The 144,179-nt window shown below is 39.3% G+C and overlaps 1 protein-coding gene across 7 annotated transcripts; it reads left to right on the plus strand.

Moving 5' to 3' along the window:
- Positions 1–22,984: 22,984 nt before the first annotated feature.
- On the plus strand, positions 22,985–115,773 carry SATB1 (SATB homeobox 1). 7 transcript variants are annotated; one of them, XM_050305244.1, is made up of 13 exons: positions 41,274–42,017; positions 42,110–42,179; positions 44,879–45,114; positions 48,903–49,079; positions 49,870–49,996; positions 50,724–50,847; positions 68,691–68,802; positions 71,146–71,600; positions 80,328–80,540; positions 88,774–88,929; positions 110,750–110,953; positions 111,448–111,543; positions 114,055–115,773. In XM_050305244.1, exons 3-13 carry the CDS (start codon positions 44,904–44,906, stop codon positions 114,535–114,537), a joined length of 2,358 nt encoding a protein of 785 aa, XP_050161201.1. In that variant the 5' UTR covers positions 41,274–42,017; positions 42,110–42,179; positions 44,879–44,903; the 3' UTR covers positions 114,538–115,773. The 7 variants fall into 7 exon arrangements, with proteins under 7 accessions (XP_050161192.1, XP_050161201.1, XP_050161183.1 ...); XM_050305235.1 differs by lacking the exons at positions 41,274–42,017; positions 42,110–42,179 and adding an exon at positions 22,985–23,142; XM_050305226.1 differs by lacking the exon at positions 42,110–42,179.
- The last annotated feature ends 28,406 nt before the right edge of the window (positions 115,774–144,179 follow it).

Here is a 144,179-nt window from a genome sequence, read left to right on the forward strand (position 1 = left end):
CACTCTTCCCTCAGGTACTGGCCCAGCTCCATAGGCTGATAGGGAGGGATAATAGGTCTAGAGCCCCACCTCTTTCCTTTGCCTTTTTGACATCCTGCTCCCCAAATCTGAGTGACAACAAAGGCTAGTGCCGTAGTTCTTGGGCTGCCTAGGACACCCACAAGGCAGCCTGTCTGCATGGATGCCAAGGCTCAGCTGGGAGCAGATCCTCTGCAACACAAACAGCTTTGGAGACTCAAAAGCACTTGCTTCCTTTTCCAGCCACTGGCAGCTTCACCCTGCATTACCTGAATTAGTTCAGGGTCCAAAGTTTCCCTCCTACCCTGCCACTCCACTCCTGCGTGACAGGAGCCCTACTAGTACTAGCCAAACCTCACCTGTTGGAGAGGTAAGAAGGAGGAGGAAATTAAACAGGCATTGAGAAGGCTCACATAAAGCGGAAAGATAATGACTGCTCCAGCCAGCACTGGCAATTGCCTCACAAACTTCCCCACATGGCACTGCCAATGCAGCTCGCTCCTGACTGTGACACACCTGCTTGCTGAGAGCTGTGCTGCTCCGTGCCAGGGCTGCCCACTGCACCGACTGCCTGTGACTGCTCTGCACTCCGAAACAATGCAAGCAGTAAAAAGGGGAATCAAACAACCCCATGCACTCCACTTTCACACACAAAGAGTCAAACTTGGACCTATAGCTCTCAGTTCTAGTGTAGTAATGCACTCTTCGCGTCCTTGCCACCTGTATATGTGCTGTGTACCAAAGCAGGAAGTCACGCTTTTCTGTAGAATCCTCTACGTGATTTACAGAACATCGCTGAGCTCATTTTAGGAGAATTCAGTGCTGGAAAATGATTTTCAGTGAATCTTTTATTAATCAACACATGCCAAATCATATCTGCAGGGGGAAAAAAAAATCTAAAAGAAACCCAAACAAAAATAATAGAACAATTATTGCTTGAAAATTCTGATTGCCTATAAATTATAACTCTATTCAGCTCTGTGACAATTTATGTTTTCATTTATGAAACCATTCTTGTTATTAACTTTCAATCTTGTTTACTGAGGGAAGTAGGAATACACCAAGCAGGCAAATCATTTTAAACCACGTCTTGAAAACACAGGATTATGGCACACGGGACACATTTATTACCACTGTTTTAGAGCACCTGATAAGTTTAAAATGGGGCCCTATTTCAAAAGGCAGGGGTTGGCTAGGACAAGGCAACTTACCATGACCGCAGTTCCTAATGTAAAAGTGTCAATGTGCTTGGTATATTCATAATGTGTTTATTCTCATTACAGTTTTCAATTTGTCAGTGTTTTACTGGCATGCAACCACAGAGCATAGACAGCTATTGCTGGTTAACCTTGTTATTGCAGACAAGTTACAAGTCCTGACAAGAGTCTGATAACTGTGCCTACTTATTTTAAGCCATACATGAGGAAAGGGTAGGAGGTTCAAAGTAAGTTATGCTTTCCTGTGTGAGTCCCCATATGATCACTCAAAGTTACTGTAAATATAAAAGCAGAAGTGCCTGATTGCCTTTTTGTCATTATGACACTAGACAAGAAGGTAATCAAAAAACAGAATCAAACATGAGGCTCAAGTTACAAAAGTGTAAAACTCTGGAGTCTCAATCCTCTAAAGCAAATGTACGGATTTAGTCACCTGCACAGGTGCTCGCAGGATGGAGGACTCATTCATTTGCAAATAGTCTTTCCTGGAATCTATATCCCAGAAGAAACAGTGATCAAACAGGTAAAGAGTGGAAATTACTGTTTCTCATGGAAAAAATATGCTTTTCTCCTCCTCCTTTTCCTCTTAACATGCTTACTGCCTATTGATCTGTCTCGGCACCTTGTTGTATCCTGATGTAGACTTTGATTGTAAACTTGCTGGGTCAGAATAATCCATTTCCCTATTAATTTAAAGATAACAAAACAACTTGTCAAAAATCCCCACCATCTAGCCCTGATCCTTGACTGAGGTCACATATCACTGCTTGAATGTAAATATGATCTTACTATTTGACCAAATGCTCCACAGCAGTTAAGTAATAAATATAGAGTTGTGGAGAAAAAAAAAAAAAAAAAGGAAAAAAGAAAAAGTTTAGGCAATTCATGGATGCAATTTCACAGATCATGGCAAATAAGATAACACTCTTACAGCTTCCCAAAGAGAGACACCTAAATAAAATCTTTTAAATATTCAGAAATGTTGGCCATGTGCTGTTCTTTAAAAGTGAGGATCATGGATGTGCAGGCCTAAAACTAAAGGATTCATTTCCTATTTACATTTTGTCATCTAAATTAGAAAACCACCAAGGACTGAAAAAAAAAAAAAAAAAAAAAAGGAAAAGTCATCGATCTTTAACAAGCATCTGCCAGTGGCCATTTGCACATCAATTCTGATTGTTGACCTGCTGTGGAGAGAAGTGGTGCTGCCCTGTGTATACCTTTGATTTCAGCAGAACTTCTTCATCATTAAGGTCTATTATAGTTCATTAGTGTCCTACAACATGAGCAGCCGACATATGGGAAGTAGAGCAGAGAGAGCCAGGATTCTGCTCCCAAAGAGCATCTGATGCTGCTTGGAAATCCTACTTTTTAAGTCTAGGAAAATACTGCCTCTGAAAAGGCAGTATCTTACATATAGCATTCTTTCAATGGAGTCCCATTTTATCAGAAAGTTAAAAAAATAAATAAAATACCTAAACTCAGAGATCTGTGGAGCTGCTGTAAAATTAAGAAAATCCTGCTCTCATTCATCTTTTAATGTTCCCTCAAATTAGATGGAGAAAAGAGATAGTTACTTGCTTCACCCTCACCCTTCTCCACCCTATCATTTAACCACAGAAAAGACTGAATTATAACAACAGTAACTTCTGTACTATCAGACATCTACAACTTTTCAGTCTGAAATTTTACTTCACATGAATAGACACTGCAGACTTAACACGCTTCAAAAAGTTAGAACCATTTAATGAACTACTACTAATGTGACTACACTTCTGAGAACACGCAGTTCTTTCAAATGTGTTTCCAAGTGAAATAATGCTTCTGAGATTTATAATAGCACATGTATTTTTTTCCTGAAAATTCAGGACTCAACTAGCTGCAAAACCAAGAGTGGCATGTACAGATATCTCCTCGTTAGCTCTGGACTGGACCATTTTCAAGATAGATAGTTTTAAGTAGAATTATGCTTAAATTATTCCTAAACATTTGAAAGCTGGTTATTTTCTTCTTTTTAGTCTGTTTTGACCCAAGCTTGGTTTTAAGAAAACAAAGTAAATTAAATGTAAAACTGTCCACTTCTGCATTTGTTGTTTTGCAGTCCTATGAGTGTTCTGCTTTAGGATACTCCAAATCAGAGTAGAAATTTCCTACATCATTTCACAAAACTTCAAGATGAAACACCTATTCCTCTGATAAAATGTTTGTTTAGAAAAACCTGGTCTTTTAAGTGGAAGCTTCCTGGTGCCAGTTTTGCCACCTTCGTAAATATTTACTAATGAGTCACAAGCCTCTGAACAAAAACTTGGAATTGGAAGCCTGACTGAAGCACTGTTACTAGTATACATATTCATGTTTCACTTGCTGACCTTGTATCTGCTACTTTTATGGGAAAATCAAATGGTTTTCATTATTACATTCAATTTCTGTCCTATATTTCAAGCCACACTTAAATTCTACTTCTTGAAGCTTATGCTGATGTGTAAACAGAACGTTTCTTTATGAATCATACAGGATTGTCAGCACCATGGGTCTTGGGTAAAGTTCGCACATTTGATAAAACTGAACCTCAAGGGACTTTTTGTTGGGTCTGAAATGGCACATTTAAATCGATTCTGTTTATATCCAGTGCACAAAAGAAGCTTATTTTTATACTCTGATACACCTCAGTATCAGGAGGTGAAACATCAAGAGTAACAAGGAATAAAGGGTGTAACAGGCATTCCACCAAAACAAATATACCTTATTGTACACGAGTTGCCGTGCTAGGGTTAATCCCATTTTTAGCTCTGTGGCTGAGAGTCCATAGGGACTGTGGTGTCTCCACACAGCTATGCTACATAGGCAGCCTCTGTAACTGTCTTTGGGCCACTAGATTTACATGGCAACACACTGTTTTGGAAAAACATCACAGTTAAATTAAGGTTGTTTGTTTGTTTTTCTTTTATTAAGTGCCAAGCAGAACTTAAGAACTGCATGAACCCTGTGAGGTCCATCACCAAGGTATTCCTGGCCACCTATTTCAGCCCAGTCATTCACCACTTTGAAAATGCAGGCTGACTTTTCTTAACCAGTTTCAACCTGGAATCAAAACAGAAAAAAAATATCTATATAGTCTCGGTTGCAATCCTCATCTTGATCTTCAAGAGGCCAAGATCATTCCATATACACCAACCCCCCTGATGCAACTAGAGAGTCAGAGATATCAGGCTGATCACCTTGCACTTCTCTGCAAAAACTCTTGGGGACATGAATCCCAAAAGAATTTGCAATTGCAAAATAAGCGTCCTACAGAAATGCAGGGAATGTTCTGGAAGGAAAAGACCTTTCCTTTCAGTCATGCGAGGGAAACACAGCAAGTGTTCTCTTACAGGTCTGTGTACTACCTGGACCTTTCAGGTGTCGGAGTATACTTCCCTGATCTATAGCAGAACAAAAAGAAACAACCTTTAAAATAAAGAAAAGCATTTATTCACTTTTTTTTTTTTTCCCTGAGGCTGTAGATTTGGAAGATGTGACAGAGAAACCCCAGCACTGAGGGGAAACAAGACAAGGGAATTCATGACTAAATATATGACATTCTTTCTATTAGAGTCACAGTGGTTGATGAACTGAGGGCAAGCTACTCATAAGGTGAGGTGTATAGGACACGACAGAGAAGGGTTTGAGTGGACAGTAACACAAGTGTTACAGAGTAAAAAGGTGAGTTATGTTCCCATCAGTGTGCAACCTGCTGACATGGTTTTACACAGCACGACTCTTACTTAAAATGTGTTAAAACAAAGTAGTTAGCCTGGGTTTTAGCACAGCTCATTTTTCTAGTGCTAATGATCAGGACTGCAGGAAGAAAAACTACACAGACCATAAACTAAGTGCAAACCAATATGGGAATACCTCCACATTTGTGGACAAACTGCCCTATTTATTGCAAAGGCATTAACTGGGACATCTTCTCATGGTGTTCGAATGGGTAACAAGATTGTCCTTAGCAATACTACAATTAAGAGAGTGTGCAAGAACAGGCTGATTATCAGAAACAGAAAAAATATTTTATTTTCCTGCCTGAAAATAGTTGAAAGCAATAGAAACAAGTATCTGGTGCCAAAAAAATTCAAAACTTATCACTCCAGCATGGGATTCATGAGCCAGCTCTCATATTTGAGTCCAAACATTACTGACAATTCTTTAAAAAAAGTTCAATAATATGTTTTTAAAAAATTCAAATGTTTCTGCAATTACTTTTTTCATCCAGATCTCAAAGAAGAAGGATCAGAACGTGAAGAGGAAGGTCTGGCAGTCCTGCTGAGCAAGATGAAAACACAACAGGAGCTAGAAGACTCACAAAAACAAACAACCCCTCCCAACTGGTTTTTTTGGTGGGTCTTTTTTTTTTTTTCCTACATTTCTCCAAACAAGAAATTAGGAAAAGTGTTTTTACATTTAGGAAATTATCCCTACATTATTTGATATGTTCTTCTCAATACTGATTATTAGACTATTACTTATGTATACCTGCTGAGACTGTCCTCTCAAACTGACTGAAATTAAAGGGACATTAAGGCTAACTCCCCCCCTCCGCCCCATTTTCTGGAGCAGCTGTGGAGACCTATAAGAGCCTGTGGTGGCAAAGGACAAGTCAGTTCCTGGTGGTGCCTACATCCACTGTGTGGCTGCAGGAGCAAGCAGGGGTCCCAGGAGGTTGCACAGCCATCTCCACCATCCTTGTACAGGAACCATGGAGATCCACATCCCAACTGTGCATGTTGCAGGGCCCTGGACTAGCTGGGGTGGGCAGACAGTGGCTCATCACCATTGTCCACAGAGAGGAGAGGCAGAGGGAGATGCCTGAGCAGTTCCCAGGGAGAGATCTGAGAGGAGCAGGGGCTGGGGCTCTGGAGGCAGACACAGGCACAGGTGTCTACAACCGGAGTGCCGGAGGGAGGGTCACCTCGCCAGCATGGGTCCAGATGGCATTGCACATGGCTCTCCTCTTGCTGGAGCCGTGTCTACTGAGGCAGCACCTAAGGTCACAGCAAGGCTTGGCAGACACCTTACAGAGCTTGGATTTGGAAAGCCAGTGGATTTGTAAACAACAAGCTGCTAAACAACTAATCTGGGGAGGGCTAACTGGTGACCTTCCAGAAGACAGTGCCTACCAGCCTTTGCCCTGGGATGGGCAACCTGCCTGCTCCAGGAATAATTAAAAAAAGGGGCAAAAAACCCACAGTGGTGCTCCTCCACCTATCCCACAGTTTCAGCTCAGGGTCAATCATTCCTTGTCTAGGAGACTCCCAGAGCATTGTTTGGCTAGTGATTTGTACCCAAAGCATCTGGGAATGTTGGATCTGGGCTTGGAGGCAGCAGCTCTTACCAGCCAGGTGCTGTGCACCAGATGTGGAGTTAACCCTGGTGCTTGTCAAGGGGCCTTGGCCGGTAGATATGGTACCTGGTCAATGGGTTTTGATGCTCCCAACAGAGCTAGCACTTTCTGCCTTATGCTTGAACACTTTGTTCTTCCTCCCTGCCTTCTCCAACCCTGTGCATGGCCACGTGCTTCAGCATGTGTGCACATTGGTGGGACATGGACATGGGACTGAGTGGTAGAATGGGTTTACCAGGGATACCACAGTGACTGAGGGAACAAGTCCAATGGCATGTCACACAGTGTGTGCCCCAGGGATGAGACTGAGACAGTCAAGGGATACTGCAAGGGTACCTCTCTCACGGGCACATGACAAGAGTCAGAGGAGATGATCATCTGGGTCACCAATAGTTAAAGAAGCCTTGAGAGTGACATAAAGTGACAGAATAGTCAGATTTCCACCCAGGACCACAAATTCCAGAAGTCTTGTGACTTATTAGTAGTTTTAATGGATTTTTTTTTCAAGGTACAAGAGCATGAAAACATGATCTAAATATAATGAATACAGTTGCAACTATACATCACTCAACCTGAAGCAAGAGAAAGGGTGGACTGCACTGTGCATCTCAGGAAAGTATTAATCTAACAGGAGGTGTATCAGCTCATCTTATAAAACATTCTTCATTCTTGTCCTTGAGTTTAATTTGTTGTTGAGGCACATGCCACAGGTTGAGTATTTCAGCTCATTTAAGGAGTTACGACCCAGCACCATATCGAGGTTACCATATTCCAAAAGACTGAACATTGCTGTTAATCACAGCTTTCCAGTAGTTCCAGAGAGGAAATACCATAAAATTGTTGAGTAAACAGTGCATCTTCATTGAATAAAGATGAAAGCTCAATTTGAAATATTTGAAAGTAATTTTTAAAGAAAAAAGAAAAGGCATGAATTCTTATGACACGTTTGCACAAAATCCTTTTCTGCTGCTATTATCGTGTTCCTTCCTGGGATAAATGTGTGGTTTACAGCATCTACATTACAATGTATAACTTTTAACACTCACACTTTATGCTGTAACACATGCACAGACACTTTTTTTTTCCTCCTTGATCTTCTTTTGGATATGATTTCTTAAAGCTTGTCTACACAGGGGAAGTTAAGCAGCATAGCAATTCCAGGATAACTACTCTGTGATAGCTCCCTGTGGACACTTCATTGCAATAAAAAAAAGACTTTATTTGGGAATAATTACTGTGCATTGTGAGTAGTGGCATAATTATTCTAGAATAAAAATCAGTCTAATTTCAAGATAAAGTGTATACACCCATGCAGAAGTTTTTGTCTGTTTGGGATTTGGGCTTTTTACCCTAGAATATGAATACTGTACAGGAGTAGGTAGAATTTTTTTTTTCCCGTCAGAATAGCTACGTTAGGCCATTTTTCCTTATAGATAAGGTTATGGTATGGAGTTAAATAAAATGTCGGTCACCTGGATTCTTGTTACTTTGAAATGTAGTTTTTGTCAGTCCAAAATATCTATGTTGGCAGACAGTAATAGGCTGATGGGCCTTTCCTTGACAAGGATTTTCTATTCCTTGGTAACAGGAGGATTTGTCCACCCCAGCATACTCTTCAGATAGGAAATCTGTAGCTGGAAGCCAAAGCCTTACAAATTTTATTTTGTGGGATCCTGCTGGAATGTATCTTCTCTTTTGTGCATCTGTAGCAAAAAGAGCAATTGTCTCTGGCCCATAAATCCAGAGGACTCAAATTGTGACTGGCAAACTCTTACCTAATAGTGTTTGTCTCTCCTTTCTCCCTAAATGCAACTGGCTATTTATTTCAAGCAATTAGGTAACAGACAAAGATCCGAGAAGGCCTTGATGCTTTGCCTGATAAACAAAGCTGAAATAGCTCTCCACCTGGCCAAGACACAGGCCAAACACAGGCATCTCTCCTGGTCTTGTAGCACTGATTTTTCTCCAAGTTCACTCAGGCATCCCCTACCTCCTGTATTTATTACCTCTCCTGCCTTTGTATTTTAACCGGCTTTGCTCTCAGGCTGCGGGTGGAGTGAAATGTGTAAAAGCACCAGGACATGATGCTGTGTTTCCATTCAGCTTCAGGAAAAAAAGGTTTATTTAGTAATTAAAAGCTCTTTTTTTGCCTTTAGATGTGCTTAAGTGTTTCTAGCAGAAACATAAGTCACGCAAATGAATCCATTCCTCATTCATCTTGCTGGCCCACCTTTCCCTTTCAGAGACATGTAGTTCTGCAGTTCTGGTTGAAGGTGATCTTCAGGGTCCTTAGTCCCTTCATAATACGGCCTTTCATTTCCCTTCTTACCCTTTAGCTTTTTTAAGGAGATCTGGCAGCAAAGGATGTTTCAGATACAGAATGTGTTCATGATCCTAATAGTGTTTTAATGCACACTCCAGTGGAGATATTTAAAGCATTCCATGAACCATAAGGAGTTAAATTCAACTGTCTTCAATATGAATCAGCTTTATGTACAGATAAATTGCCAGACAAAGAGCAAATTGCAAATGTTGCTCCTGTTTCTGTGTACACCAGCATTTTTGGTAATTTTTAAACATTCTATATTATCTTTTAAACAACAGATGGTGTTAATAAAATTATAAACCACACCCCATAAAATGCCAAACAGTAATAGCATTTTCCACGGAAATAATACAAGGTATAATATTTCCACATTTATGAAAAGCTGAGCATGAAAAACATTCAGGTTGCAAAAGATAAGACCCAAAATAGTCCTTTTCATTTCTTGTTAATGCAGCTTCAGCATTTTAATTAGTATCAATTACTGCGAATGGAGTTTTGAATGTGTTTTAACTTGTTCAAAAGTTTCAAAAAAGAAAGTTTTTATTTGTTTGGTATTAGTCTCACTGCAAGTTCAGATGTGCCATGTGGAAAAAAAAAAAAGGATCTACTTTAAGAAATGGAGTTTGCTTTGAATCACTTAAAATGAAAGAGATGGATGACATGTTTAGTTTTTTGTGAGCTCTGAGTATTAAATTACTTAATAAAAGAAAAGTAAAATTTGGCAACGCTAGGTAAGTAATCAGAAAATAATGAAAACTCTCTTAAATAGGTGACAAGTCAAAGCTCTATCAAGAGCCAATTTATATTCCAGGAAATCTCACATAACCTTTAATTGAAGCAAAAGCTTTTGGTACTTCCACAGATGGAAAAGAATACAGACTAGTTAACGTAGAGATCTTTATTCTACTGACATTTTTCAGCAGTTTATAAACTAGATGGAAACAGACTGGCTTTCCCCTTCAGACTAAACTTGTGGTCTGAATATCACTGCAGGAGAACTCTACAGTAGTTTCTCAGCTACAGTATGGAGACATATGGACAAAACAAGTGTCTTCTATACATGCAGGAGAATGCCACCAAGCCTGTCATCACTTGGGTCATTCAGCACTTTCTCTGCCTATTTTGAGCCCAGCCTCCTGCCTCATCACATTATGCTGAAGGGAGAATCTGTTTCTTCTCTCCTCCATCTATCTTTTTGATATTCACAAGGCAGTCCTCTTCCCCCCGAGAAGCCCAACAGTCACCCCAGCTCAGCTACTGATCTTAAAGAAATGAAAGCAGAGTGTGTTTCTTGAGAGCTGGGCAAGAAGTCTGGTATTGAGGATCTGAGCATAGCTAGACTGCAGCACAACGAAGTGTGAACCCAGTCAGACTCTGCACTTAATTATGGAAAGTAGTGATTAGGCAGGATGAAAGTCCTGTCTAAGCTAACTGCTGCCAGGTCTACCTGTCTTAAGGTGTTCCAGCAAGGTGTGTGGCTGAATCCTTGTAGCTCCACCCTCCTTTCACAGTCTCCTGTGGCATGTGTGCCTCTTCATTTTATAGTCTTCAGGGCTAGTCCTCTGAGTGCAGTTTGTATGAGTCAAGAGACTCGCGCTGGCATTACCAAGATCAGAATCTAGCCATTTGTATGTCTGAGCACATATTCTCCTTGAAACAAGTTTGTGGTAGTGTATTCAGGAATGTTTCGCACTTGGGTTCAGATCTGGTTCCAGCTGGAGTTCCCTTGTAATGTTCCAAATCTCATTAAGTTAATGAGAGTTTTTTTCCAGCAATTTCAACGGGATTCCCTCTTTCTGTGCCCACACCTCCGGCTCAGCCACGCACATGGGAAGACAGGGTGAGTGTCAGGAACAACAGGTCACACTCCATCCTGGCTGCTCCCTTCACAGCAGGACACTGAGCAGGGAGGCAGGGCAGACAGGTAGCCACTCTTGCCCTCCTCCCTCATGCCTTGCCTTCCCCTGCTCCCCAGTTTTCTCTGTTTATTGGTATGGTCAGAGACCATACAGTGGTGTGAACCCCTCCTACAGGTCAAGTTCAATTATTTAACACATGCTCTTTTCCTTTCCAAGTATATTATCAAACTGCCCTGTCACATCTGGCTGCCTTGCTGACCATCCCAAAAAAAAGAGTGCGGACAGAAGAGATTGTCCTCAGATGAACTGAGGGATGGCTGAACACCTTGCAGAACAGGTGACAAAGCTGACATTTTCATGGCAAGAAGACTGTAGCAATCAGGACAGTCAAACCAGTACCTTTAATGAGAACTAGATTCACCTACACAAACAAGTTGAATGGACTCAGAGATACGTATCTTCTCATATCCAAATCATATCCTTCCTATTACCACTACAATTATTATACAGACTTACTAAGAGAAGACAATCTTCCTAAATATTTATTTAGTGTTGATAGAATTGCTTACAAAACCTCTCTCTCATTCTGAGAATCTCTTACAAGACTCCCTTGTTCCCAAGTTCATTACTGCTACTTATATTATTACTGTAAATCTTTCTAATGCCTCAAATGCTTGGCTCAGAAGAACATTTTTATAATGAGGGTGGGGCAATGCAAAACTTTTCCTCTCCTAATTCATTGCTAAATTGTATTTGCAAGTTCAAATGCCAGAGTGATGAAATCACAATATTATTCACTGGATTTTGTTTGATTATTTGGTAGTGTTGTAGGGAACGTATCTATAAAACAACATGAAAAGCAAAGCAACAGAGCTGTAGGGGTTTTCCGGAATTTCTCTTCCGCACACATCAATTTTCCTGTATGACTGTCCTGAAAGATTTATGCTTTGTGTTTTGAGGGCCAGGTTTTAAATGGCTTCACAGAATAAAAATATTAAAATTTAAATGCAACTTTAAAAATGTGTGTTGGACCTCTGGGCCTTCTGAAGAGGTCAAGTTCAAGACACTTATAAAAAGACCATTCCCAGAGAGACTGCATGGGAAAGCCTATTAACATTACTGCTTTCCCTTTATTTCCCCTTTGATCATAAAATAAGGTTATGGGTGGCAAAAGCTGTAATGGTGGGAAGATCCCAAACAGGATAGTATGATTTAATCTAGTGAATATAAAAAACCCCAAATTACCAACAACAATATGGTGGGTTATCAAGCAAGAGCATGACTACAAAGTGCCTTGCTAAGGAGAAACAATAGCAAAAACAACAACAAAAAATATGGAAAAAAAAGCCCTGTACAAGTACATAATAGGAATGAAGGGGTTTTTTATTAAAAAAAAAAAAAAAAAGAAGAAGAAGAAAGAGAATTTTCATTCTACTTCTTCTTTAATTAAATCTCATTTTGTCCATATGACAAAAAGCATAACTATTATTTAAAGTTTTCCTGAATATTGAGTAAAAATAAACAAGCTCTGCATCTGGCTTAGGAAACAACAAAGGACAATTACCTGTTTATGCTAGGGACATGACTCAAAATCTCTATATTCCACATATAAAGTAAAAGGAGAATATCCTTTTACTACTTCTGCAGGCCTAGTAGTGACAGTGAGTGATTTAGGGGAAGACAGGGAGAATATACAAGTCTACATGAGCACTTCTGAGCCCATTTTCATCTAAACAAACTGGCTTTTGACTCTTATGTATATTTTATACTAAAAGTTGGGAGCTTTTTCTCAATTTTACTGTACAAGGTAAAATTTAGAAAATATACTATATGAACTCTCTTCCACTGCTTCTAAAGCCATTTTTTTACTATGTGGTTATCAAAAGGTCCCTAGTGCAAAACAGTCTTAAGCTCATTGATTTTAAATAGTCCTATCTAAATAAAAGCAAAATTTGGCCCTGAACGCCTCTAAGCAGAAAACTCTGCTACTCTCATGAATATCTTAAATGTAATCGTTTTTCTTTTAATTAACATTGTAAAGAGAAGAGGAAGTTGGAAATCCAGATAAATCTGTTATGAGTCAATTAAGAAGCTAGGATTAGCATATGCAATCAAGATGGGTGCAGCAGGATTTCATGGAAGAGTTCATGAGGAAGCAACCAGGATGTATCATTTGCATGGGCAACCTCCTTGGTTTGTGTTCTGCTCAACCTCAGTATTGTTGACTTGAGTCACTGCATGAATATTGCCAAGCAGTAGCAAACCACGATTTCATTTTCCTGCTTGCCCAGATACAACTTACCTTAACATGCAGTTTTAAAAAAAGACAAATCATATTAACTATGTCAAACAGTAGTGATCCTTTTTTTCTTTCTGAAGATATTCTTTTTAATATAATTTTTCCTAAACCCCAGTTGTATGAATATACTGTAGGCTGTCCTACTCTTTCCTGCATCAGGTAAATGATATTGAATACCCCTCTTGAACTAAACTAGAATACCTCAGACATGGGCCATCTGAACAATGGAAGCCTTTATCAGGGGGTGATTGATTAGTGGAAGGTATAAAAGGAACTGATGATCTCACACCAGTTATTATCAGATAAACATTTATATTCTAAAGCCATTGGACAATTTACAAGAGAATGCAGCACTTTTGGTTTTGTTTTTGTTTTGCTGTTATTGTTTTGTTTTGTTTTTGGGGGGGGGTTGTAGTTATACAAAAAAAAGTGCCTTATGAGAACAGAGCTTGAAATTTTTAACATTTTCAGCCATCATGGAGAATCTATCTTTCCATGCTGTATTTTTTTCTCAACTAAACTGAAGCTATGAGTATCCTGAGATAAAAAACTAGTATTTTCTTAACTTCACATTTCACAGAAAGAATTCAAGGCTTTTGAAGTATGATACTCAATGGTAATAAAAATAATTTAATATATATCTGTGATCTCAATTGTTTTGAAAAAAGCTGTACATAGCACTGCAGAACAATACAAATTTAGTACAGCTGCTGAAAGACAGTCATGACTGAACTCATTTTCAACATATGGCATGATTTTCTTAGATCTACACATTGAAAAAGTTTGATGAAACTAAACAATTGTTCACAGATCTCAAGCCTCAGTTGCCACAGTTCACAGAAAGCCATACACCTAATGCTAATCAAGAAAGCTATTTGTTTTGCAATGACTACAGAACATGAAGAAATGCGAAAAACTGAATTTCAGCCACCTGAAGCTGTGTTAAAAGCTCATGTCTGCTTTTGTCAACTTCATAATCAGTAGTTATGATAAGCTTTGCACAATACTGCTTTTCCATGGGTTGACCAAGGTTCACATTAATACTAGTTTGACATAAGATTTGATACCTTCAGATTCAACAATGAAAATTATACTACTTCACAAATGTAGTTTCCTAATTTGATTTTTTTGAAAAAAACATACTGAGTTATTTGTAGGGGTTTTTTGAACATGCTGCACAATGAAAGATGGCAAGGCCCTGACGTTGCAGTGAAGACTGACCACTATAATCATGGCAAAGATAAGCCTTTATTCTAAGACAGAAACTTCAAAGTATCAAAAGAAACACATCTACTGGACCTTCTTTTTTCTTACTGAATCTTGCTCAATTATATTTGTCTACATCATAGTCAATCTAAAAAAGAAAAAAAAAAAAAGTAAAGAACCCTACAATTCAGAAATGTTCTACATGGACTACATTTTTAGAGGGTGTAAACATATTAGAATATATCAATGTGTATGAACAAATTTGTGTAGAAGGGTGTGTTTCAGAGGCTTCTCAATGCGTGCACACTATTAAAATCTGTCTGAGATCTGTTTGGAGAAAGCAACAATTATATTTCTTATTAAAGAATATGCAATTATAGCCCTCTTAGCTCTTCCTGCTTCCTTCAACAATGAAGACCTGTCTGCACTGAAGATTATAAAATCCTCCACTGTTTCACTAGGTCACCAGACTAAACAGGCCAATCCACTTTCACGGCAATTTATTCCAGATTTTCCCTTTTGGGCCAACTTCTTTTATAATAAAACTGGGCCTAGCAGGAGATTTACATCACTGTTGCTGCAGGAGAGCTAGACCCTGTAAAATGACATAGAATGCTGTTTAAACTTACCAAAAACTTTTGTGAAGTCCCTATATATTTATTCTCCTATCTATTATTTTTAAATTCTTCCTCGGACTTTGACAAATATGGTCTTCAGACTTCTCAGGTTTCCACAAAAGTTACTACAGCCATAGCTCCTTTTTGTTTATGGTATTTGTCATCAGAAAAACCAGAAAGTCTACAGTTCAGATTTCTCAGGATCATAAACAGTTTGATTAAACTACAGATGTTAATTAAAACCCAAATCTGTATCTTTATGCATAGCCAGAATAACCAGCTTGTTAGCTAGGGAAAGCCCAAGATATTTAGAATATTCCATATTGTAGGATGTAGATCACAAATGGAAGGGTTCCAGGGCAGCTTTGTAACCTCCTCTTCAGTTGTATCAAGCAGGTTTGGGGAAGGAAACAAGCATGGGACAGACTGTCTGAACAACTGTGCCCGTACATCCTATACGTGGCAAAAGCAGTCAGTTATGCCACGGCACGAGGAAATCTGTGCACTGGACTGACGTCATGTTGTTACCTATTTTTGGAGGAATATATTGTCCCCTGATTTTGGAAGTTCTCAAGTAGGCAAAATGAAATTATTTTTAAAGGAGAAATAAGCATCTTTGAATATCATTACATTTTTCCTAAAAAAGGTCAGAATTTTCATATGTAGTTCCATTTTAATTTAGATAAATTCCATAAGAATACAATTCTAACCTTGTATCCCACAGGACTCCAAGCCAATATGAGTGTCTAGCCTTGCTAGTCATTAGAGCATCTAATGGGAAACACAGTGAGAATTTTCATTACAAATAAAATGCAATCCAACAGTTTCCTGTGCGGTCCTTTGCAATACAAAGTAAAAATGGACAAGAAACACTACTCAGAGAACCGTCACCAGCAGATACTAAGTATTGGTGTCAATATGAAACCAACTGTCTGAATAATCAGACACATGATTTATATGGCCTAAGCCTATAAAGGCTTTTGGGGCTCCAAAACTAAATTTTTCATCCCATGGTTCCCTCCCAGGTATCCAGTATCATGTTTAAAAGCGTGACCGTCCTGTGGCATACTTGGGGAGACACCTGGGAGGCCTGGAAAACAGCCAGCACAGCGTGTCTTGACCTCAACATAAGACGACTGAAGTTAACCAGCGAAAACATGATGTTTGTCCCAAATCTAAAATCCTGCCTCCTTCTTAAGCCAGGGCTCTACCTGAGGGTTACCTCTAAAGACAGGGCTCTCTACCCAGGGCTGTCTGAGAGATGCCTCCATCCACTCAGTATCTACACCCTGATTCTTTTTATGAAAATAGGTTCCTGTGATCTTTCCTTCAAAACTTATGTTTTATTAAAACATAGCTGGAGGAGAAGCTGGCTTCCCATCTCCCTCTGTATAACAACTCTGTGATTAGAGCACTCACACAATCATGGGATTCATCTCTCCTGCCCTGAAAGGCCCCAATTCACAACTCCTCTCACCCCAGGGAAGACTCTGACCACCAGGTTGATGGTTATTTTAGAAGAGGCAGTCTCGACCCTTCTGCTGAAACAGTGCCCTTGAGCACATATGAATTCAAGATCATAATCTAATGTTTACGTTATTCCCAGGGTTGGGGCACACACTGAGTTTTCTTGGGATTACTTCTGTCTTTACTATGTTAAATTGTTGTGGAATACACAAAACATCCCCCTCAAAAAAAAAAAAAAGGAGTAAAAATAGTCCTGGGAATAAGTCCCATCATTACCACTGTGACCCTGCTGCACTCTGTCAAAAAGCCAGTAATGTCAGGGAATCTGGGCACAGTCCAGGAGTCACCAAGAGGCCAAGATGACCAGTACACTTGAGTGGAAGAATATCATGGTCCTGAGGTCCAGAGGAATTGGGTGGGCATGAACACTCCTGAAAAAGCCACTTGGGAGCCACAGGAACTAACTCCAAAGCACGAATCATGGCAGGCAACCGTAGTGTTTTGAGGTTTAGGCAACTGCTTAGCAGAGGTTTTGTGAATCACAGCTGTTTGTTCACGTTTCAGTTCCAACTAAGTCCCACATTTCACACCATCCAGATCCTCTTATTGATCAAAACACAAGTATTGACAGAGACATCTTTGTGCTCACCAAAATATCTTTTTATTTAAGAAAAAAACAGCAGCAGTTGCCGAAGAGAGTTGACATGGAAAGCATTGAGTTGTTATCTTCACAGCATAATCCTTGTCATAGCTCAGCTGACAGATTGATTATTCAAAGTATGGTGCACCTAGGGCCAGGAATCATATTGCTAGGCTTAGGGCTTGACACTAAAACTGCCCTGTCTGTCGATAAATCCCCCAGAAAGAATTGTACTAAATCCTATTTTCACTTCACAGTATTCCCGAGGTGAAAATATATCATTTTCCGGAAGGAAAAAGTTTATTTTGACAGTTGACTTCCAATGCAGGATAGAAACATAAGCAAAAAGCCCTACTAACTAGATGCTGTAAACTCCAGACCAAAGACATGTTGCTTTCAAACTTCCTTATTCTGGCCATGTTCTGTTTAGGCCCCTACAAAATCTCTACATTTCTAGTAACAAAATGTATTTTTGTCTCTAAAGACAAACAGTATGCAAAGTGTTTATATTATCACCTACAGCAGGAAAAACTTTTTCACTGAACTTACCAGGAATACAAGAAAAAAGGTGAATTTCTTCTATTTCTTCTGGGTTAGTAAACCTATTTACTAAGATCTAGTGGCACACCTTGTAACTCCTAGTTAGGTATTTAAAATTGCAACATGACTACAAGTTAAATATAATTTGTGAAATATATGCCATATTTGATAAAAAATGCATGTAGTCAGAATCATATGATGATTTAATTTGCATAGATGTAAAACCTGAATTTATTATACACAACCTATATTCATAAAAGTAGACAGTCACCTGGTTTCTCTTCACTGGTTTAATCTGGCAGTCCCTCACTAGAGGCAACAGAATTTTTAAAAGCAGCCAAGATGAACCAGACACCAAGGGGAAGGAGGGAAGGAGAAAAGAAGAACAGACAATGTGCAGGAAAAATGGTTCACACAAATATTAATATAACTCCTTCAATCCTTTAAAAAATATATAATTTTTAGACTGACAGAAGATGGAGAGAGCAATCAGGCAAAACAGAAGTGAGTATATTGATATCACTGATGTACCTGCAGTAAGTTGATCTTTTTCATAAAGCAAAGTTTTAAGAGGAAATCTACAGGATCCATCTTACTTTTTTAAGTAATCCAAAGATCTCCTGTAAGAGATGTAGAACAGAAAGTAGTTACCATCTTGGAGAGAAGCTGAATGGACTGAGGTACTGTGTAGCATCAAGGCTGGAAAACGCGGGTCTTCACTAAGCAATTGGAGGACACTTAAGCCAGTCTGGAGACAGATTGATGAATTTGTTATTACTGACAAGATTCCTATTTCAGAAAACAAATTTTCAGGAGAGACATTCAGATGGTGAGGTGGCATAGGCCTAAGCTTGGGAGATTGGTGTCTAACCAACAAAGAGTAGAATAATCAAAAGACTGCAGAAATACCTTGACGATACATTCAGAAAAAGTCTGACTACCTTCCACTGAGTCAACAGTGAGATGAAACATCAGACAAGGTTGAGGTACTGCTGATAATGGCCACTTGCACCTAAAATATGCACAGAAGGCTACAATGCATGGTTGTACTTGTTCACTACCATTTTCGTCTACAACAGGTAATGCTTATAAACAGTTGGAACACAGGTACTCAAACCATGTCTTAATATTTCATCAAGCTGCTGAGACATCTACGTGTAGACCATGCTCACATGCAGGTTTCTTTGTTATGTTTCACAAGTAACAACATATAAATAGTTTACAAAACCTAGGCTGTGGGTTTTTTATGCTAAGAAGGAAAACAGACCCAAAAGTTATTTTCAGTTTCTGATGTGCTTAGCTTAAAGCAAACCACGAAGCAAGCAAACAATCGTAAGGAATGCTAGGTAACATGTAGTGTTTTTCACTCACATAGCACTATTCATATACTACAAGCTGGAAATAAACCATACTTGATAATGTACATATTACTTGAGAACAACATAAGTATCTGAGCATTACTGCGAGTTCTGTTGCTCATCTGTACTTTCAGGCAGAAGATGGCCTTCTCTATCAACCATGGGTCAAAATAAATCTCAGGTATGCACACATTTATGCAACATTTCTTCTTGATAATGAACATTTCATTTTCCCAGCTAACATCAGATACAGATAAAAAAAAAAAAAAAAAGACACATGTATGTATTTGGCTCCTGGATCTATGTGGATGCTTTTAACCCCACTCTACTCCTCGCTGAACTTTGTTTTCCACCCCTCTCTACTCATGTCTAAACATAAAGATATTTACATGTCTGAAAGGAACTGGAAAGCAACTGGGATATTTCCCAGAGGATTTTAAAGCTCTTCTCACACAAAAGTGTCACAGTAGCACTTCAATAAGGAGACCTCAGGAAAGGTCTCTGACATAGTTACAATTAGCAGATTCATCACTTTCACTATCTCACTTGTAAGTGAAAGATGAGAACTGAAACATTTTCAGTTTGTATTACCCTTCCCTGGATTCGCTTATTTCTGTAGCCCTTATAGAACAGGTCATCATTAAGATGGTCTTTGGATAAACATACTTTTACATACTATTCAAAGTCCCTTCAACTGGTGGGACTTTGAAATCTCATGTATATCTTTCCTTGGCAGGTTCTAAATCCACAAATTCATGAGAAGCTTAATGTGATTCATATGCCACTTTCATTTTTGGCAGGTAATGCTAATGGTGTTGGAGAATGACTATTTGAATGAGATCTGCACCCACTTCCCTCAAATCAGGACTCTAAAAATGCTCAGAATGGAGCTGTCAGCATAAATAAATAAAAAAAAAAATTAAGAAAAAAAGGCGAACATGTATTCTGTATAGGGTTTTGACTGTACAATTCCAGGCACCGAGGATGAGCAGGATGAGCAGGACTTTCTATAGTTCCTGTAGAAGGCTAGGCAAGCAAACATCTAGGGGTGGACATTGAGGAAGAGGAAATATCTACGTGTCAGTAACAGGAAAGTTATATTGTACACCTGCTTTTTAGGCATGCCATCTGTGCTCAGTCATACCATATAGCTTTGATGACATGCCACAGTTAAAGGGCAGGCAATGTATGTCTTGCTTCAGTGACATGAATGACACGGCTTGGTACATAACTCTCAACCACAGTATATGGTTGTCCCATATGTTTTTCGGTGTTTAGACCCATGCTAAGTATTTTGATACTGAAAGCAGTGAAAGCACTGAAAGCACATTATGGTGAAAACTGATGCACACTAGGCAAGCAAGAGCATCTTATCTATACTAGTGCTGGACTTCTCATTATGTTTTGCTGACCTGTAACTATACAGTAACATTCAGCAAATATTGTTTACAGTAGCCTAATAACAAGCATTTCTGTTCCCATTACTGCTCACAATCTCAAGTTAAGTACTTTTTTCCAAAGTAAACTGGCCTATGTAGTTGAAAGGTATCACCACACTTTTTTTTTTTAAAGCTGGATAAATCTTATCTTTAAAAAAGGAAATGTGAGCTAAAAAAAAGTGTATGCATTTTGACTAGGATACAAAATTGATGAAAAATAAGGTTTATGTTATGTTTCTTTTTTAAAGAAGCATTTTCCATAGCACACTTAAGAATCTTTAAGAAGGAGCTTGGTCTAAATTCAGTTCCAGCCCTGGATCTGCTCTTAAATCCATGTGTAGCCTCAGGCAAATGTGTTAATTTTCTGTTTCAGTTTCCCTGCCTTTAAAGTAGGGATAACGCGACTAACCCACATAGCTTAGCTGCAATTTGTAACAATGAGTAACTTGACTATTAGATTTCTGAGACAGGAAACATGATTATTATTAGAGCTTACTGACCAGCCAGTCAGAAATGTGATACAAAATAAAGGAGATGGATCTTTGACAATAGAAGATGTAGGCTAGTCAGTCAGTCAGTCAGTCTGAGTAGCCCTGCAAGGAGGCAGCTCTAGGGAGTGGGGAGTTGAACTTATAAAAGTGAGAATGTCCCCTTTGTACTGATTTCCTATTTATTACCCCATGGTATCAAAAGACCATAAAAAAGCTAAATCCTCTCTGAGAAATGAATAGGTCCAAAGCACTACAACAAATCAGCTGCAGGCAAATAAATTTTTATCTGTGTAAGTGAGCTTGATGTTATTTTCTAGTGGAAATGTCAGAATTGATTAAAGACCTAGCATTTCTATTTAAAATGACAGTAGTGAATGATACATTTTAAAGGGAGGAAAAGTCAGAGGACTGATAACGTGGAGATAATGGGGTAAATTAATTTCTGGTGTTGTTGCATTAATTTGGTACTCAGCATATTGGGTCCAAATTTGCACCACGGTATACAGTATAAATAGGACTGCCTTTTAATAACTATGACAAAACCACTCTTCCCATTGGCAAGGTCAGTATTATTAATTGCTATTCCTATTATTAACCTTTGGGCTTGTGTATCCTCCATGGATTAATGATTATTCAATAACTGAGCTACAAGGTTAACTTTCTAATAGCAATTAATAGAAGGGCATACTGCTGGTTAACTAGGAAAAGCACTGACTTATCAACTTCTTGGCCTTGGTCTTATTTATGAAACATGCAAAGGTGCCTACAGAAATTGTACCTGTCAGTTCCCAGAGCTGAAAGAGGAAATCTGCCTTAAAGTCGAGACAAATAAAAAACAGAGATTAGGCTGACATCCGGGGCCCCCTCTCTTCTCAGTCTCCTAGGGAATAAGAAACAGCCTCAGCTTTCAGGGCAACCTGCACTCATTGCCAGGGTCCTTCTCCGGGAACTCTGCTTCCAAATCCTGCATTGACGAAGAGGGAAAAGAAGGTCTTAAAAGCAAAAGAAGAGAGAACAAGTACTTCCCCAAGGAGAAGTTTCACGAATAAAGGCAATTCTCAAACAGCGTTACCGAGGAGCATGTGGTGCCAGGTGAAACACCAGTCAGGAGCATCACCAGGGGTGATGAGTGGCGGGACCCGACCCCGCTCCCGGCCCGACGGGGAAGCGGAGGTGCTGGGCGGGCAGAGGCCTCCGGGGGATGCATCCCCAACCCTCAAAGGCCGCCAGTGCGGTAGGGGAGCATCTCTCCCTCAGCCACTTCAAATCGCGGGTGGCCGTGGGGCACTACCTGCCCGAAAGAGGCAGCCGCCAGGGCGCTGGCAGTAGCGTAACGGGGGCAGGTGTGGAAATAAAGGAGTGGGGGAAAGATGGAGAGAAGGGGGAAATGGGGGGCAAGGGGGGGAAGGGGGCGGAGGAGGGCGGAGAGAGGGCCAGGGGCGCGGTGCCCGGGGAAGACAGTGGAGGGTTCCGACCCGAGTCGCAGGGTGGAGGGGCATGGGTGACGGTAGGGAGGGACACTCGCACACCACCACCACTCGGCACTTCCACCAAGTCAGCCCCACCGCCACGCGGGGCCGGGAGCCGCCGGAGAGAAGGAGACGCCGCGCACACACACACAGACACACACGCCACCTCCGCGTTCCAGCCGCTGCTCGGTTCTCCCTCCCTCCCACCGCCGCCGCGCAGGCAGTAGGCAGCAGGCGTGGAGCCGAGCTGCGGCGCAGGGCTCGCAGTCCCCCGGCCCCAGTCGGACCGGCCTCCCGCGGCCGCGCTGCCCCGACGGCACCGCCGCCCCCTCCCCGGGGGCAGCGCGCACCTCCCCGCCCGGAGGGGCCGTGCGAGACAGCGGGCGGGGGGAGCGCGGGCACACACGCACACACACATATACACACACACACGCACGCACACCGCACAGACACGCAGGCAGAGGCAGGGCTGCCCCGCGCCGGTACCTTGCTGCCCTGGTGTTTTCCGTCCGGGCTCCTCCTTGCTGAGGCAGCTCGGGAGCGGAGCCGAGCGGGCGGGTGCGTGTGCGTGTGTGTCTGTGTGTGTGTGCGTGCGTGCATGCGTGTGCCTCTGTGTGTGTGTGTGTGTGTGTGCGCGAGAGAGAGCGAGCGAGAGAGACTCTCCCCCCTCCCCCTCCCCCTCCTCCTCCTCGCTCTCCTTCCTTTAAACGCCCACTCCTGATGGGTGAAAAGACAACTTGAACTTCAGTGCAATTAACTTCGCCGGCGCCTCGGAAGCCGGAGGTGTCGCCGGCCTCGCCCGCCGCGCTCCCATGAGTGAGTCGGTCCCGCTCCTTCGGCGTCGCTCCTCGGGGACGGGGGGGACGGGGCCGTGCCGGGGGCACCCGCCGCGGTGATTTACCGAGGCCGGCGGTGCCGGCCCGAGAGGGCGGGCGGGGGAGGCGCGGGGCGGATGGCTCCGCTCGGCGCTGCCGCTGCAGGAGCCTCTCGGCCGGCACGGGCTCACACCTGCCGCCGCGCCGCTGGCGCTCGCCGGCCCTGCTCCGCTCCCTGCCCGCTGCCGCCTCATCCGCCACCGGCACGGGGAGAGCGGGGGGATGGGTGGCAGAGGCGGGGGAAACCCGTAGAAGTTTGGCAAAGTTCTCACCTGGCCCCGCGCGCCTCCCGGCAGCGGCGGGCGCGGGGCGGCGGCGCCCCGACGGCGAGCGGTGCGGGGCGAGGCGGCGGCGCGGAGCGGGCTGGGAGGTCGCGGGAAGCGGTGGCGGGGTGGGGGATCGCGGGGTGGCGCTTCCGCGAGGCGCCGGGGTTGCCCGGGCGGCCGAGCGGCAGCGGCTGGCCCAGCCGGGGCGCGCCCGTGGCGGTGGGTGGCACATTCCCCCGCCCGCCCGCCCGCGGCGCGACCCGGCGCTGCCGCTGTCACGGGGAGCAGTGCCAGGAACTCGCCTCGGTGCTCCAGGATTTTATTTTTGATTTTTCCGCTCCGTCTCCGAACCCGCCACCCGAGGTTTTGCTAAACTCTCGCCCCTTTGTCGCCGTCCCTGCCGGCTGCCTGGGGGAGCGCTCCTGACAGGCACCTGCCCGACCTGGAGTTTCCCTCTGCCAGTCTCCAGCTTTCTCTGACTGCGAGAGAAACTTGGCTAAAATGCAAGTTTGCTGAAACACTTTTCACCAGCTCCTAAGCTGAAATGAGTTTAAACTGAGGAAAGCTCTCCATTGGTTTTAGTCCGTCCAAATGAGCACAGCGCTTCTGAGAAAATAATTCTCAAATTCAGATGCAGAGACTTCAGGGCGTGTGATCTGGAGGTGCCCTTTTATTCTGGTCCGTGCTGCTTGGGTGGGAGTTAGCAGCAGCCCTTTATTTCTACTTTATATTATTTTGATACAGTGCATTCGTATATTTGTCTGCTGTAGTCTGCTGGCAAACATTAGCATTCAAGCTTACATTTTTGACAAATGTGCAGACAGGAATAGCATGAATAGGCATCTTAAATATTAACAACCTAAGCATCTGTTGTGAAACAAATTTAATATATTTACTCTGTTTTTCTCACATTGTTAGAAAAGGTTACAATAAGTGTAAAATTTCAGCTGTAGTTAGCACAAGGAATGCTTGGATATTTCACTATCTCTTCAAGTATTTAACACAATCACCAGATAGAAATGTGTCAAATCAGGCGCACTATTCAAAAACAACTTGAAACTGTAAGTGTAGAGTGTATAGACATGAATGTAGGATGTTCACTGCAATTTCTATCTTCTAATTACTCTGCAGCACTATTTGTAGAATTTGAGAGTACTCTTTTCAGTCCCGTACTCCTATATGCTCTTTAATATGTTTATACATACACTCATTTTCTAATTCACTTTCTATTTGAGATTGTTATTGGTAGTACCTTGCTTTTTGAGTTGAAGCAATGGTTTTCCATGGAAATTTGAAATAACATAGAGTAGGTAAAAAAATGAGCAGACAGAAAATGCAGCGTGTTCACGTATAAGCATGCATCTGAACAGATAGCGCACACACATAATAAGGCAACAGAGGAGAAATTAAAATCACTGGCTAGTATGCTATGTGTGCCCACTCTTGAATACAGCTAGTGGAAAAGAAACAACTGACTCCAAGGAATTCCTCCATCCCTGGAATAAAACTGTTCAGAGTAGAACAACAGCACAGAAGAGCGAAGTCTCCAAAAAGACTGTAGAGTTATTTCAGGAATCAATGCATTCCTTCCCTTTTTCCCACAAGTCCAAATATGTGATAAATAAGTCCTTTGTATGCAAAAGAGTTTACTGGAACAAAAAAATATTTAAATGAAATGCTTTTTGTGCATGCACTTTGAAAAACTGTCCATTTCCTTTTTATATTCTTTATTCTAAATGCTTTAAATAGGAAAGTAACTCTTGCAGTTTCCCCTTGCCTGTTATTTTAGTGATTTGCGTGATTCCGAACCTGCTGCTGTGCTCCTAAGAAAGCACTGTAAAGCAGAGTTGATCTGTAACTCACTGATGGGACATAGTGCTTTGGCAGCATGAGAAGCAGAGAGAGGCTGCCCCCGCTTGTATGCGAGAAGGACACCTTTTTAGTTTGTAGTGTAGGCCTAGCAGGTCAGCAGATGAGCACCTGCCCTCTGCTGATGTGCTTCCCAAGGCAGGACAGGCAGTGCCAGCCCTGCCTGCATCCGTTCCTGCAGCCCTGCCAGCATCCCACAGGCACCGACCACCACGTTCAGCCCTGCTGGGGACGTGGGCACATCCACCCCTGCAGTACAAAAACCTCTTACAGAGGTTTCTCCCGCATTTCAGGTTTGGGCTAGAGAGGGGTTTACTGCCATTTAGAAGACAATCAGCTGAAGTCTGGTGTTCTTGTTAAAAAATAAACCACCAATTCTTTTACATGTATCAACTACTCAAATTTTTGAAGTATTGTTACCTTTTTATTGTCATCTATTTTTTTAATCTAAGCATTGTTGGAGAAATTTGAAATAATTCTTTAGGTTTCCAGCTGTATTTGGGAAAAAAAAATAGATTATTTTATTAATAAAATAGCTTGTAATATATATAAAAACATATAAAAGCAGATTTCTGAATTAAAACTGGAGGAAATATGACTTCTGAAATATTTTAGTCATATTTCTAGGAACTGTGGTATTTTAACATAGACTCTAGTGAAGCATTTTATTGCCTTCTTGTATATAACTGCCATTGCTCTCTCTAGATATATTTAATATATAACCAATGAAGCCACAAACTTTCCTTCTACAACAGTTTAAACACATCTGGAACGTTTTACTTTCTTATAATTTATGTTAATAGATGTAGAGTGTATATACAATCTTCTCAGACATCATTGCTTTTTCCAAAGGGGAATTTTTTACTTTCAGTCAGGGAATATATTTATAAGAACAAAATAACTCAAAGTATAGGCAATTCTATATATCATTTTATTTTCTGTTATATTAGGTTGATTATATAAAGCTTTCATTTAGAGCGATGGGATGATGAAATTACAGAGGAGTGATTGGCTTTTGTTTTTTTCAAATGGTTCAAGTTGAGGGCTACAAAAATGAATGTTTTTGGTAAAGTTCTTTGAGTACATAATATTTTTCATAGAATTCTGACAAATTAATTTAATAGAAAAGCCACAAGTCTCTTAGCATGGAAGGCTATATTTTCAGGTAAAATGGAAGTTCTGCTTTTGCCGTTATAGGCATCAGGCTTCAGTAATCTGCTCCTCTTGTGGAATGAACACTTTCTACTTAAAGCTATCATGCACCTACTGTTTATTTACGCTGCATTAAACTGACAGCACAGCAATCAGAGGAAAAAATATGACTTACTTTCCTGAAGTAAACACCAGCTTATAGGTTAGTGCATGTATTTATATTCCTGTCGCCACTAAATAATGGCTGTCTCCATTTTAATATCTACCTGTGGTGTTACCCAGGGCTGCTGGCTCTTCCTTGTTTAAAATGAGGAAAAAATGAAGGGGGGGGGTGAAGAAGAGAAGAAAGTTTTGTTATCATTCCACTCCAAGAGGAACTTAACAGAAAAGTGATTCGGTATTCCTTTCTGTGGCATGCCGAAGCCAGTTTTAAAGACATAGTATTCTGTTTTACTTGGTGTAATTGAATTACATCTCAAACAGGGAAAACAGAATTCCTTAACAGTATTTGTCTATCCAAGACACTGAAATTGTATATTCAGGCAATGGCAGATTAAGGGCAGAAGCATTTTATTAATAACTGAAAGCACATATGTGTGTGTGATGAAAAATGTTCTGCAAATCTGTCACTATGCAATCAAGTGCATTTTTTAAACTTTAGTTGTCACAAAGTTGCTACTGATTCTAAAAAAAAAAAAAAAAAAAAAAAGTAAAACAGTTTGACGGTTAAAGAGTAACTTACAGACTTACAGTTTTTACTGCCTGTTGTACTGAAATTCTGCAACTTTATAAAGTCCATGTCAGAAAGCCCTGTTGATATTACTTTTAATCTTGGACTAATGCATCCAAGTACCTGGCATTTGAACTAAAGATAGCTGTAGTCAGAATAACCCACGGTTTGCAGAAAGCTTCCCTAAATTCTCTGTTGGAGGATTACGTTAATAACCTCTACATGAGAGGTCCGTTTTTTTCTCAGATTCTGAAATTACTACTTAACATTAAGTTGGCTTGTTTGTCAGTTCCCGTGGCAGGGGTATCCTGAACTCTCAACAACCCTGATTGTAACTTGTAACTGTTACTTCCAAAAGGATACACTATAATGTATAAAGGATACACTAATAATACTAAATTCCCTTTAAAAATGTTGGTGTTTTTGAAAATTTGCCATCCTGTGGCATTTAAGTTAACCACAGTTATCACCAACCCTTCATTACTTAATTGGTATCCATTCTGTTGCTTTGCAAATGTCTGATTTCTAATGGTTTCTGCACTGCATTGCTCTCCATAGGTATAAGTCTTGATAAAGATTAATTTTAAGGAGAATTGTCTGTATTGATCTTTGGCATATGTTCTGATCTGGTCCTCGTGCCCTGCACCAGGTGTAATCTACTCTTAATCTGTGTTATCTGGTGCAGTGTAGTAGGAATGGCAATGCAATGTAGTAGTAATAGTAGAGTAGACTGTAGTAACATACCTCAGGCACTGTCTGAATAGTAAATATTTCCTTTTAAACTTGTTGGGCCTGACTTTGCTCCCATGCACACTGGTGTGTCCCTGCAGAGGTTGGTAAACCTTCGTTTTTACAGTTTTTGTAGGGTATCAGTGTTAGGTGTTCAGACGGGCTGAGAAGCACACTAACAGTTAGTATTTATGCCAAGGTCCACCTCTTAGGTATTTATTTAGAACACCAAAACACAGTGATCTCTGTGGCGATTGGTTGTCCTGTGAGGCACTGTGCATCTGTGTATGTTGGGATTAGGACTCTAAGAAGACTTCCTTTCACTGGAGCCTATGCTAGCTCTGCTCTGTGAGCTGTTGTAAAGCATCGCTGGAGACACCTCTCCACAGCTGCAGGCTCACAGGAGTTAGCTCTCGCCACCTTGTGCTCCTCTGTTGTGAACTGCGGGTTAGACAGGTAGAAGAGTCTGTTTGCCTGCAGATGGGCCTCAGTCACCCCAGCTGCACCTGGGTGCAGAACATCAGGATGGGCCACATCTATCAGCTGTGTTGGCCTTACATAACTTCCAGTCACTGCTCTATCTTTCCCTCTATCTGCTCTATCTTTCCCTTGGGACATTATGACATGATATGACCTGGGGAGATAAGGGAGGTGCTTTAAACCTCGAGTGCATCTCATCTTCCCAGGATCCTGCTCTGACAGGATTTATTTGGCCAGCAGCAATCACTTGTGGGTTGTTCCACTTGCTACTCATTAGACAAAGTGGCGATGCACTCAGTTCACATATACTTGTAGGACCATCTTGTAATTTTTTCTGGTGTCTGTACTCCTGGTTCTGGTTTCAGCCCTGACAAAAATGTATGAGTTTGGGTTAATAACTGTCCATACTGTGTTTACCATCCTTAATGCTGTGACCTTGATTTTGAAAATGCTCAGTAGTCACAATTTCAGATGAAAGAAAAGGAAGCTGCCGGACACTATTCTTCTACAAATGTGGCCTTTAATGTGCTTTAATATGGTTTATTTACTTAGCTATAAAATTAGTAATATATGTGTTTCATAGAACACCGAAGGATTAAGTAATTTGTTGTATTTGTAGATGAGTTCTAGACTGGAAAACATTTTCAACACAAGTGCCAAGAATTGCTGCTCTGAACTCAAACCCACATGCAAAGGTGCAACAAAGGTATATCCCTTTCAGTAGCTGCACTTAGAATATGTGTCTGGTCATAACAGCCAGGTAATTAAAAACATTTTCAATGAACAGGAGAAAAATTCTAAATATCATACATACCCTGAATTCCTAATTCTATTACGATAAATAAAAGACAGAAAGAGAGGAGGGGAAGGATAGTGGGAAAGAGTGTGCATGCACACAAACTCACAGAAAGACCAAAGGCAAAAAAAAGAAGTGAGGAGAAATTGCACAGTGAGTTTAAAATGTTCATAATCAAAGATTAAATTAATATTTTTGTGGAGAGCAATCTTTGAAAGATTTTAAATCATTGACGCTTTTCATCATAGGTGGGCTTCCTTGATAAATGTAAGAAGTCTCAAGAATAATTAAAGGCATCTTAAAACTTAAAAATGACAGTTTTAGCTTCTAAGGATTCATTGTAATATAATAATACTGTATGCTTTTTAGTGTTACTTCTGCACTAGACATTTAATTACAGTCTTTGTGAGACATGTTATCTGTGTAGTAACCAGTGCATAAAAAGAATGATATTTACTTTTACATACAAGCTCTTGCTTGCCAGTTTCTTTTTAAGATTATAGATTAAGATCTCCAATCCAGAATGTTCATGTCTTCAGTGAAAACAACTTAATTTGAGACAATTTTTCGGGAGGAATGGGGCATTTATTGTAATAGTACTGCTTCTGTAGTCACACTTTTTGCAATAATACTTGAACTGCTGCTTAGTAGTGTTTTTTGTTTGAGTGCAAGGACTCAAACTCAGCATTTCTTTGCTTGTTCAAAGGATAGATTTTAGAATATTAAATGAAAAAGCTATTTAAGTTTTATATTGAGAAGAACAATTTGAAGAGTAGGTTGGTAGATATAGCTTATTGCTGAGAGGAAATTTGGGGCTTGCTTTTCCTATGTCAGATAATGAGTATTGTCTGAAACACATACTGGATAATGTAAATTTATGGGATTTATAGCTTGGTCCGCACACTGCTGTGGAAAAGTGAGTACATTTGCAAGAAGGTGGAGAAAATTAGTTTTTCTTGTGATACATTCACAGATTCCCCTAAATGTGAAAAGTGCTCTTCCACAGTTCCTAGGTTTTGCACTGCCGTCTTTGCAGGGTGAGGCACAGTGGAGACCGCATCCAACCGTTTTAGAGCAGAGCTTTTCAGTCGATCGTATGTATCACATGTCTTCTTTCAGGTCTTGTTTTTCGTTTCTTATCTAGAAGTTCTGTGCAGGAATGGTACAACACTGGTGTTGAGGCCCTAGTTTCAGTATGCTTCATAAGAAAATCTCACAGTCAAATCAATCAAAATCACTTACTGTCCCATTAACTGAACTTTGTTGACTTTCTTTTTTTTTTCTCTTCACTTTACTCACTGAATCCATAATCCTTTTTGCCGTTCCTGATTAATTTTGCTATAATCTTTTAAAGATAATTTTATAATAACATGTTCATATTTGAAACTTGTGGTTCCACTACTTTATTTGGACTGCAAGTCCTACAAATAACCGACTTCTACATTGCCTCTTAAAATGACAATTAGGATACTCACAGGTGTAGTTATTGTTTTCTAAGCATTCCAGAAGAATTTTATAGATATCATGCAAGAGAATTGAACCAGTAGAATTTCTTTATATATCTGGCAGGATGACAGATGTGCCGTAAGAAGCATTATACTGTCTGATAAATTGCATTACCAAGCACTATTTCATATAGGTCCTGCCTCTTTAAAAATGCAGTCTCCTCTATTTGCCCTATTAATTGTTGATATGTTGCCATCCACAAGACAAAAATTAGAGCTGTAATTAAATAATCATGTGATGCTCCTTAGTGCCAGTGAGAGCAAACTCATTTTTCCAGGCCCTGATGGTCACTGATTATTGTATTACTACTGGCTTGCTTTATTTTTTTTTAATGGCTCTGTATTGCTGGGTTACCTAACCACTGCCCTTCTTTTCAAAATTAAAGGAATTGAAGAACATTAAGTCACTTAATTGGCCAGTGGTCTACAGGGACACAAAGTAGTCATACCTTCTCTGCTTTTTGGTCACTCAGTTGGTTCTACTGGGAGAACTACATCAGTGGTGTGGTTGTGTGCCATTTAATTTACACTGGTGTTTTGGCTGGGATGGATGCATATAGGGAATGCCAGGAGAATTACAAAAGGAGCAGGGTATTAAAATTCAGAAATGATTAAAATTGAAATAAAAGGATGCTGCTTCTTTGCCAGTACTCTGGCAGTCATAATGACACATAGAGATTAGTTTCCACCTTCATCTTTTCCTTCTTTCTCATTTCCTCTTGTTTATTGTTGACACATTTTCCTTATGTCTCTGCTTCTCAGCGCTTTTTTTCACTGTTATATATTCCTACTTTTTCTCTTTCTTTAAGCATGGAGAAGCTTACTTAACCTTATTATAACAATAACAGAATAGGTTATTAATATTTAATATGCACATGATTAAAATTTCTCTCTTAAACATAGGTCAGCTCTATTATTAACTGACATGTTATTTTTCATTAAAAAATTTTTATTCTGCCCTTACGGTTTCTCAAACACCCTTTACTTTGGTGGTGATTTAACACATAATGTTTAGAAAACTGTGTTAGGCTAGTGAAAAAAAAGAACTTACCAGTCATGGATAATCAATTATGCATGAATTCAGATATAACAGATGGAAACTGGTGAGTTAAAGTTTCTCTTTAGCTTCGTGATTTTTTTGTTTTGTTTTTGTGACACCTGTCTCTTATGTATAGATAAACATCTAACATAGCATACTGCTTTTCATGCGTCTTTGTGTGTTTTGCTTTTTGGGTTTGGGTTTTTTGTTTCTTTTTGGTTTTGTCGATGTGGCATAAACTTATTTTCCCCTGTTTATAACTTACTATTTTTAATTTGTTTGTCTGTGAGCATCTTCATACTGCCTGCTTTTTCTAGGTCTAAATTGTCCTGTGATGAAGCCAGCATTTAATCTTCTAATAACTTACACAATGTCATTTAACCTTAAAATTGAGTCAGCACGATATTTTAAATTATAGGAGTTCACTTTTGCCTTCAGCTGTTCATGGCCTATAGTGGTATGACATTAAAGCAACAGGATAGACTGAGGCTGGGCATATATATGCATATATGCATATACACACATCCTTGTGATTGTGATACTTATGTAGGCGTTCCCTCCAAAGGCATTAATTAAATTGCTTTCAATCATTTAACAATGAAGTAGATTGCTTTACTGCTTTTTATTAAAAAGTTCAGTGTGGACTGGGCATAATATTTCTTCTGGTCATGGAAAGATTTTCATAGATGTAAATCAAGCAAAAAAGACAGTAACACTTTGTGACATGCCCACAGCAATGACCACTTGGTATTAAGTAAATGAAGACCTGAATATGTTTTCTTTCTCTTTTCTACACAGAAATATCTAAAAGAACTTTAAGCATGGTCTTAGATGTGAGATGGCAGGGTTTCTGTGTAGTTCATTCCTTGCAGCAGATTGAGCAATTCTTATATTTGAAGGTGTCCCATGTTTCAAAAACATGGAAGTAAGTTGATTTGGACATTACTTTTCTATGATGGCAGTAATTTGGAGCATTTCCTCAGTTGGCTCCACCCACCTTGGAAGTGGCATATTTGCAGATGTGGTGCAGAGAGATTTTCCATCTGTATACCTATAAAGGAATAATTAGTTGAGAAAATGCACTGCATCTTTTTCATGAGCAGAATATTCCAAAACTTCTCGTGAGCATCTTACCAATATTTGTGAAGGAAAAAATCTAATATGGAAAGAAGTTCGTAGTAGAACCTGCCAGAAGCAAATTATAGAGAAGAGATCTTTCTCTACAAATTTTTGTATTTAATGCAGGAACTAATTTTTACACACCTGTTCAGGCATTTCCTTCAAGTACTTTCATGAGTATAAATTACTATCATAAATATTAAGCAAATTTTGCCCTAAAAATATTGTTTTCTAGTAGGTTCCCGACTGCTGCTTTCCATCTTAGTTTGTTTCTGTTGTAGCCACTTAGCAGGAAATCTAGAAATGTCGTTTTTTGAGCAAATAAATACATTAAATATGTGAATACATTTTTGTTAATTTCTCGTTTATTTTTTGTTGTTATATTTTTCTAAATCAGAACAAGTATGTTGAACATGTACAGGGTGCTTGGAGTAACATTGTGAAGTGATTTGGTTTTGCTTTATATTGTTTGCATTAAACTAAGCATATTCTGACACATGTATAAATGACCTTTATCTTAATGACACTGCATATGCTAAACCTCTTTTTAGTTAGTGCCTGAATATTAACAGGTACCTTGTTCCTTAAAAGAGCTGTGAATATTAACAGCTAATTGTTCCTGAAAAGAACTGTGAAAAACTCGTTCATTTTGTCTTTGTTATTGTGGAATCATCTGAGATTGAGATTGGAAGGAGCCCTAGAAGAAAAAACAAATTCGGCCAAAACCACCAACTTTCAATTTGTTTTACACCAAAACCACATATTTTGCATGTATTTTATGTACCATGAATATTGACTCCTGTCAAGTTTGGCTGTAATTAGATGCACAGTTTTACTTTAAAGGTTTTGAACCTTAGAAAAAGTGTAGCAGAACCTGGGTAGAGTTCTGAGTTAATAATGAAACTGGAAATAGGACATTTCATGTGGTTTTGTGTTTCATAATGAAAGTTTGACATAGTTCAAGTCATCAATCAGTTCTAACCATTTCCTTAGACTTAAAACTCTTCCATGTTTTCAGTTTGTATCAGTAGATTTTTATTCATACTATCAGGTCAATGAAGGAGATGATTCTTCTGTTGATGAAGTATTCCTATGTAAGAAATCACTGTGGTTTGTTCGGCAGTTCGGCAGTATGAACATCTAAGCTGTAGATAATAATGCTTGAATAACCCTCTGTAGAGCTAAGTGCAGTGGTTCAGATGTTTTCTACCATAATGCACAGCTTTTCTCGGGCTGCGTGAAATTCATCCTTATCCAGAACTGTTGGATCAAATTTCTGTATTCCTAACAGCATACTTTTTTTTTTTTTTTTTTTTTTGGTAACTGGAAGAGAAGCACAGTGGTTGGAAGTGATGGAAAATGAGTCAGGAAATGGAAAAAAAAATGAATCAGTCAACAACATTGCAAACCACTTTGGAGATGACTTGCTGTACCTTTGCTTTTAGCAAGTAAAAATAACTGGAACTATGGATTTATATGTCCAGGGATCATGGTTTACATACTGTTAAATTGACAGAGCTTCTATTCAGACACATCCCTAAAATAACCACTTATCAACTGACTCTTCTTTTAGGTAACAATTATATGTCTGTCTCATGCCTAGGAGTTATCTAGTGCTGTGATGATCCGAGTTTCAACAGGAACCACATTTTTTAATCTCCCCATGTCCCATATTAAACATCTTCACAGGAAAGACTTAAAATTATACCTCTGTGGAGAAAGCTGTGAAATTAGTGACCTGCTGAACACAAACTTATGACATAGGTAACTCGACTGATCCTAAGATACCAACTTTCCTCCTTTCTTCCGGCTGCCTAATTGCATTAAATATAATTATATAAAGTTCCCTTGCGTTTTTTTATTTGTTCTTTTTGTGGAAGTAGTTGGCTGTAGTTGCCACATAGAAATTACAAGCATGACTCATCAAGGTTCTAGTCTAGTGTTAAGGATGGAAGAGGACATGGTCCCCAAAATGCTTTTTTTAAAGCTGAAGCTTATTATTTGAAGTAGTTGTGAAATCCACAATCATAAAACATATTGGCTTATATTAAATAACATACAGGTAGTGATTGTGGGAGTTCATGTCCTACTATAGTAGGACTAGTTTGTCCACGTAGCAGGCAGAGACACTGCAACTACAGAGTAAGATATATGTAATTAACCATTAATATTCATGGCTGTGATCTTTGATGGGAAAGTGGGCACATCTCTGTTAAAATTTTAAGCAGCTAAGATTTCTTGTGGCAACCGAAGGTAAAAGACTTGCTATTCTCATTAGTGGTTCAGTTCACCCTTCATCATGCCAAACAGTTTTGTTGGGTTTTACTCCTTAATTTTCTTGCAGCATTTTGCCTCTCTGTGACTCACCAAGGGGTGAACTGAAATGACTCTTGCGGTCACATCTGTATGTATTTACTTCACTTGTACAAGTGTCCTAGTCAAAATAGACACACAGCTATGTGTGCTAATAACTTGCACAAAATGCTGCAGTAGTTTGAGTAAAAGTAGCTTGTTTTATCCAAAACCACATTTTGCATATTCTTATTAAACTCTGTTTTCAAAAAAAGATTCCGTGATTGAAGTACTTTGCAGATAATGTTTGCAGGAGTAAACGAGCCTCGTCACAGAGGCAATCAATAGGGAGATGTCTGTTTGTATATGATTTTACATATCTGCAAGCTAGCTGAGACATCCAACTACAAAATACTGCACCATGGGACACTGTGTAGATATCTGATATATCCCAGGGGGTTTGGGGTCTGTAAACTAATGAATGCACTACATGTAGCCATATATGTAGGTTTTTCACCTCTGACGAATATGGTAAGGATAATTTACTTCACTTAATAAGCAATTAAGTGCAGTTCAATACAGCTGACTATCGTAAGTTAAATATTCATTTTACGTAACTGTTTCAGGACATGGTGTGTGAGAGAACACAAACGAGCAGAAATTGCTCATGCAAAATGTGAGAGGGGACGACAGCTTGTGTGCAATGCCTTTCAGTGCTATGAATTTCATTTCATAGCACTTTTGCTTTTTGACAGGCATCCTACCCAGGCTGGGGTAGGTTGCAGTCAAAAAAAAATCTAGGTTGGTATGTAACTTTTGAGTTCAGCGTGGGGGATGTTGCAGAATGCTGTAATTTGCATTGGTGTGCATCACATTCTTAGGTCGTATGTAAACTGAGATTACTGCAGTCATGTTGGTTCGAGCAGTGTCAGGCAACTATTGTTGCTCAGGGCAAAGCAAAGGGGAAGTCAGTCTGAGGAGACTGAAAAAACTTCAGTCAGAGGTGCAAAACCTGTAGGGCTGCAGGACTGCATTGGCATGGCAGCAGCGACTGTGATGAGGTTCGCTCAGGGAGATGTGGGAAAAGACAGTAGGGCGCATCCTTCCCCTTCACTCACACTTCTGTCTAACCCACATGGCAGTTAGGCACAAGCCCACCAAGAAGTCATCCACCTTTTGCCCATAGATGTTTACCTTCAGAAAGTCACAGACTGGTGTTTTCATTGCCTTGCTGTCCAACAGTTACCAGTAACCGCAGATCTGCACCAATCACCCCTTGCAGTGGGGGAAATGCATTCAAATCCTCACCAAAGGGAGTTTCCTAACAGTCCCCCTGCCCTTGCGCTTCTCTGCATCACCTCCAGCACAGGTGCTTACGAGTCACCCAAATGGCCGCAGTGTTGTCAGGAGTACGTGTGTATAAAACCCAATCAGCCTGATCTCCCCGAAGAAATCTGATAAAAGAAAATACGCAACCTTGCTGGTTTTGCTCTGCTGCCAGGTCATTTCTGTTTGTGTTGCACAAGAGCCAAGCCTCAAGATTTGGGCCCATATTTCCTAATTTATTTTGAACAAGAAAAGATTGGAATAGAGGCCTTAGGAGGCACCGAGGCAGTGTGCCACACCGGAGAATTTGTTTTGCTTTGCAGCTACTGAGACCACTGCTCGAGAGTTAATTCACCATGGGGTTGAAAAAACACAGTCCAACTTTTGTCTTATTTCAACACAACCTAGTGCAAATGCATTTATATATCATAAACAGAGTACAACAACTTTATTAAGGATTAATAACCTTTATTAAGCATACATTTTCCTGCTGTATGTTGACTAGAAACTATGAAAAATGTGATGTTACTATTGCCGCGTGTTTAAATGATTGCCTGCATATGTATCCATGACAATATCTATTCATCTTCTGTTCTTTATATATATTTTTATTATAAATAACTTTATTCTAGTGGAACATTTTAATATCAAAGTTGACACAGTGAAGTGCAAATTGGAATAGGTCAAATGAAAATCAGATATCTGTATCCTGAATTTATTCCAAGTACTTTGGTATTGATAAGAGATATCTGATTGTTGTCTATCTGTCAAGACACAGCAGCCTTTAGTGATGTGTGCTTTCTAGTCAAAGCAAGGGTTCCACGCTTGGCTTTCCAAGTCTGTAGTAAATACTTTACCAGGCATAAGTGGTGTATGGCAATTAGATTAATCCATGTGGTAGGAAATCTTTTATAAGGTTTAGTACATATAAGCAATTTCAAGAAGAGAGTTCTTTTCCATAATCATTTATCCCAAGCATAGGAAGCATATGCACAATTATATAATTAACAGAATATTTGTTTGTCAGTGTTTGGTTAGTGTGTGTAATAATATCATTATTAGGTCATCTGTGCTCCTGTATTATCAGATTGTTATCTCCCTGTTCCTTTAATTCACTATCTCTGTTTTTAGATTAATTACTTTGTTTTAATCCAAATATTTTTTTTTATTTTTACCATGAAGAGAATGATTTGTGAATACCAAAGCAAACGTTATTTTAGAAGATTTTAATATTTTGTTGTTTATTTGGTTTTGTTATTGTCATGTCTGGTAATTATTTTGATAAGGTGGTGTTTTAGTCCCAAATCTTGTTCCAGATCATATTTGCACTGTTCTAATCAGCTCTGCATCTCTCAAATTATCTTCAATGCCCTTCTCCTCCATCATGCTGCAGGCAGCATACTGCCAGCTGAAACTCTCACATCCTTCATGACTTTCTTTGGTGGTCAGTCTTGCTTACTGCTGAAGTTTGAGTTTAATGAATCATGCTTTATTGAAAAAGTTGGGGAAAAATGATACAATGTTGATATTTTTCATTGTGTCCACAAAGTTTCAATTCAACTAGTTAAGACTTGTTTTCCTCCAAGTTTTCAAATGTATTGGGAAATAATAATTATCTCTTTGTTTCTCTTCTTCGTTTTGTTTTTTTTGTTGTCTGCTTGGTTGGTTGTTTTTTGTTGTGTTTTTTTTTTTTTTTTTTTTTAAGAAGGACTGAATGATTGTCTATCTTGTTGGAAAACGACTGATTTCTAAACAAACAACCCTCTAGACAGTTATCCCTTGATCGTATGTTATGGAAGATGTCATCTACATTTTCCCTTGTTTTCTTTGTAAAACATGTTTCTTGGGTTTTCGTTTTTGGTTTTTGGTTTTTTCCTCCTTTTCAGCACTCTCGATAACCACCTTAGTAACCTTTTTTCAAGACACACAACATAGGTACAACTTTTATCATTTCCTACATATGCCACCTCCACTTGCTCTGCTTTGAATAATAGTATTATGTAAGAGTGTATTCATTTTCCAGCCTTGCATTTCTTTGCTTCCGAGATTATAATCTATTTTATGCAGTGCATAAAATGATACATATTTCATGCATTTCACCCTATTACCATTTTCTTTTTTCCTGCATGCCCTGTATGCTATTTGTGCTTATTTTGGTAAACATCAGTGTGTTTCTTTACCTAGTCTTGATGCATTCCTCTTCTTTTATAATAATTAATATGTCTAGTGAAAATTTTTCTCTTTATAATGATTTGCGTTTTCTGTGTATAGAAGCCGTGTTATTTTGTGTATTAGCCTTCCCACGCGCCTACTTTTGCTGCTGCCTCATGTTTGTATTGGGTTTTTTTATTGTTGGTTGTTTTAAAGTTACTACCCTAAACATTTTGGTTATGTATCTGTCTATGCCATAGTTCACGTTTTCTTTGGTTGATGATGCAACTTTCCTTTTAGGCATAGTCTATTTAAACACTATGCATTTTATCAATAAAGAAGTTTAATTTTTCTCTTATCTCGTAGCTTGTACAAACTTGTTGCTTTCAAGTTTGGCTAGTCGGGTTACTTTTTTACAAGTGCATGATGGGAAAAAGCCATGTCTGTCTCGCAGTTATTTGTCAATCCTTTACCACCTTTTAGCTTTCACCGTCCAGGGGTGGCCTTCGGCCCCGCGCTGCGGACAGGACACACAGGGACAGTTTTGTGACGTCCTGCACGCTAGTGGGGACGTGGCATCTCGCCGTCCCGAGCCCGGAGCGATGCACCGCGCTCACCCCGCGGTGTGCTGCGGGTTGCTCTCGCTGCCAGAGCCAGCCGCGGGCTGCCGCGTTGATGATGCCCTCCACGGAACGGGGCCGGTTCCGCCCAACCTCGGTCACCTTTAAGCAACGTGCCTGGTGCTTTACTTTCACCTCTGTCGGTACCGAACGAGGGGGGCAGGAGAAACTTCTCCCCCGCGGCCCGGCAGCTCCCCGGGGGATCCCCCCGCGGCGCGCCCCGACCTGCGGGGCCGCCGCCGTGCACCTGCCCTGCCCTGCCCGGCGCGGCGCGGCCCGCGCAGGCTCCGCTCCGAGGGGCGGGGGCTGCGCTGGCGCGGCGAGCCCGCCAGCAGGATATTGTTCAGCCTTCACCCAAGGCCCTCCTCCTGCTTCTCCTCCTCCTCCTCTCCTCGTCCTCTCCTCTCGCCGTGCCCGTCGTTTCCCCCGCTCGCCCCCTCCGCCGCAGGCCCCATCTGCCGCGTGTGTGCGCGCAGGGGGCGCGCAGCCTGCGCGGATCGGGGCCGTGCGGGCGGGCATTGTGCGGGGCCGTGCGGGGCCGTGCGGGCGGGCATTGTGCGCGGGGCGACGCAGGCAGGGCCGCCTCACCCGCACCCGGCTGGCTGCAAATTCGTGCGCGCCCGGAAGCCGCACGCCCTCTTCCCCCGGCCCCCCCGCTCACCTACCGGCGGCGCCTCCTCCCCGGCCCGGCTCGGATCGGCCCGGCGCCCCCTCCCTGCTCTCGCTGCGGTCCCCTCTGCCACCGCACTTCTCCCGACCCCCTCCCCTTCCCCGGCCTCCCTCCCCATGCCTTTCTCCTTCACCACCACCACCACCTCCTCCTCCTCATCCTCCTCCTCCTCTGCTCTGCCACTTTCTCTCTCTCTCCCAGGACGCGTCGGATGATCCGGGGCCGCCGGGGAAGGGCTCCGGGCAGCAGCAGGGAGGCTGCGTCCTCCTCCCGTCTCTGGCTGTGGGGGGAAAAAAAAAAAAAAAAAAAAAAAGCCGGTGGCCTCGGTGTTATTTTGTATTAAAATGAGGAGGAGGAAGAAGAAGCAGCGGCAGCGGCGGCGAGCGGCAGCGAGCGGTAGCGGAGAGGAGGAGAGGAGGCTGTGAGCAGGGGACGGCGGCGGCAGCAGCAGGAGGAGGAGGAGTAGTGATGAGTCAACTAATAATTTAATGGGGACAGAAACAGAGAGAGGGAGAGAGGGGGGGGGGAGCAGAGCAGAGCGAGGCAGCTCCGTCCGGGGACACACACACATACACACACATATCCGTGTAACATCCAGCAACAACCACCAAACCGGCCTAAATAACAACCATACCCAGCCAGCCAGGGAAAACGAGAATTAAAAAAAAAAAAAAAAAAAAAAAAGACAAAAAACAAAGCCTACCATTATTATTATTTTTCAATTGTTATTCGTTTTTGGTTTGGGGTTTTTTGGTGTGGTGTTTTTTTTTTTTTTTTTTGCTGGCTTGGTTTTTGTTGTTGTTGGCTCTTGCAACCTTTCTATTTTATATTTTTTACCCCTTCTTGCGAGTAACTCTTCTCGGAGTTCCCAGATTTTTTTTCTTTTTTTTTTCTTTTTTTTTTTTTTTAATTTGCAGAAGCAGAACCAGTTTTTTGTTGTTGGGGGCTCTTTTTCTTTTCCCCCCAATAGAGAGGATTTGGATTTTTTTAAAAATTATAATTTCTCCCGGTTTTGGACTCGGAGGGAGCGAAACCTCGTCACTTTTTTGTAGTGGTGGTGGTGTGCCTTGTTGTGTGTGTTTCCTTCCTCCCTTCTGTTCTTTTTCTCTCTCCCCTCCTCTCTCGCTCCCTCTCTCCCCCCTCACTCGCACAACAGCCCCCGGTAAATGAGAGGAGACAGGTCCTCTCTGTCTTTTTTTTTTTTTTTTCCTTTCCCTCCCCGGACCGCAAAGGCAAGATTAAAAGTGGCATTTTAGTGCCTTTTCCTGCAATTTTCTCTACACCTTCTTTTTTTTTTTTTTTTTTTTTTTTTTTTTTTTAATCTCCAGTAGCGATCTCTGGGGCTGAGGTTTCCGCAGAAAGTTTGGGGGCTGTTACGGTGTGTATTTTTGCGGAGGGGGAGGGGAGCGGGCTCCTTCTGTGTGTGCTGCTCCTCTGGGTGCCTATTGGAGAATAATAGTGTAAGTGACAACCTAGAAGTAGACTTTCTGCTCTTCACACTGGATAGAAAAGCTGCCTTTTTTTTTCTTTGCTTTTTTTTTTTTTTTTAAATAACCCCCTTTCTCACTTGCTCCTGTACGCACTGGTTTTATTTTTGAAACGATAGCTAGACTTAAGTCACCCGCCACCTCCATTTAAACCTGCTACTTATTTTTTAATTATTATTATTATTATTAATTACTCGTTTTGAGCGTTACACTTGTCTGATCAATTTGATCTCCAGCTCTGTCTTCCGTTGCTAAACCTCGAAAACTGGCTCTCTCAAAAGATATTTAATTTCTATTTTTTTTGTCCATTGCCATTTTTGCTCATGGCTACTCTGTTTCTCGCTATCTATTTTTGCCCCTCCCCGTCTAGAGGAAAATAGCAACAAGGAAAAAAAAAGGAAAAAAAAAAGAGATAATATTAGGGGAAGTAGTCCTCAGGTCTGCTGCTCCCCCCTCTCTTGCCCCCCTCCAGAAAGGGGGGGACCTAAAAAACATCAGTCTTGAACTTCTTCCTCTTCAAGAGCTCGGGCTGCAAAGGAAACCTCCTTTGTTTTTGTTATTTATATGCTGTCAAGTTTTGAAGTGGTGAGTTTCGGGTCGGTTTTGCTAATTTCACTCAGAAAACTGCAGTGTTTCTGTTTCTAGATAAGTACTTTGCTTCTTTGTCTCTTTAAAAGGTCACAGGGAAAGCTTGGCCTGGATTGTGAGAGCCATATGGAACGGATAAGTGCGGAGCCTCTCTCAAATGTGATTATGGGTTTTTATGGGGGAGGGAGGGAAGAGGAGGGGAAAGGCATGGGGAGGGGGCTGATTCAGGAGGAGAGAAAGAAATAATATAATACCGGCTGCGTTACATCGCGACAAAAGGAGATACCGCACCGAGTCTCATTCAGAAATTGCGCGGTGTGCCCGTACGTGTACGCTGGCTCTGGGAAACTGTGCCTTGAAATTGTGCTCTTCTCTCAATGATCTGTGATGAAAACTTGTAGTTGTGAAAGATGCCTAAATGCGAAACCCGGGGAAACTCTTGGCCTGGAACCGGCGGAGATGATAGGTCTTTTCTGCAACCCTCTCCCTGGGCAGGCCATGCTGGTTGTTGCTCATCACTATTTCAAACTGAGGTTTCAGTGAACTTTAGCCTTGGGCATGGAGTTTAAATGAGTAAATTAGGTGTTTTATGTGCATGTAATTTTGCTTTGTAACATAAAGCTTTTTACAAGATGACTAAGCGGTGAAAGGATGCCGATGGGTGGGTATTCTCAGGCCAAGCGAAAATGACCAATTTGGTGTTTTGGTTGTAGTCAGTGTATTAACTAAGTGGCGATCTATCACTTTTATTCACTGTACATGATGTAGTCCGATTCTGACTCATGATGACTAGATACTTTTTGTAGCAAAGAACCTCGTTGCCTTAGAGTACTTCTCAAGTTGCCAAAAGTGATGAGGAATTTCTTGTTTGAGGCTTTTTTTGTGTGTGTATTCTTTTACTCTTCTCCCCCCCCCCCCCTTTTTTCTTTTTTTTTTTTGTTAATCCTCTTATTCTTGAGAGAGACCAGTCTCAGAAAAGCAGCCCTGTAGTACTTCAGCATCGTCAGAAACATCGGAAGATGTTAACAGTTTGAGCCTGTAATTCTTTGCTTAGGTTGCACTTAACACAGTTTAAAAAAATCTTTATGAAAAGTGGCTAAAATAGGCATGTTTACTGAGACACACGACCTCAAACAGATGGGATAAAGATGAACGGTAAACCTTAGCCTGTCACCTTACAGCATAAGAAAAAATAATGATTGCCTGAACTTAATCTGTTTGGTGGCATTCTTGAGGTTGCTTGTAAACGTTTGAATTAATACATTACCTCTTTCTTCACCGTATCGGGAAAAGCAGTATGATGTTCAAACAAGAAAAAAAGAGTTTACAAAATTGTCAGTGGCATGTATACCAGCAATGCTGAAGTGTATATTAAAAAAAAAAATCCTTGATATTTAGGCTCTAATAGCTTTCCTATGAAATGTGCGGAAAATGTATTGAATTACTAGGCAACTGAAAGAAAGTAGCAATTATCGGATTCATACCAGTCTTTGTAAATATGACTTCCCCAGTATTTGTAATTGCTAATGTAAATACTAGTTCATAAATTAATGTCTACTCACCTGTCCTTAGTGATTATATTATATATATAACATATATGTAATATACATCTGTGTAGTTACACCTTTCTTAGAGAAACCCTAATCCTTTCTCAATCAGAGAAAGGTAGGGTGAAATACCTAACAATCACAACAGTATTGATTAGTGAAATCATAACCAGAAAGATGTCTCTGCTTTCAGCAAGGGATTTTTTTTTTAAATATAGTTGACAAAACAGATTCTGATGAGTGACAAAAATCCTCAAAACTTCCTCTGTGTTCTAGGCTTGGGAGATTTTTAGTGATTTAACTGTAACTGTTATGCATAGACAGAGGTTTCAAAAGTTTATAAAAAGGGAAGTACAGACATGCTAACATATACCTTTTCTTAATCCGCTATTTAAATTCTGGTTTTTTTGGTTACAAATAGCTGTGACAGCATCACCCAGGTTTTGGGATTTTTTAATATTTAAAAGGTTCAAAGGTACTGTAGAAATTGTAGAGTTATTTCCCCAGCTTTATGTTTGGTGACATACTACTTCTCAGTTATTTTTCTTAATTCAATAAACTAAACTATTTAACACTTGAAGCTTAACATCTGAAAAATTGCATATTTTGAACTTTGCAAGAGTTGATAGACTCTTTGTATAATATTGGTCTGGAAACTCAAAAGCGATCGCCTCCCGCCACTGCTTTCTGAACTTAAATGTTAAATTCTTTTCAAACTTCTATTTTTTATGGGAGGGGGTGGAATTGTAAATGGACAATATTCTACATCTCTAATAAATCTGTTGCTCCTTCAACTAAAGTTTTAACAAATTCTCTATTGTAGTTCATCCATTTTTTAATCAAGTAGATCAAAAAATATTTCGTTAGAATCTTTTTCTTTCTCTCTGTCCCCACAATAAAAATACCTGCGATTAAAAGCAAACCTTTCAGTGAGATTTGTAACAATAGCTGTGTTGGAGCACATACCTTGACAATCATCATCGTTCATGAGAGTCTTAGTGTCTCTCAGATTCAGTAGATTATCTCTGAAAAATTTTTTGTTTTGTTTTAAAGAGGTACTCTAGTTGGCTTTTAAAAAATAATTCCACCAGATTATGATACAATCTCTCTGTAAAATGGTGTGTGAGGTCATTTCTGAAGAATAAGTTTGTTTCTTTTGAAAAAGGCATTTCTTTCTAGTTAAAATAGTTATCTGTTCTTTATGGGGTTATGATACACATATATCTTTCTCTGTACATGTGCAGGCTGTGTACGTATACATATGCGCACACGTGTACAACATATATATATTTTTTTTTTGAATCATGGCAGGTGATCTTTAGAGGCGGGACTGAGTATGGATCATTTGAACGAGGCAACTCAGGGGAAAGAACATTCAGAAATGTCTAACAATGTAAGCGATCCGAAGGGTCCACCAGCCAAAATTGCGCGCTTGGAACAGAATGGGAGCCCATTAGGAAGAGGAAGACTTGGAAGTACAGGAACTAAAATGCAAGGAGTGCCTTTAAAACACTCTGGACACCTGATGAAAACTAATATTAGAAAAGGTAACACTTTTGCTAATTCTGCATTAGAGAAATATGATTTATAATATTTGGGGGGGAGCATACTTTTGCGGACTCTACTTCATTTATATTTCAGGTTTAAATCTCCATTCTAAAATACTATATATTCCCAATTCTGATATAAATCACATTTGGGAAATGTAAGCTTCATGCTTGGGTGGAGCATCTTGCTATTCAGGGTGGAGTCTGATTTTTGTTAAGGTAAAGGCTAGCTTTGGTTAAAGCAAATTCTTACATTGAAATATAAGTAATATTAATTCTTTTGGTAAGTGTTGAGTTAAGAAGCGCAAAAATGCGTAAGAGTAAATACTGAACGCCCAAAACAAATTCTCACCTTTCCTCTTAATGATGGTCCTAAGATTGGAAGGGCAGCAGTATTTCCATAACAGTTGCAAGTTGGTTTAAAGGAGAGAGTGTAAATCTTTAGGTATCACATTGGAAAAGTCATTTATGATGTCAATCTTTGCAGTTTATTTTCTTAAGTACAATTCATTATTGAACAATGAACAACTTGGGTGTCATATTTTTCAGTGGCTGGTTTGCTGTAATTAGACATTTACACAAGGAAAAGGCACATTTAGAATCATTGATGTTCGTATATGGATGGCTTTTGTTTGCACTGAAAATATTTTTAATGGACAATAATATAGAAATTTTACTTATGAAAATGTGTAAGTCTTTCTGACCATGTCCTACGGACTTGCTAATTTAATTCAAAATATGCTGCATGTAATTTGGCATATATCTTAAAACATCCTCTACTTTTCCTAGCATAATTGGTTATGCTTATAATCCAGATTTTTCTTGTATTTGCTAAGCAAAGTGCAAAATGGAACCAGGACTATTAAACGCACAAAGTTAGAAGGCAGAGGAATTTCATTGTGTCTGATGCATAACATTTATCGTACAATCATTTATTTTTTCCTCGGTTTGGCGAAAACAAAGAATATATTGATCCTGAAATGAACAGACACAGCAGTCCGTATTGTTAGATCTTTATCTATTAAAAATGGAAAAACAGCACTTCAGCAAATTCTTTGGCCTCTGCTCATGATTACCCTATTTATTGATTGTTTGCCAAGAATGTATGCATCTTAAGAAAGCCAGGGTAAGAGCATTAAAAATATAATTTATTACGGCTTTTCAAGCAGAGTGCATTAACATTGTACAGTGAAGCAGTGGGGCTGTATAAAAAGGACTTTCTGACGCCTGCAAACATATAAGTTCCATAAATTCCTAAATAGGAGATTTCAGCTGTCTCTGGTATTATGTGATATTTGCACAGCAAACTTTAATGCCAGGACAGTTTTAGACAAGGATTCTACAGACTTCACTGCTCCTTATGGCAGACGTGCTGTTTACACAGACTCGTAAACCTTCAGCAAAAGCTCTAACACTGCCTTCAGGTTTAAATCATGCTATATTTTTAGCAGGGAGAACTGACCAATGCTCTCCCCTTTAATACTAGAAGGTTATGAAGTTGCTGCACTTGGAGGTCTTGCCAAGTACTAGCAGGAGTGATCAGCCAGCTGAGATTGTGCTCTCCTGTATAACATTTTTCACATTAACAGAAGGACACTAGTGACAGTTTGCTAAAAGATTTAGTGTCTTGATTTGTAGTCAGATGATACCTGTGCTGCTCTGCTGGGATCCACCTCTGAGAATCTATGCTGTGCTTCAGAATTTGGCCAGGAGGTTCTCCTGTGTTGTTTAAAGTACCTAATTTTCCAGAATGCTGCAACTCAGGAAACCATGTACCTGGCAAAAAGGGTGTTGATAACAGCGAAGTACCTGTGTGTTGTGTATGATCATAGCTTAATTTGTAGGAACTGATAAGGGGAAAAACAAATACACTTTAGTTGGGTTCGAGTGTATCTGCGCTGTTTGTTAAAAGCTTTGCTTTTGTTGTTGAAGCTTTGCTTACAGTAATTCAGGAATTACTGGTGAAACTATTTAAGAATTTTGAGCCCTTACTCTGAGTCAGACGGTAGTAGGTGAAACATCAATTGTGAGAGCCTGGAAGGGAGAAAAAAAACCCAACAAACAAACCACCACCTTTTTGCAGATGAAGCATGTGTGTCCACACCTTAATTAAAACCAATGAAGAAAACAGCAGTTTGTATGTACTGCTTTTGCTTTGGTGTTCTTTCCCTTCCTGACCGGCCTCCCTTACATTTGAAAAAAACCAATCAAACAAAAAAAACCAAGACAGAAATGCGTCTTCCTGCACTACATAAATATTGGCAAGCTTTTACTCTTGTCTTTCATGCTGAGCCTATTGGGCAAACTGAGTGAGCTTGTGAGCTTTTCCAAGCAAGCCTGAAGGGGTTTGTTTGCCAGAGATTGGCTCTCTGGTAAACAGATGTAGTTTAAATATACGTGCTTAAAGAGGTATCTTTTTTATCATGATTTCTTGCTATACGTTAGAGCACAGATCAACAGACGTGGTCTTAAAGTGTGTATCTATTGTCAAGAGTAAATCTTCCTTTTAGACTACAGCATGTCAGGTGCATCCTAGCAGGTTAGGAGGTTTCCATAAGTCTAGAGGGCAGTGGTTATAGAGGCATTAACATTGTAGGACTAATTGGAGTTCCTGGGTGCCCTGTTAAAATAACCCTTGTCATCATTTATGCTAAAGATGATACCCCTCTGGCAGGCTGCCATAAGACAGTTCTGTACATCTGCTTTTAACCCTTTTGCTTTCTGTCATTAAGAGATCCTAACCTGTGCCGCTGGAGACAGTGGAACAGGATTGGGATCTAAAACCACAGGTCCAAGGTCATCATGTCATCCATGTCCATCTGGGAGGCCAGGAGGGATTTTCATGAAGTCAAGGAATCTGATTGCTGGGAGAGACTTTGTCCCTAAAACAGCTTGGGTCATTTGTTACTTCTCTGTCCCTTGTCAAAAGGGAGGAAATTAAAAAAAAAAAACAAGCAAACAAAAAAAAAACTAAAGGAAAGAGAAGGGGTTATTTGCTTAATATTCTGTGCAGCGTATGGAAGGGTTTGTCATATGATGCTACAAAACTGGAAATTAGTAATTAACTTTCAGGCATACCAAAATGGCATTGTGGGATGTAAAGTGCAGGAGACAACAACAGCAGCAACAAAAAAAGCCCAAGCTGCAGGTACACTTCTTAAAGCGGCATTGAAATCGTGATTTGTTTCTTAAAGATGCGAGTGAAAGTAGTGCTCAAGTGCACTCAGTGAATGAAGCACGAATTAGTGTTAACTTTTGCCTTGTTTCCCTGTGTACTCTTTTCAGAGCGAATGTATAACACACAAGGTGATTTGTTGTTGATGTTGAAAGCAATTAAATGTTTTTGGCAGGACTAAGAAACTTTTAATGTTAACGAACAAAATTATGTAGCTGGTACTAAAATGGCTTACAGTGAAGACATCTGCAGTATGTATTTAGGTTCTCATGCTGCCTGCTACTCACAACAAATCAGGCAGGACAGAGAGAATCAACTTCTCTTCAGTCAACCTTGTTATTTCTATAGAAGGTAATTCTTTAAATCTGTATCTGATCAAGTGAGATAAATTTACAATTCTGCTTTTCAGAGAGATGTATCTTTTGTAGAACTTTCTCTTTTTTTGAGAGAGTGAGGGGAAAGGACTTGGGGAATATGTTCGTCAAATATTTGTGATGATTCCTGATGCCTCTCTTCTGCCTGTTCGTACAGGTTTTATTTACATAACGCTGTATAGACCCACCTACTCTACTGTAACTCAAGTTTAATATGTTAAATTTAATTTTTTTAATAGGAAGTATGCTTCCAGTTTTCTGTGTAGTGGAACATTATGAAAATGCCATTGAGTATGATTCTAAGGAGGAGCATGCAGAATTTGTGTTGGTGAGGAAGGATATGCTTTTCAACCAACTGATTGAAATGGCTTTGCTATCTCTTGGATATTCTCACAGCTCTGCTGCCCAAGCTAAAGGTAAATAAGATTATGAAATTGTACGATAAATTATGTTTGTTTGTGGGGTATTGGGGAGGGGCAGGATTTCTTTCAGGAATGCAGGTTTTACTACTTAAACTTCTTGCAAATTCAGTCTATTTTTTTTTCCTTAACATGTTTTTATTTAGCTAGTGCATGTTTTGTTTGTGAGGAATGTGGAGGTAAATTCTTTTCTTTTCTTTTTTTTTTTTTTTAAGAAGAAAAAAGACTTCAACTGAATCATTAGTATGCTTATTGACCTTAATAATCTGCTCCACTGAGGATCCACAAGGAAGTGTAAAGCATATTTGAGCAGATGGACTGTTGAGAGTCAACTTGCATTTATGACTGAATATCCAGCTCTGTTTCTTTTATTTTGTGCCTCATGGTTTTATAGACTGCAAAGTAATTTTTTTTTTTTGTGTTCAGTTCTTGCATTGCAAAATCCTTTCTAATTTATTAGAACGAACACTAACTATTATATCATGTCCTATTGAATTCATGGGAACTTAGGAAAATATACTTCTATACATAGTAAGAAAATCTCGACTGAAATGCATTTGTATAATTTCATAATATAGATAAAGAATAACCTTGGTGGTGTGTGGGTGGGGGATTTTTTGGTGGGGGGATGTTCTTTTGTTTTGCCAGATCTAAGAGGCTAGAAACAAAGGTAGTGATCCTGTTAAAATCAGATAATTTTTTTACTCCTATGAATTAACAGGTAAATTACTTTCTTTCAATTTTTCCTGCCCACTGCCCCTCCCCTCACAAAATAACAATTGTGCAGGGCTTATCCAGGTTGGGAAGTGGAATCCAGTTCCACTCTCCTATGTGACAGATGCCCCTGATGCTACAGTAGCAGACATGCTGCAAGACGTGTATCATGTGGTCACACTGAAAATCCAGTTACACAGGTAAGTTGTACCTCAGTTCTGGGACATGAACTGTTACTTATCTGCTCTTAACTGTTAATATTGCTTGTATTTAATTCCCATTGTGCTTTGTGCTCAAAGTACAGAGGCTTGCCTAAATTCCTTTTTAGTTACTCTAATTCTTCTTTAACTTACAGTATACTATTCCAGAAAACTTTTATAGCTCTGATACATAGATTTTCTTTGGATATCTCATTAAAACTATATTGCATTTTAGTCAATTAAATGATGCATTACAAGAAGGCATTTTACATAAAGTTTACTTAAGAGAAAAATATTTTTGCATATCATGAACAGTACCATCTGTGTGCATTTTGTAAAAGAATGACTTGCTCACACTTATTGTTGCTGTCTAGGTTCTTAAATTTCACAGCAACAAAAAAGAAAAAACGGTTAATATATTAATGCTTTTCATGATCAGTTGTGAGAAAGCATTACACCTTAAATTGTTTTACCAAGCGCATCAGAGCAGGAAGGTAGAAGTAACATGAAAAAATAGTCGCCACATGCAGCTGATGTATAATTCATGCATCAATACAGCAGATGTGTTGTATAAAGTAATTAACTAATCGGAACAATCAGGAGACCGAGAGCAATCTCCAGATGCATCTGCTTGATGCGCAAAATGAAATCTGTCTGTCTTAAAGGAATGTTCTGCAGCAGGATGCAATCTTGTAATAATCCCTTTTCTAATCTGTGTTTCAAATAGTTGCCCTAAACTAGAAGACTTGCCTCCTGAACAATGGTCTCACACAACAGTAAGAAATGCTCTGAAGGACTTACTGAAGGATATGAACCAGAGTTCATTGGCCAAGGAATGTCCCCTTTCACAGGTACTTAGCATAACATATAATAAATAATAAAGCACTGTAGGCAATGCTGATGCGAGATCTGAGATTTCTACAGACTGTAGCAAGTAGTACCCATGGAGTGGATCTGCCAAAAATGCAAATGCATTTGACCACTTCATGATCTTTATAAATATGCCTGCTTCATTTTGAACATAGTCTTACAACGTTTCCCATGGGGAGTCGTGAAAGGTTGTTTACACCACACTAAAATCGTCTCACAGCAAACTGGATTTTAACTGGTTTTTGTCTTCAGTCTTTGAACTGCTTTGATGCAACTACTTTTTTCAAGCACATGTGTTCAAAATGTTAAAAGGCTCTTTACTTACTGCTGTCAAAAGTACTATTGAATCTGAATGCTTGTTAGATAACCTACAGTAGTTTTAAATGCTAATTCATAAAATGAGACAATCTTTGGCATGCTATATGAAAAGGAAATAAAGAATAAAGCTCTTTGGGTGATGTGTTGTTGCAAACAGCCAAAGGAAAATCAGTCATTTATTAGTTCTAATAAAAATATACCTAAACAAAAATGAAACCTCAATTTATGCATTGCTAAATATTGAACCAATGCTTTCCTCAAGCCTTAGTAATACTATTCTATTTGCCATTCTTTTTGTTTTTCTCTGGTCAAATTACTGCAAAGGCGCAACTTATTTTTCTACGCACAATGGTGTCCAGCAATGCTGTGGTGGGAACATGGTATTTTTTTTTTACCTTTTAAATTTTAAAATTTATTTTGGTGTGATGCAATGGAGACTAATTCAGTATACAAATAAATGATGCCGGTTGCGGCAGGGAGGGAAAGAAGAGAAATTTAGGAAGCCAAGGTATTTTTATGGGGATTTTATTTCTCTTGCTCAGAACACTGGAGTCTTTGTCTCCGAAAAAGTTCGGTTAATCTATAGAGGACTAGTCTCTTTCTCTGTCTATTTTTCCTGCGGATATATTAGCATGCTTGTTTCCCATCGCTTTTTTTCCCCTACAGTTAGGTTGTTTTCAGTGATGTGGCTCCAATATAGAAAGTTCTGAAGTGGAAATAATCAAAATTATCTTCACTGGTTGCAAACCATTCCAGTAATATGTCTGCAAAGTTATCTTGTATGTACCTACTACAAAAGCATGTGAGCTTTTGCACTGCTGGCTTGTGGAAGCTACAGATAACTTGGGATTTTTCTCCATTTTAGTCTAATAGTGGTACTTTTTACTTGGTACTGATAGAAAGCAAATAAATTCTATTGAGATGAGATGGAATATCTTGTTTCTATTTGGACATTGTGTTTCACACAGAAGTTTCTGTATATATGTATATATAAAGCAGAAAAAAGTTTTTAAAAGGAACACTTTATTAGAGACAGTATCATGGTAGTGGAGACAGTTCAGAATTACACTCCTCTAAAAAACTGCTTTTAAACTATACTGAGTTTTTACATAATAACTTTATGGGACAAAAAAAAAATCTTGCCTAATAACAGCCCTTCAAGTTAATGCATGAGATGACCAAAACTCCAGATTACAGAACTCTGATTTGAGACTGTTTACTGATTTGTACTTCTTTACTTGTAAAAGAATATACTTAAAGCCGTGAGCTTCTTTCTGTTGTTAAAAGCATGCTTATTATTTTGTCCTTTCTATCTTCACCAGCACTGACATAGTAGGATTGAAGGAATTTAAATAGCTTCTGCTTTTCTTTTTTCTTTGAGGACCAAATCATGTTAAACTTAGAATACATTTATTTTTTCCTAACTTTTGGAAAAACAAGTTGTTACAGTGGTTGATCAAGAGCCCAGCAGTCTGTCTGAAACTTCCTATTTCCCTTTGGGAGCTTGAGGGAAGACGCGTTGATCTGGCAGTGTCCTTTTCACATGACTAAATTGATCTGTATTTACCTAACTAATAACTCATTGTATATCGCTCTTATGGAAGGGATTCTGATTTAAGAGTGTCAGTGTTTTATTAATGGTATTAAAGTCTGTGAATTACCCTGCAGTGGCGTGCTGCTGCAACAGAGGTGAGAAGTAAGAACAAGGCAGAGGTCAGGAGGCATTGTTTCCTTTAGGAGTTCCATCAAAGTGGGAGATTCTTCTGAGAGCAGAGAAGGGGTCTCTCCTGTTTTGTACTTCCACAGGTATAGGTAACGCCATATGAAGTGCTTCATCACAAATGCAAACTAATGCAGTGACACTGTACCATAACTTATTAACACTGTTATGGATATAATTTATTAACCACAGAAAAATGACTCCAAGTGGAAACGAGAGTAGTTATCGTTTTCTGTCACTGTCATCAACCATACTCTGTTTTGTGTAGGTATGGAAGGATTTGTTTTAAAGTATTTAAGCAGCTGTGCTCCACGCATGGCATCTCTTAAGCCCTGTTCTCACGTAGAATTTACTGGATTTTCTTAAACAATCCCGAATTTTTTATATTAAAATATTGCTCATATTTGTTCAGAATACTGGCATTCTATCTACTGCAAAAAAAAAAAAATACCCCAAACCCCAAGCAAACTATTTTATAGTGCAGATACATTTAATAGCTTGAAAATACATGAGCAAACAAACTTTGAGAACCAGTTTGTTTCAATTATAGAAATTATGAGAACTTAACAGCATTATTTGCTTGAGTGTGGGGTTTTTTCTTTTACTTTTTTTTACCATTTTCTTTCTTGTCCAACTAAAACCTTGGGGCATAAAGGTAAGAACTCTTCATGCCTTCCTTGGTAAAACACTATTGTGACTCCTACTTTCATTAGAAGAGTTGTATACGTGGTCATTTTTGAAGCTACTATAAATGCCTCGCACTGTGACTGCTGTGGCCATACCTGAAGGTCAGGTTTGTCACTCAGTATATGAGCTCACATCATGAGGAATCCCTGTAGATGTGACTTGGAGTGCTCAGGATGGACCAGAACAAATTCACAGCTCTGAATTGCTGTGGAGTTGCAAACAGGCGTCCAGAGGTTTGGTCTCCAATTTTTGGTATCAAGCAGTTAAGGTAAAAGGACCCTGCAAATTTTGCGTGAAAAAGCTAAGCCTGTTTTGAATTATGGGCTGCAGTGGATATTTTCAACCTTTACATCGAGTTTGCTGATTTTATTGCTAGAGACTGGCAGCATGTGCAGATGCCGAGTAAAAGATGTTTCGCGTTTCATACGCACAGCTCACTTCATTTCTGCTTCCTCACCAGATTTCTTTTGATGGGGAAGGTAACTTGCAATTTAATCTAGGGCTCAATTTTGGGCTGTCTTGTGCATTCCATTAAATTGGTCTATCTTGTGAGTGGCCTAGATCTCATTTCCCTCCTGTTTTGGCTCTTGAGTCTCTAAAGGCTTGTAAAGAAATTGTTCTACCATCAATTCTTATTTCCAAACCCTTGCACAGAAGCTCTACTCTACCTCAGTCTTCTGGGAGCTGCTCTAAAGTGATCAGGCAAGCAGACAGCTCTGTTGCATTTACTTACTTAATGTTACTCTTTCAGTGTCTCTTCTCAGCCTTAGTCTTAGCATTTTCATACTTCACCTTAACAGTTTTGCTCTATTTTGATTTTTAATGCAGAAGTCTCTTATTGCTTCCACGGGTAATAACTGAAATACTACAGGCTGTACGTATGCTGATATTAATAAGGGGTTTTTTTTCCTCTTTTGTCCCTGCTGAATTATTGTCCTTCACTCTCTCTATGTATTTGTATATGTATGTAGTGAGATCAACTTTTATGAGGAAGTGAAGAGCAACATGGGCTATTGGTCCAAGAAAAGAATGGGAAATTCTTTAGATAATTCTGGAATGAACTCACTGTGTTGTTTTGAAAGTTTAGGTGTACCTCTTACCTTGTATTCCTGGAACCTTTTCTAGGAAAAGAAGACAACAAATCACCTACCAAATGAAGAGATCGTAGAGATTAATTAGTATCAGGGCACTGCTTTGAAAATGTGGTAGTGATCAAATGACATTAGTTTTTCTTCTGATATTATTTCACCTGATTTTTTTACCTACAAAAACATTTCCTAAATGATTGTTGTTAGTATTCGCAAACAGGCACTTCTGAAGCAATGTATTCTTTCTCTTACCCCACAGTATCCTGAAATGTGAAGGTATTTGGTGGTTTTTGTTTGCATTTTTTTGCCCGTTTTGCTCATCCTTTGAAACTGCTTGTTTCTAGTCTGACTCTCAGGACAACCATGAGTCAGTGCATTACAGATGAAAAATTCCAGGCCTGATATATAGTAGAATCTCAAATCTCTATGGCTTTTTTTCCCCCAATATTTTGTAGGAGACATGCAAGATTTCCATTAAATATATCTAGAGGCTGTGATACTTGTGAACATAGTAATTTACAGACATTGCATTACTGTTTTAAGATTTTTTTGAAGATATTTTTGTGTTCCCCCCTTCTCCCACCATATAATGTCATTTACATAATTTTGCTCTTGGTGATGAGGGAGTTTTTTTTTTTTTCAGTCAGAGGGATATATGCTTGCATTCCATGAAAAGTATGCATACACAGAACAAGTGCTGGTACGATACCCAAGCCTGAATAGTTTTGCACTTGTGATAAATATAACTGTCCTGACTGCATTTTTAACAAGCTTCCATGCTTTAGTGAATGATTCTCTGCATCTGACATGGGCATGTTATAGATCATATACTTTCCTTTTTGTTCAGATATCCTTCCCTAAATTTGCATGTTATTTTATGCGGACATCGTGCAGACTTTATATGATCTGGCAGAGACAACAGGCAGAAAGCTTTCTTGGAACATCACTGTTTCTCAGTTCACCTGATCTGAAGGCACCTGGCCATCACACCAAATAAGCAGCTCAATAGAAATCCTCTTACATTTCCTCGCTGCTGTTCTGGCCAACCCCCTTCTTCCAAAATCCTAACCAAAAAAGTTGTTTTCTAAAATTAAAATTTCTATACATAATCAAGGAATGAACAATTAAGAGTTGTCAAAATAAATGTGTTTTATGAGCAATTTTAAATTCATGCTTTACAAAACCGAAAGGTGTGTTTTACCCCCTCCCCTTTCAATTATTTTACCTACCTAGACTTGAGATTGAGTCCTTGGATTTCTTTGTTGCTTTTAAGTCTTCTCTCTTCTTCCCCTCCCCCAATAATTAATAACCTGAGTAAGGAATGCAGCTCCTTTTTCTGCTTTAGAAGTTGCTGTACTTTAGATTTTAAAGATGTCATTAATTATTTCAGGGAAGTAAATCCTTGAGGGCCTGGGTTCAGGTTTTGGCAGGCAGGCCTTTTCAACCCACCTCCCACTTGCTCAAGAGCATTCACTATGATGTCTCTTCAAGCTGACATGGTATCTGGATTTTTAAAACATTTGTGATTAACTATTAAAATTTGTGGCAATGATTTTTAGTCATCCAGATAGAATGGGCAGTGCAAAGCATATTGTTGATGGGATGAGCAAGATGTAATGTGCGTGTTGGTGGAGCTGTGTGAGGACATCCACAGGGTACTCAACCTTTCAATTGCTCGATCATTTGATCACTAATCTATGTTCTTTAGATGCACCTAAACGTTCTTTAGATGCACCTAAACACTCTTTAGATGCACCAAAATGCTCTGTGTTAGAGCTGTGTCAGTCTATCTACAGCTGTTTTATCTGGGCAGTGCCCTATTAAAGGAGAAAATATATAGCTTTTTTTTCTGTCTCTTCGTTAGAATTAAGTATAGTAAGGATGTAAAGTCCATTTCCAAAACAGTTATGAGGCCTGCAATTATTGTGTGGAGGAGGGGAGAAATGTGCCTTGTTCCTCAAATAAATGCAGTTTCTGCCTTCAGAGGAGTGTGTAAAGTGTCAGTGTGTTCCTTAGTATCTGTGCTGTATTGAGGTCTTGTGTTTCTGCTTCTGAAAAGTGGAGGAGTCCAACAGAGGAATGGTGCTAGTGTTGATAGTTTGTTGTTGTTTTTTTTTTTTTTTTTAACACTCCTAAAGTCAGCTGTATGGAATTATCAGCACCTGTCCCCTGCCAGGCTCTCCTGTGAACAAAGTACAAAATTAATGTATTTTTGGGACTGTGTGTCCCACATTGTGGGCTAACCATTTGTGCTTGTAACTCAGCAATTTTGAGAACTGTGTCATGTGAATGATTATCTGCATCATATGGACTTCAAGTTTTAGAGAAGTGACAGAATCAGAAGGAACACAGCACTTTTTCTTCTGATATGTTTTCCTTCTAAAACATGCATATATTGTAGAACTGAGCCCTACTTGACTTCTGTGTTCATTCAGTGGTCCTGAGAATGGTATATAGAATAACTTGCATTTTAAATATTTGTAGTGATGTTCTTTTTATAGTTATATGTACACATATAACCATGCTTTTTTTTTTTTTTTTCTTCTGGATACATTTAGAGGGTTGAGAGGCAGTCAAGTAATGCACTACTACAAAATTTTGTATTCATTTGTTCATGTTTCTCGCATACTTCTTAATGCAGTCATGGCCAAGTGCAAACCCTGATTGATTTATTTTTTCCATAACTTTGAGAGTTAACAAGCCACTCCTCCAGTGTTCTTTAAAGCAAGATTGCAAATAAGTCTTTTTTTTTTTTCCTTATTGGCAAATTTTTGGCTGTAGAGTACTGCACAAGTATAAACAACATGAGAGATCCTTTAACATAACATGAGAGAGCCTTTAGTCGCTTTGCTCCCTAGCTTTGGAACTCATTGCCAATTGAAGTAAGGAAAGCTTGGCTGTTGGGACTTTTAAATCTAGACTTAAAAGTTATTTGTTCTGTTTAGCATTTTTAAAATTATTCTATTAGGAATTGTATGTGCTTCAGTTTTAATTTTAACTCATAATGATTGTAAAGCACCCTGGGATGCTTGCATGAAGGGCGCTACAGAAACCCAAGATTGCATTGTACTGTGTTGTAATGTATTGTATTATTACATGGTGCTGGAGTTGGACCACGGACAATTCATATAGAAAGCATTTGAATACTTAGCTAAAGATAAGGAGTGTGCATGTGGGGGGATACTGTCTTTTCTTGCTTCTTTTCCCCCTTTTCTGTCAGTTATTTTATTAAACTAAATTAACATGGCAGTTATTCCCTAAGAAATGCCAGCATAATTTACTGCTGCAAAGGGGCTCAAAATGTAAACCAGATGATAAACTAAAAATAAAAAAGTCCACATTAAGATTTAATTGCACTTCCCTTTCTATATTACGTTCTTATGTAAAATACATTACAAAACAGTACATTCTTTATCACTTCCTTCACTTTTAACTGAATTTCATTAACAATAAAGAAATATATTGTCTCTATTTTCAGTAATGTCACTTGACAGTTAATCCCTTAACTTGATGTACATGTCTTTAAGACTTTTTTTTTTTTTTTTTTTTAATAAAGAACATGATAGCACTGACTGGAGCCAAGTATTGCACAATCATGTGATTTGCAAGTTTCCCAGCTCACAGCTTTGCCAGTGCAGGTCAATTCACACCTGCCACACTTATGCCATTCTGGTCCTCATGTTGCTTTTTCCTCAGTGATTGTCAGAGGTAGAGAGAGTTGTGCATGCAGCTCCTTCCTTCCCCCCTCCCTCCACACTCCAAATGTGTGGTAAACCTTGTGCATTGGAAGTGTCTCCTCAGGAATTAAATGGAGTTTAATTTCTGTCCATTAGAAAGCTGCTATCCACATCGCCAATTAAGCCTTCTATTTAAAGGGCGAGGAGATACGTATGTCTACATCTTAATCACTGCTGTGACTGGTTTGCAGAGACCTTCCCTGACTGGTTCAGTTATTACTAGCAGTGGTGGGAGGCACAGAGATCAGCATGGTTATAAAACCTACCCAAAAGCTGAGCAAATTCTGTAGGTGCTGTAGCGTCACTGTCAGCAGATTTGAAGCTGAGGTACATCTGTGTTAGAGGATGCAGGGGTGTAGGCATAAAGATGCATCGGGAGAAAATTACTTGAATTGGTAGTAATTTTTTACCTGACGGGAACAAAAGCAAAAACAGGACCCACCTGTTGAGAGGCAATGCTCGGAGACAAGCAACTCTCGCCTTGTCAGACCGGACTCATTGCATGCCTTCACTCTAATCATAACTTAAAAGAGATGAGTTTCTCAAACAGACTAAGCAAAACTCTCAAAGCTTGCTCCCCCACCATCACCACTTTTTTCTTTTTTAATTAATAGTTAGATTCTTTTTATTTCTAAGAAACATGGTAAGAGAACCCTAAGGTGAGGGTGAGCGTTGTCTCCCTTTCCTTGGACACTTCTTTAAGAATAGCATAAATTGGTATCAGATTCCTCTGGTGCCTGCAGCTGTGATCAGAGGACAGGTTTTTCAGGACAGCAGCAACCTCAGACCTGTCTCACTCCAAGTCATGGAATAAACTGCTCAAAAGGGAAATGTTCTCTTCCCTAGAGGTGGGAACAGATGAAACATTCTCCTTATATACACCTGTCTCACTTTTATTTTGTTTTTTAGGTTCTAAGATTTCCTACAGTGAAAGCTGCAGTTCTTCCATAAGCTTGCACCAAAAGAGGGGGGAAACTGCTAAAACACAACCTCTGCCTCACTGTGCCACTGTTCCAAAGGATTTGATTCTTTATAGTAAAGTGTCAGGGAGAAAGCTGGGTTTTGTGGTGATGAAAACCTGAGACCCATGCGTAAGGACTTTTTTATCAATGGCCTTTCTAGAGATGGACAGTAGATTTCAGCTCTATAATTTTACCTAGGGTGTTTGTATTTGAATCTGTGTATTCAGACTCTTAGAATTTTAAGGGTTGTGTATCTATATATTTATGAATATATCTTACAATAAAATTCCACCAAAATATACATGTCATCTAGTACATCCCCAAGCTCTTAAAGGTGTGTTCCTTCACTTTTTGTAAGGACGAGCTTTGTGTGCTAAATCTAATCTAGCTGCATTTTTTAAAATATATATGTTTTACTGTAAGGGGTACCTCAGAAAAAAAATTTAGTAAATAGAACCTCAAAGTGCTTGTACATATTCCTCATGGAAACCTAGCTGGAACATTTCTCTTTTGAGATACCTTTCATTGAATCATGGATCTTTTTATGAATTCTTCAGAGCATTTATACTTTTCACAAACTCTTGACAGTGAAAGGTAGGAACACAGAGGTGAAATTAGTATCTTGGCTAATGTATGTGCTTAAAATGTCACCTTTATATGATTTTACTTGGTAGAAGTTAAGAATCCATAGCAAATTTCATACTATAAATTATTTTTTTCCCAACAAATTTTTACATTTGTCTCAGGAAAGAAAGTAGTTTGTTCGTGTGCTTTTAGCAGCACCTCCCTCACAGAATTTGGGTCTATATGATAAAGAATCATAAAGAGGTACATGGTGAAATAATAAAACTGACACTTAACCATTTAAACAAAGGATAGGTAAAGGATGTTACATTTGGCACTAGAGGGGTATTTAAGCAAGAAATCAGAGGCACGAGAAATGCACTCACTAGGAGCAGTAATCAATGAAGTTCAACTCCTACATTAAAAAAAAAATGAACTAGTAGAAAGGTATATAAACGGTGCTTATCTAGTCAAAGAGATTAGCATGGATGTGATGAAAGACCCAGCACAAGAAGTCTTCAGATAAATATCGCATCATTTCCCTAGCTCAGCCACTGGTAACTTGGCTGAACTCAGAAATTGCAAGATGAAGTTCAAGGGTCTCTTTTTCATGTAGATTCGAAAATGGATGTTCAAAATGGTCTCTTTTGACTTTAAAAATCTGCAAAAACTTTTGTAGAAAAAGGAAAAGACATCAAAGAAAAGGCTTATCCTTAACACCAAAAGAAATTCAGCAAGACAACTGTTAGTGCTACTGAGTCTGATGACTTCTTGTCTGGACATTGTGCCTTAGGGCTCAGCTTCATGCCAGACATCTGATGCTTTGCCTAGCAGAACGGTGGAATCCGAGAAGAGAGTTGCTGAAAATCATGTCCTATTTCCCAGCAAGGAAATCTTCCTTAATGTGGTGGATATTAAGCAATTCTACAAAAAGCTGTATTGAAGACAACCGTGTGGCTGGTTGAAGATAGGGCAGTTATCAACATCTGTATCAGGAGAATGTATATGCTGCATTTTTGTGGAAAGTTTAACATACACAAAGTTGACTTTAATGCATTAATAGGTCTAAAACGTCCTGTATTGCTCAAAACATTTGCATTAAAATAGTATTTGAAAGCATGTACATTAGGATAAGCATTCCAATTAGGGAACAAGTCAGAAGCACTCTGACCTGGCTGGAACAGAGTGTTTAGAAAGAAAAGCAATCCACCTGAGAGGAAGACTGAAGGTGTTTCAGATTTTCACCAAATCAGTCTGCGAGATTTCCAAGGCCTCACCTACCTCTCTATTTCTGTACAAGAAATGCTGGTTTGCCCTATCCCCATCCATCTTGCATGATTTGGATTGTTGTCCTGGGCTCTAGCTTCCTCTAGTCTTGCTTGTTGCATCCCAAGGAGAAAAGGCGAGTGTAGGTGCCTCAGGTAGTGCACTGCCTAGTGTAGGAACAGCAGCCTTCTGGAGAGAGGCTGAGGACCCTGTCACCACATCATGGAACTGATAAGGAAGGGTGAAACTTCCCCTGGAGTAGCTTAGCTCTGGTTCTGTGCACTTGAAGTCTAGCCGGGGTTGGAGCAGGGCTTCTAGGTTTGGCTTCGTCCAGCAGAAATTCTGCCTGTACAACCTGAGATCTTGTTGTGATGTGCACCAATGTGGGAGCAATCAGTAGAGCCCTTGAAAACACGTACTCCCAGTTCAAGCTGAAGTAGCAGTGTAAAGCAGTCTAGTTACTTCATAACAGCTCTTTCAAATGGATTCCTGGCTGAAATGGATAGTGCTTTTCTTACCCATGGAGATCTCAAGTTTCGGAGCTCTGCTGGCAAAGGCACTTGCATAATCAAAATCTCAGGGTGTAATAACTCACCCCTCAATTTAATTTTAGTTCTGTGAAGTAAACCCAGAATTAACTTATTAAATACTGATTATTTTGCATTTTATACTTTATCCAAGTTGATTTTAGGAAGGATTTAGCCAGGACTTTTACTACTAAGTACCTGCCATTTACCAATTGTGTGCAATAAAAATCAGGATTCTTAGAAAGATTGATGTTGGACATCTGACAATGAAGACAAAAATGTGTTATGTCTCCTTATCTTTTATAGGTTGAGGTTGTGACTTCTTTTTCTTTCTTCCTTCTTTTTTTTTTTTTTTTTTAAGTCTAAGGCACTGTGCCATAAAGCTTGTAAAGCAGTTATGAAGTTCTTCAAATCTGAATTAACATTTCCCACCTACCTATCTTTCTCTCTTTTAAGCTTTTAACCTTTGTAGTTATAAGACTAGTATCTTGGGAAGCAGCTTTTTATTTGAGCTTTATTTATATCCATCAGTGGGAGATGCTCGGAAAACATTAGGAGAATGCTGCTCTGTCATGCAGCAACTGGGAATTTACATTACAGAATGGTAAAAATAGTGCAAGGATCAGTTCCTTCAGATGCTGAATCCTCATTTCAGAGTTTCAAAATCTTCCCATGTGTGGGTATATTTCTATGCATATCTAAATATATGTGTATATATGTATATATTATTTGGGTTCTTTTAGTTTTACATCTTCCCTCATTGTATTCAATGTAGCTTTATGTTTACATTAATACATACATTTATAATAGTTAAAGACAACATAAGGCAGAAAAGGAGGAGGAGATAATTTAGGTTTTACAAGGATAAGAGAAAGGAAGAAAGACATGCTCATGTATTGGAAGAAAAGCTTGTGCCACCATTGTAAATCTGCGTTTTATTCAGTTTTAACTTATATGACCAGCATTTGCCATGCAGATCCTTACTTTTCCTGACCCTGGCAACAGTATGGAGGTCAGATAGCCATCCAAGTGCAATGCCAACGGCACAAACAAAAGTTTTTTTCTTCTCTGTCCATCTGTGGGTTTTTCCCTGATCTTATGTGTTTATAGGGCATATGACAACAAATTCCGTTGCATTATTTGCTATAGTTCAAGCTAATGGACCAAGGAATTTAACATAATTCTTCATACACAGTTAAACTGTCCATTTCATGATTCCTTGTCCAAAAAACAGCTAGTGGCTGGATATATTTGGTCTGCTTTTATTTGAAGTGGCAGATGATATATCTCTGCCATGCCAGAACACTAGGAACAACATTTTGCCCTGGTTGGGTTTTTGCAGTACGTGGGCTGGCGTAGGCTCAGGCAGGCTAAAATCTTTTGATTTGGGGATAATCTTGTGTTATCCGGTTGGGGCTTGAATGTTCCCTTCTCATTTGAAAAATGTGAACGTAGAGCCTCCTGAGAAATAAGCACTCCTAAAGAGTTCAGCTTGTATTAAAACGGATGCTTGCTATTTCCACGCAAACAAAAGCCACTGATAGTGGCTAGGATAGGGGAAACAAAGTTCCTCTGTCCTTCATGAAAAGATCCTCCCCACCCCCCAACCCCAAATCTTTAAGTTCTGGTCTGCAACTTTATCACTATTCAAACTAGGTCTAGGGACAAAGGCTCCTAGCTTTTCTCTTTTTCTTTTTTTTAAAAAGGCATGTTAGGTTTGCAGCACTGGAACATGCTTCCCTGCTGCTGTCTAGGGATGTAAAGCAGAGGATTTATGGAAGACAAAATAGAATAGAGCCTTAAAAGTTTGGCTTTAAAAAACGGAGCCAGTAGTTTGACAGATTGTTCAGTAAATGTTCATTTTATTGAGAATTATAAAAAAGGTGCTTAACGCCTCTGTACCATTAATATAATACATTAAAAGAGTACTGTCAAGATTAGTGTTTCAGCTCTGAGAATTGACTGTAGAGTTTATGGGCAGCACTGTTCATACTCTGCTTGTAAGATGAGGTATCTTCTACTTACCACTTGACAAAACCATTATGTCGTTACAAGGCTTTATACTGAAAAACTTGATAAATAGTAAAACGTAAATAAAATGTCATTTGAAAAGTGGGAGAATAGTTGCTGCCTGTCTTATAGCCAGATTTAGCAGATGCGGGTTTGAATGTAAAACAGTTGTGAAAATAGCCGGTGTCAAACTAGTGCAAAATTAAACTTGTGGGGTGTTCTGTTTTCAGTGTCTGTCATTGTTGAAGTACTCCATTTCAAAAGCATGCATTCCTTTCTACAGAAAAAAAATCAGATTCCTTAGTTGAAATTAATTAGCATTCAGAAACCAGATAGCATGTTTTTGGGTATTCATGAGATCTCTGTTTGAAAAAATGTTTTTAACTTGTAGAAATGTGTTGCAACACACAGATGGGAAGAAAAAGAAAAAAAAAATCTCTTTAGCAAGCACTGTGTGTAAAAGGAATATTACATTTTGCACGCTCCTGATTACCCTGTGTAAACAGTTTTTGACATCTGTCTTTATAGTTTTCGAGGAGAGGAAGACTTTGTTAAAAGAACCATTTTTATACAGCAGTCACCATTTCAGTCTTGCTTTACCTGTATTATGAAAGCAGATGGTCTGCATGTCTTTTGAATATTTATAACTATCAAAAACAATCTCTTGCTATTCACCCTTAGGCTTATGAGATGTCAGGACTGTTCTGGTTGAAAAAAAATCATCTTGGGTGTTTACAGAAAGGGGATTACATTAAGCTGAAATGACTATACATTTTCTAGTTTAATATTTGTCCATCAGCTGTTTAATCGTATTTAGATAATTGTGTAAATAAGTTGTTGCAGCCCTTGCCCCTTCCACTGAGCAGGCTTGAAGCTTTAAACACCGATGAATGAGTTGTGAAAAAGCTCAGATTTTTTTTTTTTTCTAGTTAAACAACATGGAAGGCCTAAATAAGTTTTGGTTACAATGCTCCTTTTGAGGGAAATGTTTAATTTGCAAAGGAATCCCCGATATCTAATTCAGCCGAGTTGTGTTAGGAAGCTGCTGTGTCTGTTACTCTCTGCTAAGTCTGTTAGCATGTATTTGCTCTGTGTAAATACTGCAGCCCAAGTACCCCTTCATGAGGCATGAAAACAACCTTATTCTGCCCATATAAAAATAATTTTAAGGTTATTTAGGGGAAGTTTTGGGACTGTGGGGGTTAAAAGCTTTTTGACTGGAAGCTGAGCAATCACTGATAACAGATTTTGCTGTGGTTGGTTGATTTGGCAGAAAAGCATGAACAGTTTTGGTTTAGATGATTGAATTAACCTGATTAACATTGTTTTTGTTGCTTTGCAAAAAGGACAACAGTATACTTTTAGCGATGATCAAACAGCACTTCACCTGGTTGAAGAGCAGTGTTAGAGGCAATGACTCAGAAATGCCTCCCTTGAAGCACCTGCAGCAGTGGCTGCAGCAATTAGCCAGCATGAAAGGCTCAGGTCCTCCCTGTGTCTGGCAGGACGCACCTTGCATTAGATTCTGGCACAATTCAAAAGGTGTCTGATGCTACCGTTTTGCTGGGTTTTGTTTGATGGGCATATGAAAATATTTCTGGTTGAGATTTATGATATTTCCCCAGGGAGTTCCCCAACTTCTTTGAGAAAAGATGGTGTCGGGTTTTCAAATCTCTGGTATTTAATCTTCCAGAGAAAATGGGATTTTGTTCAATCTACACCGGGTGAACCTCAGCTGAACTTCAGAACAAATTCTACCCCTACCTCCACACAGTTGTTGGATGCCTAATTATAATTAACTTATTTGGCTAAAAAAAGAGCACTTGGGCTGCAGCAGATGGTATCATTCCAGAATAGTGGGATTTCTGTGAAGGTGGCACCATTTCAGATGAGATCTCCCGATTCTCAGAACAGGACTGCAAGTGATGTGGTTGGGGGGAGGGAGGCTGGGAGAGGAGAAAGAGGGAAATTTGAGATCTTGAAGTCTTTCAGGTCTGAAGAGATAAGTTAAGACTGTGGATTTGTGACCAGTTTTTGCATTCTATCAATTTTCTTTGCAATGTGTGAAAAAGAAATCTGATTATGAGTGATAAATGTGATGCATTTGAATATTTGTGTGATATATTTATATTCGTCATCTTTGTACGTGGAAGGCACCTGCCTCTGTGCCTCACAGATAAGGAGGATGTATGCAGTAGTACCTGAATATGATGTGCTTCAAATACAATAATTTTGATTTTGATTATTGATAAGTCAGGACATGGGGAGCTCCTCAAGTGTAATGATCCAGGTAATACAAAAATATCAATATGCCTCCAGTTTAGATTGTGGACCTCGGAAGACCACTAACTCATAGGCTTAATCTTAACTTTTAGGCCATAAGCATACCAGACATGCATATTAGATTGGCATTAAAATGTACATGAATTGTACAGCAATAAGAAATTCTATAGCAAAGTGCATCTCTCTGCACTGATGTGACTGCAGGTTTGACGACAATAAATAAAGCATAGAAACAATGAAATTCAGTGTTGTCAAGTTATTTTCTGAGTTAACAAGGTAGTAATATTTTATCTGGCTTGTAAAATTTTGCCTTCAGTGAATTAGTAAATAAATCATTGATTCCTCCTGATGAGGATTCTTAGCGTAGGTAATATCACTTGAATGTTTGAATGTTTGCATGAAGTGTTCTCGAAGAAAATGCAGGATAATTTTCATTTTTAAATGTGTTTATAATGTCTCCCTCTTTTTTTTTTTTTTTTATCTATTTTGAAGAGCAGGGGCAATATCCCAATGTTAGCCATCAAAGCTTGAAATTCATGTTGTGAAGTTAAAATTCCTAGCAGTGTTACTTAAACAGACCAGTGCCCTATTTGGTTGTAAAGTGACTGAATTAAATTTATTCCTGAAGAAGCAAGGAGTTTCAGAAACTGCCATGTCATTTGTATATCATCTTTATAAAATTATGTGGAAGAGAGGACTAGGAAATCTTAGACAAACATCTTCATCAATAATAGATAATTTACTAAGGTTATTACTAATATGCATGTTTTCATGCTTACTAAAGTTATTTGGGCAGGAGAAGACATCTGAAAGGCACAAAGTAAAATGAGAGAAAAACCACCTTGAAATTTAAATGGCATCCAAAAATATGCATGAGTTGATATGGGATAGAGGCCCCTGAGAGGTGCAGTGCCCCGTTTTGCACATACTAATCTGCAGGTTTTGCGTGTAGAGTACCTGTGCAGTCATATAATTTACCAGATCCACATGACTTTTTAAATTATGCCTTATGTATCTTGTGCCCATGTTTAAGATGGTTTCATCTGTAAAAGAGCTTAAAAGATAATTTTGTACATATTAGACATTAATGATACTGCTATTATACTGAAAATTGAAATTGGGTTCAGCTGGGCTTGGTTCAGGTCATTCAGGCTAGAGTTGCAGTAGTCTATTAAGATTTCACTCTCCTTTTATACCACTGACAAAAGGCTTCTAGCTAATTTCAGAAATGCCAGATTAATATCAAGAAATGGCAAGAATTTTGGTGATTCAGAGAAACATTAAAATAGCTAGCTGCTGAGTAGAAGGTATCCACATTTGGCATAAATAATACTGCCTCACTCTAGCAGTTCTAAACCTCCACAAGTAGCTTGTTACTGAGTAATACCTTAGAAAATGGTTATAATGAAGTTCACTAAGATCAATAATCAAGGTAATTTTAGTCAGAAACTGAACTGGCCTTATAAAAGAAGACTTATAGTAATATTTATTGCATTTTTACTGCAAACTCTTTCTTCCAGCATTTATTGCAGTTTATGTAACAAAGGGTTGATGCTGTACATCGATCTTGTGATAGCACAAATATATCTTAATGTTGCATGCTGAATAGCGAAGAAACATAATAATCAGGGCTTTGTCTTCTTGACTGTCATTTTCTTGATACACTGGACAGTTCCTGTAGTTAAACTAAAAGTAATTACTTTCCACATAGAAATTTAAAGGGTGACAAAGTTCAGTCTATTGAAATTATATTTGCTAATTTTGTTGTTCAGACATCATATATTGAGTATAATTTTCAAGTTGGAGCATTATCTCATTTTGCAAGGCTTAGTCGTAATTGATTTTGTAAAAGGATGTACTGGAACTGAAAGTTTTATGCACTGTAAATTCCACTATTTTAAAATTGGTCAGAACTGAGCAGAAGGTAAATTTCTCACTGTAGCTATCTGATATCTTGAGAACCTTTGAGGAAAAAAAAAAAACATTTCTGTCATCCTTTGGTCTATTTTACAGCTAATATTCAGTTACAGAATTAGACATGACAATAAGCTTTTCATAAGCCTGTTTTTGCAAATCACTTAAAATACCCTGTTTAGAAAAAGCAAGGCTGGGTTCATTTTGGGTTGTTAGATACATATTTTATTCTGCTATAAACCCCTTATTTTATTCTACTATTCAGGTAAACTTTAATGCTACAGTTTTCTGGGGTTTGCTCTGTGATGAGTGGCACACAGGGACTGGACATGGGTAACTTGGGTCAGTACTTCCATTTGTGAAGGCAGTGTAGGATATTTATGCCTGTAAACTTGTGTGGGTATGTGAAGGGTCAGTCAAATTTGGAAGAATAAATAGGCTGAACAAAATTCACTTTCAAGATTAGCATCTTCCATCCAGAGCCCATTTCATTGCCTGATGTTTCTTGGTCAATAACTTTGTTCTTCCCTTAGTATATCTACCTTTTTTTGCACCCATTTACAGTATACCTTGGTTTGTTTTCGTGCTCAATTAATGAGCTTTTTAAAAAGCTTTGGAAGATAGGATTAAAAACGCAATATGGTTCTCAAATGCTAAAAATATAATGGTTCAACAATTGAAATAATTTGTGCTTTGACTTGTACTGCTCCGCATTATAGATTTTTTTTTTCTTCTCCCCTTTTCACAGAGTATGATTTCTTCCATTGTGAACAGCACTTACTATGCAAATGTCTCAGCAGCAAAATGTCAGGAATTTGGAAGGTGGTATAAACATTTCAAGAAGGCAAAAGATATGATGGGTAAGCAAAAAAAAAAATTGCCTTGATGGTGGTTACATACCATTATGTGTCACATTGAGGTCTGTCACAGTCATATAAGAAGCCAGTTCCCTTCACAATAAGTTTAGGATGCTTTTGATGAGTAGATGTAGAAAGTACATATATAGTGAAAGAATTCATTTAAATAAATATTTGCTATCGAAACAGCCAAGCTGACTTGGGTTGCCAGAGATGTAAAGCTGTCATTCTGTAAATTTAGAGATCTTCTACCACCCAGAATAATTGTTTAGAAAACCTGTTCCTGGAACTGTGACGAACTGATTTTTTAATGTATGTGGGTTTTTTTTTTCTTGCTCTGGCTAATGTATATTTAAAGAAACAGGTTTCTGTAACTCTCACTACCTCCCAGCAAGAGTGATATAATTTTTTAAATTCATATCTTTCTCTAACTTTGGAGCCCTAATTTCAATTGATTTTAACAAATATTTGTTGCGACAATTGTTTGCTTGTTGTAGTAAGCACAAATAAGTTATTGGATAAAAAAAAATCTATCAGTGGAACATATTAATTCTGTGATACCTTTTATCTTTCTTAAACCTGTTCACATAATTCTAAACACTTCATAGCAGAAAATTTTTAAATAGATTTCAACAGAATGGAGAAGGGGGTCCTCAATTTGGATTGAATTTTGAGCTTGACTTAGCTTTCAGGATTTGAAGCAAAATCATTAATCTACCAAAACGGGTTCCTTGCCTTTTTATAGCTTAAGGCTATAATGAAGACAATGCATCACTTTTGTGATAATTGCTTGAATTACTATTCCAAGTGAATGGCCCACTTGGGTTGGTTTCTACTTTCCATGAGTGAAAAAGGGCTGTTTCTTTCCTTAATCTACTTTGTGCCTTCTGTGCAACACCAAAAGCCTTCTTAACTGAGACCACCAAATTTGGTGGTAAGACTTCAGTTGGTTTCAGGGTGTCCATGTGTTAGGCACCAGAGCACCTGCAGCCTCTCCCACCTCCTTTGCAGCACCACTCCTGCATGGCACAACTCCTGTAAAATTTTCCTTGTGTGGCCTGTCAAGACAGGTTCACTATCCAATCATCTAGGGATAGTAAAGCCAGAGAATAGGAAACAAGTGAATTTTTTTTGTATTCCTGTGGAACCTAATGCTGGGAGGGAGAGGCAGCACTGCCCCCAGAGCCACCTGGGTGAGGAATAGCAGGGCCTCTGCTTGGGGACTGATCCAGGCTATGGAAAACAGAACTCTCTGCAGAACAACCGGCTTGTTTTTTGTCTATTAAGTTTCTGCCCACGGTAGGACAGAGCAGAAAGACAGAGATGCAAGTGGGAACCCAGGTACCGATTTCTTCATCCAGCTCTCATCCTTGAGGAGGAAAGGGTGGCCTTGCACTGATGACTGTTACTGAAGATCATAATTACTATGAAAAGCTCAGACGCTGCTTTGAAAAGAAAAACAAACCAAAATCCTTTACTGTTGAAGAAAAAAATTGCTACTGGACTTCTGATTTTTAAAGAAATCATATTTTCTTAAGGCTGTTTTCAGACCAGAGCTGCTAGAGCTCTAGAAGTGAGATTGTTTAAAACAAAAAAGTGACATAACATTGATAAAAAGGAAACGCCTTTATATCAACCTAGAGTTATTTTATATTGTTTAATCATGCACAAGAGGGGAACTGGAAGAACTCTTGTAGTTTAAGAAACTGCGTTGTTAATTAAAAAGGAGGGTGTGTCAAGGCAGATGAGTTAATATAAGAAAAAAATTCAACCATGTTGCAAGTCACTGAAAAAAAACATGCGTACATGGTTGCAAGATAAAGCAGCCCATCTGTGTAATTTACATAAATTATACTAGTTCCTAGCAGTCCCATACAATTGATGCAGCATCTAGAAATTAGCAGAGCCTGGGGAGGTGCGCACCTCACCCTGCTTGTTACAGATTTCCAGTGGCTGGGAACTGCAGATGTCGTGTCAGGGACATCATGGGAGGAACAAAAACAGTCTCTGGGGGCTTCTATCTCTCTGGGTGGGGCATGCTTTCCCGTAAGAGTCCTCCTTACCCTGCGCAGATGCCCTTACTGTTTGCACTTACTGTTTGACCTGCGTTGTCTGCAGCCCACAGAGTGTTTTTTTGTCTCTTGTCTTTGCCCCATCTTTTTTCAGTTGCTGCCTTGTCCAGAGTCCCCTTCGCCCATCACTGTGGGATGCAGCAGCCTGCTCGTGACTGGGTGGCGTTGCCCTGTTTTGTATTCGTTTATTTTAATTAGCATGTCTTGCAAGGACAGTCAAGTTTGTGATTTTCAGTCTGATGTTGGCCTTTTCAATGTTTCTTTTCCACTGTAGTTGAGATGGATAGCCTTTCTGAACTATCCCAGCAAGGTGCCAACCATGTCAACTTCGGTCAGCAGCCGGTCCCAGGGAACACAGCCGAACAGCCTCCATCTCCTGTTCAGCTTTCTCATGGTAGCCAACCATCAGTTCGGACCCCGCTTCCAAACCTGCACCCTGGACTTGTATCTACTCCCATTAGCCCTCAGCTGGTAAATCAGCAGCTGGTTATGGCCCAGTTGCTGAACCAACAGTATGCAGTGAACAGACTTCTAGCCCAGCAGTCCTTAAACCAACAGTACTTGAACCACCCTCCTCCTGTCAGTAGATCCATGAACAAGCCGTTGGAGCAGCAGGTCTCAACAAACACAGAGGTGTCTTCCGAAATCTACCAGTGGGTCCGTGATGAACTAAAACGAGCAGGAATCTCACAGGCAGTATTTGCACGTGTGGCTTTTAACCGAACTCAGGTCAGTTGTCTTTTTTCTTTTTTTTTCCTTTTTTTTTTTTTTTTTAAGTCTAAGAGTCCCTTCTTTCTCTCTCTGATTAGTAATTGCCATATTTTAAGTCCCTCTCCTCATTTCTGCTTTGTCACTCAGCTCCTTTGAAGGAAACATGCTTCCTTGCAGGGCCATTGTCCCTGTTTAGATCCAGTACCAAAATTTTCAGGGATTGGTTTGTGGAAATAGTCACTGTTCTTACCAACATCCTGGTTCCTCTCTATAAACCATGTGATGGTTTATGACTAACTGAACCTTCTCTGGAAAGGAAATGAAAAGCTTTATGCAGAACCACTCACAAAGTCACCCAACAGATTACCTTTTGTGTTGCAGTTGTACCCGTACTGACCACATACACAGGTGTACCAGAGATGATCTTTTATTCATGTTCACATTTATTTTTAATATTTTCTAGTGAAAGTCTTAATAACATCTTTTCAGGCTTCTGAAAAGATTAAGAGTCAAAAGCTTTATCTTTAGATCATCTACTCCTTACATGTATTTCTGTAGTTTGTTGCAAAAACAGCAGTTGCTGAGCTTGCCACTGTCCACGTCAGAACATATACTTCAGCTCTTCAATGCAGAAAAAGCTAGCCTTAGCAAAGCTGATAAGTAACACTAAAATGTGTTATTTTTTACACCTGTTTTAGAAGCTAACCCTGTTATAATTTATTCTGCTCTATGAATTTAACTTAATGCCATGTTGCATGGAATTTAATCAACCAGAAATTATGGAAGAAATGTCAGTATATTCAATGCAAATAATAAGATCTCAACATTTTAGAAGTATGTTTTAACAGAAAATAGAATATTTTAGTGGGATTTTTTTTTTAAATAGGAAATATGGTAAAAATACAGAGGTAAAATTGGGTTGGATTTCACATTTTTAAATGAAAATATATACTTAGGGAACCATTTGTCTATTGCAGATTATAGTATAACAAAAAAATTTGTAATTTGGACTTCTCTTGAAACAGCTTTGTTTCTCCCTACATAGTTTAGAGAATAAAAATTCTGTTTCAAATGCTCTGGTACCAGGTTTGAATCAGCATGTCATTTGTAATTGTTCTAAATTACTATTTCTTTAAAATTTTGCATACTCCTTTTGCTAAAAGAGAGTCATTGTGTGAATTCTCTGTAGAGCTCTGTGTGTGTGTGTGTGTGTGTGTGTGTGTGTGTGTGTGTGTGTCTTTCCTCTTAACAGCAGAGGAGATTTTCAAGATCTGGGTCTTTCATGCCAAATTTCATGAGATACATGAACTCATGCAAGGATTGCTTAAGTTAAGTTAGGTCCAGGCAGTTTCAGTTGTTATATTTACAATTAAGTGACATGGAGTCTTGTTTAATACAATGTTTAAAAATTTAACTGTTGATACTGTAAAGTATTGAAGCAATAATAGTGGCTTCATGTTACAATGCTTTGCAGCTGCCATCTTACCTGCACAAAAAGCCAAGCAAGCAATTCAGGAAATAAAGTTTATTTTATATTTACTTCTGTCTCAGACTTGCCTAAAAGCACATTGTTTTCTCTCAACTTTCTTCCCTCTATGAAGTAAATTTGTCAGTTGTTGTCAGCTAGTTTTGCATACAGCTTTTGGCATATCCTTTGTGCATGAGCGGTATTCGTTACCTGAAATACAAGGATGATTGATTCTGACTGAGCATTGAATTTATATGACACAGTATGAGAAGATGCTCTTTAGATGTGATGTATGCAACTGTAGAACCATATTTCTAGTGCAAATACGGACTCTTTACTTTTGTATTCATATTATTATTTACACTAATATATATAAAAAATATGTATGAGTAGGTATTTTTCTTACTACAGATGGTATTAGATATTTGTTTAAAGTTCAATTCTTCCACAGATTTTGCGGTTAACCAGCTCAGTAAAATGTGTTCAAAGTGACCCAAAACTGGGAGGAAACCCTGAAACGATCATTGAAAACGGTTCCCTTAAAGAGATATGAAATATATATATATGAGAAACAGATACATATTTTTTGACAATTTTCAACCAAATCTGCTTGAAGGAATATCCCTATAGCCTAAGAATTGTACTAGCTAATCAAGTTAGTATTTGCAGTTAGTTACGTAAGATTTTGCATTGTTTGTTATGTATTATGGAAAATGCGAGGAGCAAAAAGGAAAAATACTAGGAGCCTAGACATTATTTGTCTCAGTTTTGCCAAGAAATATCTCAGCATACTTTTCATATGAAGCAAAGCCCCACAGAAATAAGTTTGCTGTAGGCGCATTTCACCTTTGCAAACCTTTTGTTAATTTTACCCACAGTGACAACTGATGTCCAAGGATAACCACAGGTACCAACAATTCTTAGATTAATTGCTTGCTGTGCTTCTGAACTCATCACAGCTTATTCCAGAATACATCACAGTTAGCTGCAATTAGGGCAGCACTTTAATAACTGATGCTATTTAGAAGTTATTTTCTAATATTGATGTAATATCCTAAGTCATCTTTTCGTTTTTTTTGTTGTTGTTTTTTTTTGGTTGGTTGGTTGGTTTTTTGTGTTTGGCTAGTGCAAGTGAAAATGCTTGTTTAAATTCATCTACTGTTTTCTGAGATAAAAAGCTAACTGAGGCTTACCACTAACATTTTTGAAACTGTCCTAAGTGTATTTGAGCCAAGGTCCAGCGACCAGATCATGCCATCAGTTTCTAAAGGCGTAAGAACTCACTGAAACTGGTTAGGAGTTCTGTGCAAGAAAGATCTGGTGTCAAGATACAGTCGCAGATGAGGGGAGAGATTTGCTTTCAGTGTAAAAGTTAAGGAAGGAAATGATGTATAAATTAAGAGTAATTTAACTTAATGTTTAGGCAATAAAATGGACTTTGGTGAAATTGGCTGAAGATGTTGGCATCTCTTGTTTTTGCAGATTTATGCTCTATAACATGAATACAGAATTTGGTGGTAGTTTTTGGTGGGAAGGAGAATTCTACCAATTTAGTGTGGTAATTCAATACTTGGGCCTAATTTTCAAGGTTTTATGATTTGGGGGCAAAAATGTTGACTGGAAATATTTCTACCTTTCCCAAGTCAAAGGAAAGAAATGGGTAAAAATAATTCTGAAAACTAGAGTGTCTTTTAAAAAAATTATTATTATTGTCTATTTATAAAGCAGAAGAAACCCCTCAGCCACACTTTGGAAGTGTGTCCTTAAGAAAGAAAGGGTGTGAGTTTAATATCTTCTTGAATAATTTCCTCAACCTTTAAGTTCCAAATGGTAATTTCAAAACTGAGTTTTTAGAAATATGCCTTGTCAACTTTAATCAAAGTCCAGATAGCTATAACTTGAATGAAAATTCACATCTATACAGGCACAATAGAACAACTGTTATGGGAAGCAGAAGTTTTGGAGGGCGGAGCACCTTTCCCCAAGAGAAATTTCTCTGTGCTCCTTCTAGGAAGGCTTCAGAATACAGTCAGATCTGTAGTTTTGCTTGTCTGTCAGCAGTTGTGATTCCAATTCACTGAATGTAAAGAAACAGGTTGAATCCTGTTAGCACCTCTTTGCAGTGTACAATTTTGTTGAGTCAGGATTTGTGATAGCAGGTCTGAGTTTTGCCCCAGGCAAGGCTACTACCAAAGGGTCTCTCTGTTTGCCAGAGTAATTTTGGTAAATTTTGTTTTAGTTGCCAGTTCACCGAGTGAATAAACATGGTATTTTTTCCAGTTGATGTGAGTGCATTTTACAGACACCTCTGTTGTTTTGAAAGCGCAAATCCAGTATTTTCTTGTGCTTTGCTGGCCAGAAAATGGCATTGTGATCAGTTTGCTGTCCTGGGTGGCCCTGAGCAGCCGTGGGTGACAGTGACGATGCATTGGGGCAGCCCCCCAAAGCATGGTGCAGCAGCCTCCCATCAGCAGAGAGGCTCTGCCTACCCCTTTAAATGTGCAATTAAACTGGGAGTTTCTCTCCTCTGTTTTGTTCTTAGAGCTGGAGCGAAGCACCAACATTTGTTGGGCTGAACCACCTTCAGCGTCCTAAACAAAATAAATAAACTCCTCTTCCATTTCTGTTTTATGTTTGTAAATGTAAACATGAGTTAGGAAACGGAAGGCTTGGGTTCCCCCAGCAAGTCTGACATTTGACTCAAAGGTGTAGCTTAGCCTGGTGCGTGGCAGGGTGACAAGTCCGCACTGCGCGAGCAAGGAATTGTGTTAGTCATGGTTGTGGCTGGAACTGGAACTGAAGGCTGCCTGTCTCAGTTTGTGTGCACTTTCAGCCCTAAGGTTTGCTGTGTGAACTTGGGTGCTGTCGTACGAAGGTGACCTCTTGGCTTCATCTTCACGAAAGAAAGCTCTTTGCTGCTTTTGCAAAGTCTGACCATTGTAATTTTTCTTCTTCTCACCAGTGACAATGTTTGATCTCAAAGTTCTTGAGATCCCAGGGTTTCTACTGGATAACTTTTCTCTCTCCTCCCTTTCTACTTCAACCCTATGTTCATTTAAAATATCAGCTGCCAGGACACATTACCTTTCATTCTTATATAATGCCCGTTCTCATACAGAGAGAAAACTATGAAAACTTCAGTAAATTTAGGACTGTGCTCATGCTAATTCTGGGCAATTGCTATATCAGAGGAGGATGCCTGGATGCAGTAGATGGCTCCATGTAATTGTAAAACAAAATCTGAGTTTACATAAACCACCTTCTCAGGCACTATTTTTTTCCCTTCCCTTTTGTCTTTGGCACACTTTATTTTCCAGTAAAATGAAAAATGAAGATGGATTATTCAAAATTGATAACAGTAATGGACCATCATGTAATGTTTTATTGAATTTGAGTTCTGTAAATTATGTGGTAGAGAGAAATTTGCCTGCTTAAGTATAACAGAAATTGCCACTGTATTCATATAATTCTTCGTAGTGTAATTTAAGAAAAAGCACACTATCCATATCACTATTGAATAAGAGGTAAAAGGTGCTATTACACTATCATGACAGCTCTCCTCTTGCTACTAAACGACATAGATAAATGTGTCTGCTTATAACTTACTTGGCAGGGATCCAGGCTTGTGGGTGGAGCTTGTGAACAATCTTCCACCTGGACATGGGATAGGAGCACCCTGCAACCTAGAGGGATAGCATTCAGGGATGTTCTGCATGTTTTGGGAAGGTTTGGGCAAATTGCATTTTTCTTCTGGGAGCTTTGAAGTTCTATCAGACTGATAAAATCTATCTGAATCAGTGATTACGTTCAAAGAGGAGACAAACTGGAGGCCAGACAGGCAGTGTTTTTGTTCATATTGGCAAACACTTTAATTTATCTCCATTTTTAAAGAATTCGTAATGAGCTTTTGAAAGCCCTGATAATATTTATTGAACATTTTTGTACCATTAGTAATGAATTATACTTGTAATAACATGTAAACTGTCTTTATTTTCTATGAAACCTGGGAACATTTTAAGAAAATACATTTTCAGTGTGAAAAGAATGCAAGGGAGGAACAGTGAGGAGGGCTTCGAGCCTAACGGTGTTTATAATCTCTATGCAAAACAGATTTAGTTTTTAAACAACCTGAGGTACAATAAGAGGAGATCACACCAAGACCAGTATCTTGGCAAACCAGTTCAAGCCTGATAAATTGAACAGTAAATCTCTGCATGTTAGGACGGGGCAGGATATGAGAGCTGACATTTTCTTTCTAGGATTTTTCCCAGTGTACATTTTGTCTAACAACTTTTAACCAAAGTTTTGTGTTCAAAAATTGAAGCAGTAGCAATAAAGTAATATTTAAAGCAGGCAAATTGTATGCTGAGACTTTGTTTGTACCTGGTACTGCATCTTGTTTTTCATATTCTTTCCTCACGTATTCTGACCTTTAGGTTCAGAGCCCTAGAAGTAAACTCTTCCTTGCTTTTTCCCAGCTCTTTCATCTACCTTCCTCTCTACATCTGTGTTCTCTGCCCAGCTCCCAGCTCAGGTAGAGGCAGCGATGGGGGAAGGAGAGGGGAATGAATACTTACGGCATTTCTAATTACCAAGAAGTGTCCCGCAGCAACAGAAATGCAAGAAAAAGACAAAAAACACCACATTTTCTTTATTTCCTTATTTCACTGAAGAGGGAAAAGTTATATGAGAAAACCAGCCTTTTTTAGCTGCCCACTATGTGACAAACGCTTATACAAGCGAATGTTTTCTATTACGAGTTAAAGTATTTTTCAAGGATATTTCCTGTGGCTGACAGTGGGCTTACTATTTGTACGTACTCTTCTTTCCTGACAATGATCAGTCCACTTAAGTTTAGTTTTTCTTGCTGCTTTTTTCCCGGTGAGGTTGTTTCCAGCTCTGTAGCAGTCAGAAATCACGTGTTTAGAACTACCCAAAAGGAGGTTGTAGCGGTGTGGGTGTCTTCTCCCAAGGAACAATCAACAGGCTGAGAGAAAATGATCTCAAGTTGCAGCAGGGGAGGTTTAGATTGGATATTTGGAAAAATTTCTTCTCCAGAAGTGTTATCCATCATTGGAACAGGCTGACAGAGAAGTGGTAGAGTCACCATCCTGTTTAAAAGATGTGTAAATGTGGCACTTAGGAACATGTTTTAGTGGCGGATTTGGCAGTGAAGGGTTAACTGACGGACACAATGATTTTAAAGTTCTTTTCCAACCTAAATGATTCTGTTCTATTCTCTACATCCTGTGCTCTGCAGACAGCTTTGCCATGTCTCCATTTTGGAGTACTTGGACATAGAAAAAAACGGTAGATACAAACTTAATTTCCATATTTGCTAATAGGGAAATTTATTATTATACCAATCATTAAGAAAAAAAGTAAAACTTATACATGACCCAAGTGCCACTTTTGTCAGTAAGTCATTGCACCTTCTGCATAGTTTCTGACTGGATACCACAAAAAAAAGAGGGATGAAGAAAAGTGGTAAGAAAGTATCCCCCAAGACCATTAGTTTTTTAATACTCCTCTGAAATATCTGTCATACTCAGTGATGGAAAGGCTGTTTGTATTTTTCCATCCCATTCCCCTTTTACATGTTCAGGTACAGACAGGGGACCACACTGGCCACAGTGTAATGGTTAGCACATCTGTCCTCATCATCCAAGATATGGAGGTGCAGTAGGCACATACAGAGCTCAGACCTGCACTGGGTGGGCCCTGACCCTGCCTAAGCACAGCTGCCTAAGAGCATTGGCTTTGCAGCAGCATCTCTTAAGGTGCTGATGCTTATGCCTGAAAGGATAAGACCTTCGAGAGAGGTGACAACTTCCACAGGTGCTGTGAGCATGAGACTTCCCTACAAAGATGCATCTTGGCTGTATCTTTCTGTTGTACTCCTGTTGGAATGTATCTATTCAGTCAGGATCGCTTTAGTTTTAGCTTTTTTATTGTCTACTTCCTTCCCTCCACTTACCTCTCCATTATCCCAAATAACTAACAGCAGTTCTTTAGGAAAAGAAACATTGAGTTATGTGATTTCTTTAAATTCACATGCCTGTTCCATTGTTACGGTAGCAGTAAAAGCCTCCCATACTAATCCTCACCTTGTCCCAGCACAGCAACAGCATTTATTCTAAAAAGAAGTTCACATCTGCATTTGCAAAAGTTAGTTTTCTTATCACCATCTTGTTACTCCAAGACAGTAGAGCATTTTGGATGCCTGACATATTTAAAAGGAGAATTTGGCAGGGGGGGCCGATTTCAAGAACCTCTTGATGTTGAAGTTGCAGTTGCACTTACAAGTTCATAAATATTTCATCTTTTAGAAGAATTAAGAATTAGCAGACCACCAAGCCTGCTCCATTGCTGCGAGCCGAGATGAAAAGATTGTGTAGAAAAGCTGGTGTGGTCTGTACAAGCTGATGACAGCATGCTATCCCCTGCAGCCTGCCCACCTCAGGCTTGCTGTTGCTACTGCCTCATATATGGTTTTCTTCTCATTTCTTGGTGTCGTTGCTGGCCTCTGAAAGTGGTCAAATGATGGCAATGTTAAATGGACTTAGGAAATGAGACCTACACAGCAGGTTCTCAAATAAATATTCCAGGCGATGGACTGGGTGAGGATTAGGGTTCTCCTGATGAGGGGAGGGGAATGTGCAAGAAGGTGAGGTGCAAGGTGAGGGCATCCAACAGTGAGTTTTGTCACTTCTTGTTGAACTGCCATATACAATTCTTAGAAAGAAATACTGACTTACAAAAAATGACCCTGAGTCAGTTAAGCAGTACTTTAGTAATGTTGCTAGTTTATCGTCTTAGATTAGTTATGAAATATCACTTCCTTTCAAAGAGCTGTTTAAGTTGCTAGAAATGTGAAAAGGCTTTTTTTTAAGTTGAGTATGCATTTTGTCTGTTAAGCCTGAGAACACCCCAGTGTATTTCACTTATTCTTAACGTCTCATGATTGTCTGTCAACTGTGAAAGATTTCATGGCAAGTTAAGCCAGTAAAAGGAAGGAGACCTATTAGGCAGATTCAGTTTATGTTGTATGTAAAACAGGTGCTTAATAAAATTAGGGTACAATTGAGGTTCTCTTCTCTGCTGCCTAAAATGCCATTAATATATTCCTATGTGGAGTGAATAGTGCATTTGCTGCTCTCCTCAGCCCAGCAGTAAGAAGAACAAGGACTGATAAGCAGTGGCTTTGCAGAATACAGTTTTACGGGAACTCACCTGGGCTAACTCTCCAACCTATTTTTTTTCTTCTCTCCCTACAGGGCTTGCTCTCAGAAATCCTCCGAAAGGAAGAGGATCCCAAGACTGCCTCGCAGTCCTTGCTGGTAAACCTTCGGGCTATGCAGAACTTCTTGCAGCTGCCAGAAGCAGAACGAGATCGAATTTACCAGGATGAAAGGGAAAGGAGCTTGAACGCAGCCTCTGCGATGGGCCCCGCACCTCTTATAAGCACACCACCCAGCCGGCCTCCACAAGTAAAATGCTCTCTCTGTCTTTGAGATTTGCTCGTTGTGTTTTCACACTGTCCTGCCACGTGATACCTTTCTTACAAAAAAAAAAAAAAAGAAAGCTTTTGCTATTGCATTTTTTTTAAATACTCATAGAATCGTTATTTGCAGTGCATACCAGAAATTAAATTTAAGAAATATAATGGGTGATACTAGCAGTAATTTCTACCTGTTTTCTGCTTTTAAGATAAATTCTTTTATGATCCCTATAGAATTTTTTTTCTTACTTTATTCAGATAAGAGCTTTGCTGGACCTGAAAGATGGTGGCTTTTAGCTGTTGTCTTTTCCTACTCTTCTCAGGTTCCTAATGTTAGAGGTTCAGACAGGGATTTTGAAGGATTTGGACCACTAAACTGAGAGGGAAGGAAAGCAGAAGTATGAGTACATTGTAGTGCCTTAAAAATTATTTTCCAGAAATCAAACAGGTAAAATGGAAGTGATGTGGAAAAGAAGACTCCATCCCAAAATGCTAGGCAGTCTTTCACCGGGTTGGGTTACTGACAATTGGGTAACGTAACAGACTTGCTATATCGCTCGCTCTGAAAGATTTGGATATGTTCATTAAAACTTCATTTAGTATTTATTCAAATGAAACTCCTATTGATTTCTGTAAAATCTATTTTATTTAATTCTACAGAAATTATAAAGTTTGGTAGAGTGAGATCCAGAAATTAAATGGTGTAATCCTTGTGTCTTTCAAGGAAACTCTGATGCTTGTGTTAAGGTACATGGTAAATACATGTGTGAGCCATAGGAATGCACAGAATTTCCACAAAGAAGAAATTTGGTTGTGAGCGAAATACTCCAAAAACTGTATCTTTTCTGAAATATTCTGCATTGCTGTGGCTCAACGTTGTACCTATGCAAGGAAAAAATCTGATCTGCAGATACGTGGGAATCGTGCTGTATACACAGTTCAGATTTGCTATACAAAGCAAGATTTTGGGATTGTGGGAATTTTGTGATGATTGAGTATATAAACAGCAGTTTTTCATTAACCAGTCATAGGCTTGTGACTATGACTATGTTCCATACCCATTCTGAATGCTAAAAATTTCTCAAGATTATTTTTCTAATTTTCCTGCAGTTAATGGATACTAGGGACCACACTAAAGTAACAAATAACTAAATTGTAGAAGGGAGATCAGAAGATCACCTTGACCTGCTGCAGTGCTTTTCAAAAATTGTAGCGGAAAGAACAGACTGTGCTAATGGTGTAGTTTTGTTATCATTTAGTCTGTAAAGTCCACTATAGATATTCTTCAAGACAAGAATCTATTTACATAGTAATGCTTTAGTGGGAAATAGTTAAATAGAGATAACTGCGTTTAAAATAACATTTGAGTTTGTTTTAATATCTGTACCTGCTCCCACAGCCCAGGTAATTCAGAGCAAAGGCTAACCCTCCTTCTTAACTTATCTCTTTCTGCCAAGGTAATGTCTCACTCTGTCTCAAGTGGTCTTGGGCAATTTCACAGCTAAAGAACAGAGTTAATTACAGGACCTTCCAGAAGGATGTCAAGTCAGAGGTAGTCCTTGTATTGGTTTTAATTCACACTTTAAATTGTATAAATCCCTGGCAGCCAGAAAGAAAGTGAGACTTAGGGGTTTTCTTAACTGACAAAACATACTGTAAGTCCAGATTTGGGGGGTGGGGTGGGTGGGGGTGGATATCTGTCTCTACTGTGTTCTTGTTCATAATTACATTTCATTTTTTTTTAGTGTGAGTCAGGAGTATAGTTAACCTAATTGCGACAGTTCGAAGTGGAAACAGCATAGGTTTTTGTTTTAATCCTTTTCAGATGGAAAGCAAGTTAACAAGGAAACTTTATAGACTAATACTTGAGGTCTAGAGAACAAAACAGTTATTTTTCCAATTTTTGTTACTATTCTCTTTCATTCAGCAAAACATACGCACTTTCCCTAGCAAATGGAGTGAGAATGTAGAAATCTCCGAGCTGGGATTCTCTATGACGTTTTTACATGTTTCCAGAATTACCCACCTATTAACATCTGAAGCACTTTACACCTACTGCTAAGTGTTCAGAATCCTAAGCTTGAAAATTGGGATATCTGTGTTCGTAGCATAAGTACAATACTTAATGCTTGAAATAATAATGAAATTATCCTAGTTGTAATGCTGGCAAGTATGACTTTACAAATCACAGCAGAAATAAATTATACTCAGGATACTGCAAAATTATTAATGCAAACTAATACTCTGATGACTCCCACAAAATGTCCACAGTTTATTGAATATTTGATACTAAGGGAATAAAACTACTAGCATCCTTACTACTAAATTTATTACAAGCAATTATTTAAAGTTCACTGTGCAGGAATACAGCATAATATTTTTCCAGCTTGGTTGTGAGCTTCTTGGATAACCGTTGAAAGAGAAAACAGACCGTTTATCCTGACAACAGAATTTACGCAAGAGCCAACATATTTAATATTAAATCTTTAGACCAGTGTAACATTTGAAACAATTAAACTATGAAACCATGAAAAATGGGAGCTAATATGCCACACATGAAGGTTTATTTTGCAATTGCAAGTTATCAGTTTCGGAAGGATGTGAAAATAAACATCCTGAAAAGGATCTATTTTGCATTTTTGTGTTGCCAACTGGTGGCCAGACAGTAGAGCAGACTTAACCATTTAGCAGCTGAGCTCATTCTGTGTAAATTTTGCATACTGTTGTATGCAAAAAGAGAAAGCGTGACCTTGGAGGTCTGATTGGATAGTAGGAACTCACCAAACATAAACCCTAGTGCCTGAGTTAGAAGGAACTGTGTTGAATTTATCTCATTTTTACAGCATTCTTACTAGTTGCTACTTGAGCTAATGTATCTGGATTGTTTCCAATTCTTTTTTGAAATCCTTTAAGAAGCTCTTTGTCCCCCTTACTTCTCCCTTTCTCTCTGACTTAAACAAAACGCAAAATCTTACTTTTTTTTTTTTTAATTGGAATCATTAGCCTGTAATGCATGAGCTTTTGGGCTGCGTGTATAGCCCTCTAAGCTGGTCGAATTGTAAAAGTCTGCTATTGTCTTCCACACTTGTGGACTGAGCACAAGGAGACAACCTACACAAGAATTTTTCCCTTGGATATTGTTCGTCTTGCCACCCCAGGGGGCAGAAGCCTGTCTGCTAGGCTCTTTCCTGGGCCACTGGAGTTTATAAGTATTAGCTTCTCCATTAGGTAGGTACTGCATGGAGACATAGTTTAACCTCTCCTAGAAGGAAGGAAGAAGGTCCTTTCATGTTCTCCTTCTTTTATTAATTTCACCCCACTCTTCAACATCTTTGTCTTGCAGATCACCCCACAGAGGTCCTTTAAGGGTATTCCTAGGTCAAGTTCAGAGGATGAATCTGTTGCATGCTCTGTAGGAATGAGAGGATCTGGGTATACTTTAAAGGGTGCTGAGTTGCGTGGGATGGTGTTTTTGACCCATCAGAGCAGTTTGGGATGTGGGGGGAAGAGGACTCCCTCCTGCTTGGTACGAATTGTTAGAGAGAATGGAGTCAGGTGGCGAAGTTTCTTTTCCAAAGTATTCTGCTTAAAGCTTTTTAGCCTGCAGTTATGAACACTTCCTTCTCAGAACAAGTAATCTCCATTTCAGCAGAGCTGAGGAAGAAATCCTTCTTGCCACCCATATTCCACAAGGGAAATTTGTGTTAAGTGTTGGGGCCCATCATCATCCTGTGTAAAAACAGAGTATGTGTAACGTCAAGGCAGTGTTTTAAGAAGTATCCACAAATCTTGCATGAGTCATGGTTCTAGGTAGTCATTGACAAAGACTTTCATCTCATAAATATAATCCTGACCTCCCTCTGACTCCAGATGAATTACAGTTCCTTCATGCTCAAGCAATTTCAGCTCAAGTCTCAGAGATAGGATGTCACTCTTGAAAGACGGGTCTCGAGGAGGACACTGCTTTGAGGTGTTTGAGGACCAATGAACCTCCATTGCAAGGAACTCTTGCACCAGCTTCCATGAAACTTGATGGTGCAGCCCTGGAGTTTAAACACATGCCATATGTCAGCTCCAGCAAAATTTTTAAGGCAGCAAAATTTGAGATTTAGGTTGATAGTCTTTGTGCCGAGTTGCATTTTAATGAAAGTAAAAATGGACAAAATAATAAGTGCAACCCTCTCCTCCTACCCCCGCAAAAACCACCATGGAGGAGAGTTAATGGAAACCCTGACACTTAACTATAACTGCACTTCCAGGCGCCACTGTAATAATGGAGTAGTAAACCTTGTCCTGATAAAAGCTGTTCTGAAAGCAACAGCATTTATTGTACCTCCTCTGCTATTTGCAGAGCAGAACTGAAAAGTAGTTTGTTTTGCCTGGAATGAACTACTTTATGAATTTTAATGTACGATGTAATATTAAAAGCTAAACCAGGATTAAAGAAGATTTTTGTTCCCAAGCTAAAACAGTACTTATGAGAGTGTGTTATATAAGATTTTTTTGTTTCAGTTTCGATAGGGAAGGAGTGAGCTTCCATGTTTGTGAAAACCTCATCATATTGGTTATTTCTTCTATAAAACCCTGTCCTTTTTTTCTGTTAAGAAAAATTAATTAATCCAGAACTACTTGCTACTGTAATCAGTACTTATTTGATGACAAGACATATCTGGGCAGGCCAAGAGGGGATGGATGTGTTATTTTTTTCAGGTATTTTTAGAAGACTAAATTGATTGGTGATAGGAAGATGGCCAGATGAATTTTTGATTCTCAGTGTGTCACATTTGTAAAATAATGCTTCCATGCTCAGTTAGTGTTTGCAAAATTTGGTTACTGTTAAAAAAAAAAAAAAAAAATTAGCTGATCTATGCTTTCTTTCCTAAACAGAAAATGTGGCTGTAAGTGTGGGTGGGGTGGGAGGTTGTGCTTAAGAGTGGATAAGATAAGAGATTATGTTTTGTTTTGTTTTTCTCTCCAAAATGAATACTTTTTCCACCTCCTCTCTGAAGCCTGAAGTGGCATCATTGAGGGCTTTTTTGTTTTCTGTTGGGTCTTTTTGAGGAGGAGGTTGTTTTTTCAACCTAGCTTCAAACAGCCTCTGTCTTGAACTCAATTCTAAATTCAACACAACAGCCTAGATGCTTGCTTATGTATAAATTATGAAACAGTTTTATGTATGGATATTCTCCAAGAGGTTAATTAGCATTATTGCATGGAATTCATCAGACCAGAGCAGACCAATAGTCCATCTAGTCCAGCCAGAGTTTGTACCTGATCCTTGAAGAGAAATTATTAAGAGGCAGGGGAAGAATTTTTATACTTGGCCAGTGATGTAAATTGGAGAGGAAGAGGGTATGTCTGCAAACCGCAACTCTTGATAATCCCCAAACCCATCATTTTATAACTTTAAGACTTTTATTCTCCTAAAGATCTTTGGGCTAATATGGCTTTTTGATGCAAATATTAGTGTTTTCTGAATTCAGTTAGGGTTTCCTAATTAAATATCAACAGAAGGCAATAGGAGTTCGTTTTAACTTCAGTGACATATTAGATGCTGTTGAATTCATTGTACCTGTATAAAGATAGATGCAATTTTTGAACCAGACTGAGGATTTGCAGTAGTTCCCCTGGATTAAATGCATTAAATTGGACATTGGAAAGTGTGGACCAAGATGCATATTTTAAATTATGTCTCCGGCATGATGTGTGATGGTTTTTGATGATCTCGGTTTTCATAGCTCAGTTAAGTGGTCTATGAAGTACTACTACAATGTGAAGCTGTCTTTTGAAGCTGAGTAGCAATCAAAAAGGTAGTGTGCTTACAGAAGAGAGACATTTGTTCAGGATCACGAGAGCAAAGTGTTTCCTTCCCAGAAGACTTGTGTATGTGAGGTGAATACCTTCATCTTCTTATCTTCCCATTGGGTCATTCAAAGACTAGTTAAAAGTTAAAATCATTTTTTTGGGGAAGGGCTGAAATTTTTTTGTCAAAATTTAAACCTAAGGTCCAAGAAGGCATGTTGACAAAACCATCAGTTTTTCATTCTCTGATTTAGCTTAGCCAGATTTTTACATGCACGCAGAGAAGTCTGTTTCCAGTTGCGTATTTAACATCCCCACTGGTTGTCAGTTATCTTTTGGCAAGTCACTCTCATTTCAAGGTTATAAAATTGTCACTGATTTTGTATTTTTAAATGATTTCACTGTATGATGCTCAGGAGATGCACCTGCTCTTGCGGCCCCATACTAATTTGCCCAGTGTGAGGTGTGCCTTTTCCTGCTCTGCAGTGGGAAGGTGAGAGTTTTGTGCTGCTACTCCTCATGATGCCCACTGCCTCAAATGTTTCTGAACAGCCGTTGTCCCAGGCTTGGCCATCCTCTGCTGCAGTGTTGCTGGTAAAATGTCACACTGCAGAAAAGGGCATGGCTGCAAAGTACCAGTTGTTTTCAGATGAAAGCAAATCACGTGATTAAAGTGTATGCCACATTATGGAGGTTTTCTTCATTTCCCTTTTTATTTAGGACCTCTGTTTTCAGGTCCCAGAAGGTGCTAATGCCTGACAGAATGGAGGCAAGGGGAAATGCTTGTGAACACTTTGTTCTTGCTGGAATATTGCCCCTTGCAGTTAATGGGCTTATGTTAGCACAGCTCCTGAACAGCCTGATAGACAAATCAGGCTCGGCAAAAGTGGTGTGCACTCCCAGTTTCTGGGCTAGATTATTTTATCTTAAAAGCACTGTGGAGGATAGCTAACACAAATTGAGCATGGCATTTCTAGGAAAAAATGGGCTCCTGATTTGCCTATGTACGTCTCTCACTCAAACCCTTTGACTCTTGTATCGTGAGACCTGTGACATATGAAAGCTTATAGAGAGTGAGATTAGAAAATGAATTATCATGTTGTCGTGATTTCCTTTGAACCTCAAGGGACTTCAGAGCACAGGAAGATGCTGACTTGCACTGGATCAAACTGATAGTGAAAGTGTGGGTTTAGACGCATACTTAAGAGTAGGCTGAATCACCTTCTGGAAATGCGAGGCTCTGTCCATTAGATTTAGAGTTAGGCTAAATAACACGTCTAGTCTTAAACTAGATGTGTAACTTCTGAATAACTAAATTAATTCAGCTCTCAACGAACTCAGTATGAATCAGTAGGTTTGAATTGAAATCTAAATGTTTGATTTTGCATTGTCACCCTCTGGGTTCTTGGCAGAAATCCAGTTTTTCCGTCCGTTTGGTCCACTTCAGGATTAGTGATTTATTAGGTTTACTAATCCTGGGCAAGCATTAGAAGAGTAACTGCTAAAGACAGACGTTATCCTTAACTACTGAGAATATTGTAGGATAAGCTGAGTACCTGCTGATTTTTGTACCTCTCAACTGATATTGCAGAAACTGCACTCTAACCTTGGTGGGATGATGCTTGGTGTTGAAACATCACTTCCATCATTTCCAGAGGAGGAAGGAAAGGATAGTCTCCTGCACGTCATGTCACTACTGATGTATTTTTTTGTTGTTTTCCTTAATGCTGCAGATGCAGCATAGAGGTGGTACCATAATCATTCTGTCTTGTTTACATGTATGGTGTTTATTTAACCTGGAGTGCAAGAAGAATAACTATTTGATGTATGTAAGTGAAATACAACTAGAATCAATAGTTTTAACAAAGTTTTATCTTGGTTTCGTGAAAACGTGGTTAAAGTATGCATTATTTTAAATTATCTCTTTCTTAAAAACAGCTTAAGAACTAAACTGATAAGATATATTTCTAAAAGTTCAATCTAAAGCCACAACTTCTCAACATTATCATGCATTTGAGTGTACTGGACATAAGATGAATCAAGATATATCTCTCAGGTTTCTATTTCTTTATTTTGCACTCACAATTTTTATTTTATTTGTGCGGGGCAAAGAAATCATAGAAAGATTAAAAAGTCTCTACAAGACTGTTTGACAAATTTCCACCCAGTTTGTTTTATGGCATTGAAATTTGCAGTGGTCAGTTAATGATAATTCATACTGCAGATGCACTCACTTGTTACAATGTGCTGAATTTTCTTGCTTCCCAGTTGCTTGAACATACAATTTTAAGTCTCTGAAAAGCTGAAAGAATATCAGAGAAATATTGAATAAAAGGAATAACATGCAAAGGGGAACTACTTCGGGAGGGAAAGAGAGGAAAATAACTTTTTCATAATGAAAAATGTCTCGTATTTTCTAGGTCAAAACTGCTACTATTGCTACAGAGAGGAATGGAAAACCAGAAAACAATTCCATGAACATCAATGCTTCCATTTATGATGAGATTCAGCAGGAAATGAAGAGAGCTAAGGTGTCTCAAGCACTGTTTGCAAAGGTTGCTGCAACCAAAAGCCAGGTAAAGCTCCCGGGACGCAAAGAACTCTGTGTCCTGTGCAATTATTCCTCTGCCCCAGTTTTGATCTATTTCTGTGTGAGTTAAAATGAGTGGCCAGCTCAGCACATCAGCCCTTGTGGAGCCCAACCACAACTTGGAGCTCCTTGGTGAGTCCAGAGGTAACATCTGATTCCCCTGGACCAGTGGGGTTGAGAAGAGGCTTTCCGAGATGTCTCACTCCCCTTTCCCCACCAACCAGACACCTTCCCTGGGTGTCCCAGTGTGCCCATGGGTCTTGGTGCAGCTCAGATGGCATCAGGTTGATGAGTTCTTAGGTGCTGTGTATGTGGCAAAAGCTGTGGGCAAGGTCTATGTATTGCTGCTGAATGCATCTCAAGGCTTTGGTATTTTGCAATTACATGAACAGCAATGAGGCACACTGGGGTTCTGGGTTTTTTTGTGAAAATATTTAGTCAGACCCATTGGTGAGGCTGTGCATGGAAGGTGGACAGCACTGTCCATGTCAAATCCACCCCCCCCAAAAAAAAAAAAAAACAACACAACAAATTACAGTTATACAAGTTATATCTGAGAAAACACGTGTAGTCTTTGTGAAATATGATGTCTGCTTAGTTATTGCGTGTGTGCATACATATGTATTGCATATTCAGTTTTAAGGCTTTCTTGTGTGGTTTCCTATTTTGTTTTCTTCAGCTGAAGAGTTTCTGTCAAGTTTAGTGGCAAGAGGGAAATCAGCAAGAACTATTTGGGTGTGATTATCATAAGTGACATGTCTTCTGAGAAACATCACTGAAGTATGCAAAAGCATTGATTTAAGTGAGAATGTACTCAAGAAGTAAAGGGAAAACATACAGAAAAATGGGAAAGACTAGAACCATGTTTAGATCAAAACTTAAAGAAATGGCAAAGGCACTAGTGTTGATTTTTCACATAAGATTAAATGTTAAGTCCACTTAATCACTACTCCTTTACTTTTCTAAAATTGCTTCATACAAAATTTTGGCATCTTCCAGGGAAAGCTGATGATCCTCAGTTAGACCACTGTTTCTTAGGCCGTCAGCATTTTAATGCTGGTTTTCTTTTTAACTACTCTTTTAATGTTAGACTTCTGTGGTGTTCACATTTTGGAGTTCACTTCATTGTACAGAAAGGATGTTTTCTCTTAAGTTATATGGTGTAAGGAGCATTTAAAGGGATATTTTGGAAATGTTATATCAAAATGATTAAACTCAAGCTGTGGACTGTAAAAATTATAGCTTTATAGGCCACATGCCTGCCTACCCTTCAATCACTGTCAAAGTGATAATTTCAACAATAATATGTTTCTTTTATTGTGGGATTCTAAACACCAAGTGCTGTTTAAACATTAAACTGAATTGTTTATGTTAGTGCTGTATTCAGTGTGTCATACATCAGGCCACTATAATCTCCCATGGAATGTAAAAATTCTGTCATGAATCATGGCTTGTATATCGGAAATTACTGTAATTTTGATTGGAAATTACAGAGCTCTTGAAATGTTTCTAATTATGATAGAATGTTGCAGCAGCTTCCAACCTGTGTGCTCCTCGGATGTCTTTATTTACATGTTAAGACTTGGGGTTAGAGAACTGTCCGTTTTCTGCACCTTCCCCTTTCCACTGCAGTTCTCTGTGAAGCTAAGGTATGAAGCCAGTCTATCAGCCTGCATAATTTTGTTCTGATCTGATTTGTGCAATAGTATATTTATTTAAGTGCAAAGCCTTAAAATTTCTAGATGGGACAGCTCTTCCAATGCTGACCTTAAAGGGGACAGATAATCAAAGTGAAGCCCAAAAGCTTCCAGAGGATGCAGTTCAGGCTTATTTGAGCACTGGTATAATATTAGATTCTTGTACAAACTTTGCTACCAAGTATAGAAAACAACACCAAACATGTAGTTCTTTTCCCTTTTACTATAGTGATTATACTCATATTTTGAGAGGTTATTTTTCTCCCCAGTTTCAGCAATGCAGTGTTAATTTATGTGTCAAACAAACTTTCAGGTCTGTAGTTAGACAAAGTGTCATTTGTAGTAGAAAGCTGCTTCGCAGAAGTAGCCTCCTAGGTAAACTGGATGTGTTGGGTCTTCTCTAACTAGCTGACTACTAGTCACCCAATTAATAAGCTTTAAATATGCAGCAACGCTACATATATTAAAGGAGATACCTGTACTGGAAAAAAATTCTGCATTGTAGCTTGTCAGTGGTACAGATAAATATTTCCTGGGACAAAAAAGTCTCCCTTGCACAAAAAATAGAGGCTTGTCCAAACATATTCTCTAATAGAACATCTCTTGAGAGAGATTTATTGCTGATATTGTTTTAATTTGAAGATATTAGGTCCATGCTCAGAACTGGAAATCCTGGGATAATCACTTCAAGTTATAGTGAAAAGTCTGAAGGACACATATTAGAAAAAGATACTTTGGTTAACAGTTTTGTTTTCTAAAATGGCTAAAATTCAACATTGCTGGTTTTATCTTATTTTGGAGATAAAAACTTGATTAACTCCTGATTTTATTCTGGAGTTATGACATAAAACAGTACAGGACTTAAACCAGCTCTGTGAGTGGACAAAGGTAGTTGTTTGCTGGAGGGCCTTTTTTATTTTTTTTTTTTTTTTAAGGAACTGATTTGAGGCAACATTAGATTGGATGTCTAAGCAGCCAGCATCTGCAAGGTGGCTGGGCTTGCCTGAGCCAGGAGACTGCAGATAATGTTCTGCTGACTAGAGCACTTAGTACAGGATTGCTATTAAATGATGCGCTACAGGAGTTTCTATTTGGGTAGAGCCAAGGTAAAAAAAGAGCATCTTCCCCTGTACTGTGTTAGTGCCTTTGGCAAGAGTGGAACTGGAAATCCTGGGATAATCTCTTCCAGTCACTCTTATAGTGAAAAGTCTGGAGGACACATACTAGAAAATAATGCTCTGATTAACACTTTTATTTTTAAATCCTCCTGAATGACAGAGAACTGGGTGTGGACCTGATGCTCAACAAGCCAGCTGGCTGCCAGGGCCCGGTGTGACAGAGGTCGTGGCACAGGCAAGGTCAGGGTGACAGGATCAGGCAAAGGTTTGCACTTTGCTGGCACCTTGTTGGCTTTCCCAAAGAAAAAGACTGTCTGGCATATGGGTTTGAACGGGTTTGGGGACTTAGCTCTAGGACATTCCTTCAAATGTCAAATTGTTTTTCCATGTAGATATGAATGCATTCTGTATATTTTTTAAGTTTCTATGTTTTTAAGGATTGATACGTTATGTACAGAGTAAATTCAAATTCTGTTAAATTCAAAATACATATTTTTAAATGTAATATGGTTGTACTGAGGAGCTAAGGAAGATACTATAATTCGAATTGCTGGAATACATCATATCTTTGGGGAGTTTTAGAACTGTAACTGGCAAAGCACCTAATATCAGTGTTTCAGATGTTATGTTTGTATTGTAAGTTGTCTGTCTAATAGGCCTGCATATTTGTTTTAGATTATGTTGAAAAGAGAGCTTTGGAAAAATGCATGCAAAAGGAAGACAGAAAGGTTTACTAAGTGTTTTGTCTCTACTCCCAGGTCGTATCTTTTCAGTAGTAGGATGGCAATGCTAACAGTATTATTTGCTAAAATTAAATCAGCACACCTGAATAAGTCTAAATCAAAAGAATCCACACATATATAAAATTGTATGGCATACGTTACCTTTATGATACAATATGTTTCATCTTATTGGATTTTTATTAAATTTATGACCTAACAGTCTGATTCAAGTAATTATGGAAGAATGTTCTTAGTAAAAAAAAAGGTTGATTTGTGTAATGATCATTAAGGCATCATGGTTCAGTAACTGTGCAGTGGTTACAATGTTCTCATGTGGGAGCCAGGGATGAGTTTTTTTCTTGATGGTGACAGATGCTGAAATCTAATTTTATTCCATAAAAGCAGGCAAACAAACAAACAAAACCCCCAAACCTAAGAGCCCTGAGAGATAAGGCAAGTAGAGACTTGTAGTGTTTCTGCATGTTTGCTGTGTTTTGAGAAGTTATATTTATGTTATGGCTTATCCTGAAAAGCTGTGGCCTGCCCATGCTAGGCCTGAGCAGGGAAAAAAGCAAAACTTTGCTGAAATCTGCTTACAGTGCTAAAGCTTTCTTACATTTAAACTGCATTTTACAAAAACTGAATTAAAGTAATATCAAGCTCCATACTTCTGAGACTCCCATGCACTACAGTGTAAGGCCATTAGCCTTAACTATTTACCTTAACAAGTTTACTTTATAGTAGAATAAACAGGTGATATCAATACTCTTCTGTAGTGTCAATTTTGCTGATGGCTCTTCATGATCACGTAGATGCCGAATGCCCTCCCTTCTCACCAAATAAAAATGCCTGTATGTAGAAGGTGAGACACTTGGCTCTCACAAAATCATGCTTTGACTTTAATTTTAGAATAAACCAAATAGAATACTACCCATATCTCAGAAACCTCAACTAATCATATAGAATTTTGACCTGTTACTTCTGAGCTGTTGCATTATGTGGCCCCATTTCCTGTCCTCCTGCCCCTGCCTTTCACTTTGGTGAGGCAGTTAGCCCCTTGGAAACTAGTTTCATATGCAAAGCATGTAGATAAAACCACTGATTTCAGACCATGCTAGAGTCCATCCTAAGCCATTGGGCAAGCATTTTGTGCAGTGGTATTTTATTAGAAGTGTTTGACTTTTTCCCTTTGTACGCACCCAGAGCGTCCTCCTCCAAGAGGCTGCATGGGAAGATCCAGGGGTTTGGCACTAGGCAGAGCATCCAGCACTCAGGAGTAGGTGGGAAGGAGTTAAATGGGAAGGGACTGCTAAACACTGGCACTAAAATTGCTTTTGGCATGCAAATACCATGCTTTTCCTGACATAAATATTTTCAGAATAGGCCATTAGAGTTCAGGTATATAAACCCCTGCTTTTACTGGAAATTTTAATGTTGTAGTAAACCTAGAGATTTATAGTGAAAAACTGATGTCTGTTATCTCATTTTTATCTTTTTAACCAGCAGTTTTATAAATGCTATATCTTTGATCTGGGTTTTTCCATCTAGAGACTAAGCCATATACTCTAATAGGAAAGTCATTTTTAAACAGCTTCCCACACTGAACAAGCACGGTATTGTGGATCTGGCACGGAGATGTAACATGCCATTACCGCAGATATAGAACAATCTATTCAACTATTTTCCAGCGGGAGGAAGAGAAACCTTTTTATCACCAAGAATAACCCTCTGGTAATAATGTGGCTTTAGGAGGGGATCCTGAAATTTATTTCCAAAGCTGTTTCCTCAGGGCACTGCACCTCAGGCTGCCCAGTGGGGTCCAGTCTGGGGGGCAGGAGGTGCTCGGTCCTTCACCTGTCACCGAGCGTCTCTGTCAAGTCCTCTCCTGCCTTTGTTTCCTTCAGAGCAGCTGAGTCACTTCCTGGGTTTAAATCTTGGCTTCAAAACCTTCTCCCCCCCCCCCTTCCTCAGTGTACAATGGATTCTCTGTGGAGTGGGGAGGGATGCTGCACAGGGAGACGCGAGGTGGAAACACAATGTACTCTGAGGTCTGCCGTTTCACAGGACCACCTGGAAATAAACCCTTTGCCCCGGTGCAAAGGCAAAATAGAAGTTAGAAAACATTAGCTGCAGAAGTACACCACACAACAGCATCTATTTTTTTATTTTTTAATTTTATTTTCCTCCCCCCTCGTTGCCTGGGGGTAATTGCTCTGGCAGTTGAAGAGGTGCCATGAACAGCAGGAGTCAGGATGGGATCGGGTGTCAGCAGGGTTGTGAGAGGAAGAGTGTGAACTGAGAGAGCAAGATGGGCTTTTGCATGCAATCGAGAATTGCCCCATAAAGCAGCGTGTCATTCAGTGAAACTGTGAAACTTGGCAGATAGAGCTGATTTGTTTCTTTCACAAAATATCGAGTTACAGTCATGGTGTGTTCTGTCTTGCCCAGGTTGGAGGGAAAAATATTTGCAGGTTTACACTGGGAGAAAAAAATGAATGCTTCAGGTCCTTCCTCTGCCCCATGTCCTAGTCTCTTTTACAACGTCTCTTCTCAGAAATACAGGTTAAAATCTCAGGAAATTTCCTTAGGGGTTTTTTTTCTGTTGGTTGATTTTGTTGTTTGTTGTTTGGTTTTTTTTTAAATTAATTCTCGAAAGTGGGTATAAAAATTAAGTCTAGTTGAGTGTCTTATCACTTGATCTGGGTAGACCCGAAAAAGGGCTGGCATTGATCCATATCACACATTATTGGTAAGACTTTTGTTGAGTGGGTTAACTTTGGAGAGCCTTGGGTTCCAGGTAGTAAGGAATAGGCAGCAATTCCTTGAATCAAGAAAGAAGCACTGAAGAGAAGCCACCTTAAAATCTTCAAGGTGGTTCACATCCACGTGCCCATGTAAATCTGCATAGAGGAGGGGAAAAAAGGCATTAAAACCTGAAATAATTCAAGCCAAAGAAAAAGGTACAGAATGGAAAATACTTAACTGGTAAGAGGATTATATTGACCTCTTCAAAACAGCTCCTTGGGGCCAGGCAGCCCTTTCAACACCTAAGGCAAAGGCTGGATTTGTTGACACACCGGTGAGAAAGTGTGCTTCCTGAGCCTGCTTTACACATGGGGTCAAATCGGCCACAACTGGAGGTTCCCAGCCAGACGGGTGGCAGAATGAGCTCTTTAAACACTACTGTTTCAAGGATTGGTAGCAACTTCAGGAAAGGGAGTGTGTTTGAGCCCTAAGGAGAGCTTCCCTGGAGGGATGCGATGCACACCTGCCCTGTGCTAGTTGGGAGTTAATGCTTAACGCTCCTGTGGCCACAGACTGCGGTGCATCCCTGGGAGGCGCTGGGGCTGGGAACGCTCAGTTCCTGGCAGGATGCAGCCCACAGGTGTCCAGAAACAGCAAAGTGGGGGGTGGGTCTTGGTTGGATGTTTTTTGTTTGGTAGAAAGAGCATGAATGTGTGAGAGAAGCCAGGATAACTACAAGTTAAAGTCATTAAATGTACAAATGAAAAAAAAAAAAAAGCCAAGAAGAGAAAGCTCTTTACAAAATATAAAATTATGTTAAAGCAGCAAGACGGCACAACATAAGGAATGTTTGGTACATGTTATTGAAACTGAAAAATCAGAGTATGGAATGAATTATAATTTAGCATAATCCATAATTTTACAGCTTTCATTTTGAATTATTTATCTTATATGATTTGATTAAAGATAAAACTGGCTGACAGATCTCTAACATCTCTGCATGTCTTAATGACAAATGAAAAAACTCCACATTATAACTTCACCATTTAAAAAATTTTTATTTGTATTGTTTCTATGTAGCTCCCTTTTATTTTTGAAGCATATTTCAGCTACACAATTGTGTACACACGATTCCATAACCCATCAGGCTTCAGTGTTGCCTCAGTACCTCTGATTCAGTAAATCAGATCATAGGCAGCATGCTGTCATATAATAAGGTGTCTGATCCTTATTACCAGTTTGTTGATGCACAGACTCCTTCAAATTGACCATTGCAACACATGGTTTCCCCTGAAACTAGCTGTGATAATTAGCGTGGCTCTAATGAGACAGAATGTCACTGATCTTGTGCTGAACTGTCGAGTATCGACGCTACGGATGGGAACTGTCAAAGCTTGCCATCTGTGACAGAGCTTGGCATATTCCATTTGCAAGGTAGAGCATGCTCAATAGACTGTTTTTAAACAAATGGTCCATTTCTTGATTAGGGCTCTGTGTTCTGTTACTGTGGAAGACTTTATATCATAGTTAAACTTTTTGCCTTTTTTCCCCCTTTTTTTCTGCTAAGGTAAGCTCATTAGGAAATGGAAATCTTACTGATTCTGTTAGATTTTTGGGGAGACCTGGGGAGGAACTGATCACATATTTCTTCTTCTTCCTTCCCCCAGTTATCTTATGGTAGTTCTTCTAAGGCTAGCAGCCCCACAAGCCTTTTATCTGATTTTTTTAAGCATTGAGGGATAGGCATGGCATAGTTTTGAAGTATAGAGGAACAAAAATTAAAAAGTCTCAGGTGACGTACAGCAGGAACACGTGCACCTGGGATAAAAGATTGAACCAGTCAGGAGAGTCGGGCACCCAGGCTCCCGGGACTGGCCCTGCAAAATGCCATGCAAAAAGTCCAGCGCTGCTTATCATTTCAAAATATGCTTTGTTGCTTTTTATTTCCTCCTTCTCTGGCAGACCACACAGGGCTTGTTCTGAAGAACATTTTCACTAATCTGATCAGGCAGCCAAATACGCCGGGAAAACTGCTTTAATGATCCCACTAATTACCTCAAGTCAATATGAACTGTATTATTAGACTGAGGGAAAATATTCCATTAGGTCTCCCCCTTGGGAGTTTCTCCGCTTTGTGATGTCACTGAAGCCTTCGCCCTCTCGCTTGTAATTAATTTTATTTACACACGCAGGCACGCACAAGGTCACACCTGCACAACCGGAGCTGGCCAGGGAGCTAGTGGCACTCAGGCTTAATCAGATCTGTCATAATTACCATTCTGCATGTTTCTGACACACGCTGTGAAATATTTCAATTTAACTGCCGCTACCAGCACAACCAGATGTAGTGTGAGTGTGGCTGCATTGGAAATATTATTCCTCAGGATAAACTCTCTCCTCCTCCTTTTTCCTCCCACCCCCTCTCCCTTTTACAGCTAATGTGGCACAGAAGCTGATGTATCCTGTAAATCTTGAATGCAGCGCTAGATTGATAACAGCAGATTAGACAGTTTAACCACAAACAGCTTGTTCATTTTTCACAAATGAAAACCACATGTGGTGTAACTAAAATTTCAGGCTCTTTTTTTTTTTTTCCCCTCCTCTTTGGTTGTTGTTTCCTTTTGTGTGTGCGTGTGTGTGTGTGCACGTGTTAAGGTCTGCCTTTTACTGTAAAGGGGTGAAATAAAAGAGTAAATATATAGGAGGGGTAGAGACACTGCTGTCTTTGGAGATTATTTCTCCCTGACCTTTATTAAAAACCTTCATTACTTTGGCAAAGAAGTCAGATACCGCATGGGGATTTGTCACTCACTCTGAGACTTCCTAATCTCTGGGTTTTATGCCCATTTATTAAAGAAGTCATCCTACTGTGCTGGTTTTCAAAATAACATGCCAGCAAACACCTCGCTTTAAGAAGCTTCTGACAAAAAAGGTAGTCTTCACTGCTACCTAGATTTAGCAGAAATAAAATTTTTTGCCAAGGTTTTTCACCATGGATTTTGTCTTTTTGCTAACTCTTCTCTCTACCTCTTCCTTTGGGGAAAAGATTCTTTTTAAAAAAGAATCCTCAAAGTGTTCAGAATTTTGGCAAATGGAAAATTGATTATTTTTTTATTAAAACATTCCAGTATTTCTTGTGAAAACAGATTACGAAAAATGAAACTACATGTTGTCTGTGAATTGTTTTGGTTTTTTTCATCATCTTTCCCTAGTTAAACAGCCTTCAATACTTGGTGTTTTTTTCAAACCATGTAATCTTTAGTAGACCACTGTTGGCTACTTTTTCTACACAAAGAAAAAATTAATGCAACTTTGATAGAAAGTTTTAATTATAAGATTCTAAAACAATTCTTACAGCAAGGAAAAAAAACCAATCAATGTGCAGAAAGCAACTGAGTAGATTCCCCAAAAGCTGTTGCAGGTATTGTCAGGCAGGAGGACTGGTGCAGTGCATCAGATAGAAATTCATCAAATCTGTAATAAGACTTCCAGGAGAGGTTTAAAAAGAAATATTAGCTTTAGTAAGACATTGTTTTATCCATTGCCAGTGATTTGTAATGCAGGGGCAATACCAAAACCACACAAGACAGGGAGCTAAGATAGTGTTCAAAGTCAGTCAGAAGAAGGTGAGCAGGAAAGATTTTGAAGGCCACTGAAGGCATGGTTTGTAGCAGAAAATTTGGTTATGTAGATGGCCTCCCAGGCTACTGCAGAGAATTAAAGACCCATACTTGTACACTTGGCCAGGAGTTACTGCATTACTGGTTCTCTAGAGCTCAGCTGGAGTAGGTTGGTGCAGGTGTGCCTTCTGTGTCCCTCATCACACGGCAGTGCCATCTCCGTTAGTGACTCCCCTAGTGGCCATGCAGACCCCAAACAAAGAGAAAATCTTGTCCTAGAGGTACAGCCAAAGCCCTGGAGATTCTGTGGCTGCTCCTTAAAAAGGAGCTGAACTAAGACGAAGAGGAGAGGAGGAAGGGCTCATGTTGGATGAGAAAATGAAATGAACCGTCAAGATTCTTGCAAGGATCTGGAAATACAGCTCTCATTTCTTTGCAAAGCCATTCAAAAAATGTCATGCAATTGGGAAGCACCAGATTGCCAAAAGAAAAAAGCATGGCATCCTCTCCCACCTCCGTTGAGTCTTTTATTTTTTAGGGTTTTTTTCTTAGGTAAAGGTGTTTCGGTTCCTACACTCCAGATGCATGAATCAGCTCTTCCCCAGGCAGCACCTGCTGTCTGCCTGACAAGAGGTGCTGTTTCTGGCAGGATGGATTTTCTTAATCTCTCTTCCTACTTTCTATACCCTCACCTTCTGTTTTGTTTTCCTCTCACCACCTCCCCTTATTCCTCTCATTACAGATCTCCTTTTAGTCCTTCTTTGACTTTTTTTCCACCGCTTCCTGTCCCTTATACACCCTCACCATCCACTCTCACTCCATCTGACTCTTTCTCCTGCCCTACCACTGTCCCCTGGCTGCTGGAGTCCCATCCCAGGCACATCCCCCCCCACACCATCCCTTTGTACAAGTATCCCCTTGTACATGGGGCACAGTGTGGGCACCCTATGCCTTTGACCTTTACTGGGCTGGTCACCAGCACTACTGGCTTTGTGGATGAAGCATCATTCCTTTCCCTACGTGGTGACACGGATTTGGCCAGGAATAGAGCCATACTCTTGATTTCTCTGTTTGCTTGTGCCTGCTGTGGGCAGATCACTGATTCAGGAGGCTTTTGAAGATTGAGCATATCAGTGTTTTAACTATTAAAAAAAAGGAGGAAAGTTTGAGTGAGCTTTATGAGAGTTAATGACAGACATAAATGAAAACAAAGCTGTGGTGGCTGAGGTGAAGAGGAGGCTGAGGAGTTAGCGAGCAGCCTGTGGTTCCCGGTTGTGGGGGAAGCAGGGTACCAAGTAAACAGCGCAGAAAACAAAAGCAAGCTCAACCCGTAACTAAACAGGAAATGACAGGGTAAAATTCCTGCTGAAAAAACGAGAGGTGCTAAACATGTAACTGCAAAGAATAAAAGCATCTTATGCAAACACAAGTATACAGTAACAGTCCAAGAAGCAATTTGTTAAAGGAGTGACAAATTACAAATCAGGTGAAGGGCTGCTGGGTAAAGGCAGGAGTAAGAAATAATAGATATGTGTTTTCTCCCTTAAATTGAGTAATTCAAAACACATAACACCTGAAAGAATGTTACAGGATTTCTAGGTGGAAGGTGAGAAAGATGATGTTCTGTTCCAGATAATTTTTAATTTCACTGATCCTAGCAATTTCTCATTGCATCTGTTTTTTTTTTACTTTCTTCAAATTTAGCTTCTAAGTCAAACTTCAGATTTTTGGTTGTGAATTACCTCAAACTGTTGGCATCTAATGAGCAGTCTTGGGCAGGCATGCAGCTACCTAAGTGAGGAAAAATTCTGATTTGCAAATATTTATCTAATTTGAAATCTGCCAGATTCTATCTGTTATTCAGGAGTCATTTTCATTTTTATTGCTATTCCATTTGAGAAGCATATGAAAATAATGTTCAGGATCATTGTAAAGCAAAGATATTTGGACTGAGTGGTCCTTAGCAGAATTCCCTGAAGTTTTGGACCCCAAATAAGCAAGATTTTCACACATATCCATTAATGTCTGGTGCTTAGCACTCTAGTACATACAGCATGCAGTAGAAAGCTCTACTGATACAGGAACTTTCCACTATTTATGTAAAAGCAGATATTTTAGGGAAAAAAAGCTAAGAAGGGTTTAAATGAGATTCTTTTTATTTTTGCTTTGGGGCAGCCAGTTTGCTTTACCTCAGAGAAATCATTTGCTTCTCTCATTTATTACAATGAGAGAGTCTAAAAGGATTGATATTTTTCACCTGGGGAACAGGATGGGAAGGATCATGAGAGGAAGAAGCATTCTTTCTCCATGCAGCCCCTGATTTAAGGGCAGAAGGTAGTGCCAAAACTGCTGCCTGGAAATATGGCTAGGGCTGAGATTCAGGTGGGCTGGCACTTTTCTTGGCCAGCGAGGAAAAATTTAACCCTAAGAACTGCTACTGCTCTCTAGGAACTTTTCCCTTGTGGTTGTTCTTGATCTCATCCTGACAGCAAACTACTTGAAACACTCTTGTGTTGGTTCCCACCCAGGAGTGAGAAACCCAATGTCTCCAGCTTCCCTTTTGATCCAGCTTTCCTATTGCTTTAAGTCAGTGCAACATGCAATCATGCTACAAATTTTTTAGCTTTCGGAGGGCTTCGCTGCCTTTTTTTTTTTCCGTGGGTCAGACAGACGCTTCTGGCTGGTCCCTCCTCATTTGCTGGGAGGCATCTATCTCTCACAGGTATGGATTTTAAAGATTTTTTTTTTTTAAACTGCTTTGAGATAACGGACGTTACTAATTTTCTGACTGGTTCCGTGGTTAAAAAAATCTGCAGGAAAGTCAGAGAAAAGTTTCTTTTCAATTTACTTAAGACTCCCCTCACCCTTGACATTATCAGAGCATTAAGTGATCTTCCTTGTAAAATTGAAAGCGGCAGAATTCAGCTTAACTGCAAGAGACAAGAAATTTTCCCAGAATATTTAAATGTCTAATTCAAATCTATATGAAAACCTTAATTTAAGCTGTGAAAATGTGAAGGGATGTCTGAGAATGTATTTGAGCTGTGTATGTTTTGGAATGATGTCACTTGTTGGAACATCTTGTCAGCTGAACTGAATTTACAGTGAAGTCCAAATATCTGTGAGCCTGTTATTCCTCAATGTGTGGAAGATCTTCCCCTGATCCAAAATGAATTCTGGAAAGAAAAAAACATGTGACAAGAAGCCACAAAATTAAATTGCTCCGTCTGGGATATTATAATATAAAAAAAAAGTATCTAACAACATGATAGGCAGACATCTTTGACCCTATGGCATTTTTACTGGAGGTCTTTCCCCCAAAGCAAATGTTAAATCTCTGTAAGCAACTTAATAGCAAACATTTGCTGTTCATTTGTAAACTGATAGTAGTAAAAAAGATTTTTAAAATTGCCAAGCTCTTTCTATTAAAGACTCTAACTAAACTGCAGATATGGCTGCCATGCAAAATTGATTGCATGTTTAAGAATAGGTAAATGTGGGCTGTTAAGGGTCATGGCTGGATTTAGGATTGTATTTACTTTCAAGGGACACGTTGGTATTGCATTGAAATCAGTATTTCTGTCTACTTAAATAAAAGATAAAGGGCCCTATATTGCCAGTCACCCTCTGGGAAACCCACTGACCCATTTCATGTGACCATATTATAAAAAGTAATGTACCAAACTAAGTGACTTATGTAATAATTAGTAGGTGTTTTTCCTTGTTTAGTTTGAGGGTTTTTTACTGTTAAGTCCATTTTTGTCAGACATTATCTTGCAGTTACAATAACAATTGAATTGTGTGTGTGAAAGAGGAAGGAGCCGGACTAGAGGAGGGCAGAGTAAAGCTTCACCCCTTATTTTTTTGCATCTGTTACTTTTCCCCCTTCTTTTTACATATGAATGTAGTTGCATTTTATGTAAGATTTTCAAAGGTGTCCTCATTGTGGTTTTGATTAGTGCATATGGTTATCTATCACTACTAGGCAGTTGAAGGCAATACTGTAAGAAACATATACTTGAACAAGGGAAAGACAAGGTGGAGGAAGCTGAGAGCAGAGGAACTAAGCTTGGGAGAAGCCCTTCATTTAGATTATTGAATTCTCTCTGGACTCAACTAAAAAGTAATGATACGTATGTTTTCAGTCAGGTTTAGAGTTGCAGGTTAGGTTTTTCCTTTCCATGAGCTGGTGGTATGTCTCCAGTGCTCATATACTGGGAACACAGCAACCAGTTTTGATATACCCTGGGACCTTAATGCAGCAAGTTTTTGGAAGCACTGGCTTTTAGCCACTCACAGTGGCTCCAGATAGAAGCAGAGGTCCAATACGTCAGACAAGACTGTGGGAGCAGAACAACAGCTCTCCAGATCATTTTTCTTCTGTATTTGTTTGCTGCTTGTCATTGAATTTTAGAGATTGTTTTAGCAAGTTTCTTTTTCCTATTTGTTTGTTTGAATGTTTACAATAATAGATGTATAAAATATATAAAACACGTATTTAACTTTTAAATGCTACAGCTAGAGAGAAGAAAAGGCAGAGGGATGAAGAGATGTTAGGAATCCTTTTCCCCTAAAATACCACTGAAAAATTGTGGTGAAATGCCATCAGTATCACTGCTAGCTGTTTGGTTATTTGTTTTCCACCACCCAGAGAAAAGGTGGAGATAACATCCAGACAGATGGTGTAGCTGAATAATGGGTAGGATAAGAAAGTTAAGGAAATGGCATAATCTGTTTCAGTATTCTTCAAAGGAAGTTTTTCCTGCCAGTGAAGTTAACCTCATGAAAAGCCCTATGAGGTTGTGGGGTTTTCAGTTTGTTTGTTTTGCTAAATCTCATCTATGATGATGGCAGATACAGATTTACTTAAAATTCACATCTGGCTTCCCTTTTCAACGTTCTAGTAATGAAAGCCAATAAAATAGATAAACCAGAAATATACAGAGATAAAGGTTTCAAACTTTGTCTGATTTAGGGGAATGCTCAAAGGCAAAGCCTGAAACTTAAGGCTGATTAGTGTAAATAAAATACTAAAGCAACCATCTTTCTAGGGAAACTTATTATCACTTTAGGCCACACATCGAGAAGATCTCTACGCATCTTCTGGAATCAGCTGAAAACCAGGTTTTGCTTCTTGAATTAAAGATAACACATTTTTTTTCAGAAAAAGAGAGAAATCCCAAAGTATTGAACATTCACTGCAATTTTTAAAATTTAAAAAGTATGTACCTCACAGGAGGAAGTCAGTGTTTATCATTTCTTGAAAATATAAGCTAAAATGAAAAGACTTTCACTAACAAATATGTTGGTCAGTATCAAAAAATTACTAATTCTTGTAGATTATTCATTTTCACAAGTTTTTATAAAAATACCAATTTAGTAAACTTCAGTTCTTCTGTGAAGTATTCAGGTCTATTCAGCTTTGCATAGGAGATAGCCAGGACACTGAATTTTAGGAAAGATAAACCTGCAGTTAGGAAATTTCAGAAGAACATCTAACTCTGAAAAGGATCTTCTCATCATCTAGGCTTGTTCCCATGGCTGAACCCACAGGTATTTCATGCAGAAAGAAGTCAAATTTAACTGATTTCGGCCTGAAAATGAATTTTTAATCAAATGCTCTGTTCTTACCATGTGGTGGGTATTGCCAGTTATATTTTTTTGGATAATACAAATGTAACACAAACAGCTTTTCCCAGATTAACTAAAGCAGCATCCATTGTTACTTATTTGTTGTATCTGTTTGTGCTAAAGTGAAATTTGCTTATTTTTGCTTCTCAATGCCATGTGCATAAGTTTACTGATTTAGATCTCCCTGAATTTTTGATCTTGTTGAACACTGTGAGAAATCTCAGTTGAAGGATTTAATGCATTTTCCAATCAATATGTAGGGGAAATTTGGCCTTATCAATTTAAATGCTGGAGATCCTTTCATTGCATTATGGAAGAATCTTCTCTAAGCAGAGATTATTCTTAAGAACTTCATAACATTTAAAGGTTAATATGTTAGGTAAAGAACAATATCTTAAGACAAACATTTTTATTACAGGACATGAAGGGATTGTTCTGATTAAATTACATGATTATTTGAATGGGAAAGAAGACAAAGTGCATCATTTCTTGCCCTCAACTTTAATGCCTTTAATCAAATAATGACCTTCTGGAAATAGTTAATTTTAAGCATTTGGAAAGATCAATACCACTTTGCCACCAAAAAATGGCCCAGATGATGAAATTTGATGTATTTAAAGTACCATTTCACCCTTTTAACCTAGTAAATAATTTAAAATGCTTTCAGTACTTCTTTGCTACCATTATGTATCTCACTCAAAGTATTATGACTTTTCCAAAAGCAACCTTTCTGTGCATTGTGCAGCTTACAAGTTTGATACTAAAGACTTAGACTGTATGCATATATGGCAATGGCTATGTCGGCCCTTTTTCTTCCCTTCTATATGTGGATTCTGTTTTGAAAAGAAATAGAAATAGCTAAGGTGAACACAGTCATTTGGAACAATCATGAGATTGTTAAGCAAGCTGGATTGCTTTTGAAGGGGAAAAAGTCAATATTTAAAGTTTAGTCCATGCATTCTTTTCCTTTGTTTTGTCTATAAGCTTTCCTGTGAAAGGTGAAGGATTTGGATTGCTCAGACAATTAAGAGCCCATTTTACCAAGTGTAATTTCATATCTGCATTCTATAAACTGGAGTGCCTTCAGCATTGTAAATAAAAAAAAATTGCCCTCTATTAGCGTGTTTGTGGGCAGATTAAAAACAGTCTTCATTAGCATAAGTAACACTTACAGATTCTTTTAAAAGTAGGAAATTATTTGTTGAATGATAAATTGCTAGCTTTCTAGTTAGTTGCTGAAAATGTGCTCATTCAAAATGCCTACTTTAGTTTAGTCTACAATACTCATTTTTTTTTAGTTAGAAGTACTGTTTAATGGATTATGTACTTAGCCTTTGTTCACAGTAGATGCTGAAATGCAATTCACTCTTTCTGCTAAAATGTTTGTATCAAATACCTCCCTATTTAGACTCATTTCTTTTAACACCATATATTTTTATTATACTATATGCCCCAGAGAATGATACCAAATAATCTTAGATATACTATACCAAAAAACAACTGATGATATCTTAGCATTGATACTCTAAAATGTTTTGCCTTCTTAGATTCAAATTACAGCCTTTCTAAAAAATGCTGAAGTCTTTGTTATTCTGTAAGAAATATTAATCATTTGGCAAATTATTGCCACTGTAACAAATTGACCAAACGTGTTCAATTGCTCTACTTTGAAACCTTTTCTTCCCAGACTAGATATGTTTGTTGCTGATTTGGAAAGCTTTGGCCAGAGACCATTTTTCATGAGTGTAATGTTATCCTCTTTGATCTAATTAGGGGAGGTATTTACACCTTAAGTGCATTTTTTTTTCTTTTAATAAGAAAGATACCAAAATGTTTGTTAGAAACTATGTGAAAGAGCAGAAGATTTTATTTAAACACAGCACAGGTCAGGCTGAATAAAATAGCATTTGGATCTATAGATAAAATGCATAGATGCTTTCTTTAAAATAAGCATGCTTATGGGTATTGCAGAGCCTAAGTTTTGGCAGTTATCCTCTTTGCGCTTTTTATGCAATAGTTTGGCAGTTCGGCTTTCACAGGTTTTTTTCCTCTAATGTCTTGTGTTTCTGTACTAAATCCCTATCAGAAAACCAGACAGAAGACTCTTATTTATTTTAAATATCTTAGGTTTAGCATCTTTTTTTTTTTCACCATTTTCTTGCTTACTGTAGCAAGACCTTTGCAGATGGTACTTGGTTACTTGAAAGTGCATAACAGTATTTTCTTTGTAGCAGATGGATTTAAGACTTTTAGTTCCCAATAAATGTAGGTTTACAATACATAACTTTACAGGATTTGTGTTGTATATAACAGGTTTGAACATATTATCTCAGAATTCATCTGCATGGCATTTTCAGCTTATCCAGGGCCCATGCCAGTATTTTAAGTAATAGGGAGAGCATAGTGATTGATAGCAGCTAAAGGCGTGATTTTGAATAGAAACAAAGGTTTTAGAACAGAAGGTGTCAAATTAAACTTTGTCAGTTTGAAAAGTAGTAACATCCTGAAAGTTCTCCAAACATATTTACATGTGGCTAATGTTTATATTTTGCTTTGTACTCTCTTTATATTCAGTGTAATGTTGCCTGGCAAATTTACTCTGTTTTAAAATCAAGGTTGTTCCCAATGTCACTGCAGAGTTTTTGGGGGGTTTGCCTTGCTGCATAAATGTATCCACTTCATTATTTTAAGTCTGTTTTTTTAACAATGTAGCATATATGCTGTATAAACCGGTTGTGATCTAATCTGAGTTATAAATATTTCCTTATTATTTTGTTGCTGCTTCCTGTAAGACGATAAAGTTGGGGGGGAGGGGAAACAACCATGAAAAAAACCCCAACAAAAAACAGAAAACACACCAGTGGCTCAAGCCCTCCTTCAGAACAAATTGTTTGAACTAGGCAGAATTTGCTCTAGACTTAAAAAAGCATAAGAGGAGAAAAATCAGCCCTGTTGCATTCACTTGTAAATTTGACTCCATTATCTGCAGCAGTTCATGCTTTTTTAGATCAAATGGAAACAAAAACTTTAAATTTTCCAGAACTTAAAAGTCACCATTAAAAAAGTCTGGATGATTAGTTTCCCTAAATTTTATAAAAATGTTTCATATACTCTCATTTAGCTGACTTTTATTAATGAGTTTTATTTTACATACAGAATTCTGAACCTGAAACTAAATGAAATACTTTTCATTTGTTTGCTTGTTTTGAACCAAAAGAAAGAGTATTGGTATAAAGTCCTTAGTCTGTTAACAAAGAAAACCCCTACAGCCTCTCTTACTGACCATTCACTATCTTTTCTGAGAACATTGGTGAGATCAACTTTCATAAATATGTTCCGAAATAAGCAATGAAGACCAAAAAATTGTTTATATCTGTGTAATTATAGAAGAATTCAGTTGGTTGTTTCCATATTGTCCGTCATATGTTTCATGAGAGTGTATCTGCTTCTTTACAAGTGTGACAAACCCGGTGGAATAGAGGCATTTTGGAAGAACAGCAATGCATTCTGTGTACCCTGTCAAAAGCGTCTGTCTTCAGTATCTCAAAATTGCTGCTTCCCTGAAAGGCTAGAAGGGACCTGCTTCAGGTTAAAATTAATCAAATAATTTTAGATAAGAAGTTAAAAGTATTATTTCAGTGCAAAAATTGACAGAAAAAATACTGGAAGTACAATGTTAGCCATCAATAATTAGTAAAAATAAGGTCTCATCTAGTAAATATAGAAACAGAAAAGACAGTGAGGAGAGAAGGTGTTTCTTAGCTAACCAAAACTGTTGTTTTGAAGTATGTTTAATCAGTGTAAAATGTGATTGCCTAGGAATTTTTTGCTACTGGACATTTTTTAATTATAAAGAGTTTCTACTGTCTTCTTTCAAAAAAACCCAAAAACCTCTGATGCACATGCTCAACAGACAAAATATGTTCAGCTTCTAAATGCATGGTGCAACTTCCTTTCCAGTCTGTCTGTACGCCTTAAAGAGGTGTCATGGGAGGGGACAGGTTGGCTTTTTTTGTTGTTCTGATTTCACCAAACTGTCATGATAGTCAGCTCTGCTCTTTATTTCACCACCATTAGAAAGAGGGCCAACGGTTTCAGTGTGAAACAGTGAAGATTGTAGACAACCAAAAACTGCTTTTCAGTTAAAATATCTAGATTCGTTTCTCTTTATCATCTTCTCATCTCCTGTCATCCCCAACAAGCTACCTCTGCTTTCTTACTGCACCTTTTTCAACTTACTGCCAAAAACTAATACTACTGTTGAGCATAAGCCAGCGCGTATCCCCATGGATGCAAGGTGGGCAGAGAACCATGAGCAACACGTTGATTTTGTTAGGGGCATGGAGAGCTTGCCTATTACCCTGCTAACGCATTCCAGTGAGACTCCACAGACCCTTGCTACTGTTTTGAAAGCATGCCATATGTTTCCAGCTGGGACAGGCTGAACGTTGTATGCTCTATATGAAGGCATTTGGCCACGCTTCCCAGTCACCTTGCTGGAGCAAAACCCAGCAGTCTCCTTAGTGCCTGGTCAGGGAATGGGGTGTGCTCCATCCCTGGGGTGCAGGGGAGCTCTTCTGCTGCCACTGTTCTCTTCCCTCTCCCCTCCCACCCTAGCACACCTTGTGAGCAGCTGGCAGATTTTGGCCCCATTTAAATTTTTGCTTTCTCGGCTCTGTTACCACCATCTCTGTAACATTTGTCATTTTGATTGTTTCTCGGGGGCATTTTCTCCTGTGTCATTTGTTCAGTTTTCCTCTTATATCTAAGCGAATATACTTCAAATTTTTATACACACCTCACTAAATATTTTTGTGTACAATATGAATGCATTAAGATTGTTTACTTTCACCTCTTCCTGTCATGGCAATGTTTTTACACTGCATTTATTAACTGTTAGCTAAAGATATGTATGAATGTCTTCCAAGAGAATAGATATCTGTATTGTATCTATGTATCTATTGTATTTATTAGTAAACTAGTCTGGATAAACCATTAATCCACTACCAGCACATATAAAAAGGATCTAAAAGCTTCTGTACATTTATATTATTTGTTGATTCAATAAAATGTCACATTATCTTTCCTACAGCATTAAGAAATAAAATAACATGGACCTAGTTTTGCAAACAGGTCCTTGAAGCCAAAAGAAAGGAAATATGCATGTTTTATACATGTAATATTATGTTTCTAAATTTTAATATACCAGAAAATTTCTGCTGATGCACACTGTCCTAGCTAGAGGGTTTGTGCTTCTCTTTTAAAACTACCAGTGCACAGTTAAGAAAAAAATCCTCAATTAAATTTTAGAGAAGACGTAAGGAAACATTAAATTTTCAAGATTAACTCATATGTCTCTTTCAGAAGCAAATTAGGAAGTGCTGCAGTTCTTGCAGGGGATTCTGTAGCCTTGATATTATGTATTCCAAAACCACGTCTCAGTTAGAGTAGGTAAGCTCTTGGGCACATTGCTGTCTTGTGATGTGGAAGTGGTATAAAGGGTGTATCAGAAGCTTGAGCACATCTTGCTCCCCACCAAACCCTGTATGTAAACTGAGTATGTAAACTCAATATGTAAAACTGAGAGAATGGGGTTTTTCTGGGTCTGTGAGAACAATGTGGAAACAGAGTCATGTATCACTTGAAATAAGTTCACCTACAGAAACACCTTTACTTGTAGCAGAAATGAAGAAGTTGTTACTTGGCTGCACCCGGTCAAAGGATTCCAGTCTTTTGAATGGATGTTAGGGAGCTCCTGTACCACTGTGATTTATGTTAGGCAGTCCAGGCAGATATCTGAAGTACTTCCTTGTTTTGAGTATTAGTACCAGGAATGTAAAACTTGCTCAGCAGACAATGTATTGGCTCCTGAAATATGGTGTCCTTGCTGTCAGATGGGTGTAGCCTTGCATGAAAGAGTATAGGCAGAGCAGAGAGTATACTGGCATTGGTGAACCCCCTGTTCTGAAGCGGGGAGCATGGAAGGGATTCTGCCTTCATCAGCTGGTTTGTGTCTAAGCTAATGAACAGCAGCACTGTGGTGTGGGACCAAGGGGAAGGTGCTTTCCAAAATACTCGAAGGGTCTGTAAAATAGGAGGGCAGCCTCTCAGCGTGTTGGTGTTCGCTTTAAGCCCAGCCTGCACAATGAAAGCACTTTTGTATCAAGGGAGAGCATGACAGAATGCAGTGCCTCTAAAATACACATTTTGCCCTCATTTTGCCACTCACAAAGTGAGGAAAAAAACTAATGTTTTGCTGGTGTTATCTTCAAGGGGTGGCTCTGTGAGCTGTTACGTTGGAAAGAAGATCCCTCACCAGAGAACAGGACCCTCTGGGAGAATCTCTCCATGATCCGAAGGTTCCTCAGTCTTCCTCAGCCTGAACGCGATGCCATTTATGAACAAGAAAGCAATGCAGTTCATCACCATGGTGACAGGCCTTCCCACATTATCCATGTGCCAGCAGAACAGATTCAGGTTAGTTTACCTTGGCCAATCCCGCAGAGCGCTAAGTAAATAAAGCTTTAAACAGAGCAAAGGAAATTAGTGTTTCTTTCCTCCCAGCCAGGCTAAATGCAGGTCTCCTGGTACAAGATAAGAGCACACTGCCGTCCACCACTGGGGTTCAAAGGAGACCATGCGACCACCCACAGTTTTTGTTTCGGTTCGGTGGTGTTTTGCGTGTGGTGCTAGTGCAGAGGCAGTTCTGTGCGGGCAGGGAGAGCCCAGCGTTGGCTGTCCCTGGCTGGACAGGTACCAGGGCCAAAAGGCAGGGCCGTGTGGCACTGCTTGTCAAAGGTCTTCCCAGCAAAGCGGGAGGACCTTGTTGCGCTGGTGTTCAAAAACTAAGCAGGAACCCCTCAGCAGTGATCGCTCGCTGCCAGGTAGGAGAGAGGGGAAGGGGATTCCTCATCCCACTTTAACCCCAGCTGAAACTGGGGTGAGTCAATATTTGTTTGTTTTTCCTTCAGAGCCCCTCTCCCACCACCCTTGGGAAAGGAGAGCATAGAGGCGCTTTCTTACCAGGCCTGCTGACCGCTGGACCTTGGCTGGGTGCTGCTCCGCAGGTGAGCTGGCACAAGGGCACCATGTCAAGGAGAGACAGGAGGGGATGCAAGGCCCACGCCGTGGGGCTTAGAAACAGCTGCCTTCTGTTCCAGGGCATCTCTGGCAGTGCCCCCTCCTCCAGGGGCTGCACATACCCTTTTTGCTCAGACAGCCGGGAGCAGAGCTGGCTGTTTTGCTGAGCTTTGTAGCCCAGGTTGTCAGTAGGGACTGCTGTCTCTCTGAGCTGGGGACTCTTTAATCGCTTCTCACAAAAGGCCTGAGGTCAGTCTTGTAACTGCTCCTTCTTAAAGGGCAGATATAGCCCCATGCTTTCCCAACCTCAGCTGAGACCCTGTGTATCATTTGTATTACCTATACAGAAAAATATTTACAAAGCTAGGAAGGATAGAGTTATCTTGCAGCCAGAAACAACATGAGTGTATATTAAAGATAAAGCAAACTGAATAAGACAATCCCTTAGGATATCAAGTACTAAAATAATTGTGAAAGCCTGGAAACTTGCTGTTTGATTTAGCAAAAAGAGAGAGAAAGATCTATATTAAGTAATAAAACAGCACTTGTTTGAAAATGTACATTGTTTTTAATAAAATCGCTTCTTAAGGGGATAAAAGGAGAAGCTTATGAACAGTATAAACATTCAACCACTATGCCACTTACTTAGATTTTCTTGCCTTGTTGATAAAAGTTGTGTGTTTGATCTCACAAATATTATTCACATAGGCAGTTGCATTGTAATCTCTTAATATGACTTGTAAGAGTAAGGATTGGGAGATTGGGCCTGAGTTTTGTCTCCGTTCTTGTACATAGTAATTGTTGTAGATGCATAAATATGTAGCTCAGACTCAAGTTTTCAAACTGTATATACAAAGCCTCCAGTCTTGTAAGAATTCAATATTGGGAGTAGTCTTGAATCTCTTTAGGATTGGAGCCTTGAATGGGACTGCTCACAGACCATAAAACATGAAAGGGCAGGAATAAGGATGAGGAAAGAGCCCTAATTCCACTAGCATTTGTGTCAGATCTTAGAATCTGAAGATCACTTAAAGCAGTAGCTTCTAAAAGGGTTGTGAAGATTTCTGCGAAGCCTCCACAACCACAAGTGGCCCTACGAAAGTGGACAGAATTATCCTTCCAGTATTTATATATATTATTTATTTATACCATTTGTACAGCATTTTGTGCTTCTTAATGTCTCAAAGAGCTGCAACTGGGAGCTTGGAAACTGCTACCAACACACAAAAAATTGTCGAGGGGAGACGCGCAAAGGGAAATGAAATTTAGTGATAGCAACTGCTTGTTTTGCTGCAGTTGTTTTTTAATAATAACTGGTGGTTTGTACCATATGACAAGAAATTTGCTGATCCAAAATATCTTACTAACCAGTGCTTCCTGTGCTGTGCAGCAAAAGAACTGTCAACACAAACAGTAGCTGATAAATTTACTTTTGATTTTAAACATGATCTTATAGTGTGCTGTACTCTGGTGGTAGATGAGAAAAACATTTCTGTCCCTAGGGCTCAGTGCCTCACCTTTTAAGAATGTTTCTGAATCCATGCTTGCAAAATTTCATTTTAAGCTCTTGTTAATTATTTACATCATAATTTCCTTTATCTTATTCTTCTGATGTGCATACTGACTCATTTTTATTGCCTGAGTTTTTGGAATGCAGCATGTTCCCTTCTAATAATAATAGTGCAACTTATTTAGAGCTTTGCATCTTAGCGCTTTATAAATATTAACTAAATAATCCCCAGCACAAACACAGAGGCAGGTAAATAGGTCTGTTCCCTGCTTATACTTTGGGATACAGGCAACACAGACCTGCTCCAAGACCACAGGCAAGAAAGGTCAGAGCCAGAAGGGGAAGTAGAGATTTCCTACCTCCAAATCTCTTTGTCCTTGCCGAGGCTGGGTTTGACAGGGTGACATTAGGCGCTCCCAGCCAACGCATTCTGTTGTAATGTTTGCAAGTTTGACGAGACTTCAGTGCATGCTGAGGTCAGATCAGCAGTGAGATATTTCCATACTTAGCTAAAATGCTCTCCTTCTCCCTGATTCCCCGGTCCCTTCGTCTAGCTATTGCTAGAGATTTGCAGCCCTTGTTTTTGGGCAGCAGCTGCTGTTGCTGGCAGAGCTCTGGCGTGTTTGCCCTCATCTGGCACTTTTCTCACTTTGCCCTTGCTACAGTTCTGGATAAGCTGGTCAAGTTAATCCTATACCATGTCACCTACTTAGCATTTTGTCTTGTCTGCACTTGACTCATGAAGCATGTTCATTAAAATTTGTCAGCTAAACCACACCGATGTTGTATCATCAGTGATTTCAGTCAGACAAAGCTAGGGTGTTCTTTTCATTCTTTCTTTTTTTTTCCCCTTCCTTTTTGTTCTTTAAACTTACTAAGCCTTTGTTTGTAGCTTTGCAATTTCCCCCCCACACCCCCGGGATTTTCTTGGTAACAAAATATGAGCAAGAATTCATATACAAAAAAAATGCTGTTCTTTGTCTTGCAGCAGCAGCAGCAGCAACAGCAACAACAGCAGCAGCAACAGCAACAACAACCAGGTCCCAGACTACCCCCAAGGCAACCAACAGTAGCATCACCAGCTGAATCTGAGGATGAAAATCGTCAGAAACCCCGACCGCGAACAAAGATTTCTGTTGAGGCCCTAGGGATCCTACAGAGTTTCATACAAGACGTAGGCCTGTATCCAGATGAAGAAGCAATCCAGACTCTCTCCGCTCAGCTTGACCTGCCCAAGTACACCATTATCAAGTTCTTTCAGAACCAGCGATACTATCTCAAGCACCATGGGAAGCTGAAGGACAATTCTGGTTTGGAAGTGGATGTTGCAGAATACAAGGAAGAAGAGCTGCTCAAGGATTTGGAAGACAGCATCCAAGACAAAAATGCAAACACGCTTTTTTCAGTTAAACTAGAAGAAGAGTTATCAGTAGAAGGGAACACAGAGATTAATGCTGAATTGAAAGACTGATCTAAAAGTATAATTTTCTTTCAACAGTGCCACTGGTATTTACTAATGAAATGAAAATTCCATCTTGCGTTCTGTCAAAAACCTTTATTATTCATTGTTTGGCCAATGAATCTTCCAAAACTTGCACAAAAGTTGAAAAAAGGATAATGCAGACTGCACTAGATGTTTTACTCTGTTTTACAAACTGCTTCGCAGCAACAGATGAAGCGTTGAGGATTGTTTGATATTAATTTGTGTTCACTGGATACACTGTGAGTGTACCCAATAAGCATGATACCAGTGATTTTGATTCTGGAGCCTTCAGACAAGCATTACAACTTTTGTGATTTACTGTTTTTTTTGTTTCTGTTTTGTTCTTGTTTTTTAATTATTACTGTAGCACTCCACACTTGATCTTTGGAAACTCACATTTATTTAAAAAAATAAAATAAAAAGAGTTTGTTACTCTTGTTCTATTGTATGTTACAAAAGAACTATAGACTGTGGAATGCAGTTTAAAGATAACATATGCCAACAAATGCCTTGTATTATATGGCACTGCCGTAATTCAGATTTGTTTTCTTTTGGAAATAAAGGTCACTGTATTTTTTTTTCCATTCTCATTGTTACATGGTTTTAAAGAAAATGAAAAAGAAAATGTGAAACACAATTTAGTCCTCATTATTTATTTGTAGATCCTGCAGCATCATGTTGTAATTAATTTTTTTGGAAGTTTCCGTTAAATGTAATATTGCTTCTCTTGTTATCATACTGATATTTTTTTTCTATTTATAAATGTATTTTGATGGGCAGTAAAACAAAGTGTCTTAAAAGTTTTAAATAGAGAAAATGTGCTTTACACAGTTGCCTATAAAAAGTGCTCTATGTTATCCAAGCAATTCATACTATAAGCTTCACTCTTATTGTTGTATGCAATTTTTACTATCATGCAAATAAGCTTAGGTAAATAAAACTAATAGATCACCTTAGAAACTTATGCAATTAATGTGAAAATAATTGATGTTTGCAATGTGTCTTCCTTTGGTTTACAATCAATTTTAAAGCTACAGCTGTATAAATTTTCTGTATAAAGGTGTATTTCTTTTTTATGAGTTTATTGCTATGAAAACACCAGTTATTTTGTTACAGCTGGCTGTTTTTATAAGTGTATCACAATTTTCTTTATGCAGAAATGTTCTGACTAGGAGTGGTTATTGACTGTAACTACACAATTAAAATTGTTTGTATGGTATGATATGGCAGGGTTTGTCTGCGTATGTGTATATCTGGGAGGAATAACCTGTTCCTAGTGCACATCATGCTTTCTTGCCACCACTTTGAAGATGACATTTCAATTGTTCTCCTTTAAAATCACAGGCAGATTTTTTTAATGACCTTCTTAAAATTTGAATTTAGATAACATACTTCAAAAAGAAACCTAGTTTGGTTATGAAAATCATAACCTGTCTTTTCTTGGTTTAAAAACTTGCCTGCCCAACAGAGATAGCAGGATATTATTGAGTCAGAAGGCTATCAGGCATAAACATATTTACAGTTCCTGGCAGTAATGCACTTATAATGGATACAGCTGGTTTTATTTTACACTAGAATTATGCTAACACTGTTCCTTGCACTAATGTATAAACATTAAAAAAAAACATTAATAGCCATAAAGTAAATAGGAAAGATGGGCTTTGCCCATACAGTCCCCTTCTAAGCAAGATTATTTTTAGTGATCATTAATAAGGTTCTTGATAAATTCATAATAATTGGTGACCTCTGAATTTATGCAAGGCTCATGTCTAGGCTAAAGAGCAGTCTGCAGCTGAAAGTTGTGAAGTGCACACTGTTGTTCTCCTAGGAAAGAAACAGCTTATAGCCTGTGTGACTTGGGACTGGAGTTCAGCTCAGTTCTTCTGAAATTAAAGTTTGCAAAACTCAACATGAGTTTCAAAGACACAAATGACTATTAGGCTGCAAATGACTATTTCTTTGCTTAGTTCCATTAACTTCTTTAGGAATATCCATATTAGGCAACAAAGCATGTTTTCATTTAAAACTGACGCAGGTTGTCCTTTGTCTCAGCGCTCTTGTGGGTCCATTGAGCAGCTCCCAGCTGCGGCACCTCTTGGCTGCTCCCAGGACTGTGTTGGAGCTGCACCATGATTTGGGCTTGGGAACCAGTCCAGTTAAAAGAAAAGAGCCTTAATACCACTCTGGGAGGGAAAGAAGCCTTAGGAGGGACACATACATGTAATTTGGCATTGCATTCCAATAAAAAAACAAACTATATCATCACTTAAGGGATATGTAGTAGCCCAAAGCTACGCTGGTTGGAAAAGGGCAAAATTAATTCTAGTCCACAGCAGTCACTGTGATCAGCATTGTATTTCTTCCCTCATTTCAAATGGGATCATTGCTTTGTACAGCCATGCAGCCACTCGGAGCTGGGACAGATCCCTGTTCACAGCCGAGGGGCAGGATGATACATAGCCCAGGCAGTGAAAGCTGATCTGATGTGCAGGGCAATACCAGTGGCACCCTTGGGTACACTTTTAAACAAGCAACGTGTGCATATGCAGGGTAGGAGGGAAAGTGAAAGGAAGACTTTCCTGAAATATCCCTCTCTCCACACTAAATGCTAATACACACAGTACTCCTAATACCAGAAACAGGGCAACCCTACGAAAGTATAAGAAGAAATGTTTATAAAATTGTCTTTTCTATTTTGCAAGCAATTTCCTTTTCTTTTATCCTTTTAAGTTATATGGGTGCTGAAGTAGAGGCCACGTGTGCTTGCAGATGGTTATTATAGCTGTTTCGTTTCCATTATCTTCAGTTTTTCTTTCTCCTAGCGTAGCTGAGGTTATCTTCCAAGTAGTTCAGCCTCTGTAGTCACACATTACCTGCACGGGGGTTTGAATCATTGCCTTTTTGTGTCCCGGTGGGTGGGCTGCGAGTACAGTCTTTTAACTTGGCCTAAGTGACCAGAAGCTTTTTTGTTAAATCCTTAGCAGTGTTTTCAAAGGTGATAATGGGTATTAAGGATTCCAGCTTTATGTGAATGCAAGACATTTATACTGTTAGGAGTTAAGCTATGACAAGCATATGTCACCTTGACTCATGGACTTAGACTACCTACCTACCTTATGCCCTACTCTGTTCCTTTTTCTCACTGTCTGGTGGAATCCTACCAAAAAAAAAAAAAAATACAAAAAGCCCAACCAAACCAAAACAAAAAAACTACCCAAAAAAAAAAAACCAAACCAAACAACAAACAACAAAAACCCACAAACACACACAAAGAAAACAAACAAACAAAAAACCAAACCAACAAACAAAAAAACCACAACTTTCCATTTCTGCAAGGGTTAAAAAATCAAACTGGACATCGGTAATGAAAAACACAAGACATCAAAACACTGTTAGTTGGCAAGTTGTTAGTAAAATTCATCGAGTAGGACTTCACTGAGCATATGTAAAATGAGTATTTTGTATATACTTAGTATGGGGAACGAATATAATGTACTAAGAATAGAATTTAAGCTGCAAAGAAAGACAAATGCCTCAAAATGAGGGAACCAAGTGCTGGGAGGGGATGGCAGGACTTAGTTTTTGCTATAAAACTGACGTTAAGTATTTACCATGTTTTATGGTGTTTATCATAAGGAGTAGAGTATTTTTACTCCCTGATGATTCCCATTAATCTATATTTAACTGACAAGATTTATGTGTATATGCTAGAGTCCCCAGTGTGTGATTTTCAGCCCTGCAAGAAACCCGAAAAGGCCCCAGATTCCAAGAAATCCATGGTTTGGGGACAGTCTCAAGCCCCAGTCACACATACGGAAGTTGCTTATCATTATAAAGACGCACTGCACTACAGGGGTTTAGATTTGTGTTTGGTATAGCTACCTTAAATTGGTCAGATGACACAGCAAAAACTCCACATAATAAATTATTCTTTCTTAAAGTTTAGAACGTGCAGCAAATGGAGAAAGAGGGGGAAGTTCCTCCAAACCAGTGATTTTGTTGCAGTGAATTAGTAAGTTAGTACTTTGGTTTTGTGCTGGGAAAGCACCACATATTACTAAGTTCATTTGCCAAAGCAAATGCCCCATATGTTAAGAGCAGTATAAATTAGATATTATAGAGGCTCTACTTGAACATCAAGTATTACCAATTCTGCTTAGCTTATTGAACTTCTGCTTTGAAGTCAGGTACATTGCAGAGACCAAAGGTATTTTGAATTTTACATAATGATTTATATTGTGCTTTGAATAACAGTCCCATAGCAAAGCAGGGATATAAATACACTCCCAGGCCTTTTTTTGCACACGGAGGTAATTTAGGTCGGTCTCCTCACAGTGCCTTGCGTCCACACAGTCTTTTACTACAACAAATGAGCTAATAATTCAAACTGCAATAAGTGATCCTCCTTGGAGCAGGAGTAGCGCTACTTGGCAGTGAGTTTGTTTGCTTTCAGGTTCATACGGGAGCCCTCCCGCCCACTCTGCTGCTGGCAGCCCTCCCACTATCTCACACTGTATTGTTTCACTCTGACCTGACCTGAGCGCTCTTCCTGCTCCAGGTCATCTCACCCAAATGCCATCTCTCCTGGTTACATGCCAACACTCAGGTATATCTGCCACAGTTTAATACCTTTAATACTCTTTGTCATCACCATTTATGCTGTGATCCCTGCAGAGTTGCCAGAATAACCCACTTGCATGGGAAAGAGAATGATAACTGGAGCAAACCCATCAGGAGCCAGGTTGTTCCTGAGCTGATGGAGCAGAGGGGGCAAGGGGACATGCATCGCAGAGGGGAGAAAGAAAAGGAAAGAGGGAAGTGCCAGATAAAGACGGGAGAATCACTAAAGTCACAATAGCTACCCTTGTAGGGGGGAACAAGCTCTTTTTGCAAGCTGTGCTACAGCAATACTTAAACTACTACAGGCTACTGCCAAGACTCCATGGAAAATGTTCTTGACCTAAAATGAACAATCATCTCCAATTGTGGGATTTGCCTTGGCAAGCAGTATCAAGGGCAACACAAAAGCCTCAGCTGTCCATGGCAAAAGAGGTCCCCTATCAGTTTGTCCTCTGGTACTGTCCCTGTGTGTAAGACATTCAGGATTCTTTTCATCAGCTGCTGACATGTTACCATTGAAGATGCAGTTGGGACTCTCTTTCTAGGTTTCTTGCTTACATACAAAATGGGCTAAAGTAGCATCCAGGCTGTAAACCCTCTCAATTTCTTCCAGGATCACATCTAACCAGAAGCAGTCTGCAGGCTCAAACCTACTTTTCGGAGCTGTCTCCTATGGTCTTGCTTCTCCTCAGACCAGATGTGCCATGGGAGTTGAAAAAAAAAAAAAAAAAGGTGTTCTATGGATCAGATGTTTATCATAGTGTAAGAGAGCAGAAAAAAATGTAACCTTTGTGGGTGCAGAGTTGTATAAAGCACACACATTTCAGAAATTTTGAAGCACGTAAGTTGCCCCAAGAGGCTTCAGAGAGAGATTTGATACTGCTATAGTCATCTCAGAGCATCCGTTGCAATGATTTGAAATTGTTGGAGCCAGAAAAGTTCATACAAAATCCTACTAAATTTGCAGAGGACTTTCTCCCAGAACAGAATTTAAAAAAAAAAAAAAAAAAAAAAAAGCACTGTTTTGTTAGTTGCATTACAAAATAAAGTCTTTGCAGTACAAACCTTGTTGCTCTTCCACATCCACATTTAAGGAGACCACTATCCTGATACACTGCCCACAGCTGTGTTCCATCTCACCCAATCTCGAGGGGGTTCCCCTGCACATAGCGTGCCCCAAAACGGCTTAACTCTTCTTCACTCTCCCATCATGGCCTTTCATCTGCAGTGTTTTCACCTGGGGAAAGCAATTTATAAAACAACTTGCCTTAGAGCAAACCAGGGCAGGGAAAGGTAAACTGGGCTGTCCTCTCACAAGTGAAGGAAAAATGATTCTTTATCATTATCAGCAGGCAGCTTGGACTGTGAACTAAGTACAGGTGTTGTGTTGGATTGTGTTAGTATGCAAAATGCTATATCCCCAGTCTAATAAGGATTTAATATCAGCCAAGAGACTGAAGAAGGCAAAAAAGGAGGAAAGGTGAGAAAAAATATCTAGATTAAAAACTCACTGGGGACAGTCATGCCTAGAGATGGCTGGAGAATTGCAAGATGAGTTTGAAGGAGATCTGAGTTAGCCACGAGGAAAAAACCAAGTCAGGACTAATTTGTGGTTCATATACTGCACGTCCTGCAAAAATGCACAGAGTGAACACAGTAACATAGTTGCTTCAGAGGAAAGATTAAATAGAGAAGGGTTGCAAAAGGGTGGTGGCAGCTTGCTTCTTCAGCAAATACCTGCAAAATCACAAGTGATGCATACAAGGTGAATACAGAAAGCAAATTCAAAACTTTTTGTAACACAGCCACAGGAAGTGTTGGAAATTATCAACCAGCAGGATTAAAAAACCAGTAAAAGGCTGCTGAACTCACTGCTATACACACCCCCTCATACCAAAAAGCACAAATAGCTTAAAAAAAAACCACTCAAAGAAATTATGAAAACAAAGGTTTGCTGTGACCTTCTTTTGAACAGGTCAAGGATTGCTTTTTGCTCTTGTCCTGGACAACCAGCAACCCCATGATGGCATCCAGTCAGTTGCTTTGAGTCTTCCATAGTCACAAGTGAGACAAATTTGAGTGGGCTGAAATTTGTTCTGTTTTCTTGGTCAGGTATGCTAAATGCAGTTTGTGTACTTTATTGTATATGTTGTTCATAATCAGATTTTAAAACATCTGATCTGAATAATTTCATTGAGGAGTAGGTCACCTCATATTTACAAAACATTCCCTCCCACACATACCAGCATAAAAATTTACACCCAAATCATTTTGGTCATTGCCATAGCACCAGTGCAGTTACTGTTCACAACTACGCTCTAACTGCAGTAAGAGTAAAGTAAGGCTCCTTTGACCCCGTTTGCCGGCAAAACTGGGACATTTTTTATAATTTGGTACCACCTTTCTTTCAGCCTCCCTGTGTACCTCTCACTATCATTCAGGTTTAGCTGACCTGTTCCTTTCTCTACTTCAAAAGCCCACCGGAAAGGTTCACAAAGGATTAAAAAAAAACCAAAAAAGGTTGTATATACTTACATCATCACCTCGTGAGACACTGCTCCCAAGGTTTTTAGGATGCATTACAGGATGGCTGGGAGAAGAATCAGAGGAATGTACTGTTTTGATCCAATGTCTTCTCTAGCTGTCACTGGGCTTTCTGCAACTTTGGAGAGCCATGGGTAGAGGGATGGTCACTGCTGGGGGTACCTCCCCAGGGCACCACATAATGTGAGGCTGACACCACTCGCAAAGCACACTGCTGGACAGAAAGAGCACTGTGGGAAAGCAGATCAAAGCAATGTGATTGCATTTCACATTTGATGCAGCTCATTCCTGAAGCCAGGGTGAATAGCCTAATCCAATGTATCATTCCTGTGCAGGCAGACCCTCAGGCTGGCATCGTGTCCCACAGAGCAGTGCTCCAGTGTGCAGCATCTGCCACCATCTGCCCTAGGGCTTGGCTTCAGATTGTCCTCCTCCTTTTCACCTCCTTTTGGGAGATGCTTGCACAAACTTTGAAGGCCAAAACTCAGGCTGCTTCAAGCCCTTTAGGGCATTTATTCCCCCTGCCACTTCTTGCGCTAGTTGATCTTTGATCCACACTCATGACCTTTAAAGTTTCAAAGGGACAGATTTCCAGTGATTTAGCTTCAATTTCACTTGCTCTTAGTTTTGGATGTATAAGTCTATCTGCTTACCCGTTGTCTCCGCTGCTTAATCAATATGTCAGCTGTTGATCACAACCACTGCCAGACAGCCAGTAGATGGGACAATTATTCTCACAAGGACTTTTAAGCCCAGACTTTTAACCCACAGGGTCCAGCATGAAGCAGCTGCAAGAGCTCTGAGTAGCAGCTGCCCCTTTTCTACTGCAGCTGCTGAGCCACTCTCCTAATAGTCTCTGGCTACTTTGCTATGGCAAGGGGAAAACTACTCTGTTTTCTAGACATCATAATATAAAAGCTTAGCTCATTGCTGCTGTAAGAAAGGAGGTGAAATGCCACAGCCAGCTCCCACCCAGCATGGTTGTGATGTAGTCTGGGGTAGTTCTTTTTACCTTGCACCCAGCCAGTAAATGAGTGAGAGGCACACGACACAAGAGGAAAGCTCTTCCCATCTGTCAGTTTTCACATCTCAGCTTTTTGTAAAGAGACATTAGGGCAGATATTTCTACAACCTGAAACAGCTTCAGACCTGAGATCCTCCTGCTCCTGGCTTTCAACTTGTCTGCTGAGCATGAGTCTATGGCAGCTTCTTTCAAACCTGCTTCCTGAACTTCACTAGCTGCCCTGGGACATGGCTTCACCAAACCCATTGGAATAACATCAAGAAGAAAAGCAAAGGAGCAAACATGCCACATGTTAGAAATAATTGTTCTACTGAGGACCACCAAACAATTCAATACCAACCTTCACACTTTACAAGTCATATTCATGGCCACTTGACAGTACCTCTTCAACTAAGGATAAGAATGTATTTGGGAAAAAAAAAAGTGAGTGGCCAAAACGTTGAGTCAGCCACTTGAGGTCTCAATCTTCTGTGGCCTCACAGAGGTCATGGGCCACCAAGCAAAACTTGAAAGGGTCTTAGTGTTGCTTTGGTATGGTAGGAATTGCCTTATATTCAACAAGCACTGAGATTGGGGATAAAAATATTTGATTTAAGGCCATATTACCCCACGCCTCCTTGGTTTTGCTGTAATCACTCATCATCAGTATCAAATCATCCGTACTGCCACAGTTTAGGGATATGACTTTATAGCTGCAAAGTGTTACTGCTACTAGTGAGAAGTTATATGCTACATACAAGTACCTGTAACTGCAGTTTTCTACCTGGACATGTGGTCTCTTATCCACTTCTTCAGTACTGGGGTCTGGCAGGTAGGCTGGAGGGCATTCCCGAATTCAAGGAAGTTCCCTCCCTCTGCTGATTTCTTCTTCCTGGGTTCTGCCAGAGCCCAGTTCATGTGACTCATTAAGGGAAAGCAACATACAAAATGAATTCGTATCCACACCCTCAGTCCTTTCACAATACCCTGTAGTGAGCTATAGGGTTGCCTGTAGGGTCAGGAAATTGTTTCAGAGGATTTGTGCTGACTTTTCTCAAATGTTCATATGCAGCTGTGTAAGCGACTGTTATATCAAGGCACCTTGAAGGGATCCCTTCCAGCAGGCAGGTGAGAGGGTCCTTCAGCACAGAGCAATGATCCAGTCCACTGGGTCTGTGTAACACTGTGTTAAAGGCCCACCACTGAAAGTGTCCTAGCATCAGAGGCAAGTAAGGAACAGCATAGGGGAGACAACATGAGAACAGGAAGGACTGCCTTGATACTGAAAATATGGAAGAAACAATAAAGAGAGGAGGAAAAGAAATAAAATACAAGCAGATTACTAAAATGCACAGTTATGTCAGTAAAATCTCCCACCCCTCATCTATACTAATTTTGTTCCAGTATTTCCTCTCATGTGTTACAAAGATTTGCCCATTTTTCACTTAGAGGAAAAAAAATTAATAGAAGCTATTTCTTCCCCAGTGAAGGGAGTGTTCTGAACTTTGATGGACTTGGATTCTTCTAACTTCTTTTTTATCATTATTCTTTCTTTTGGGTTCATACACATGATGTTTATCTCATCCATGTATGGGAAGAGGGGGAGGAATGGGTAGGCTTGACTTGTGCTAACTGTTGACAACAGTTGTTTAATTTTTTGCAGCATGCACCCGAGTATCATGAGACTGAGTAAAATATAAATAAATATGCTCTTTGGAAACCCTATACATCTTTATGGCCTACAATACCTTCAAATCATGGAAAAACACATGTTTGTTTGTTTTTTAAAAAGAGATTTTGGTGGCAATGCTACTTCCCACTGCTGTAAACAAGGTCAGGAGGCCAAAATTAGTCTGTCCTATTTTGCACAAAATAGTCAACAACTTAAGATGTTTTTGCAATAATCAGAAAATTATTGACCGGTGTCAACACCCCCTTTCTGATAAACTGTTGAAATGTTAATATTCTTGGCAAAATTGTTTTTGCTCTAATTACTGTATCCATCTGCTCTATAAGATTGATTATACTGTGAGAATGTTTGTTCTCTTGTCTCCTGCAATGATGGGCCTCTCCTTGGCTCAGAAATAGTCCTGCCTCATCTTTACACAGAGACGAATGTGCAGCAGAAATCAAACCAACGCTCTGCTCCAAGTTGGATAAAAATTCCTTGAAGGAGTTAATACAGTAGATATCCACTTTCCCTTGGATGGACCATCCCTTGGAAAACTATTGCCCTGGCCCAGATGAAAATAGCTGGCCTCCATTCAGCATGGATATCAGTGACCAGGAAGGCCACCAAAAACCTGGGAGCCCACAAATACTGGCATATCAGCAGCGTTACTGATTCATCTGAGGAGAAGTTTGGCTAGTTGGCAATGCCAGGCCCCTTCTGCAACAGCTCCTTGGCAATGAGCAGCTGAGTTGTCCGAGGAGCAGAGCATTTCCTGTCCTATCTTCCATCAGCACCTGCAAAGGATAATGTAACCTGGACTGGATTGGTTATTTCTGGAGCCAACATGTAATATATGTGATAACTGTGGCACATGCCAATAAAGACCTGGTAAATGTGATGTCAGGTATTAATCATTATTAAAGCTGATTAAAACAAAACAAAGCACAACAAAACCCCCATACATTTTCTCATGAACAAAAACCCCAAAGCCAGTGGAAAAATAATTGCTTTATTAGAAAAATAATGTTTTCCCATGGGAAAGGGAGGAATTAAAAATTGCATTTGATTTTGTACTAGTATTTCAAAATACATGCACAAAAAGTCATGTCAACTCAAAAAAAATTATTTTCTTTGAGCATTCTTGCACAGCAGCTGAACCTTTTCATTGGAATATGATGATTTTCTCACACACAAAATAAAATTCAGCAAAAGCATTTCTTTCAGAAATACAATTTTCAGTGAAAAAAAAAAAGGCAGATATTATCTTCCAGATAGTGAACTGTGTCATCATGTCTCAGGCATTCAAAAGCCACTGAGACTTGGGCTGAGATTGCTTTCAGGTTTTTCATTTTAAAAAAGATTTAGTGTCTTTGTAAAAATCTTCCAAGTTCTTGACTCCATAGGGTGCACTCAGTGCATATACTTATCCTTGCAGAAAGAAGCTTAAAGGCTAGAAACTTCCAAAACAAAAAAGGACTTTCTAGGTATTGGAAGGGTCACTTTTTCATAGTTTTAAATTCATGATGTATGAGTATATCTAACTTTTCTGGAACTGTAATGCAGCTTGTAGAGCATCTGCACCTTCATCTTAACTCTTCATTTGTGCCAGCAGACACTCAACTAACACAGAGTGCTTCCAGTGTCTCAGGTTCTGTGCCATGCAGGAACACTTTCAGAAGAGTTTAAGAGAGAAGGGGGAAAAGAATAACAGAAATATTGTTACTGGATTTATTGGACATAGTGTGGGAGAATGAGGTTTTTAAGTGAAGTTCCTCCTCAGAAAAAAGATGTTGTATGCTCTCTTCCTTAATGTGCTGTTACACTACTTAGCGATTTATGATTCCCACATGAGAAAAGTTTCAGTGGAGAGAAGGTGACTGCAGTCCAGCCTTGACATAACGCCCCTCCCTTGTCTTCTTCTGGGCTTACCTTCTCCTCCCATTTCTTGCAGCAGTTTCCAACTTTAAGAGCCAGCACAATGCTATATCACTGCTACCATTGCCCAAGCATGAGAAATGCAGGAGAACCTCCTATAGGAGAAATGTAGTAGAAGTTTCTGCAGACTTTTTGCTTCAAATAGAGTTTCTCAGACCTGGGCATCAAGTACCCAAGATTTCTATTCGGCTAGCACTACCTCGTGTCTTTGTGTCTGGCAACCATTTAAAGGACTTTCCACCAGGAAAACACAGATTTTGGCTACTGCCAAAGCCAGGCAGTAGCTGGCTTTCAAGATGAGCATTCCTTTCAAGATGAGCAAAGTTGTAGTTAGGTACCCAGGAGATATAAGTCTGGGGTAGCTTATGCTGAGACCAGAAGGGATTTCTTTTAATTTAAAAAAACAAAAAACAAAAACCACAAAAAAAAACAAAACCAAACAAGCAAAACCCAAACAAACACAAAAGCAAAACCAAACCAAACCAAAAATGGTGGGGGACCGGGGGACGGGGGGAGAAAAACTTTTTCAAGGGGTTTTCCATTCTAAATAGGTTTAATCATAACAGCCATAAAAGGACAGATCTAATTCTAGCAAACATCATGGTAAATATATCACAGAAAATTTTGGCATGAAGATCTCTAAATCTCAGAAAGGAGAAGGATTGTAAGTTACAATCTTTATGTAGGACAAGCACAAATACCTCAGAAAAGGACACCAGCAACAGTAAGATCCCACACTCCACAAAGAGCCCCTGGGAAATCCTAAAGTCCAAAGATAAATTAGGGGTTTTCTAAACATTAACCATCTTTGTGCAGGGACTTGATCACTTTCCCATTGTCCCCTGTACAAAATACATGGAGGATTGCAGCGACTGAATTAGGCTTGATAATTTCCTGTCTGCCTGCAGACTCAGACTGACATCCTGACGCTGTCCTCAACTGGAGGACTATTTTGAAAGCTGCCTTTACAGGCACGCTGGATGTAATGCAGTTTTATTTTTAAATGAAATCTTTGATTATGGAGAACAAACCCATGGCTAGGGATGCATGCTACAGAACCACAAAGTCTGTGGGGGACCATGCTTATCGCAGCAAAATCGCCTTCTCAGTGTTCAGCATTGCTGCCGTGTCATGTTACAGTAATAACTGCAGATGAAGAGCTTTTAATTCATTGATAAAAGCAGAAGGCTGGAGTATCTGGCTAGCTGTAATGAAGCTTATTATTCTGCAGCTAATTTGCCGATTATGTTAGAGTTTTATTTCTGAGCACTTGTACCAGAAGACAGCATTATCAACATAATGTCTAAACATAGAAGGTCCCAGGAAGAATGTTAATGAGCTATCACCTACCTCAGCAAAGGTCCCTGTTATTAATAGTGAGTATCCTAAGTATAGATCAAAAACTCTCCCTGAAGAGTGTGCAACCAGTCTAAAATATGATTACTCATTTGGAACATAACTAGAAAGTAATGGCAAAGTCATGTCTGATTTATAAAAGGTTGTGGTTTCTTTAATAATCTTAAGTGGATGAGGGCTCAGATGAAGCACCCTGGTCCAACAGCGGGATTCCCACACACCCACTGCAGATCCAGCCATGAGCTGGAGCCTGATCCTGGGAAAAAAGCTGCTCATGAACTTGGTTGTTCTCTATCTTCTACCTTTTTTAACTCTCCTGTTTCCTTTTTTAAGGCCAGGAGGCCATGAAGACTACTGAAATACAGGACCTGCTTCTTCCTCTTACTTTACCACTGAGATCCTCCAGAATTCTGAAAGAGGATACTGGCACATCTATTTCTGTGTCAGGGAACAAAAGCAATGTCATGATAGTGCATGGGTAAAGAGGAATCAAGGAGGTGATATCTGGGTACCCACTCATCACCAAGATCCACGCAGACCTTGAGTCAATCACATACCCTGTCATCTTCCTGGAAATACTGAGAGAGGATTTTGTTTTCCTAAAATTCCTTCAAAATTTTATTGGGAAAAGGAATTCTTCATGTTCTCTTGCTTTGCTATGGCTGGTCTCCCACCATCCCCAGACACAGGTCCAGCTACTTCTGGGTGCTCAGCAGAACATAACATCATGTTAAAACAATATCTCCGTGGACCACCCTCTCTCAAGAAAAAATACCACCATTGAGCATCCTTGTGCCTTAACAGTGAGGAAGAGCAAGCACTGCTTTACTTGTTTGGAAATTTAATAAATATGTCTACTTATCACTAAGGTGATGAGAAAGTCATATATTGAGTTAATCTTTGGCACGTTAAAGCTAGACCAAAGCAAAGCAGAGACTGCTGCAGGATACACTTTGGGTTTGTATGTAACAACACTGTAGTTCAGAAAGGTTATTTATCCTAATCCACAGAAGCCCATAATTGCTTTGTAAGCTCACTGCCTGTTCACGGGAATTAATGCTTGAGAGTTTCTCTCCTGTGTTGTGTCCAGACAGAAGAATTTTATCTTCTACCCCTAAGAAAAAAAAGGAAAAAAAGAAAAGAGGAAATGCAAAACCCCTCTCATTTTTATTAAAACATAATACTTGTCAGCAGGTACAGTCTATTTCTCTTTGCTATTCATTTAAATATTGCTGTCAAAAAACTTGATGTTGTTTCCTAGTGGCAGTGTGGTCTGGATGTAAAGATCAGTTTAAAACTGTAGTTCATGACTGATTTGTAAAAGCATCAGTTGCTGGAGATATTAGTATCAAACTGACACAGCTGACATCAGACACCCATCCGCTGTCCCCAGGCTGAAGCTGTGGCAGGCTGAGGGGTGAGAGTGGTTTATCCCACAGTCTTGCCAGCCCACCAGCTAGCCCGGAGGGGTGGCATGGCCATGGGGGCCAGCTGCCAGAGGGTTCCAAACCTGATCTTGCCCTTCCTTTTGGACAGCTGGCCTTTGCCATGCTAGGGGCCACCTGGTGCCAGGAGCAAGACTAAAGGGAGCCACCTCAGTCATAAGGCTTACTTTAGTCTGACCCTTGCTTTTTTCCAAAAAGGGACATTTGGGGGACAGTTATGCTCTAAACTGTGCTGCCTGTGCTCCAGCTCATGCTGATTAGCCATGAAATACCAAGCTGCCAAGCACAGCAGGCACACTGCATGCCAAGCAGCTTTCTGAGGTGATGCCTGAACTGCACCAGCCCCAGTTTCACGCTGGGCTGCAGAGTTCCTGCATCCCAGGGCAGGACAGTATCCACACATCCACCCAAGAGAGAGGCTTACCGCTGTGGGTGGTGGAGGTCTGGCACACAGGATCCATAGCCTTCGCAGAAGGGAAAGAAATGGTCTGCAAAACAGCTGAGGAGATGGACAACAATGGCAAAATACCCTCCCCGAGCAAATGCCAATGCACTAGCACAAGCTCCTCTGCATATAGGGTATTTTGTCTATTAGAGACCAACCCACGTAGCCACAGGCAATCTAGACTCCTTAGGGAAACAGAAGGTTGCCTACTTAGACTTATTAGGATGGTAAATGGCTGAGCAGCTGGATGAACAGGCAAAAATAAACTACCTGATATTCTTCCAAGTGCTATACAGAAACCATCCCCATTTCTCTTCAGTCCTCTTTGCTTTGCAAAGCTAAAGGGATTTAGATGCTTAACACTCAGGATCTAGAAACAAAATCATCGCAATGTAAACAGGCAGCTTTGAAAATATGTCTTAGAAGACAGCCCCACTGATTTTCTATTTGACTTTCAAAGACAGAGGTGCTGAGGTGTGGCAAAGGCAAGCGGAATTGCCAAGACATTTTGAAGAAGTTTACATTCTCAGTGACCTTGCATGTAAACAGCAGTGTAGAATATAGGACTTATCCCCAAAACTTTGTACCATCCAGGCAGATCACAAAACCCTTCCTAACAAGATCTAATTCAGTAAGGAAAAAATCTCCACTGCTCATATCATGGAAATCGGGACAAGACATTAGATATCAAACTGCAGCTAATAGACAAATCATCATTGTGTCATGTGCCATTCACGTGTGACAAAATTTTAAGGACTTATCCATATAGGACCAGCCCACATTACTGTATAGTTAATTTTTTTATGTGGTTTTTTTTTTCAAAACATTTTTTCAACAAACCATTATTTCTAGTTTTGATGGCTTTGCATAAAGCTTTTCTCTAGAACATTTACAAATGTTTTGAAACAGATAAGTGTGTATGAATAGTTCAGAGTTTATTCTTGTAAGTGTGCATTACCTTGAACTCATGTCCCACAGATTCCTCCTATACTGTGGAATCGGTGTATTGATTTCCTTTTCTATCTTCTCAATGCTTCTTTTTTTGTTTTTCCTTGAAAGAAAGAAATGTTACCCAGCAGTTTAGTGTTACACTGCAGTTTAGTGTTCATCTTTATATTGGTGAGAGGCTGAGAAAGACTGTATTGTACTGTCAGTCCATCTCTAAAGTCTCTTATTCTGTGGTCCTTGAGCATGGAGGCCAGCATTTTCCAACAGACTGTGTAATGCTAGGCATTTGAATCCATATCTACACACGTAAATAAAGTTAGCCCTGCTTTTCAGAGGACTTTCAGATCCCATCAGTGGGAGTTTTTATGGACAGAAGACTGAATAAGCATTGCAGGATTTAATTAGTACTATTACCCAAAGGAGTGCTTTAAAGATGGCTATATCAGAGGACGCTGATACAGTTCAGCAGATAACTGTTCTTTTTTTCTGCATATAATCTTTCAGTGATGCTTAAGAGAGGAGAATATTTTTCCTTAAAAATTAAGTTTGGCTATGTACTGCTTGAAGTACTATTAGTCAGCTAACATATCATGCATTAAGGATGTCAATATTCAGAAAAAGGGAAACATGGAAAACTAGAGCCAGAGTAAGAAAACTGTCTGTTCAAAGCTACCCTTAACTGCTGACTTAGAAGAACAATCAAGGACAGTTAAAAACACCTTTAGGAGTTTATATGTAGTACAAACCCACAGCTCCTCAAAAGAAATGGCACTCATCACACATATCCTTGAAAAAGGAGGAAGTCTGAAGTCAAAAAACACCACAAAATTTATTACTATCTTCAGCTGGTGCCTCAGCTGGTGTAAATCAGTGTAGCTCTGCTTGTTTGGAGGGAGTGACACTGATTTACACAGGCTGCATTGGACTGCTGTGCAAATGTGCTTCTTACATACCTAAAGAAAGAAAAAAATTGTAAAAAAAAAAGGGGAGGGGGAAGATTTCTAGATTTATAGGAGAAAATGAGCCAGGAAATCTGTACCTATGTACATGTTTCCTATAGGAACATACAGTATTTTACTGCTTGAGAGCCCCAAAATAAAAATGAAATTTCAATTTAGAAAATATCACAGTGGCAGTTTAAAATATTTGTGTAACATAATTAAATTCCACACATATATATTGCTGTGATGGTTTGGGGTATCTGTCTTTGTGGAACCAGTGAGCTCAGTTGCACATTATGAACTCAGCTTACACTCTTGATCTTGCTACATTCTTAGTTTTTACTGTATGATATATTTACTTGTAGTGAGGCTATGAAGCCTGAGGCCTAGATATCTGTCAGTGAATGGGTCGGGTATTACATTGTTCATAAACTGAATAAAACAAATAGAACTGAACAGAGCAGTCCTGAGAAATAGTAGGATGGCTCCAGCCTAGCATTCTATAGAATAAGATTTGGTGAGTGGGTTTTCTTCTCCCAGGAAAAGAAGACAAAGACGAGAGATGTAGAACAGGCATTTCTAAAGAATTCATGTTAAGGATAAAGAAAAAAAAAGGAATATATATGTAATTTCATGTTCAAGAAAAGAAAGTTCAGCTTAAAAAGATTAAGAATATGTTACAAAAAGGAAACTTCTAGGGTCCCAAAAGGACGTCATTCAAAATCCAAAGACATGTCAGGAGAAATGCAAGAAACACTGAAAAACAGCTGGATTAATTTTGCATTGAATTCAGTAATTCTTGTCCAAACCATAGTAAAGAGATCTATAATTGTGAAGCATTCTGCAAAGTATACAGCTTATTTAGACCACTATTTCCTCATGAAAGGTTACACCTAAAAAAACCAGCACATCAGAAATCTTTGGAGGCAGCATTTGGGGTCTTTGTGGTGACTCTATTGGGACTGGGCTCTTGCAGGAAGCAGTGGCAGAGCAGGGCAATGATTCTCCCTGCTGAAGTGAGGCAGGGACAGAAGACAGGGAAGGTAGGGGATTGCTCACCCCAGAAGCTGCTTGCCCTACAGTCCAGAGCATGTGTCCACCACCAAAATCTCCGCAGTGACCTGCAAAGACCAGGTACAGTTTAAGAACCCCCAGAGCTGCATCTCTAAGACCTGCAGCCTTCTCTAGTTCTGCGAAATGTTGCACTTTGTGGATGGCTCAGCCAGTGGGATAATTTCTCAATTTCTACAGATTTAGTTATTTACTCACAATCATTTCACTCACCTTTCACGTTACAGCCCTGTTGTTCATCAGGTCTGAATTTGTCTGGATGTCCAAGTCCATCTCCATGCACTGAGTTCATAAGAGAAAAGTACAGCAGGAAAAACTTCAAACAGAAGAATACACAGAGGCTTATGCTGAAGTTTTTGATCAGTCCTACTTACATTTTAAACTCTTTATAGGTTTTTGGGAGTTGGACTAGAATGAAGTGCCTCACATGTGATGAAGTGTGGATGGCAATGAGGGTCTGATTAAGAATGAGAAAACCAATTTGAGTAGAAAGTGATTGAATGGGGAATAAACTGAAAAAGTTCTTCCTGACTCATCTCTTTGTCATGGAGGAGAAAACTCCTGCAAAAGTGAACCCAGTAAGTATTGCAGCCATAACTAGTGACTGCAGTGGGTGTGCATATGTGTAAGAGAGAGATGAAAGATTTAGTAGATAGATGGCAAAACAGGTGACACAACTTCTGATTCTGACTTATGGAAATTGATACCTCTGCTGAAGTACAACCTGTTCTCCAAATCCTGACATTAAGATGAATAGCAGCCGCACGGCAACCCCGAGCATTTGATATTTGTGAGAGCTCAAATATTGATTGCACTACTTATTAATGAGTTTCATTCATAATAAATACACGATATGTTTGCACAGAGGAGGTGTTTTCTAGGGGAGGCATTACATGCTGTATTAAACAATGAATAATTTCTTAATCTTAAATGTGAGTAAACAGCAGGATGGTAAGTGTCATGGTTAGAGGCAGTTTCAGGAAGGTGCAAGTGTAGCAAGTCTTCAGCATACCTGAGGCGGCAACTCTCACCCTGAATGAAGATTTCTTTGATAGCAATCACTATGTGAGGTGTTATAAGCTAGAAATTACTGTCCTAGCAGACAAAGGGTTTGTCTTTTTGAGTACTAAATTCCATGTTGTTTCATTATTGTATTTATTAGGGTAACTTTCTGTGCTGCCCTTTTAGAGCTCCTCCTTCTTGAATTATAACTACTTTTACAATATCTAGTCTTGGCCAAACACCCATTTTTATATTCTCCATGTAGATCTATTTAAGAGAAAGTGTTTCCTTCATAAGACAGATGACACATTTGGAATTCAGAGAAAATAATACATAAAAAAACCTGCACAGAATGGACTTTTTAAAATGGAAGTCTAACATTGCATTTCATAATGGCTGTATTCTCCAAATTGCTGGTCAAGTTGCCATTTACTGTAATGAAACAGATGATGATGTCTTATGTTTAGGAACTGAAACTTCAGAACCCTCAGCACTCACTCTTTCTTTTGCCCTATGTATCTTTCACTACAGTTGCTAGGTCTTTAATTTCTATAATCAGCTTTTGATATTTAGTGTAAAACTACTGTGGAATGTTTTCTTTCCTTCACAGCCAATATCCACAAGCCTCTGCTTGCACAGGTCTCAGGAGTCCATTCCAAGATTCACTGAAGGAAAAGGGAACTTGGCCAACATGGACATATCTACACTGTACTGCCAGCTCGGTGCTGCAGCTCAGACTCTCCACCTGCCCAGCCTGTCTAATTCCTAGGCTGAGACAAGCCACCCTTGTGCCTGGGGAAACCCCACCCCTGGAGAGGACAGAATACTACTAGGCTTCGCTGCAACATGAGTCATGACCATGCAGTGTAGCAGGTACAACTCTTTTAGACCACACAGGGAAACAATTCCTGCCTGCAGACCGGCACAGCTAAGAGTACAGAGCTCAACAGAGCTGATCCACTCCCTGTAGCTGCAGGAGGAAGACCTATATCTGAATATTCATGCATAAGGGAATAAACAGATAAAACTCTTCCAAGGTTTGATTGGTGATATGATTCACAGAACAAACAGTGGACTGTTAAAGTATTTGCAGAATGCCTGTTATGATGTTTTAGCATTTTAGTGTTACCATAGGCACCAAATTTCCCATCAAATACTGGCAAGCAAGATCATTCTCAAGAGGAACAGACAGCAACTCTCACACTTGTGACTGGAGCACTGTGTAGGTCTCGGACACACAGACATTTGGCTGTATCTGCAAAGTGGCAGCTTCAAAGTTACATCATTGGCTCTAGTGTGGATCCACTGAGACCTCAAACTCTTTTATTAGCTTCTTGACAGTGGTGGCAGCCTCTTGGATAGGAGCAGCATCACTTATTTTTGAGAAACAACATATGGTACTTAGAATCCAGTGGTTGCCAGCTTGTGATGTAATTAGCCATGATCTCTGAACATCTGCACTCATCAGTTAGCCTTTAAGTTGGTGATCTATTGTTCTACATCAGAATTGAGATTACTCTTTCTTTGGGCATGCTTCCTTCAAGAATGCTTAATATCTTTAGTTAAAGTTATTAGCTTCAAAACCCTGTGAGTATTCCATAGACAGAAATCCTATTACAGATTATCACCTCGTCACACTTGAAAAGTTCTCCCGAGGCCGAGAAAAAGGGGACTGCTTAAAAGGCACTGTAGGACAGTGAAGGACCACAATACATGATGGTACTGTCAAAACAGAAATACTCTCTTCAGAATAACAATGTTTACTAAATCATATTTGTAGACTGATATTGTCAGACTTACTGTCATGCATACACATTAGGTAGGTCCAGTAGATTTATAACAGGGAGTTTAGAAATATTAGTCAGAAGAACCAAGATTATGAAAATATTTCAAAATTTTGCTACAGCTTTTCATTGGAGTTTTTAATGTCAAAGAGTGACAGCCCTACAAGGTGAGCAAAGAATAACCATTAATTCAGTGGTTTGTTTTTTTTTTTTTTTCTTGCTTTATGAATTGTGAAAGCAAATTAACCTAGTATTTGTGACCAGTTTTAACCTTGGATTACCAGATGGATTGAAAGAGACAGTAAGGCAAGAGAGAGAAACTATTAGTTAAACAAGTAATCTCATGGAAACCATATGGGCTGTTTAGGCAATTAGGATTATTCACTGAAGAATGGACTTAAAGAGTCTTTCAAGAAGTCCATTATCTTTGATAGAGAGGTTACATTGGGCAATGTGAACTATCTGGAAAAGAAATTATACTGGAAGAAAATTTAAAAAAAAGAAAAGAAATTGAAAAGAAGGAAAAAATCCCAGGAATAACAAATACATCTAAAATAGCACAATCAAGCAATAAATGAATTGGTATATAGTTTTCCTAGAGGTCTAGAAAATAATATTAATTAGTCCTGGGGTAGTAGAAGGAGAAAGGAAAAAGTCACTGACATGAATGCTGGGCACTGGGCAAGAAATCACTTTTTTTTTCTAGCTCTGTATTGCTAGGACTCATGCATGTAACTATAGGACATCTAAGACAGGTCAAGGACACTTAATAATTGAGATTGTCAAGCTTATTGTAAATAATAGTCCAGCTCCTCACTTAATAAAAGAAGGGTCTCATGTAGCCTATATTGTATTTTCTTAATGCGAGTTGAAGACTTCCTGTCACACTGCATCCCCTGGCAAAGTTCCTCTGCAGCTCCTGCAAGGTAACCAACTTACACTGAATTTTGCAATGCAGCTTTCTTCATTCCCAGGTTAAACATACCACTTAAGTGCTCCCTGAAAGTTAGACACTGGACAATGCACCTGGAAGATAAATTGATGCATTCAGAACAGCCCAAATGCAGACTTGTACAGACAGGGCTTCCTGAACTTCAAGCACAACCAGTCCTACTGTTTTGCCCAACAGTCATTAGGTATTTCTAGAGGATCCCAGGCAAGATTATCTTTCATCGCCACATTACACCACCCCTAACAGGTCTAAAGTCCCATCCTGATTCACAATGGAAGCTCATTATGAGGCATGAATCCTGCATACTGTCTAGTATCAAGATTAAAATCCTTCCACATGTGAGGGACGAAAAATTCTTTCTCTCTGAGAAGTATTTTTCTGTAGCAGGCAAGTTCCTTCAGGTGAAGAAATAGTTGATCCATGTAATAAGGCCCTGAAAAGTGTCATTCAACTGAAATCAGGTTAAGATAACCTCAAATGACAAGCAAGAAGAGAATGTTTATTTTCACTGATTTGCAATGGCTTTGCTATACTTGGCTTCGACACAAAGAATTGAGCTCTGATAAGCATTGCAAGAAGAGAAGATGATTGCTTTACCAGCTTGAAAGAGAGGGGAGCTTGGGGAATTCATTCTTATTTATATTATTACAAATATCTTTGTTTTTCTGGCCTGAGAGAAAAAGACCAAAGGACATTTAAAGCCCTCACTTTTTCTTGTAGCATTTTCATCAGCTGACACAAAGCTGGCCAATTTATTGCTCTGACTGACAGCAGCTGATCAAGTGTTCCCACAGCCACTATCACAGTGTGAAACATTGGGTTCAAAATGGTGATAGGTTCATTTGCTCTAATTCTAAATGGGACAGAGCCCAAAACCAGGATCCCAGCTCCCTTGAACTCGAGCTGTTCAAAATTCAGATCCATATCAAAATCTTACTGCTCAGGCCCATCACTACTTAATTTACCAAGGCTGTTACTGGCACAGTACTTCATTCTGGCTGTCTTCACTAGCCCTCACATGGCAGCCACAATAAATTATGCAGCTGGGAATGCAATAGCATCCGAAGCGGTTGACCTGTGCAAGGATAGTGATATCGCTCACATTGCTGTGCTGCAGCCCCACACAGGGCAGAGCGGTCCTGCCCTCCACCAAGAGGACAAGGACTTGATCCCCCAGTCTCCTGCATGAGAGTAAATCTGGCCTATTTGGCCAGTGCTGCCTCCCTCCTAGTAGGTATCAATAGCACTGAATAACACTGACCAGGTAAGATTTCCCTGAAGCGGATCTGTTTCCATCTTTCTTAAGAAACACTGTTAGTGAGCAACGCTGTAGCCTGTAGGACGACTTCTCATGTAGAGACTGAGGTCCCTTTAATGAAGCCTTCACTTTAGCCTACTTGTATACTTGCTGAAAAACTGATCAGTATTCCTATTTCTAAAGCAGGCAGTGTAGTGAAATGTGGCTGTAACTGCCTGAACCTAAAGCCCCGAGGATGGCTGATTTGGCTGAGACTCAGGAGATGCATGACAAATACAGAAAAAGTGGGTTAGAAATGGGAGCCAAAGGAGCCAGCAAAGTGTACTCGTGGCTCTTAGACATGCAGTAGTAAAGGCATATCCCTAAGCACTGAGCAGCCCCAAACTGTTTCTTTATCCTGGCTTTTATGAGAGAGGATCCCACTACAATGATCCACATACCAAACTATGCTGCATGCACTGCAGCATAAGATCCTCAGGAGCTGAAATCTCCCTGTCCTGGGACTAACCTGAGTTTCCTTCCATGGGAGCACTGCACAACTTCAGCAACTGCAATCACACGCAGTTACCAGGGTGTTTACAGCTGACAAAGCCCTCCACAGATGGGGACTCCCTTCCTCACCACTGACCTGCAATTAAGTGCTCTCAAGCTGCTGTTCCTACTTCCTCAAGCATAAAAACTTTCCAAAGGAGCAGAGAGGGACAAACTACATGTTCCTGGCTTAGCTCCAGAGCCTACACAGAGCTGCTGGCTTACAGATCAGAAAATGACCTTCTCTCTGCAAAGGGAGAATCAGGGCATCTGTGTTACCTGTGAGATTGGGAGCTTTCCCTCCTTCAGACAAAAGTGCTTCACGCCGCGCCCTTACATTCCTGCAGGGATTCTCAGGGGACAGACACTGAACAGCGTGGCCTATGGTAATGCTCATTTGCACCTCACTTTCTGCCTGAAGCATCAAGTATTCACCATGAGTTCTCAGCTACATATGGCGCAAGGTATACATTATTCCACTGGCAGCCGTTATATGACACTGTAAGTAAAATAAAGTAACAGGTAGATATATTTTTCTTGTTAATCACAAACCTAATTTTCTATTAAAATGTATGAGATGACAAAATCTCAACAAACTCTTTAAAGCTATTACTAGAGGATAAAGTATTCCACCAAAGTATTAATATTAACATCATTAAAAGAGTTTTATCAAGTGTGCCTTTATCTCCAGATTGCAAACAATAGCAGCCTGAAGGAGAGATATGCCCTTGAGTATTGTGGTATGAAAACCAACAGCAGTTTTAGAGCCACATAAAGTCTTCTTGTGGCTTCAAAATTAGGGGAAAAAAATTCTTGGAGCCACAATTATAAGAAGTAATAGAGTAAATGAATCTATTTTTCATCACCTTGGGCTCTGAAAAGAAAACATTTGAGAATTATATTGATAAGAGAAAGAGCTGAGATATTCAAATGCATTTAATGTTGTTTTAATTGATTAAACTAGATCAGGAACATTTGAAAATGCATAAAGGAACTGTTTCTGCATAAATATTCAAAATATATCTGGTTCAGAAGATAGGTGCTGCTTTGTACATGTAAGTGATACAAGATATCTATCTTCCACAAAAGAAATAGAGTCCAAGAGATTAAAAGTCTTACATTTTTAGGGTGCATTTTTCGACCAGTCACTTGCTCACGTCCCAGAACTCTCTCCCTTCTTTGGAGAAAGAGTGCTTCTGGCAGCCCAGAACTGGAAAGAAGGGATTTTAGAGAAGGGAAGACAAGGAAAGCTTTTGGTTCTACTATGACAACACATGGCAGGTTTGTCCAGAACTGTGGTGGTGTCAGTGAGTTACAGATCAAAGCATGTGAAAGCCTGGACAAACTCCCCAGTCTCTACTTGAGGAAAGTAGATCACCTTCCTAGCATCTGATTTCCAAGAAAGATCAATACTATCTCACCTCTGAGGATAAGGGCTCAGTTTTTGGAACACTAAGCCACTGACTCATTGATACCAAGAGCACACCATTTGGTATCCCTGGCTCTCAGATCCCACAATATACATTTAGTATAGCCCACAATGTCCACTGCTCCCTGATGGTCCTGTGCTAACGTCCAGAAGCAATTATCCCTCCTTTTGTTGAGATCATTTTTTTTAATAAAACCCAACAGTGGATTACTTCAACAGATTTATCAAAGGGGTCTTGTAGGGAGGAAGGGATGGTCTGGAGGAGAAGACAGAGGTAATCAAAAGCCAGTCTGTTGGAGGGCCTGTACCAATATCAAAATTCCCCATCTTGACAAGGTCCCTTTAAAATGTTTCTTTGTTTCATGATCATAAACTCAAAATAGTCCCTTTTGCCACATCACTATAACACTGCTCTGAGATGAGGAAAACACAAGAATATTGTACTGTAGATGTCTGTCTCCCAGCTGCATTGAGTGATGAGGCTCTCTCTTCCCTGTATGTTCATAAGAGGTAATTTCTTCTAGAGTCTCTCCATAAAAAACTCCTTACAGGGAGCCCACCATTAATCTTGAGCACAGTAAGTATTAGCCAACATGGTAAAAAGAACATTAAAAAAAAATCTTGTCCCTAAGCTGTGGAAGCCTAAATAATGACAGTAATAGCATAATCTCACTCTCACACACAAAGTTGTTAACTGACAAAAATAGAGTTTGTGAAAAGCAGAGTACACAATGAGAGCAGAAAAGCACAACTTTTCTTCACTAATTCCCAAATAAATAACACCGAATATATTGCTTTTAAGTGCTTCATTAATTTTAAAGAAATACTTCTAAAAGAAGTGTTCCAATGACAGACCATGAAGAGCACTTTCTAAAAGATTAATTATATCCTGAAAGTTACAAGTGTCATTGAGTAAGAGGACTGCTGTATAGAACACCAGTATACCATCCTACTCAGCCACCCATTCGAGCCAGGCCTGATCCTGAATTTCCAGCTGAGAACTGGAATTATTTAGCAATTATTTAGCTGAGCATAAATATTTAGAGACAGTTTCTGCTAACAAATCTTGCCTCTAGGAGCCAGGCCCATAACAATATTCTTGGCACTAGTTTTCCACATATAAATCACCCCCCTAACTTCACACCTTCCTTATTTCATTTTTACAATTTTGTAGAATACCCAGTCTGGTTTATTTATGTGATGCTGCATTTAGGATTCTCTATATGAAGGCTGTTATTAGATCTAATTCTGGCTACATTGCCACCATTAAAAGCAGCCCTATGGTATTAAAACAAGAGACAAGGGAAATAGGATTCTTAGAATCAGTGGTTGAAAAAAAATTAAAATGTTTTTCTAGTTGAGTAAAGCACAAAAAACCAAAATACCTTCTTTCTCCCTGAGCTCTGCCCCAAATCGCTTCATTGATTCCCTCTTTACTATTATACAGACAGAAAACCAGTCAGTCAACTGGTTCCCCTTTTTGGGGGACCAACAAAGTATATGGGGAACTAAATCTGGTAATGGAGGTGCTTATCAAGCATGTGGCTGGGTAAGGCCTGACTCTGGCTCGAGCAAGCTGAAAGTAGCTGGGGCCAAGTGGCTACCCCTGCCTTCTGAGATTTGCCTTTTCCAAAAGAAAGCCCAATAAAAACACTTCAACATTTGCAGCTCCATATGAATTGTGCTGCAAGGAAACCAGTAACTGAAGAAATCTCTTAAACCAGTAAAAAGATTTACTGCCTGAAGTGGCCCAGGAGCATCTGCTGGAGATGAGGCTGAGGAGTTGGTGTGGTCTGCAAAGGACCTACAACAACCCTCCCTCCACCACTAAGATGGGTTTACTGGAGCAAAATTATAGCAATTCCGCCAAGGTGTGACAAGAAAATATTCCCCACTACTAAAGCTCACATTAAATGCATCATTGCTGGCACAACTCTCTTTCTATTAAGCTACACAGAAAAAAAATTCAGGGCATCCTGCAAGTTATTCCTAGCATCTGCTGCAACCTGGCCATTTTTCGTTTCTGTGGGAAAGCACCTTTTTTGACAGCAAGCCCACAGTGCTCCAAGAAAATTGGCTACTTGCCTTGCTTTGTTTGCTTTGCACTTTTTAGACACAAATTGAGCACATCACAAGTTCACTGCCTCAGTTTTCTATAGCAGCGCATAAAGCCTACAAGAGGAAATGAGGTTTGAGGATGGGCTGTTTAACTGCAAGTGTTGAACTGCAGGGAGAGCAGTGGCTGCAAGCAACAGCCCTTGGATACAGGTGATCTGCCTGTTGCTGTTGTGGGAAGAGCACTACCTTCCTTACCACGAAGGCTTCCCAAGGCTACACAACATATTAGGGAGACATAGAATCAAAAAGACTCCAAGCCTGCCTCTTCTGCATGTGTTTGTTGAAACAACTGTTTTGCATTGCTGCAGCTTGAACCTTGCAGTTCCAGCACACTTTAATTCATGGAAATGTGCCCCAGCAAAGAGCTTACCAGTTTTCAACTCTAAATGCAAAGGGAGAAGTAGCAGTAACAGCAGCACCACAGCTGAGTTCTCCATGGATGGTAAATAAATCATGGGAACAACAATCCCCAATTTCACATTAATTGTTTGGAAATCTCTACAACATCAAACATTTTGTTAGAAATCTAGAAAAAAATCAGCACAGCTCTTTTGTTGTTTCTGTTGTTGTTTTGCTTTAAAATGATTTGTTCTAAATACAGCTAAACATGCAGATGACTGGTTTGAGACTGGTGTATTTCTTCAAGTCAGGAAAACACCCCACAGTAATGGTTTGATACGGGGAAGTCAGTGGAGAGACTATTTAGTAACAGAGGTACCTGGAAGAACACATAGCTCTTGCACAAGGATGGGGAGAGTCAGGCCTCAGGTTTACCCAACGAGTTTGCCTCTATTGCACTCAATTTGGGCAAGAGCACTTTTCAAATCAGAGTGAAATAGTCCGTCATTGATTGTAAAGCATTGGAGGATAACAGATAAAACAAGTCTGGAGTTCCTCACAAAAGACTCCAAGAAGTTAATGACTTGCCAGAATTTTTTTTTATTTTTGCTGTTGTGACATTCAGAAAGGAAGAGTCAACACAAACAGTTTTTAAGAACCACTGTCTCTGCTCATGTTGCACTTTGACATATACAGCCTGATCTTGCACTTGTGCTTTTTTTTGTTTGTTTATTTGTTTGGCTGATTTATTTGCAATTCAAACCCATATCTAATTACTGCCCACTAACAACATTTCCTTTTTTACAGAGCAATTGCTTTCCATATTTTGGCTTTCCATTGAATTTCAATGTTCTGGATCACTTGCCTCTATTGTTCTATCTGAGCTGCTGTTTTTCCCTACACTGAATCTCTTTATGCTGTTTTTGCTGATGTTTCTAGCTTCTCTGTAGCCTATTGTAATTTTCCTATCTTCACTCAGATTTGCAACTTCTTTTGACTTTGTATCATCTGACCATGAATTACACTATACTATTTCTTTCCTCTTCCAAATTTGGTGCCTAACACCAGCTCCTTTGTGTTGAAAACAATGAAGTAGTTAAAATATAACTCTCTAACATGTTGATAAAAGCTATCAATCGTAGGATTTCCCTAATTTATTCCCAGCAAATACCTGTCCTATATTATCAGGTTAACCTAAAAGGTAGGCTTTTATAGTTCAGTCCTTCCTTAATGGTTTGCAAAATAAAAACCCATCAAAATAAATAAATAAATAAATAAATAAATATTAATTCTTTTATAATTTTGACTTTTGCCTGATTCTTGCAATGTTCCCGCACTTTAGCCTTTCTGGCTAAATTCTTAACTGTGAAATGTAAATAAAAAGAAAGTAAACTGAGCTAAAGTCTATAGTGCTGAGTCACTGCTCTCCTCCCACTCCTTTCAGCTGTTTCTGTTCTACATAGATGGCTTCAAAATCAGCCTCTGGGGGTTGGTGATAATGTGAGATGTGGCAATGGGACTTAGGGACAGGATAGGTAGTGAAGGCTTTTTTGGGGGGAGATGAGAAGGTTTTCTGTAGTTGTTAAGGATTCTAAAATAAACTAAATATTCCTTTCAAGTGAAGAATTCTGGCCAAATTTTCTTGCACTATGTAGCATTTCAGGTATATAGTAAGATTAGAAGGGATTGTGGGTTACTTAAATCCCAGAAGAAAAATACCAAGAACAAAGTTGCTACGTCTGGGAAATACTTTTTCAGAGGAACTGAACATAAAACAAATGATTTACTAGTGATCCTTAGCTTAAGTTGCTTTTAGTGCAAGCAGCCATATTGTATTAAGGGAGCTTTTGGTAGGACTGTAAGATGTGAGTTTATAGTTGTGCTGAAATTGAACTGCATTTTAAATCTTTATGAGATAGTATTAAAGATTCACTGATATCAGAATATCTACCATCTGGGCTATTCTCTAGTAGTTGGGAAATGGCTATTTCTTGGAGCCTCCAGGTCTGTTTTAACCTGCCACTGGCTGTAACACCTGTTCCCCAGACCATTTTGTGGGCACTGATGTCTTTTCCTACTCTCATGGTGTCGTACAGGGAGAAATAAATGAAATTCAGACATCATGTTCTCCTGGAGGTTTAACATGGTCCTCAAACTTCCTTACTTCTACTCTAGCAACAAATCTCAAAGTTAATGCAGCCGATTCTGCAAATACGAACACTCATTTCAGAATTAAT

Source organism: Myiozetetes cayanensis, unplaced genomic scaffold (assembly GCF_022539395.1).
Source record: "Myiozetetes cayanensis isolate MyiCay16 unplaced genomic scaffold, myiCay2020 scf1, whole genome shotgun sequence".
NCBI lineage: Eukaryota > Metazoa > Chordata > Aves > Passeriformes > Tyrannidae > Myiozetetes > Myiozetetes cayanensis.

Excerpts from the sequence above, each read along its gene's own strand:
- SATB1 (XM_050305235.1), top strand. The coding sequence starts at position 44,904 with ATGGATCATTTGAACGAGGCAACTCAGGGGAAAGAACATTCAGAAATG. Across the intron at positions 49,997-50,723 it reads CTGAAAATCCAGTTACACAG|TTGCCCTAAACTAGAAGACT; the intron begins GTAAGTTGTACC and ends TGTTTCAAATAG. Across the intron at positions 88,930-110,749 it reads TTGCTGCAACCAAAAGCCAG|GGGTGGCTCTGTGAGCTGTT; the intron begins GTAAAGCTCCCG and ends GTTATCTTCAAG.